Below are 144,179 nucleotides of genomic sequence, written 5' to 3'. Positions count from 1 at the left end.
TAGAATGTGGGGAAGTAAACAAGTACTATATGTTTTCAAGTGAATAATAATCAAACACCTTTTGCCCAGACCTGATGAGCACATTTAGAGCAAAGTTAATAGAAGTAAGTACTTAAAGATCCATTACTTATCCTCACCAAGTTGAGACTGAAGTTCAGCCCTAACAGCAGCTCCACAGGTTAAAAATCAAAACTCCTAAAGACAGCAAGAAATGAAAATGGGTTTTCATGAAATTTCATGAAATTTATGATGACAGCATTATCATATATTTTAGAAGAAACATGACAATCATGAAGTAAATTAAGAAAGTTTTTCACTTAATAAAAGTTACCTACTGTCACTAGAATCTCATGGTGTTCTCCTTATGGCTTTTCAGTCCTTGTGAGCACTGTGTGAAGGGTTTAGACGCGATACACAGCGCTTAGTGTAGGAGATAGGTGGGTTTCTTACAAAGCACAGGTAGGTAGCATCACGAGATGAGAATAGGTGATGACTAAAGAGAGAATGGCAGATCAGGTCACACTCAAGGAGTGAGAGTGCCAATGAAGAGTGTTCTGATGTGCGTCCTTTGTCAGGCTCTGCGCTGTTTCTGAAGTCACTGGCATAGCTTTGGTAAAGGGTGTTTTCTTCTCCAAATGATTGTCAGACCCATTTGCTTGCATGTCACTGAAGGGGGTATATATATATATATATATATATATATATATATATATATATATATATACATACATATATATAGGATTGAAAGCAATCATGAGGCTTGACACCATGAAAAGAGCTCATGAGAGGCCATTGGTGAAAGTTCAGTCCAGTTCAAGAGAAGACCACAGCACACTGGAAAAGTTACTACGGCTAGGTGACCAAAACTGCCACCAGAAGCAGTGGAGTGGAGCCAACACTAACCTAGAAGACAAATTGTGTTCTGCAGATGGGAGTGCCGGCCTGGAGAAGTGACTCAAGCCCCTTGTGGGAGCCCAGATGATGGTGGGTGAAGCCCAGACAGAGAATATTGAATTATTTACATGTTTGAAGTTTGGTTCTGCTTTGTTCAGATTGTGAACTCATGTATCATGGTTCTTCCATCTTGAAGTGAGAAAGTATTTAATTTTATTTTGAATTTATAGGAGCCTAAAGTTGAGACTGAAAAGAAAAAAAATGGGATTTTACAGAAAATTGGTGAAACCTTGCTTTACTTATTTTGCTCACCTTCTATTACAAACAGGGAAACTTTTAATCAGAAATTGAATCTCAGTAAGGATTTAATTCACCCAAAAATCAATTCTGTTTGCTGCAACATAACTGAACATAAATTTGGTAATCTGCCACTATAGGAACTAGCTAGGGAACAAAAATAAATGTTATTTTATATTTTTCAATTATAAAAATGTAATATTTTCGTGGAAGACTATTTCTGGAAGCTTTACCAGAGGGCATATAGCATTCGTAAGTTTCTCAAAATTTTCCTTAAGATTAAGTCAAACTGTTAAGTGCCCTGATAGATTACTTACATGCTCACTCTCACCACCCCACATTTTCCATCACACATTCTGTGAGTTCTATCTGATAGGTCATTTGGAACCAAAAGAAGATAAAATACAGTTACTAAATGCCTGTCATCAGAAGTCAATTTGAACATGCTGATAGTAAAAAGCATTTGGTTTTAAAAATTAGAACAGATGAGAAAGCTGCTACAAAATTCAGGAACTATTTGGTAAATGCATATTCTATACAATAGACAAGTTTCCTGAGACTTTTTATTTCCCAAGTAATGCATTCTCCTTTGGCTATCTCTATCAAATGATCTTAAACTCATAATCAGCTAGAGGATTTCATGTATCTATAGTTTCATATAATCTTTTCTTTGAGCACATTAAAGCCCATGTTCTTACTCTCAGAGAGGATCTTTATGAATTTAGTTGGCATAGCAATGGACAACAGAGATCGTTACAACTTTGTACTATATTAAAATGACACAAAGCAATACAGACTTCACAAGGGCTACTTTTTAAACTAGTGAATGATTTTGCATTTTGATTTACGACATCTACATTAAAATACTGAAAGGTAAATTACTAAGATATTTTCAAACAAATGTAAAACGTCTCAGAATAATTGGAGGCAGTGTCATAGGGTAGTTACCTAAAAATAGAATCTCAGCTTTACAACTAATTGACTAGACTAGTTATTCATATGAGCCTTTGTGTTTTCAGGTACATATCTAATTATTATATATCGGGTATATTAATTAATTGTTACATATCAGGTATATCGACCATCACCAAACTTACCCCATTTTCTCATTCTCATCATGGGGTGATAATCTCCATAAATGCAGGATGAATGTGGAGATAAAAAGTCCAAATGCTGAAGATGCATAAGTGATCTGCGAAGGGAGTATCCTTAGGAAGTAGCTAAACAGACCAGCCTTGAGGTAAGCTGCCTGCTATGTCCCTACTCAATGCAAAGACTGCCCTGACTTCCCTTCTTTGCTATTGCTTGCAAAATAAACATTATTGCAATTTTCAAAACTGTTTCATTCATTTATTAAAGTTCATATTTAACTCTGAACTTAGAAATTATTGTTTACACTAAAAACATCTGGTACTGTGCTTTTTTTTTTTTTTTTTTTTTTTTTTTTTTTTTTTTTTTTTTTTGGTTAGAAGACTTTCTATGACCCTTTCTATTTCTTTAGAGGTTATGGGACTGTTTAGATGATCTATTTAGTCCTGATTTAATTTTGGTATTTGGTATCTTTCAAGGAAATTGTCCATTTCATCCAGATTCTCCAGTTGTGTTTAGTATAGGCTTTTGTAGTAGGATCTGAGGATTTTTTTAATTTCTTAGTTTTTGTTGTTATATCTCCCTTTTCATTTCTATTTTTGTTAATTTGGATACTGTCTCTGTGCCCTTTGGTTAGTCTGGCTAAGGGTTTATCTATCTTGTTCATTTTTTCAAAGAACCAACTCCTGGTTTTGTTGATTTTTGTATGGTTCTCTTTGTTTCCACTTGATTGATTTCAGCCCTGAATTTGATGATTTCCTGTCTTCTACTCCTCCTGGGTGAATTAGCTTCTTTTTGTTCCAGGGTTTTCAGGTGTACCTTTAAGCTGCTAGTGTATGCTCTCTCCAGTTTCTTTTTGGAGGCACTCAGGGCTATGAGTTTTCCTCTTATCACTGCTTTCATTGTGTCCCATAGATTTGTATATGTTGTGCTTTCATTTTCATTAAATTCTAAAGTGTCTTTGATTTCTTTCTTTATTTCTTCTTTGGCCAAAATATCATTGAGTATTGTTCAGCCTCCATGTGTCTGTGGGCTTTCTGTTGTTTTTGTTGCTATTGAAGACCACTCTTACTCCATAGTGATCTGATAGGAGGCATGGGATTAGTTTGATCTTGTATTTGTTGAGGTCTCTCTTGTGACCAATTATATGGTTGATTTTGGAGAAGGTACCATGAGGTGCCGAGAAAAAGGTATATTCTTTTGCTTTAGGATGAAATGTTTTATATATATATATATATATATATATATATATATATATATATATATATAAATTCAATTGGTTCAAAGCTTCAATTAATTTTTCTGTGTCCCTGCTTAGTTTCTGTTTTCATGATCAATCCATTGAGGAGAGTGGAGTGTTGAAGTCACCCACAATTATTGTGTTAGGTGCAATGTGTGCTTTGAGCTTTAGTAAAGTTTCTTTTACGAATGAGGGTGCCCTTGCATTTGGAGCATAGATATTCAGGATTGAGAGTTCTTCTTGGTGGATTTTTCCTTTGAGCAGCAAGAAGTGTCTTTCCATGTCTCTTTTGATGACTCTAGGTTGAAAGTCAATTTTATCTGATATTAGAATGGCTACTCTGGCTTGTTTCCTGAGACCATTTGCTTGTAAAATTGTCTTCTAGCCTTTTACTCTAAGGTAGTGTTTGCTTTTGACACTGAGGTGTGTTTCCTGTATGCAGCAAAATGTAGGGTCCTGTTTACATATCCGATCTGTTAGTCTATGTCTTTTTATTGGGGAATTGAGTCCATTGATGTTAAGAGATATTAAGGAATACTGATTACTACTTCCTGTCATTTTTGATGTTATTTTTATATTTGAGTGGTTATCTTCTTTTGTGTTTGATGAAAGAAGGTTACTGTCTTGCTTTTTGCACGGTGTAGTTTACCTCCTTGTATTGCATTTTCTACCTATTATCTGTTGTAGGGCTGGATTTGTGGAAAGATATTGTGTAAATTTGGTTTTATCATGGAATATCTTGTTTTCTCCATCTATGGTGATTGAAAGTTTTGCTGGGTATACTAGTCTTGGCTGGCATTTATGTTCCTCCTACAGGGTCACCCTCCTCCTCAGCTTCTTCCAGCTTTTCCCTAATTCAACCACAGGGGTCAGCAGCTTCTGTCCACTTGTTGGGCACAAATATCTGCATCTGACTCTTTCATCTGCTCATTGGGTCTTTCAGAGGCAGTTGTGATAGATACCTTTCTGTGAGTGTTCCACAGCCTCAGTAACAGTGCCAGGCCTTGGGACCTCCCCTTGAGCTGGATCCTACGTTAGGCCTGTCCCTGGACCTTCTTTCCCTCAGGCTCTTCTCCATTTCTATCCCTGCAGTTTTTTTCAGAAAGGAACAATTATGGGTCAGACTTTTGACTGTGGGATGGCAACCCCCTCTCCCTCATTTGATGCCCTGTCTTCCTGCTGGAGGTGGGCTCTATAAGTAACTTCTCCCTACTATAGGGCATTTCATATAAGGGTCCTCCATTTGAGTCCCAGGAATAGCTCATCTCTCAGGTCTCTAATTCATTCTGGAGAGTCCCCACCAACCTCCTAGGTTGCCTGTTTCCATTTTTTTCTGCTGGTCCTCATGGCTTCAGTTCTTTCCCCTCACCTAATACCAGATCAAGTTCCACTCTCCCCTCAACCCCAGCCCACTTTCCCTCCCAGGTCCCTCCCTCTCTCCTCCCTTGTGATTGCTTTCTTCTCCCTCCCAAGTGGGACTGAGGCATCCTCACTTGGGCACTTCAGCCTGTTGACCTTTTTGAGTTTTCTCCATTTTCTGAGGTCTTCAATTTATTTTTTGAGAGACTTGAAGTTGTTGTCACACAGATCTTTTACTTGTTTGGTTAGAGTTACCCCAATACGTTTTATATTATTTGTAGCTATTGTGAAGGTCATTGTTTCCATCATCTCTTTTTCAGCCTGTTTATCATTTGTATAAAGGAAGGCTACTCATTTATTTGAGTTAATTTTATATCTGGCCACTTTGCTGATATTGTTTATCAGCTGGAAATAGGAGAAGTTCTCTGATAGAAATTTGGGGTCATTTATGTAACTATCATATCATCTGCAAATAGTGATACCCTTCTTTTGTCTTTGCCAATTTGTGCCCACTTGATCTCTTTTTGTTGTCTTATTGTTCTAGCTAGAACTTCAAGTACTATATTCATTAGAAATGAAGAGAGGGAGCATCCTTGTCTTGTCCCCTATTTTAGTGGGATTTCTTCAAATTTGTTTCCACTTAGTTTGGTATTGGCTGTTGATTTGCAGTAAATCGCTTTTATTCTGTTTAAGTATAGGCCTTGAATTCCTTATCTCTCCAATACTTTTAACATGATGGGGTGTTATATTTTGTCAAATGCCTTTTCTACATCTAAGGAGATGGTCATGTGATTTTTTTCTTTGAGTTTGTTTATATAGTGGATTACATTCATGGATTTTCATAAATTGAACCAACCATGTGCATCCCTGGGATGAAGCCTACTTGATCTTAGTGAATGATGGTTTTGATGTGTTCTTGGATTCAGTATGCAAGAATTTTATTGACAGTTTTTGCATCTATATTCATAAATGAGAATAGTCTGAAGTTCTCTTTTTTGTTTGGGGCCTTGTATGGTTTAGGTATCAGAGAAATTGCAGCTTCATAGAATGAATTAGGTAGTGTTCCTTCTGTTTCCATTATATGGAATAGTTTGAGGAATTTTAGTATCAGGTCTTCTTTGAAGGTCTGGTAGAATTCTGCACTAAATCCATCTGGTCCTGGGCTGTTTTTGATTAGGAGGTTTTTAATGACTTCCTTTATTTCCTTATAGAAAATGGTCCTGTTTAGATAGTTTATATGCTCTTGATTTAACTTTGCTATGTATCTGTAGAGAAAACCATCCATTTCATCTAAATTTTCCAGTTTTGTTGATTATAGGCTTTTGTAGTAGGATCTGATGACTTTTTAAAATTTCCTCCATTTCTGATATGTTTTCCTTTTCATTTCTGATTTTGTTAAGTTGGATACTGCCTCTAGGTCCTTCAGTTAGTTTGGCTAGGGGTTTATCTATCTTGTTGATTTTCTCAAAGAACCAGATTTTGGTTTTGTTGATTCTTTGTATTGTTGTCTGTGTTTCTATTGGTTGATTTCAACCCTGAGTTTGACTATTTCCTGCTGTCTACTCCTCTTGGGTGTGTTTGCTTTTTTTGTTATAGAGCTCTCAGGTGTGCTGTTAAGTCGCTAGCTCTCCAAATTTTTACTAGAGCACTTAGTGCTATGAATTTTCCTCTTAGCACTGCTCTCATTGTGCCCCATAAGTTTGGGTATGATGGGTCAATATTTTTTATTTAAATTCCAGGAAATCTTTAATTTATTTATTTCTTTCCTGATCAAGTTATCATTGAGTAGAGAGTTGTTCAGTTTCCACATGTATATCGACTTTCTGTTGTTTTTGCTGTTTTGAAGACCAGCCTTAGGCCATGGTGATATGATAGGATGCATAGGGTTATTTCAATTGTTTTGTATCAGCGGAGGGCTTTTTTGTGACCAATTATATGGTTGGTTTTGGAGAAGGTACCATGGGGCGCTGAGAAGAAAGAGTATTCTTTTGTTTTAGGGTGAAATGTTTTATATATATATCTGTTAAAACCATTTAGTTTATAACCTCTCTTAGTTTCACTGTGTCTTTGTTTAGTTTCTGTTTCAATGACCTGTCCATTGATCAGAGTGGGGTGTTGAAGTCTCTCATTATTATTGTGTGGGGTTTGATGTGTGTTTTGAGCTTTATTAAAGTTTCTTTTATGAATGTGGGTACTCTTGCATTTGGGGCATAGATGTTCAGAATTGAAACTTTCTCTTGGCAGATTTTTCCCTTTGATGAATATGAAGTGTTCTTCCTCATTACACTTGATAATTTTGGTTGAATGTCTATTTTACTGGATATTTGAATGGCAACTCCAGCTTGTTTCCTGGGACCATTTGCTTGGAAAACATTTTCCATCTTTTTTTTTTTTTTTTTTTTTTTTTTTACTCTGAGGTAGTGTCTGTCTTTATTATTGAGGTATGTTTCTTCTATGCAGAAAAATTCTGGATCTTGTTTTCGAGTCCAGTCTGTTAGCTTATGTCTTTTTGTAGGTGAGTTGAGTCCATTAATATTGAGAGATATTAAAGACAGATGACTGTTGGTTCCTGATATGTTTGTTTTTGCAGGTGGCTTTATGTGCTTGTGGTTTTCCTCTTTTGGCTTTCTCTTTTTTTTTTTTTTTTTTTTTTATTATTATTCGATATAATTTATTTACATTTCAAATGATTTCCCCTTTTCTAGCCCCCCCACTCCCCGAAAGTCCCGCAAGCCCCCTTCTCTTCCCCTGTCCTCCCACCCACCCCTTCCCACTTCCCCGTTCTGGTTTTGCTGAATACTGTTTCACTGAGTCTTTCCAGAACCAGGGGCCACTCCTCCTTTCTTCTTGTACCTCATTTGATGTGTGGATTATGTTTTGGGTATTCCAGTTTTCTAGGTTAATATCCACTTATTAGTGAGTGCATACCATGATTCACCTTTTGAGTCTGGGTTACCTCACTTAGTATGATATTCTCTAGCTCCATCCATTTGCCTAAGAATTTCATGAATTCATTGTTTCTAATGGCTGAATAGTACTCCATTGTGTAGATATACCACATTTTTTGCATCCACTCTTCTGTTGAGGGATACCTGGGTTCTTTCCAGCATCTGGCAATTACAAATAGGGCTGCTATGAACATAGTAGAACATGTATCCTTATTACATGGTGGGGAGTCTTCTGGGTATATGCCCAGGAGTGGTATAGCAGGATCTTCTGGAAGTAAGGTGCCCAGTTTTCGGAGGAACCGCCAGACTGATTTCCAGAGTGGTTGTACCAATTTGCAACCCCACCAGCAGTGGAGGAGTGTTCCTCTTTCTCCACACCCTCTCCAACACCTGCTGTCTCCTGAATTTTTAATCTTAGCCATTCTGACTGGTGTAAGATGAAATCTTAGGGTTGTTTTGATTTGCATTTCCCTAATGACTAATGAAGTTGAGCATTTTTTAAGATGCTTCTCCGCCATCCGAAGTTCTTCAGGTGAGAATTCTTTGTTTAACTCTGTACCCCATTTTTTAATAGGGTTGTTTGGTTTTCTGGAGTCTAACTTCTTGAGTTCTTTATATATATTGGATATTAGCCCTCTATCTGATGTAGGATTGGTGAAGATCTTTTCCCAATTTGTTGGTTGCCGATTTGTCCTCTTGATGGTGTCCTTTGCCTTACAGAAACTTTGTAATTTTATGAGGTCCCATTTGTCAATTCTTGCTCTTAGAGCATACGCTATTGGTGTTCTGTTCAGAAACTTTCTCCCTGTACCGATGTCCTCAAGGGTCTTCCCCAGTTTTTTTTCTATTAGCTTCAGAGTGTCTGGCTTTATGTGGAGGTCCTTGATCCATTTGGATTTGAGCTTAGTACAAGGAGACAAGGATGGATCAATTCGCATTCTTCTGCATGCTGACCTCCAGTTGAACCAGCACCATTTGTTGAAAAGGCTATCTTTTTTCCATTGGATGTTTTCAGCCTCTTTGTCGAGGATCAAGTGGCCATAGGTGTGTGGGTTCATTTCTGGATCTTCAATCCTGTTCCATTGATCCTCCTGTCTGTCACTGTACCAATACCATGCAGTTTTTAACACTATTGCTCTGTAGTATTGCTTGAGGTCAGGGATACTGATTCCCCCAGATTTCCTTTTGTTGCTGAGAATAGTTTTAGCTATCCTGGGTTTTTTGTTGTTCCAGATGAATTTGATAATTGCTCTTTCTAGCTCTGTGAAGAATTGAGTTGGGATTTTGATGGGTATTGCATTGAATCTGTATAGTGCTTTAGGCAAAATGGCCATTTTAACTATATTGATTCTGCCGATCCATGAGCATGGGAGGTTTTCCCATTTTTTGAGGTCTTCTTCCATTTCCTTCTTCAGAGTCTTGAAGTTCTTGTCATACAGATCTTTCACATGTTTGGTAAGAGTCACCCCAAGATACTTTATACTGTTTGTGGCTATTGTGAAGGGGGTCATTTCCCTAATTTCTTTCTCAGCCTGCTTATCCTTTGAGTATAGGAAGGCCACTGATTTGCTTGAGTTGACTTTATAACCTGCCACTTTGCTGAAGTTGTTTATCAGCTGGAGGAGCTCTCTAGTGGAGTTCTTTGGGTCACTTAGGTAGACGATCATGTCGTCTGCAAATAATGATAGTTTGACTTCTTCCTTTCCAATTTGTATCCCTTTGACCTCCTTATGTTGTCGAATTGCCCGAGCTAGTACCTCAAGTACAATATTGAAAAGATAAGGAGAAAGGGGGCAGCCTTGTCTGGTCCCTGATTTCAGTGGGATTGCTTCAAGTTTCTCTCCATTTAGTTTGATGCTGGCTACCGGTTTGCTGTATATTGCTTTTACTATGTTTAGGTATGGGCCTTGAATTCCTGTTCTCTCCAAGACTTTAAGCATGAAGGGATGCTGAATTTTGTCAAATGCTTTTTCAGCATCCAATGAAATGACCATGTGGTTTTGTTCTTTGAGTTTGTTTATGTAGTGGATTGTATTGATGGATTTCCGTATATTGAACCAACCCTGCATTCCTGGGATAAAGCCTACTTGATCATGGTGGATGATCGTTTTGATGTGTTCTTGGATTCGGTTGGCAAGAATTTTATTGAGTATTTTTGCATCGATGTTCATAAGGGAAATTGGTCTGAAGTTCTCTTTCTTTGTTGGATCTTTGTGTGGCTTTGGTATCAGCGTAATTGTGGCTTCGTAGAAGGAATTGGGTAGTGTTCCTTCTGTTTCTATTTTGTGGAATAGTTTGAAGAGTATTGGTGTTAACTCTTCTTTGAAGGTCTGGTAGAATTCTGCACTGAAGCCATCTGGTCCTGTGCTTTTTTTTGGTTGGAAGACTTTCTATGACTCCTTCTATTTCTTTAGGCATTATGGGACTGTTTAGATGGTCTAGTTGGTCCTGATTTAATTTTGGTATTTGGTATCTGTCAAGGAAATTGTCCATTTCCTCCAGATTCTCCAGTTGTGTTGAGTATAGGCTCTTGTAGTAGGATCTGATGATTTTTTGGATTTCCTCAGTTTCCGTTGTTATATCTCCCTTTTCATTTCTAAGTTTGTTAATTTGGATACTTTCTCTGTGCCCTTTGGTCATTCTGGCTAAGGGTTTATCTATCTTGTTGATTTTCTCAAAGAACCAGCTCCTGGTATTGTTGATTTTTTGTATGGTTCTCTTTGTTTCTACTTGATTGATTTCGGCCCTGAGTTTGATGATTTCCTGCCTTCTACTCCTCCTGGGCGAAATAGCTTCTTTTTGTTCCAGGGCTTTCAGGTGTGTCATTAAGCTGGTAATGTATGCTCTCTCCATTTTCTTTTTGGAGGCACTCAGGGCTATGAGTTTTCCTCTTAGCACTGCTTTCATTGTGTCCCATAGATTTGGGTATGTTGTGTTTTCATTTTCATTGTGTTCTAAAAAGTCTTTAATTTCTTTCTTTATTTCTTCCTTGACCAAGGTATCATTGAGTAGAGTATTGTTCAGTTTCCACGTGTATGTGGGCTTTCTGTTGTTTCTGTTGCTATTGAAGACCACTTTTACTCCATAGTGATCAGATAGGAGGCATGGGATTAGTTCGATCTTCTTATATTTGTTGAGGTCTGTCTTGTGACCAATTATATGGTCGATTTTGGAGAAGGTACCATGAGGTGCTGAGAAAAAGGTATATTCTTTTGTTTTAGGATAGAATGTTCTATATATATCTGTTAAATCTAATTGGTCCAAAGCTTCAATTAGTTTCATTGTGTCCCTGTTTAGTTTCTGTTTTCCTGATCGGTCCATTGAGGAAAGTGCAGTGTTGAAGTCACCCACAATTATTGTGTTAGGTGCAATGTGTGCTTTTAGTTTTAATAAAGTTTCTTTTACAAAAGAGGGTGCCCTTACATTTGGGGCATAGATGTTCAGGATTGTCAGTTCTTCTTTTTGTATTTTTCCTTTGACCAGCAAGAAGTGTCCCTCAGGGTCTCTTTTGATGACTTTGGGTTGAAAGTCAATTTTATCTGATATTAAAATGGCTACTCCAGCTTGTTTCCTGAGACCATTTGCTTGTAAAATTGTCTTCCAGCCTTTTACTCTAAGGTAGTGTTTGTCTTTGACCCTGAGGTGTGTTTCCTGTAAGCAGCAAAATGTAGGGTCCTGTTTACGTATCCATTCAGTTAGTCTGTGTCTTTTTATTGGGGCATTAAGTCCATTGATGTTAAGAGATATTAAGGAATAGTGATTGTTACTTCCTATCATTTTTGACGTTATTTTTTAAATTTGAATGCTTAACTTCTTTTGGGTTTGATGAAAGGTTACTATCTTGCTTTTTCCAGGGTGAAGTTTCCCTCCTTGTATTGGTGTTGTCCTCCTATTATCCTTTTTAGGGCCGGGTTTGTGGATAGATATTGGGTAAACTTGGTTTTGTCATGAAATATCTTAGTTTCTCCATCTATGGTGATTGAGAGTTTTGCTGGATATAGTAGTTTTGGTTGGCATTTGTGTTCTCTTAGAGTCTGCATGAGATCTGCCCAGGACCTTCTAGCCTTCATAGTCTCAGGTGAAAAGTCTGCTGTGATTCTGATAGGTCTTCCTTTATATGTTACTTGGCCTTTTTCTCTTACTGCCTTTAGTATTCTTTCTTTGTTTAGAACATTTGGTGTTTTGATTATTATGTGACGGGAAGTATTTCTGTTCTGGTCCAGTCTGTTTGGAGTTCTGTAGGCTTCTTGTATATTCATGGGCATCTCTCTCTTTAGGTTAGGGAAGTTTTCTTCCATAATTTTATTGAAGATATTTGCTGGCCCTTTAAGTTGTAAATCTTCACTCTCCTCTATGCCTATAATCCTTAGGTTTGGTCTTCTCATTGTGTCCTGGATTTCCTGGATATTTTGGGTTACAAGCTTTTTGCATTTTGCATTTTCTTTAACTGTTGAGTCCATGGTATCTATGGAATCTTCAGCATCTGAGATTCTTTCTTCTATCTCTTGTATTCTGTTGTTGATATTTGTATCTCTGTCCCCTGATTTCTTCCCAAGGCTTTCTATCTCCAAAGTTGTCTCCCTTTGAGTTTTCTTAGTTGTTTCTACTTCTGATTTTAGATCCTGGATGGTTTTGCTTAGCTCCTTCACTTGCATGTTTGTGTTTTCCTGTAATTCTTTAAGAGATTTTTGTGTTTTCTCTTTCATGAGCTCAGCCTGTTGACCAAAGTTCTCCTGTATTTCTTTAAGAGATTTTTGTGTTTCGTCTTTCATGACCTCAGCCTGTTGAGCAAAGTTCTCCTGTATTTCTTTAAGTGTTTTTTGCATTTCCTCCTTGTTGGCTTTTGTATTCTCCTGGATTTCTTTCAATGATTTTTGTGTTTCCCTTGCAAGGGCTTCTACCTTTTGATCCATTGTCTCCTGAATTTCTTTATGTATGACCTTCATGTGTTCCTGTACCAGCATCATGACCAGTGATTTTAAATCCAAATCTTGTTTTACTGGTGTGATGGGGTATCCAGGACATGTTGGTAGAGGAGAATTGGGTTCAGATGTTGCCATATTGCCTTGATTTCTGTTAGTGACGTTCCTGCGTTTGCCTTTTGCCATCTAGATCTCACTGGTGTTAGTTTATCTTGTCAGTGCTGGACTCACCAGTGCAAGCTGCCCCTTCCCAGTTGGCCTCTGGTGCACAGCTTACCTCCTGCACTGCTTGTAGACAGTGTGCTGCTGCCCAGGCTGTTCAGATCCCAAAGCAGGCACCCGAAGGCTCCCGCTGGGGCCCGCTGGATTCACTGGAGCACACTGACTTCTCCCAGCTGGCCGCCCGGAAGCCCAGCTAGCCACTTGCAGGACTTGGAGATGTAATGCTGCCGCCCAGACTGATCTGGATCCGGAAGCGGAGAGAGTAGAGCTAAGGGCTTCTGCCTGAGGCCTTGCCCCAGATTGTGTCTGTGGAGCAGATGGAGCCCGTGTGCACTCCCAGGGAGTGCCGACGGTGTATGCTACTGTGACCTCCCCTGAGTTCCGCTCACTCCGCTGGGCAGCCGATCTGCCAACCGGGCTATCGCACACAAGGTTAGCCTGGCCGCCCAGTCCCTGAGTCCAGGCAAAAGCCTGGGAGGCCAAGGTCCGAGCAAAGTTCCCCTACGGCTTTGACTGTTAATTGGGTTTGCCAGGTGACTAGGATGGCGGGCGTGTGCGCCCGCGCTCCCTGAAAGCGCCGGGAGAGTCTGCTTTGCTAACAATCACCTGGGCGGGTTGACTCACAGATGGCCCACCAAGCCGCCCAGTTCTTGGGGTCAGTCCTGTGCCTTTTGGGGCCTGGACCCCCGCTTTGTTAGCCTTAGGCTATGCCTGTTACAGGTCTGCCTGAGCTCTCTGTCGTCCTGCATGCAAAATGGCGGCGGCGCGCTCGCAGGCCTGGGCAAAAAACCTCCTGGTTGGGTTGGCACCCCGATGGCCCCCCGACCCGCCCAGGGCCTGGGTGCAGGCCAACGCCCGTCGGGCTCAGACCACCGCGGTGTTGGCCTCGGATTATGTTTGTGTACCTCAGTCTGTCCGATTCCTGGAGTACGGAACCAAGATGGATCCTCCTCTCCTGACTGGTGGGAGGCCGAGTTCTCGGCTTTCTCTTACTGTAAGATGCTTAATATCTTGTCTTTTCTTTGATTGTAGGTACCTTCCTTGTGTTGGAGTTTTCATTCTAAAATCCTCTGTAGGGCTTAATTGGTGGATAAATACTGTTTGAATTTGGTTTTACCCTGGAATTATTTTTTTCTCTATCTATGTTGATTGAGAGTTTTGCTGGGCTGGCATTTGTGTTCTCTTAATGTCTGCATGATCTCTGTCCAGGCTCTTCTGGCTTTCATAGTCTCTGTTGAGAAATCTGTTATAATTCTGATTGGTCTATCTTTGTATGTTACTTGGCCCCTTTCCTTTGCAGCTTTAAGTATTCTGTCTTTGTTCTGTGCATTTAGAGTTTTGATTATTATGTGATGAGAGAATTTTCTTTTCTGGTCCCATTTATTTGATGTAGGCTTCTTTGTACTTTTATGGCCATCTCTTTCTTTAGGTTGGGGAAGTTTTCTTCTATGATTTCAGTGAAGACATTTTCAAGTTTTTGAAGTTCTGATTATTCTTAGATTTGGTCTTTTCATTGTGTCCTGAATTTCCTGGATGCTTTGGGTAAGGAGTTATTTGTGTTTTGAATTTTCTTTGACAATTTTGTCAATCTTTTCTAAGGTATCTTCTATACCTGAACTCTCTTCTATCCCTTTTACTATATTGGTGATACTTATATCTGTACTTCCCAACCTCTTTCCTAGAATTTCCATTTCCAAGTTTGCCTCCATTTGTATTTTCTTTATTGTTATGACTTCCACTTTTAGGTCTTAGACTGCTTTATTCAATTCCTTCACCTGTTTGATTGTGTTTTCCTATATTTCTTTAAGAGATTTATTTGTTTTATCTTTATCTTCTATCTGTTTAGCTGTGTTTTCTTGTATTTCTTTCAGTGAGTTATTTATATCATCCTTTAAGGACTCCATTATCTTCATGAGATAAGATTTTAGGTCAGTTCTTGATTTTCAGGTGTGTTGGTGTATTCAGGGCTTGCTGTGGTGGGAGAACTGGGTTCTGATGATGCTCACATATATTGGCTTCTGTTCGTTATGGTCTTGTGCTTGCCTCTTGCCATCTGGTTATTCTTGATGTTTGCTGTCCTGGTTGAGTCTCTCTGGAGTCTGCCTCTTTTGTCCCTGATTTGCTTCAGGTCTCTTGGTAGGCCTGCAGTCCTAGCTGTAGCAGACCAGCTACAGCTCTTAGGCCTTCCAACTGAGGGTTCTTCAGAAGGACAGAAAAGCTGCTGAACTGTTGCCCTGGCTGCAGTAGATCTCCTGGGAGTCCTTTAGACTGTTGGGTCTTGAGAGGAGCAGTCAAGCATTGTCTTGTGTGTAGATGTTCTCCAGGAGTGACTATAAACTGTGGTTTCTGTTTCCCTGTGTGCAGCAGAACTCCAGGGAGGCTTTCAGTCTGTCGGGTCAATTGCCCTGCATGCCACAGAGCACCTGGAAGGTTTTCAGACTGTGGTGTCTGTTGCCCAGATGTGTACAGAGGAGCTCCTGAGATGCCTTCAAGTTGTGATGTCTTCTGAGGATCAGACAAACTGGTGATCAGTTGCTCAGCTGCCCAGTAGATGGCCTGGCATGCCTCAGGCTTTGGTGTAATTTGCCCAACTACTTTTAGAGCAGGGGATTTCCGAGATGGCTCTGGATATGGTGTCTTCAGGGAAGCAGATTAGCTAACAGAAAGGACCAGACAGAAGAAGAGTGGTATTCAGTGGGTGGGAGTTTTGGGAGGTGATGGGCCCCAATTCTACTGGGCTCCCAGTGGAGGCTGTGGAACTTCATGGGGGCATTCTTACTAACTGCTCTGAGTGCAGCAGATCTTCTGGAATGGCTCAGAATATGGTGTCTTTAAAGAACATAAGTGTCACTAGACATATATCATATTAATCACACTGTTGGAATCTATTATCTAAATATTAGTTTATCAGATATACTTCTTTTTTATCTTTTTTTATTCGATATATTTTTTATTTACATTCCAAATGATTTCCCCTTTTCTAGCCCCCCACTCCCCGAAAGTCCCGTTAGCCCCTTTCTCTCCCCCTGTCCTCCCACCCACCCCTTCCCACTTCCCCGTTCTGGTTTTGCCCTATACTGCTTCACTGAGTCTTTCCAGAACAAGGGGCCACTCCTCCTTTCTTCTTGTACCTCATTTGATGTGTGGATTATGTTTTGGGTATTCCAGGTTTCTAGGTTAATATCCACTTATTAGTGAATGCATACCATGATTCACCGTTTGAGTCTGGGTTACCTCACTTAGTATGATGTTCTCTAGCTCCATCCATTTGCCTAAGAATTTCATGAATTCATTGTTTCTAATGGCTGAATCCATTGTGTAGATATACCACATTTTTTGCATCCACTCTTCTGTTGAGGGATACGTGGGTTCTTTCCAGCATCAGATATACTTCTTATATACAACACTATCATATCTCATCTATTTATCTATTGGCGAATAATATGTCTGTTATTCTCAGTATTCAAGTCTCAGGTCCTTTCTCTTCCCCATTCTGAACAGCTTTCTTCATTGTTAATTAACACAAAGTATTTGCTGTCCTTTTTGATGCACCTTATTTCTTCGACAGTTGCCATACTATTCTGTTTTATATTAAATTATCTCTTTAGTAGTCTCTTAATATATGACCTGTTTAAAGGCAATGTTCATGTAGAAATTTTCCAGCTGTCACCAAGTTTCTAGTAATTTAATATCACTATTGTTTTTCCGTAGCTCTTATTAATATATATGACACTTTGCACAATCCCTCATTTAGCTTCGTCAAGGAAACCAGAGATATTCTGAGTATTTGATGAAGGATTATAGTAATAATTTCCTATGCCCTTCTTATTTCATGTTCTGGCAAGGCTTTGCTACAAAGAAAATGTTGAAGATATAACTGTTTTCTTTTATTCTAATGTATTTCATGGATCTAGTTCTTAAAAATACACTCAGGAAAGAACATAAAATGATGATTGGCAATCTTGCAAGAGTGATATTTTTAAAAATTCCTTCTTGGCACAGAGGAAATTGTGATCACAACCTGTCACCATCTTCAAAATCATCTTTATGGTTGTGAACAAAATATATTTGGTGCGGAATAATTTTAGAAGGAAAAATGCTCACCCTGGTTTCTTAGCTGAGAATGGAAGCTTTCTCTTCCTATCAGCAATGTATCAAGGGTATCCACAGAAACGTTTTACATTCAGTGCATATGCTAGCAACGTTTTTTATTTGTAAGGTTAGCACAGTGATAGTTGCATGCAATACAAAAAATAAAAATGAAACAAATTCAAACTCAGGGAAAGCCTAGAACACATTAAAAGAAAACAAACCTGTATATTTATAACTTCAGTGAACATTTAATTATATTTTAATAAGTCCTTGCCATTTTTTTTAAAAGGGGAGTCATGCATACAGAGTTTGAGAAAATGCTTTAGAAAGGCCAAAGGAGACATGGAATATCTTTCTTCTTTGTGTTTTTTATGGGGATATTTTTGAGAGCTAATGACAGACTCTTAGTGCTTTTGCTGTAAGAGGGACCTTCCTTGGGTCCCTCTTTTGAAGGTGAGATAACATCACAGCCTAGAAGGAGGACATTTCAACTTCAGTTGGGCAGCTGTCAAAGTTAGAAGCTATCTGTAGAAGGTCTTATGTTGATCCTCCTTAAAGCTATCTTGCTGCTCTCCATACAGCTGACTCCCTTACAAGTAGAAACTTTGAGGAAATTTTTTCTCTCTCAAAGAACACTATCTTCCTCTAGTCGCTATTGTTTCCTCTATATATGGAACACCAGAATCAGATGAATAGTGACAAAATGTATATCTTCAACAACTAAACTTTTAGAACCTTTAGAGAGTGAATGAGTAGCCAAAGGCTCCAGGGTAAGGAGAGCATGTGAAATCACTCTCCCACTGTACATGAAGCTTCTGAGATACTAACCACTGCATGAGGGTTAGTCCATCCAATAAAACCATCCTGAAATGTTATATAATTTGTTAAATCCCCTGTGATTGAGAAAATAATGCATATGCTCCAAAAGAAACAAAAACAAAAACAAAAGCTTCAGCCAGTATTGAAAACTATTTTTGTTCAGCCTGAGCCTTCCCCTCTTGTATAAGCAGCGGAAACAGTTTCCACAATGAGACAAGCCAGGCAAGTGAACCCACGCAGAGACAAGCCAGGACAGTGAGCTCACGCTGAGAAGACATCCTTGCCTTTGGAATGCCCTCCTGGGAGCCACTGGGGTGTTTTGGGAACTCCTGATGGCAAAATGCTCCTATAGCAATATGGCCATGTCCTAGATGAGGTAAACTTAGGCTTGAAGCTGAGTTGAGAAGTGACAAGTACTGTTTATATATGCCTATAAACTTTAGCCTCTCACGGTCCTACTATATGTACACCTGCTATATTTGCATACTTTTCCTAATACACAAGGTGAACAATAAAACTATGGATTGCAAATTGGGGGAATAAAGGCTGAAATCATTAAATAAATGTCTCTGTCTCTCTATCTCCATGTATGTGTGTGTATGTGTGTGTGTGTGTGTGTGTGTGTGCGCGCGCGCTACACTCCTAGCCATAAAAATCAAAGTCACAGTTATTCCTCTTTTCTGTTCAGTACTTGGATAGAACCTTTATCCTATGTGTGCTAGGAATGTCTCCTGTCTTTGACCTACATCCCAGTCCTCTCTTTACTTTTTATTTTTTAAATTTTGAAACAATCTCACTGTGCTACCCAGACTGGTCTTCAATTAACTGTAGCCAAGCCAGATTCTGTACGTGCAAATCCTTCTGTCTTACGCACACAAGTCATGGGAACTACAGTTCCATGACACAAAATTTGGTCTTTTACTTTCCATATTGTATTTTTTTCTTAATGGTCTATTCTTGATACTAAATTAGCCAAAATTAGTAATTTATATAAAAACTGACTTCTCAATTAAATGACATTCTAACAACGTATACTTAATCAAGTATAGAGAAAATATTTTTAGAGTATGCCAAAATGGAAATAAAGAACTCTATCTCCATCAAAAAAATACCATTTATAGGATTAAATTTATGTGCAAATAGTAAATGAGTCAGCATAGATTTTTGCATGAAAAATGCAGAAGATACATAATTAATTTTCTATGTGTAATCCACAGTTCCGAAATGTATGCCAATTTCATATATGGCACATTATACCTTGGTTGGCGATGCAAATTGGTACATGTATATGTCGAATTAACATAGATTCACAGACGGCAAGAGCATCAATATTTTCAACCACCAGATGGCAGAATTAAAGTGACGCACTTCAGACTACAGATGCAGCTCATGCTGAGGGAAAAAAATAACTGCATTTTCTATCCTGAAGTCTATTTATAGTTGAACAGGCACGAAAATGCATTGCGGCAAAGTAATATGTGCATTAAATGGGGAAGAAAGCTGTTTTGATCAACAATTTCCCGACTGAATGGGTTCCTTGCTTGCGTCCAGTCTGAAAGATCCCTCAAAGCTCCCGTGTTTGAACACGTGGTGGCGCTGTTTTAGAGAGTCAAGGACAAAGGGATGCAGCCTTGTAAGTGGTTGTGAGTTGTGGGGGATGGGACCTGAACGAACCGTTTCTGGTTCTGATTTGAGTTTTATGCTTCCTGAGCCCACACTATTAGGAATCCCAGCCACAGGTTCCCTCTGCTATAAACTCTACTGTATTCTCTCCACCAAGGTATGCTATGATTGAAACCATAGGAAAGATAATCCACCTGTCCCTTAAATTGCCCCTCAGATTACAAGGCTCTTTAAAAACTCATTATTAAAATCAACCTAGCAGGCAGGCAGGACCAGAAAAGAATTTCCCATCCAGTCAGCATCTCCTTTTGAACATTTAAATCAACATCACCTGTGCTGAGGACAGCATACAGGGACAGGGACTGCCTGCAGTAGGCCGGATGGAGACATCTCAGAAGCCCGTGGCAGTTCTTTGAACAACAGTTCCCATTTCTCCTAACCTTAGCCCTGGACAACAAGGGCTGTATAGATTTCATTTGTGCCTGACTGTTTTTCAGTTGGCCTTGGTGTGCATAATTATTCTATTATATCTGCCTTCCTTACTTCTTTCTCCTTCTGCTCTGGCTAATTCTGTGAAACTAGATGTTTCCTGATGTAACGATTCTTAAACAATTAAAAATTGAGGCATGGGGCACAAAACAGTCCCAATGGCTCAAGTGCATGTTGTATGTTCTCATCATGGAAACAGTGTAACAACTACACAATGGTAGTTCCATATTAATGTTTGACTTGCAAAGAAAGTTTGAAGAAATTATTAGAAAATGAATTAGCGCCATCATTGGGTCTCCGAGGAAGGAAAAAAAATCTATTACAGTTATGAAATAAGTTTTGCACAACATTTGAGAGTGGTTCCTGGATGAGCAAGTATAAAATATATGAAATCTTATACCAGTAAAACTAAGTCAAAACACCGGGACTCCTGGGAGAGTCATTGTGTGCAATGTGCAGAAGCGGAAAGCCAGCGGAGCAGCTGAGTTAAGGGTTAACTTGATTCTTCCTGGGCACTGCCTGGCAGCTTTGCCCATGTCATTTATCATTAGAGTTCACAGGAAAAAGCAAGTAGCTGGCCTCAGAGCTTTGAGCTCTAAAGTATAATAAGTTAAAGTTTAAATAATGATAAGTTTGCAATTATTATTATTTTGGCTATACATGTGGGAACAGGGAAGCTTGAAACTTTGGGAAAAATTTGAAATTGTACTTCTTTGATGCTTTGTAGGATGTGGTTATTCTTTTGAATTTGGTTTGGCAATGATTATACAATGCCTACTTTTTGCTTTTGGAGTATCAATAAAAGACTGGGGCAAGAGAAAGAGCATGTAGAGAGGGAGTAGTGAGCGTGTGAAGAGAAAGTGAGAGAGCGAATGCGGAGAGCACGAGAAGAGCTTGTGAAGAGTGAGTGGAGAAGAGAATGGGAGGTGTGTGTGAAGAGCGTGTATGTGAGGGAAAGGGGAACACACAGGTGTGTATGAGCATGAGAGTGCAAGAAAAGAAACGTGCACAGGAGAGGAGCAGAGTGCGCAGGAGAATGCAGAGTGTGTGCAGCCTCGAGCTGCGAGCGAAAGAGCGAGAGAGAGCAGAGAATGAGAGAGAAGAGAGAAAAACTTTAAGCCTTGAAAACTTGCCTGTCAGCTTGTACCCAAAAAGTACTCTATGCATATTTATTATGTGCCTTTCAGATATCCTTGCTTTCAGTTGAGAACCCCATCCTGTGTCTAGGCTGGACTCCGACACACCTGATTTCAACCAGTCACTCATGGGTTTACTTTGCGTTTTTATCCTTCTCATCTTCTGAAAGCTGGTTATTTGTATCTAAATCTCTCAAACAAAAGACAGAGGGTGGCCGACTTCTGCCCACTCCTGTAGGGAGAATGTGGTTCAAAGTTGAGTTCTTACACATTGGGTGATAATAAAGTTAAAACCATAAAAATAGCAATGGTAAAAATCAAAAGGAACTGAGCTTACAGTATAGGTACGGGCGTGCTGCATGCAGAGAGTTCACCAGTAATTCAGAGTACACTCACTGTAATGGTATGGAGATTTTGATATTTTAATTTTTCTTAACTTCTATAAGAGAGACCATGAGTGAGATTCCTAGTGGATGAAATTAAATGTTTTTTCTATGATTTTTTATTTGTTTATTGTTATATGAGATATAATTTAATTATCTTCAATACACTATTATTTTATTAATGGGAAGGAACTTAAAATGAAGACTCATCTAAATAATTTTAAAGATAATGTCAAGTAATTTTATTGCCAGAAAGTACTCCATGCTCTGTGAAAGAGGTTTAATTTTTAATTTGCAATGGTCTGTAAATAGAACAAATATCCTTATTTTAGCTATTAGGAAGCTAAGCTTCATTTAGATGACAAAACTCATTTAAACTCTCATGATGATTTGTAGCTGAGTCCTAGTTTATATTAAAGTTTTCACAGTCTCTGGCCACCACCCTTATCTACTCCTGCTGGTGCCTGTACCTAATTTTAAAAATTCTGTACTCTAAATTTATTTTGTAACTGTTCCCAACAAAAACTTAATATTTGTTTTATACTAAAGAGTAAATGATCATCCAAAATAATTTGGGGAATCCACACTTCTACTGCTCCTAAACCCCAATTCCCCTTCAGGTCTGTAGCAGAAAGCCTACTACATTCTCTCTTTCCTATCTGACCCCTTCCCTTAGGAATCTCAAGGATCCTCTGCCCCCAATTTCCTTCCACCAACTCAGTCCATTATACCAGCCTTCAACACCAGCAGGCCTTCATGGGAAAAATACCAGCTAGGCAGAGCAGAGAAACAATTAGGCTGAAGACCCTCACTACTCCCTCTTCCAGAGCAAATTCAATCCCCAAGTCTCACACTCAGCTTCGCAAAAGACCACCTTCTGCATCCTTCCTTTCCTCCTGCCTACAATTCCTGTGGACCCCACAGTATATTCCTTCTTAATATCCCTTCCTTGACTCAGCCACTCTATCTGAGACCCCCCCCCCCAACCAGCAGCTACCCCTTGTTAACATAAGGCCATAAGTGCTAGAAAATCAAGTAGACTGCTCTTAGACCTTTTCGTCTTTCTCTGGTCCAGCAGACCTAATCCAGTCTCATTATCAGCCCTGTAGCAATACAGCCTCAGAAGTCTTCCCAGACCCTGTCCCCCATTCTGTATCCAGTGGGTAACATAGCTCTTTCCCCTCTAGCCTTCCTAACTCTGCTTGTTGCTTTGTCCTAGACTCCAAGCCCAGAGGGCACTTCCTGCTAAGAAAACAGGCTGCTCTTCCCAGGGCAACGAGCAGGCAACCTCTCCTATTGTTCCTGAGATCAAATGTATTCAGTATCATTTCTGGCTCTGTAGCAGGAAGCCTGCTGCCATTGTACAAAAAAAGGTTTAATCAAACTAAGTGCTAAAATTAATAAAATAGAAATGAAGAGAATAATACCAAGAATCAATGACACAAAGAGTTATTGAGAAAATCAATAGACAAGACAAACTCTTGTCTACTTTGTCCACTTATAAGGTAGAAAGACAATGTACAAATTAACAAAACCAAAAATGAAAAAGGGGACATAACGTTAAGTCACTGAGAAAATCCAGAGAATGTAAGGACATACTTTAAAGCCATGTACTCTATCAAATTGAAAATTCTAAAAGAAATGAATAATTGTCTTTATAGGTAGCAATAACCAAAGTTGAAAGAAGATCAAATAAACAATTTAAATAGCCCTCTATCCCCTGTAAGCAGTCATTAAAAGACTTAAAATAAATAAAAGATGATTTTAGGGCAGAATTTTAGAAGACTTCTAATAACAAGTTAATGCCAATACTTCTCAAATTATTCCACAAACTAGGAACAGAAGTAACATTGTCCAATTCATTTTATAAGGCCACAGTTACCCTGACACACAAATCACAGAAAGACTTGACAACAAAAGACAATTACAGACAAATTTCCCTTATGAACATAGAAGCAATAATACTCAGTAAAATATTTGCAAACCAAATCCAAGAACACATCAAAAAGATCATCAACCATGAACAAGTAGGCTTCATTTTAGAGATGCACAGATGGTTCAATATATGAAAATCAGTAAATTTAAACAACCAGATTAATAAACTGAAAGAAACATTACATGATTATTTCATTAGATACAAAAAAATGTCTTTGACAAAATCCAAAATCCCTTCATGATTAAAGTCCTGGAGAAATTAAAGATACAATGGATATATCTAACCATAAGAAAGTCAAGTTATAACAATGCTATAGCCAACATCGAGTTAAATGGAAGAAACACAATGCAATTCCACTATAATTGCCACTTTCTCCACATGTATTCAAAATAGTACTTGAAGTCATAGTGAAATAAAAGAACTGAAGGAGATCAAGAGGATAAGTGCTAAGATCAAGTTAGAAAGGAAGAAGTCAAAGTATTGTCATTTGCAGATAATATGATAGTATATATGTATTACCCTAAAAGTTCCAGAAGTTAATACCTGCACTACCAGCAAAATATCTGGTACAAAATTAACTCACAAAAATTAGTAGCCCTCCTCTATACAAATGACAAAGAACCCGAGAAAGAAATCAGGTATATAACACTTTTCACAATAGCCGCAAATAATATAAAACTACTTGGGATAACCCTAACCAAGCTAGTGAAAGACCTGTATAATAAAAACATCCCGGGCAGTGGTGCCACATGCCTTTAATCCCAGCACTTGGGAGGCAGAGACAGGCGGATTTCTGAGTTCGAGGCCAGCCTGCTCTACAGAATGAGTTCCAGGACAGCCAGGGCTACACAGAGAAACCCTGTCTCAAAAAAATAAAAAAAAAAAAAAAAAAAAAAAAAAAAAAAAAAAAAACAATCTTTGAGAAAAGAAATTGAAGAAGGTATCAGAAAATAGGAAGAACGTCCATGCTCATGAGTCACTAGGGTTAGCATAGTATAAATGGCCATCCTATCAAAAGCAATCTACAGATTCAATGCAGCCCCCATGAAAATTTCAACACAAATATTCACAGAACTTGTAAGGACAATTCTCAACTTCATGTGGAAAAAGAAATATCTAGGATAGCTAAAACAAACATGTACAATAAAAGTACTGCTAGATAGCTTGTCATTTCTAGTTTCAAGTTGTACTACAGAGCTATAAGAATATTAACTGCATGAAAATGGCATATAAAACAAGTCGATGGATAATATCAAACTGAAGACCCAAACATAAATGCACACAACTACGCACACTTGATTTTTTTTATAGAGAAGCCATTAATACACACTGTAATAAAAAAATAAAGACTCTTCAACAAACAGTACTGGCCAACCTGGATGTCTTCATAAAGAAGAATGCAAATGGATTTATACCTGTTATCCTGCATAAAACTCAAATCCAAGTGGATCAAAGATCTCAACATAAGATCAAATTCATTGAACCTGATAAAAGTAGAGAATACCTTTTAACTCATTGGGCACAGGAGATGACTTTCCGAACAGAGCATTAAGATCAACAATTATTAAATGCGACCTCATGAAACTGCAAAACTTCTGTGAGGCAAAGGACATCATCATTTGGCCAAATAGGCAGCCTACAGAATGGGAAAAGATTTTTGCCAACTCCACATCTCTTAGAGAACTAGTAACCAAAATATATAAATATCTGAAAAACAGACTCCCCCAAAACAAAACCCAAATAATCCATTTTTTTAAAAAAGGGAAACATATCTAAACAGAATTCTCAACAGAGAAATGCCAAGTGACTGAGAAACATTCAATGTTGAACATCCCAAACCATGAGGGAAATGCAAATCTAAACTTCTTTGAGATTCCATATTACACCTGTCAAAATGGCTAAGATTAATATCACAAGTAACAGTTTATGTTGGTGAGTATATAAAGCAAGGTAACACTCCTCCATTGCCAGTGGGAGTAAAAACAAGTACAACTACTATGGGAATCAATATGGCAGTTACTCAAAATACTGGGAATCAAACTACCTCAAGACTCAGGTATATCATTCTTGGGTAGATATCCAAAAGATACTCCATCCTATCAGAAGGACAATTGGTCAGCCATGTCCACTGTGATCTTGTTAATAATGGCCAGTATCTGGAAAGAACCTAGATGTCTCTCAACAGAAGAATAGATAAAGAATCTGCAGTACATTTACACAATGGAATTAATATTATTTAGCTATTAAAAACATTTACATTATTAAATTTATAGGCAAATGGATGAAACTAGAAAATATGATACTGAGTGAAATAACCCAAAACCATAAAGATAAATATGGTATGTATTTGCTTATGAGTGGATATTTGCAATTAAATAAATGATAACCAAGATTCAATCCTTATACCCAGAAAGGTTAACTAAAAAGGAGGGGACTATGTGAGACCCATGGATCTCTGTGGGAAGTTGAAATACAGTAAGTTTTACAGGCAGATGGGGGTAGGCAGAAGAGTAAGAGGTACCATGCTAATGGGAGGAGAGTTGTAGAGGAGGAAGAGAATAGATTGATAGATAGATAGATAGATAGATAGATAGATAGATAGATAGATAGATAGATAGATAGATAGACTTGGTAGGCATTTGGCAAACAGTATGGAAACCTAGTGCCATGGAAACCTCAAATATATAAAGGTATTAATGGGATATACTGAGTTTCAACTTTCCATCTCTTGTTAATAGGTGAGACTTCTAGTGGTTGCTCTAGATTGAACTAAATTGAGTTGGTGGCCAAGGAAGTCCTGTGGAAGTTCATACACACACACACACACACACACACACACACACACACCATATGATTGTGAAGACAAAAGGTTGCTTGCTACAAACTGAGAGCTAAGCACAATTGGCTGAGAACAATACATATCATACACATTGAACATGGAAAAGTTGAGATCTTGCCTACATAAATCTCTCATCTTTACCTTCTAACCTCTTTGGTGCAGAAAGGTACTGTACAGATTACTGAAACAGAAACACATACAGCCACACAGCCACAATACCTTTGGCCTACAATCTGTTCTTTCTACAAAATATGTTAGGGAAATGGTGGCACAAAACTTATGACACTAGACAACCAATGTCTGATTTGACCACGGCCAACCCCTTGAGAAGGAACCCATACCTAATCCTGCCTGGGTAACCCAGAACAAGAGAGTAGAGATTCCAGAGACCTAGGGTAAAGGATAACACCAAATAGTACTGGCCTTAAAAAAATCAATAAAATGATTCCTAATGACATTCTGCTATACTGAGATCAATGCCTTATCCAATCACCATCAGAGAGGGTTCTTCTGGCAAGAGATGCAGAGCTTATGGTCAGATATTATGCACAGATAGAGTCTAAGTTGGAGGTTTCCATACATTCTCTCCTTTCAGAGCTCAGGGGATTCCCTGGAAAAGGAGGTGGAAAGAGAATACAGCCAGAGAGGATGAAGGACAAGACGAGAACAAGGCACTCTGAATTAACTGAACAAGGTACCTATGAGCTCCCAGAGACCAAAGCAGCAGGCACAGGGCCAACATGCGTATGCTCCAGATCCTCTGTGTATACACTATAGCCATTAATTTAGTATTTTCATGAAATGCCTGACTGTACAAATGAGTGGGTCTCTGACTCTTATGTTTGCTCTTGAGACTTTTCTCCTGTTGGGTTGTTCTTTCCAACTTTGATATACTTTCTGCTTCATTTTATGTTATCTTCCCTTGGTGTAGTTGGTTGTTATCTTTTAGAATGTTGTTCTTTTCTAATTGGAGACATAAAGGGAGTTGATCCAGGAAACAGGAGCAGGTGAGAGGAGTTGGGAAGGGACTATAATCAAAATATAGTGTATGAGAAAAGAATCTACTTTTAATAAAAGAAAAATATTCTGAGTCTTATATGCCTCAAAATGGTTTTGAACTTGTTGTAGAGATAAGGTTGACCTTGAATTACTCATCCTTCAGCTCAGTTTTCAAATCCTGAGATTACAGGCATGTGTCACTATGCATGCCCTGCTTGGAATCAAACCTCGACTTTTGTTAAGGTGAGAAAACAGTCTAAATAAATGGGTGACATCTTTCATTCAATCATCAAATATTTTTAAGCGAACGTTACTCTAGAGAGTGTTTCAACTTGTAGATAGCTCAGTTATGATATTCATAAAGACAATACAGCCATAAGGGTGCCTTGACAGATGTGCATCAGTTTAAAGTAACATTAGAACATGGATAAATCTCCCATAAGATGTTTTGACCAGGTGATCTGACAGGTGACACACAAGGAATTATTCCAAATCAAAAGGCAAAAGACAAGAGCAGATACTGAAGCACCAACATTGTATGTATCTGAGGAAATGCAAATAAGAATTAAACTTTAAAACAGCATACCACATATGTGTGTGGAGAGAATCTCTAAGTACCATATGTCAATAAAAAACAGATGGCCAATGAGCTAAGCAGAAAAGAGGAGGTAGGACATTGGCAGGAAGAAAGAGGATTCTGGGAAACATTAAAAAGGTAAAAGAGAGATGTGAAGAGAGCCATAGTAGACAAGATGAGAAACAAAACAGAAGATATACACAAGACAGCTGGTAGAGGGACTCCGAGAGATGCTGAGGGAGATACAGAGTTCAGAAGGAAGAAGTGGACCAGAACTGAAGGAGAGGTAACTAATCAAGTGGTAGACATATTATAGACTAAATGCCTAAGTAAGTTAAGAGCTAGTTAGGAAATAAGCCAAGAGTTATGGTCTAGGCATTTAATAATAATTAATTAGGCTTGGAGTCATTCTGGGAGCTGGGGCTGGAAAAACAAAACTAGGAATTTAATTATTTTTATAGATGGTACCCAAAATGGGGCACCACTTGTAGGCTTTGATTTTTTGAGACCTACTTTCATTATTGTTCTTTAACTCTTCAACCTCCCTTCTAGCCCACCACTCACCAGAAGTAGTTGGGGAAAAGAAAGGTTAATAGGAATAGGAGTTGTAGTCCTGTTTAGAAATAGTTCCTTTGGACTTCATTATCAAAAGTCCAGCCCACTAGGAAAACATCAAATATGAATTAATACTGTCAGTCTAGTCTACTCGGCAAAGTCCAAACATGATTCAGCACAAACTTGTGGAAGTAGCAAGAAGCAGCTAGAATACCACCAGAAGTTCTTTGGTGTGTTTTTCTCTACAAAGGCATGACAGGTGAAGATCAGCAGAGAAAGCAAGTGTAACCAATGCACTGTTGTCATCATCGAGGACCATACATCAGCAGAGAAAGCAAGACAAACAAATGCAATGGTATCATCAGTGAGGACCAGTGTTGGTGAACCCCACTGAAATTCAGCAAAGAGTTGCAAGAGCATTGTCCACTGTCTTTTGGGTTGTACTTATATTCTTTCCAAACACCATGCATCCTCTCAAACATCAGTTCTGGCAAAGCATCACATGCCTTTTCACAAGGAAGCTTCCAGAAAAATAATACATGTCTGCTCTTAGCAAAACATTCTCTCAAAGGATTGCTTCCAGAAAAACATGACATGACACAACTGAGTCTCCAACAAAATCAAAAATGTCCACTTCATTTGTGTATCAAAAAAACTTGAGTAAAAACTCACTGCATTTCACTATGTACAAATATCATTTGAGTTTTCATAACAGACTGTGAATGAATGGATAAAAGAAATGAGTCTAAATCCACAATTGGCTTTTTATTCTGTGCTACAGAGGAAGCATGTGGCCACTTACATATGATAGATTCTTCAAGATTTTAAGCAAAGAAGTCATGTAACCCAAACTATGCTCTGGAAAACATCCTGGAGGCATGTTTTAGAGTGCCATGAGACTTAATTGAGCCTACATGTTCTGTTACAATGCTAAAGTAAAGCAGTATGATGAATGGACTAAAGTACTGGCAAAAGGAAATGAAAGAGAAAAGAGAACAGAGAGGGGAGAGAGTTCAGACAAATAGACACATACAAGAGGGCAAAAATATTCAGGTTACTTGTCTGCTGAAGGTATATGTTCTATAAGAGAGAGAATTCTCATGTGTCAGAATGAAGGTTTCCCACAGAATTAGATGGGAGATACTGACCATGACATTATATTCTGCTACTGTGATTGATCAGCTTGACCTTCTATATATGATAAGATATTAAGCCTCATGTTATCCCTGGAGGAAATGGATTAGATAGGATTATATAAGGAAGATGCTTGAAGAAATTGTGAGGCTCCGCAGCAACAGCTACAGGAGATTTTGAAAAGTGGACTGAGAAGATTTATGTGATATGTTTATCGTTGTGACAGGAAGTGTGGAAATAAAATAATGGCAGGTATATAAAAATATAAAGAGCGAGATCAAGAGGGAATAACCTGGGGGGAAAGAAATATTGCAGAAGAAAAGTATCAAGGCCAAGAAATATGAATATAGCATTTTGCCTCAGCTGTGAACATAATCATTTGGGTGTATTTATTTCTGAAGATTAATTAATTATACATAAATTTTACAGGAGTTTAAAGGGATGTCCCCATTATCCTCAATCAAAATCCAATAGAAAAACCTAAGGGGGAAAATATGCATACTTTCTATGTGTATTATTTAACAAGTGAATCAATTACAAATTCTGTGAAAGACTAAAACTCAAAAAATACAGCATTATCACTAATGTACGGAGCATGGCCTGGTATGTGGAAGACAATTAGGTCTTGTGGAATTCGTTTTCTAAATCTTCTTAGAACTTAAATGAATATCCATGTGTCATTTAAATAAAGTAATTTTTCTAAAATAAATTGAGAAACAAAACAAAAAATGGAATGGTTTGGGAACCACCATAGGAATTAGGAACAACAACAATACCTTTACTTCGAGAGCCTGGAGTAGGGGAAAAGTGTGTTCTATACTTGCTGGCATCTGAGTGCTACATAAAATGAGAAGGGAATGTTCTGCCAGCATGAGCTAGAACACAGGGAAGTTTGTTTACCAGAACTTCACAACTCAAGAATACAAGAAGGAAGACATGCAGAAAGAGAAACAACCACAACAATAATAATAACAATAATTATGTATTCAGAATGAGCAAGATGATTCACCAAGTAAGAACATTCACTTCCAAACCTGGTGATTTGAGTTCAGTCCTCAAAACTTACATGGTAGAAGTGTCAACTAACACCTGCAAGATGTCCCCTAAGTTTCATGTATATATCCCACATGCATACACACTCATGCACAAAGAATAAATATAGAAACATTAAAATATATATTAATGTAACTTAATGATAAATGGAATTTTAGGCAGACAATTATTGGTAAAATAAATCCTAACACACTTATGAGGGTACATTTGATGCTGCCATATGAAACATCTCAAATATGGCCATGACATACAGCCTGTGCAAAACAAAATCTTCTCCTTTTTGGCAAGCGATAGTGATATGCATAATAATCCAGAGGCTGCTGAGTGAGTGACTCACAACCTTTCTGCAATGTTACCTGACCACAACCCAGGGTGGCAATTTAAAGTAACAGAATTTGTGTCCTCAAGCCAAAATACTATTTATTTCTAAATATAGGATACATTTTCCTGACTTCTTGTGCTCATAGCAGGTAGCCAACAGTGGTGGCTCCAGGGAAAATAGGAATTGCTTTCCCTTCAGCAAGAATGAGTTTGTTCTAGCATGCCAAGCAGCCCGTGACTGAAGGGCACACATCCCTCCTTGGTGGTGCTTTTGGGATTTATCTTTTAAAAGCAACTCTGACCTCATAATTGATTCAAGACAAGTAATGTCAGAGGCAATTCAATTTCGATCTACATGGTCTGAAATATATTGAAATATTTCTTAGTGACTAGGTCGTAAAGGTCACAAATTACCATATTTAAAGATAGCAAGCTCAGGATGTACTTGGTTTGGTATGTAGGAAGAGTGATGCCTGGCTCATACAAATCTCTGAGTTCAGCCTGCAGTACATTATAAAAGCTATACTAGTGGTTCAAGCCTGTGATCACAGCATTCGGGAGGACCAGAAGCTAAAAATCATTGGTGGCTATATTGTGTGTCAGGGCCAGCCTGTGCTGCAGAGACTGTTGTTTCATAAACAAAAGAAAAATAGAAATGGGGGGGGGGAGAGAAAGAGAGGGGAAAGAGACAGAGAAAGACAGAGAGAGAGAGACAGAGAGAGAGAGACAGAGAGAGAGAGAGAACTAATTAGTGATTTAAAAATTCCTCAGACCTTGAGTTTTCCACTATTTCATCCTGATGATGTCATCACAGTAATGAAACATTAATTTCTGGAGAATCCTTTTTTATATGATAAACTCATTCCATACTTAAATTTTTGTTGACTAATTCTACAGCTTTGAAACTACCGAAGTATTCTTTTCTCTTTTTTCCCTTTATTTTCTTTATTTTTTTCCTTTTCTCTTATTGGATATTTCCTTTATTTACATTTCAAATGTTATCCCCCATTCCAGTTTCTCCTCAAGAAACTCCTTATCCCACCCCCTCCTCCTGCTTCTATGAAGGCATTCACCCACGCACCCACCCACTCCCACCTCCCTGTCCTGGCATTCCCCTACACAGGGGCATCAAGCCTTCATAAGACCAAGTGCCTCACCTCCCACTCATTGTGAAGTATTCTTTATTAAATAAATTAACATAGTCTCTCCTGTCTGTTCTTTATTAAATAAATTAACATAGTCTCTCCTGTCTGTGCTCTGTGAGCTTTAAGGAATGTCTAGCTCCCCTGTGAGACACACTTCTGTGTGCCTCATGCACATCTTTTCTTCCTAAACACCCTTTTCTGACTTTTTCTGACTAACTTTGTTTTTACAATACCTTCAAGGGAAAAAATGAGAACAAATAAACTTAAAGTAGTGGCTACTCAAACAAAGGAGATCTGGTCACTCAATTTTCTCCCAAATTGTATCTTAGTTGTGGACGTTTACTCATTTATGCTTTTAATGCAAATGATTCCCACAACAGAGTATGTATACCCCAAAAGGTCAGTTAATAAACACATCACTTGGTTCTATCTTCAGTCTCCAATTCTGTGGGTCGGGCATGTGGCCCAAATTTTCACTGTTCTTAGAAGCTTTTGGATGATGAGGATTTTTCACATAGGGAACTTAGCTGAGAACATGAGATCTGCTAGTTTATATCTCTAACTATAATGACTTGTAGCCCACATGTCTAATGTATGCTCTAGGTACAGGCAATCTTATTGTAAGCATTTTAAAATAATGAAATATTCTATATATTAAAATATAGTTAATTACAAAAATATAATCCGTTCATCTCCTAGAATTAATACAATTGAATATTTAAAATCAGATTCTTTGAATTACATTTTTGTCATTCGAATACACAAAGGCGTTTTAACTTTATTTGTTAAGTGAACCGAAATGTTGATGTGTAGAAAAGCAGGCCCAAGATTTCTCCAGTAATACTAAGTGTCCTGTGATGATTATCTTAGATACTTTTTGTCGAATACCAAACTAAACATGCCCACTATACACATGAACATGCAAAAATTAAGGCTTATGCCCAGGATTACAGAGACAGAGAATGTTCAAGCTACGTATCAGTCACATTCAGACATCATCCCAGGGAGATTTATGCAGTTTGATGATAGCACATTGAATGTCAAGGCATGCCTGTGATTAAAAACAAAAAACAAAACCAAAAACCAAAAACCAAAAACCAAAACCAAAACAACCAATACAAATAAGGGAAGTATTCCGTTTTTTTTTTTTTTCCTTGCCAATTCTTTTCCCTTTTCTTTGCTTCAAGATAGAGATGCCTAACATTACCTCCCAGATCAATGGCAATCTATCCACTCAAAGTTAGTACCTAAGAAATAAGTAATTGATGATTGCAGTTTCATAGGCCAACAAAGAAGACAAAGGCGATTGTTTCATATGAGGACAATAGGTGAACACACACACACACACACACACACATAGGCCCACACATTTGTTTCTGTAACTTTTGTTACTTGTACTATGAATTAAACATTGTGAGCAGATAAATGGGGAAAGCCATAGTAAACTGCTTCTCCCAGCCTATTTTCTGTTGCTTGTTTGTTGCATAAAGTAAAAAGAGTAAGCTAAATCTCATTTTGGCATTAAGTCATACTGATTGTGAACTTTTGTTTTCAGTGCAGAGAGCTGAATCTGGGGCCTTCATGTATGCAAGTGCAGTGCTTCGCTGATAAGGTATAGCCAAGCCCACTGTTTACTCTTCCTGTGGGGAACCTGTTTCATCAAGTCTAGACTGGGCTTAAATTGCTATCTTCCCATGTCAGCCTCCTGAGTAACCAGAATCACAGCTCCTACTTTGATTATGAATATAATGCCCCTTGCTTGTTTTGGAATATATAAAAAACTAATAATGACATATAATAAAAATGTATATATATATATAAACATTAAAATCATTTTAAGCAGTGTTTTCATCACCTGGATCAGAACTTTAAGAAACCCACTGACAAGGTCTTATAATACAGAACTATGAATAGAACTATAAATTTCAAGAAACAATTACTCTCTAGTATGTGGGTCAAGTTCAAGATTGGAATTAATTCAGATTCACATCTTTTTCTTAAAGGTTTATTTACTTATTATATGTAAGTACACTGTAGTTGTCTTCAGACACTCCAGAAGAGGGAGTCAGATCTTGTTAGGGATGGTTGTGAACCACCATGTAGTTGCTAGGATTTGAACTCAGGACCTTCATGTAAGAGCAGTCAGTGCTCTTAACCTCTGAGCCATTTTTCCAGCCCTCACATTCACATCTTAGAGATGTTAGGAGTCAAATGTATGATCACAGTAAACAGAAAGAGTGTTGTGGCTACTTGATCTTTGGACTTCCTAACTCTAAGGGAAGAGAGATGATTGGCTGACTGCCAAGAGGACATGAGTCATATTCTTTTTATCTTCAGTGTGCACTTCTATATCATGCGTACAAAATGTTTTTATTTGAACACAAAGGTAAAAAGTGAAAGATGAACATAGGATTTGAACATGGTAACTGGGAAAGGGACAGTGATAAAATATAAGATTTAGTGTTGGAGAGAACTGATTTTGGAGGAAGGGGGAAAATGAGGTTTGATATTAGACATATTTAGGTGAATATGACCCATCTATCATATGATTTCCCATATTTTTTCATTTTCTGCAAAGCTTTGCAAAGACAGGGTCTCCTCAGGAGATCTTCTTGCATCATAGCTGCAGCAAACTTGGTCCCCAGAAGAGAAGCTGGGAATAGATGGGGTGGGGGTGGGGGGCTGTGAGAAAGAAATGACATCAGGAATTAGAGTACTGAAAAAATAATCCTTATTTATAATTATGACTGAAAATGAATAAAAGTATTAAAGATAAAAAAAAGAAAGAAATGACATCAGGACCACAGTTGCTGTTCGAGATGGAAAGTTTATATGGTGATTTGACAATATATGGGCTATGGGGTGAATCTTTTGAGACTGGCTCAGAGTGTGTTGGCTCCACCATCAGTGGGTGGTCTGCTTGATTCAGAAAACTGTAGGTCTGGCAGATTAAAGGATTTCAGAGCTCCACCCCAGCCTAGCTCCAGGTGCTGGCTAGCCGTGGCTCCCAGGTGAGAAGCTATATTGTTCTATAGAGAACAGAGAGCCAGGAACTTCAAATAGTAGCTGAAAAATAGTAACTAGCATGGAGGTTCAAAAACCCAGCTCAAAAGCTGAGGGAGGATACACAGGAGATAAGAAATATGTTGATTTTGTAGCCAGCCACTTTGCTGAAGTTGTTTATCAGCTGTAGGAGTTCACTAGTAGAGTTTTTAGAGTCACTTAAGTATAGGATCATATCATCTGCAAATAGTGATAGTTTGACTTCATGGATGGAGCTGGAGAACATCATACTAAGTGAGGTAACCCAGTCTTAAAAGATCAATCATGGTATGCCCTCACTGATAAGTGGATATTAGCCTAGAAACTTTGAATACCCAGGACATAATCCACAAATTAAATGATGTCCAAAAAGAATGGAGGAGTGGCCCCTGGTTCTGGAAAGACTCAGTGCAAGAGTATAGGGGAATTCCAGAGCAGGGAAGTGGGAAGGGGTAGATGGAGGAACAGGGGGAGGGAAGAGGGCTTATGGGACTTGCGGGGAGTGGGCACCCAGAAAAGGGAAAATCATTTGAAATGTAAATAAAAAATATATCAATTAAAAAAAAGAAAAAAAGAAAAAAAAAGAAATATGGACAGAGTTTGTAGAGATGTGCTATTTAAACAGTGATTTAGCGGCAAAAGATGAATTCATAGGGTGGTAGAAATACAAGGAGAAAGAAAGGGTATGTAGCCAGACAGTGGTGGTACATGCCTTTAATTCCAGCACTTGGGAAGCAGAGGCAGGCAGATTTCTGAGTTCAAGGCCAGCCTGGTCTACGGACTGAGTTCCAGGACAGCCAGGGCTACACAGAGAAACCCTGTCTCAAAAAAAAAAAAAAGAAAAGAAAAAAAAAGAAAAAAGGAGCCAAGCCAGGCACACGTGGAAACTGGGAGAGGTGATAACATTGATGAAAGGGAGCTGCATCCTTCCTTGCTGAATCATAATATTGACATGCTGGTTTAGGTGCCTTAGCAAGATGCAAGCTCAATTTAAGGGAAGGAAATTAATTAGTGCATATATTATAATCTATATGTTTGGCTTAACAGGTCTGCATTCCAAACATCTTTCTCCAAGGTTGTTCTGACATAAGCAACCAAATCTGTCTTTAAAGTACAGCATACATACAGAGAAAGCAGAACAATATGAGGACGGTCAATATGAGGACAGTCAATGTCAACCATAATCTCGCTCCAGCTTCATCATCAGGGAAAGAGCAGACAAGTCCTTACTGAAGGGAGCAAAATACATGGCTGATAAGCAGTGCTCAAACAACCAGGGGCCATAAATACAGGAACGCCTGAGCCACGGGAATTAAAGAGACAGGATGGACACCTTTCACATGAATCCTTAGCTGCAGTTCTCAGATTGAAAAATGAAAACAAACAAAACAAGAGAAAGAGAGAGAAAAAGAGAGAGAGAGAAAGAAAGAAAGAGGAAGAAAGAAAGAAAGAAAGAAAGAAAGAAAGAAAGAAAGAAAGAAAGAAAGAAAGAAAGAAAGAAAGAAAGAAAGAAAGAAAGAAAGGTTAAGAAAAGTTAATAACATGTAAATATACCATGGCTTTCTTGAATAATGTCACATGAGCTCTATTTAATTAATAAGAAGAAATGAAAACAGATTAATGTAACATATTCACCGAAGAAATGGTAAAGTGCAAGAGACTGTAGATAATATGTAGAAAATGTTCAACTGTCCTGTAGAGAGAAAACTCTTCTAATAAATAAGTCTATTTATATAAAAGTGGAAATTTCGATAGGCCCACACAGGTTGGGTGGAAAACAGCCAGAGAAAACAGGTCCTGCCCATCACTAGAGCAAGTATATTGTGGACATATGAGAGAAAAAGAGAAGTGGAGTGATCTGTATGCTCTGAAGAGAGGTCAGGCTGGAGATGAGAACAGCCTGATGTATGTGACCTGTCTTACAACCTGAGGCCATGGAGATCTCCTGGCTAGTGCTGCTGCCAACAGCCACACTCCTGCAACAGCAGGGGTCTGTGTCTGTGTCCATGACCAGCGTTACCACCAAAGGCTATGTGGTCTTCTGTGGTGTGGGCTGACACCTGAGGCCATGCTGATGTGCAAGGACTTCTCTTAGCTTGCTCTCTCTGTCTTCACTGGCAGTCTCATGCTCCACAGTTGTCCTTGCCCATCACCTGGGCATTAAGGGAGAGCTGGCAGGCCAACTAAGTAAGGCCCAGATTCAGGGCTTTGAATTGGCTCACCACAAAATCTACCCCATCTTTGAATTGCTGGAGCATATGAGGATCTGATCCTGCAGAACAAAAGCTTCAAGATCTCTATGACTCAGGATAATGACAAAATATCTAAGAGGAATCTTTGTTAGGTTCACTATTCATGATGTAGCAGAAGCCAGGAGCCTCAAACTAGGTCAATGACCATGAACAATGGCAAGTGAAACTGGACTAACAAAAAGGTATATTGTAGCATCCATGGCAAGATGTTTTTGTTTGTTTGTATTTTGTTTGATTGTTTGTTTGTTTTTATTGTCTTTTTCCATGGGAGGTTATAAAGGTGGAAGGCAGATATGGCAGGACTAGGAAATGAATGGCGTTGGGGTACATGATGTGAAAAAAATTATGAAAAACAAAAAGATTTTGAAAAGAGAAAAAGAAAGCACACAGGAAGATTTGGAGGGAGGAAAGGGAAATGGGAAATGATATAATCATATTATAATCTCAAATAAATAAATAATCAAAAATTTTAAAAATGGAAAATTTCAAAATGTTAAAACTGAACCATAACAAAAATTTAAAAGATTATAGAATCTTTGTGTATGTAATTCTGTGAAAGATCCTTTTAAAATAAGTATAGATAAAATATATTATGAATAGCAAATCAAGAGGTTTAGTAATTAATAATAATGGTGATGATGATGATTAATAATTTTCCCCAAGTGAACCTACAAAAGTAAAACTAACAAAGACTCCTAGTAATGGGGAGCATGGATCTTGAACTGGATATCTTTGGTAACTAGACAAGGCCTCAAGTGGAGGGGTTTGGACACGAACCTAGACACAAAAGTTTGGATCTACAGTTTGTACTGTCTGCAGAATTTTCCAGGACCAGAGCCCAGCATAATCATTACCAGAGAGACTTCATCTAACAACTGATGGAAGCAGATGCAGAGACCCACATCCAGACATTTGTTGGAGCTCGGGGAGTGGAATAGGGGTGAGAACAATTGGAAGAACCAGAGTGGTCAGGGACACCACAGAATCAAGTGACAGGGACTCAATGGAGCTCACAGAGATCAGGGAGATTATAGGGGTCTGAATTAGCTTTTCTGGATATATATATCCAGAATGATTCATATGAAGTAGGGGTCAAGTCTGAACTATAGAGTAACTGGATAAGCTAGAATTCAGAGTGAGAGATTGTCTCAACAGAAGCAGAAAATTTAAGATTTTAAAAAATGGGCCTAATTCATTACGACAAACAATTGGGAGGTATTAGAAAGTACTGGTCATTAAGCACGGCAATGTGATACTGATACAGGCATAATCGAATTAAAAAGCAAAAAACAGACTAGGTGGCCTATCTAGGGGCCTATCACAGGTAGGCAACAGATTCAGGGACAGCTCCTGCTTCAGTTGTTGGAGGACCTGGAGAAAGACCGAGCTGACTTCGGCTACATATTTGCAGGGGGCCTAGATCCAGCTCATGCTAACTCTTTGGTAGTGGTTCAGTCTTTGGAATCTCCCAAGGACTCAGGTTAGTTGACTTTGTTGTTTTTTTCTGTGGAATCCCTGTCCTCCTTGGGTCGCTTAGTCCTTCCCCCAACTCCTACACAAGACTGAGCTCCACCTAATGTTTGACTGTGGGTCTATTTCTCTGTTATGTGGAGTTTCTCAGAGGACAGTTATACTAGGCTCCTATATGTAAGCATAACAAAGTATCAGAGCTTGGTTTTTTGCCTGTGGGGTGGATCACAATTTTGGACAGTCATTGGTTGGTCATTTTTGCCTTCTCTACTCTGTCTTTCTTCAGTGGGAGGGGATACACCTGGTCATGCAGTGATTTGATGTGCAGGGATACATCAGAGGTGTGGGCAGGGGGAGTGGAGGGTGACCCAGGGGCTTCCTATTCTCAGAGGAAAAGGAAAGGGATAATAGATGGATAATCTGTGTGAAAGGGTACTGGGAGAAGAGGGGGCCTTATATTGGGATGTAAGTGAATAAATCATTCATTAATAAATAATTCATTAATAATAATTAAGAAAGCATAAACAACCCCTAACTCTTTCCTCCCAATAGCAACATACAAATTTGGAAACCTTATTTATGACAGAATTGGTCTCATTCTGAATGGCAAAAGGATAAAACTTTTAATAAAATACTAGGGTTATGTTTATTTTTATGCAATCACAAAATGAAAGTTTTTCTTACATTTCATACACAAACTACTTGTATAACTACAAGGTGAAAAAAAGCTATAACCCTTTGTAAAGATAACATAGAAATTCATCTTATGTTGTTAGATAGGAAAACGTTATCTCAACGGAAAGGGGAAAATGACACATAAAAATATGATTAATGGAAATTCAAGACACCAGATGATAACAAAAAGAAAATATAATGCATGATTCAAACCAGAAGGCAGATCCAGAAAATTTTAAGTAGTTTGTAGATATTTTAAAAATGTACACAGCCCAACCAAAAAAAAAGACAGCAAAATCCCACAATAAGGCAATTCATTAAGTATATCACTATGGGGATTTCAATGGCCTCCGTAAGCTCATACATGTGAATGATGGTTTCCTAGTTGGCAAACTATTAGGGAAGGAATAAAATGAATGGCCTTTAGGAGGAGAGGCATTCTTTGAAGTTACAAAAGCATATAACATGCCAGAGCTGTTCCCATTAGCCATTCCAAGTTCTTTACCTCATGGTTGAGTTTCAAATTGTGAACTTTCAGCTGTTATGCCAGCATTATAACTTTCTATCTACTGTCATGCTTTCTTCTACAATGATGATGCATTCTAACCCTCTAAAATTACATTTCCCAAATAAAGTCTTGCTTCTGTAAGTTGCCTTGGTTACAGTGTGTTATCAGAAATACAAGAGTAACTAAGGCAATCACACAACATGGAAGTCTGGCGGTATCAAGTGCAATTAGTATGTAGTGTAAAGTTCATCACAGCATCTCAGGGGTTCCTGACAAAGGCAGAGAAGAGGAATGGAGTCAGACATTGGGGCCAAAGCTGATTTATCTTTGGTGATTCTTCTGAGTGTAATTCTTTGTTCTTCTATACCTTAAAACCATTGGTTTCTGGTCATTAGCTCTCACTGTCAGCAGCAGGGGATTAAGACTTAATTACTATATTGGTTCTTTTTGCTTTGACTCAGGACTCTTGCTGGCCAGGAGAAAGGCTTGGAGTTTCTTTGTAAGCCAAAGAGAAAAGATAGAAAATAAAAGAGGAGGGAAGGGGGGGAGGAGAGAGAGAGAGAGAGAGAGAGAGAGAAGATATTGAATGAAGCTGAAGAAAACTGCACCGTTTTATTGTTGTTCTTAGTTTTCATACTTTCTTAGGATAATTGATCACACAGTTTGTGAAGCATGTTTACATTTCATAAGTGCATAGCAAGTTCAAGACAATAGTTCATGTCATCAAATGACCAAGAATTGTAGCAGAAATGTTTGCATGCCTTTCTATTAAGTCTAGTACCTGACTAAACATTCATTATCTAGCTCCATAAGTTCATTATAAGTTTAAAACAATATTTTTTATGTCATAAGTTAGCAAGTTTTGTCAAGAGGCAAATCACCTGCCTTGTGTCTCATTAGTATTGAAGTTTTGTAGTGCTAAACTAGCTAATATTTTATTTTCTGCCTTTGCAGCTGTAATGAATTGTCCATTCCTAGTTTATGACCTTTAGCTACCAGGTAATGGTCTCACAGATAATCTAGAAGGAATGTTTCCCTTGATCATAAATTTGTTCCAAGCCTGCTTTCTTATCCTAGTGTGATTTGCCCACTTCACATGAAGGTTTACAGAGCCCTATTTGCAGCTTTTAGTGGACTGAAAATTATTTGTGTACATTTAACATTTTTATAAAATCATTATTAGGAATTATGAAATCATCTATTTCTCTACACAACATTACTATATGAAAGTATATCTTTGTGTTAATCTGCAGAAAATCTGCCCAATAGTGTGGGATGATTCCCTGGAATCATTAGGCTATATATCAGCCAATTAGGAAAAGTTATATCAGCAGCAAGAAGGAACCCTAGTATGAAGTCTCTTTGGAACTTTCTTTAGAGCTCACCTATTGCAAGCCATGCAACATGGCGGGCCATCTACAATGAAGTCACTTTTATGTCTTTAGCATTTCCTAGATGATTTCTGACACTAAAGAAAATTCTGGCAAAATTATGAGAATATTGCTTACATTCAGGAATTTTAGAAAATTAATTGGCATTATGTAACAACACTGAGCCTTTAGTTTTTACAATTCAGGGTTTATTAACCTCAGAGAAGTCTAGCATGTGGTCATTTCAACATAATGTTCTCAATAAGAAGGACTACTTGTGAAGATGCCCTAATATCCAATAGCAGAATTATCAGCTGTGATACATTCATCTTGTATTGACACTACAAAATAAGGACAAATGAAGTGTTGCCTCCTCAGACTATAGAAAAGATGAATTTCAGACGCCTAAGGTATTATCTTTTTATATTACTGCAATAAACGCCATGGTCAAGGAAACTTATAGAAGGAATTGTTTGTTTGGGCTTACTCTTCCAGGGGCATTAGATTCTGTCATGGACAGAAAGCGTAGCAGTAAGTAGCAGACTGCAGTAAAATGCTGAGGGCTCACATCTTGAGCTACCAAAAGGATGTAGAGAAAGTACAGAGGAAATGGCATGAGGCGTTGGAAGCTCACAGCTCCCACACATAGCTAAATAGTGCCACCAATTGGAAAGCATGTATTTAAACATCAGAACCTACGGAGGACATTTTAACTAAGCCAACATACCATCTAATAAAAGTTAAAAGCAAATAGTAGGTGATTATTACATGTAATGAAATCCTATTTAAATCCAAGAAAAGTTAAATAGTATTTTTGTTAGGCACAGAATGATATATAGAGAAGAAGAAAAAAAGCAAGCAACAAGCAACAGAATGTGAAGAAAAAACTTTATGACTTCATTTCTTTTGTTTAGAGATCAAAGGAAATTCAATTCACTATGTTATACAAGATTTCATGAGGAATGATATAACTGCTAGGCAAGTGGCATCTGAATCATCATCAAGCTATTCCTCACACAGACTGTATGTTCTTAAAGTTATCTCCATACTTAGAAATATAACTTCAAATTGAAAGGATAGTAATATGTGATTAATAACTCTAAAACATGAAATACTGTTATCTGCATTGGATCTACAATATACACAAAATGGAATTTTTTTCTCATCCATGAAGAACAAAGCTGTGTCATTTAAGACATAACTGAAGATCACCGCATTAATCAGTCTCTGAAAAACAAATACCACAGTATTTCTCTCACTTGTGGTTCTTAGATTTAATATGGATGCAAAAAATGTGTGTACAAATGACACAAAAATATTTATGGCAGCAAAAAGTGACTTATGGGAAGAGGAGAGTAGAAATAAGAGGTTAAAATTATGATGGGCATGCTTAATTATGTTAAATACTTGTATGAAGATGTCTTTAACTCAGTACCGTATCCAGTGAATATTCACACATTCTTGTATAGCCCAGTATTACATATAATATAACAATAAAAAAGTAATCTTTTCATAGAGACGGGTCAATAGTAATGTGCCTTTGATGGTTAATGTTTTCCAAGTTGACAGGTTATAGAAACATCTAGGACACAAATATTTGAGTATGTGAGTGTTTATTTAGATTGGGTTCGTTGAAATGGGAAATACTCTATGAACATGAACTCTAGACTACATAAAAGAGACAGACAGACAGACAGACAGACAGACAGACAGACAGACAGACAGACAGAGACAGACAGACAGAGTGCTAAGAACCAGCATTCATCTCTCTGATTCTTGCCTGCAGATACCATGTGACTGACCAGTTGCCTCAGTGTCCAATTGCTATGACTTTCCGAACATGACAGGCTATACTGCAAACAATGAGTTAAAATAAATCAATCCTTAAGTTTATTTAGTTGGGCACCTTATCACAATCAGGAGATAAGGAACTATTACTTTTTACAAAGTAATGCGGGCCATAGGACGTAAAACCAGGCTGCCAATGCTCTCTCTCTCCTCTTCATTTGCAGTGATCACCATAAACCATAAATCAAGCTGCCCCAGCCTCCCTCTTTTGTGTTTGTAGAATAATTATTGCTCCTTAAAGCAAAGCTCCAAAGCATACCATGAAGAGATATGTTATTTTTTATCATTTCAGAACAGAAAATTATATCGAAGTCTGCATTTTAAAGGGCATTGTGCCATGGAAAATTAAAAACATTCCTTGATTTATTAAAGTTCAATGGTAATGTCTAGGGCCAGTAAACAATAGAAAAGCTCAGGCTTTTCAATGTGAGGGCTGAAATTTCAATTCAGTGGGAGAGTAAATAATTACTAATGTAAACAAATCATCCTTTAAGGACCTGCAGTGCAAGCTATCCAAAGCACTTAGAGCAAAATTCCTAGCCACATAAATGTTTCACAGTACTTATTAGCATCAGGGAGATCTAGGGACAAGCTGAGGGTTAGCACCAGGCAGAAATTAATAAAGACTGGCACAAACTTCAGCTCTTACATTAATGCATGGTTCTTCAGAGAACAGAAGAACAAAAGGTATTTTATATTCTTTGTTACAATTTATGCTTCACATAATGTTGGCTGCAGCTAAACATATTGATCCTACTAGAATTTACTATCATTTCTTCTTTGTGGCAGTATAAAAAGCAATTGCTCATGTCTTAGGAATGTTTTATCATGGAAAGAGTGAATATATTTTTAGAACACAACACTGCGTTTCAATGTCATTCCAAAATCCGGCTTATAAAACCACCAAGCTGAAAGCTGAAGAGAAGTATGCTGTGTGTCTTAGAGAACTGTGGAAAAATAAAGGACTAGTCTGGCATGCATTTCATTCTTGAGAGTGATCTGTTTGATTTGGGCCCAAGTCAGGAATTTAGTAAGCATGGCTTCAGTCTATAGCACCAAACTGCAAGCCTTGAACCTATTTACTCAGAATCTTCCAAATAGCAGCTAAAGGGACAGCAACTTAGGTGATGCCCAGTGTTAATTACCCCATGGAAATCATATGAACTCACATATTTTTTCATGCTTTTGCCAACTCGGTTTAGATAACCCACATCCTTTAAGCAATACAGGAAATCTACTTTTGTGTATGTAAATTACACAGGATTAAAAGCTTAAAGACTTGCATTCTTGTCTCTGAATTGATGTGTTACTTTGAGAAATCATGTTGCCACACTAGGTTGAAGAAGAGATGAATTTTTTTCTTTTTTTTTATTTACTTTTAAATTTTATTCAATATATTTTTTATTTACATTTCAAATGATTTCCCCTTTTCTGGTTCCCCACTCCCCAAAAGTCACATAAGCCCCCTTCCCTCCCCCTGTTTCCCCACCCATCCCTTTCCACTTCCCTGTTTTGGTTTTATCTTATACTGCTACACTGGGTCTTTCCAGAACCAGGGGTCACTCCTCCGATCTTCTCATTTGAAGTGTGGATTATGTTTTGCATATTCCAGTTTTCCAAGCTAATATCCACTTATTAGTGAGTGCATACCATGATTGACCTTTTGAGACTGGGTTACCTCACTTAGTATGATGTTCTCCAGCTCCATCCATTTGCCTAAGAATTTCATGAATTCATTGTTTCTAATGGCTGAATAGTACTCCATTGTGTAGATATACCACATTTTTTGCATCCACTCTTCTGTTGAGGGATACCTGTGTTCTTTCCAGCTTCTGGCTATTATAAATAGGGCTGCTATGAATATATGAAGAGATGAATTTCATATGTATATATATATGAATTTTTATATTTATCTTTTAATTTTTATATTTTGTATTTAAAATATAAATATATATAAGAATTTCTTCTCTGAAGAAATGTTTTCTTTTCTCTTAGTTTCCAAAACTGATGCCCAGCATCAGGGATTCTATAGACATTAGATAAGTCTTAAAATAATTTTTCTTTAAAAATAAATCTATCAAGTACATGCTGATTCATAAGTAAGATTCAAATCAATAATTCACATGATTTTAATGATCCATTTTAACTGTATGATTCGTTGAAACACCTTTTTATTTTTTTCTTTTCTTTTTTTTTCTTTTTCTTTTTCTTTTTTTTATCTTTTTGGGTGAAAGGTCTATCTTTTTTTTTTCTATATTCTTTGTTTACATTCCAAATGATTTCCCCTTTCCCGGATCCCCCTCCCCATGTGTCCCATAAACCTTCTTCTCTCCATCCATTCTCCAATCACCTCCCTCCTTTTTTGCTCTGTCCTTATATTGCCCTCCAATGCTAGATCAATCCTTTCCAGGATCAGGACCTTCTCCATACTTCTTCATGGGAGTCATTTGTTATGCGATTTGTGCCTTGGGTATTCAGAGCTTCTGGGCTAATTAATATCCACGTATCAGAGATTGCATTCCATGTGTATTCTTTTGTGACTGGGTTACTTCACTTAGGATGATATTTTCCAGATCAAACCATTTGCCTAAAACTTTTGTGAATTCATTGTCTCTAATTGCTGAGTAGTATTCCATTGTGTACATATACCACATTTTCTGTATCCATTCCTCCTTAGAGGAGCATCTGGGTTCTTTCCAGCTTCTGACTATTATAAATAAGGCTGCTATGAACATAATGGAGCATGTGTCTTTATTGCATGCCGGGGAATCCTTTGGGTATATGCCCAGGAGAGGTATAGCGGGGTCCTCCGGAAGTGTCATGTCCAGTTTTCTGTGGAACCACCAGACTGATTTCCAAAGTGGTTGTACCATCTTACAGCCCCACCAGCAGTGGAGGAGTGTTCCTCTTTCTCCACATCCTCGCCAACATCTGCTGTCTCCTGAGTTTTTGACCTTAGCCATTCTGACTGGTGTAAGGTGAAATATCAGGGTTGTTTTGATTTGCATTTCCCTAATGACTAATGATGTTGAGCACTTCTTAAGGTGCCTCTTGGCCATCCAAATCTCTTCAGGTGAAAATTCTTTGTTTAGATCTGTACCCCATTTTTAATAGGGTTATTTGTTTCCCTGCGGTCTAACTTCTTGAGTTCTTTGTATATATTCGATATTAGCCCTCTATCAGATGTAGGGTTGGTGAATGTCCTTTCCCAATTTGATGGCTGCCGTTTTGTCCTTTTAACAGTGTCCTTTGCCTTACAGAAACTTTGTAATTTTATGAGGTCCCATTTGTCAATTCTTGATCTTATAACATAAGCTTTTGGTGATCTGTTCAGGAACTTTTCCCCCATGCCCATGTCCTCTAGGGTCTTCCCCAGTTTCTTTTCTACTAGTTTCAGTGTGTCTGGTATTACATGGAGGTCCTTGATCCACTTGGAGTGAAGTTTAGTACATGGAGATAAGAATGGATCAATTCGAATTCTTCTGCATGCTGACCTCCAATGGAACCAGCACCATTTGTTGAAAAGGCTATCTTTTTTCCACTGGATATTTTTGGCTCCTTTGTCAAAGATCAAGTGACCGTAGGTGTGTGGGTTCATTTCTGGATCTTCAATTCTATTCCATTGGTCAACTTGTCTGTCACTGTGCCAATACCATGCAGTTTTTAATACTATTGCTCTGTAGTATTGATTGAAGTCAGGGATACTGATTCCCCCAGAATTTCTTTTGTTGTTGAGAATAGTTTTAGCTATCCTGGGTTTTTTGTTATTTCAGATGAATTTGAGAATTGCTTTTTCTAACTCTGTGAAGAACTGAGTTGGGATTTTGATGGGGATTGCATTGAATCTGTAGATTGCTTTTGGCAAGATGGCCATTTTAACTATATTAATCCTGCCGATCCACAAGCATGGCAGATTTTTCCATTTTCTGAGGTCTTCTTCGACTTCCTTCTTCAGAGACCTGAAGTTCTTGTCATATACATCTTTCACTTGTTTGGTTAGAGTCACCCCAAGGTACTTTATACTGTTTGTGGCTATTGTGAAGGGTGTCATTTCCCTAACTTCTTTCTCAGCCTGCTTATCCTTTGAGTATAGGAAGGCAACTGATTTGCTTGAGTTGATTTGTAACCAGCTGCTTTGCTGAAGTTGTTTATCAGCTGTAGGAGTTCTCTGGTGGAAGTTTTCGGGTCACTTAAGAAGACTATCATGTCATCGGCAAATAGTGATAATTTGACTTCTTCCTTTCCAATTTGTATCCCCTTGACCTCCGTATTTTGTCTAATTGCTCTAGCTAGAACTTCAAGTACTATATTGAAAAGATATAGAGAGAGGGGGGTAGCCTTGTCTAGTCCCTGATTTTAGTGGGATTGCTTCAAGTTTCTGTTTAGTTTGATGTTGGCTACCGGTTTGCTGTATATTGCTTTAACGATGTTTAGGTATGGGCCTTGAATTCCTGTTCTTTCCAAGACTTTTAGCATGAAAGGATGCTGAATTTTGTCACAGGCTTTTTCTGCATGAGATGATCGTATGGTTTTTTTTTCTTTGACTTTGTTTATGTAGTGGATAGCATTGATGGATTTTCTTATATTGAACCATCCCTGCATCCCTGGAATGAAGCCTGCTTGATCATGGTGGATGATCATTTTGATGAGTTCTTGGATTCAGTTGGCAAGAATTTTATTAAGTATTTTTGCATCAATATTCATAAGAGAAATTGGCCTGAAGTTCTCTTTCTTTGTTGGATCTTTGTGTGGTTTTGGTATCAGCGTAATTGTGGCTTCATAGTACGAGTTGAGTAGAGTTCATTCTGTTTCTATTTTGTGGAGTAGTGTGAAGAGTATTGGTGTTAGGTCTTCTATGAAGGTCTGATAGAATTCTGCACTGAAGCCATCTGGTCCCGTGCTTTTTTTGGTTGGGAGACTTTCTATGACCCTTTTTATTTCTTCAGGTGTTATGGGACTGTTTAGTTGATCTATTTGATCCTGATTTAGTTTTGGTGTTGGATATCTGTCTAGGAAACTGTCCATTTCCTCCAGATTCTCCAGATGTGTTGAGTATAGGCTTTTGTAGTAGGATCTAATGATTTTTTGAATTTCCTCAGTTTCTGTTGTTATATTTCCCTTTTCATTTCTAAGTTTGTTAATCTGGCTACTGTCTCTGTGCCCTTTGGTTAGTCTGGCTAAGGGTTTATCTATCTTGTTGATTTTCTCAAAGAACCAGCTCCTGGTTTTGTTGATTCTTTGTATGGTTCTCTTTGTTTCTACTTGATTGATTTTGGCCCTGAGTTTGATGATTTCCTGCCTTTTACTCCTCCTGGGTGAAATAACTTCTTTTTGTTCCAGGGCTTTTAGGTGTGTCATTAAGCTGTTAGTGTATGCTCTCTCCATTTTCTTTTTGGAGGCACTCAGGGCTATGAGTTTTCCTCTTAGCTCTGCTTTCATTGTGTCCCATAGATTTGGGTATGTTGTGTCTTCATTTTCATTGTGTTCTAAAAAGTCTTTAATTTCTTTCTTTATTTCTTCCTTGAACAAGGTATCATTGAGTAGAATATTGTTCAGTTTCCACGTGTATGTGGGTTTTCTGTTGTTTTTGTTGCTATTGAAGACCACTTTTACTCCCTAGTGATCTGATAGGAGGCATGGGATTACTTCGATCTTCTTATATTTGTTGAGGTCTGTCTTGTGACCAATTATATGGTCGATTTTGGAGAAGGTACCATGAGGTGATGAGAAAAAGGTATATTCTTTTGCTTTAGGATAGAATGTTATATATATATATGTTAAATCTAATTGGTCCAAAGCTTCAATTAGTTTTAATTGTGTCCCTGTTCAGGTTCTGTTTTCTTGATCGGTCCATTGTGGAAAGTGCAGTGTTGAAGTCACCCCCAATTATTGTGTTAGGTTCAATGTGTGCTTTAAGCTTTAGTAAAGTTTCTTTTATGGATGAGGGTGCCTTTGCATTTGGAGCATAGATGTTCAGGATTGAGAGTTCTTCTTGTTGTATTTTTCCTTTGACCTGCAAGAAGTGTCCCTCAGAGTCTCTTCTGATGTCTTTGGGTTGAAAGTCAATTTTATCTGATATTAGAATGGCTACTCCAGCTTGTTTCCTGAGACCATTTGCTTGTAACATTGTCTTCCAGCCTTTTACTCTAAGGTAGTTTTTGTCTTTGACCCTTTGACCTTTGTGTGTTTCCTGTATGCAGCAAAATGTAGGGTCCTGTTTATGTATCCAGTCGGTTAGTCTATGTCTTTTTATTGGGGCATTGAGTCCATTGATATTAAGAGATATTAAGGAATAGTGACTGTTACTTCCTGTCATTTTTGATGTTATTTTTTAAATTTGATTGGTTAACTTCTTTTGGGTTTGATGAGAGAAGGTTACTATCTTGCTTTTTCCAGGGTGAAGTTTCCCTCCTTCTATTGGTGTTTTCCTCCTATTAACCTTTGGAGGGCTGGGTTTGTGGATAGATTTTGGGTAAACTTGGTTTTGTCATGGAATATCTTAGTTTCTCCATCTATGGTGATTGAGAGTTTTGCTGGGTATAGTAGTTTTGGCTGGCATTTGTGTTCTCTTAGAGTCTGCATGAGATCTGCCCAGGATCTTCTAGCTTTCATAGTCTCAGGTCAAAAATCTGCTGTGATTCTGATAGGTCTTTCTTTATATGTTACTTGCCCTTTTTCTCTTACTGCCTTTAATATTCTTTCTTTGTTTAGTACATTTGGTGTTTTGATTATTATGTGACGAGAGGTATTTCTGTTCTGGTTCAGTCTGTTTGGAGTTCTGTAGGCTTCTTGTATATTCATGGGTATCTCTCTCTTTAGGTTAGGGAAGTTTTCTTCCATAATTTTATTGAAGATATTTGCTGGCCCTTTAAGTTGTAAATCTTCACTCTTCTCTATGCCTATAATCCTTAGGTTTGGTCTTCTCATTGTGTCCTGGATTTCCTGTATATTTTGGGTTACAAGCTTTTTGCATTTTGCATTTTCTTTAACTGTTGGGTCCATGGTTTCTATGGTATCTTCAGCATCTGAGATTCTTTCTTCTATCTCTTGTATTCTGTTGTTGATATTTGCATCCATGTCCACTGATTTCTTCCTAAGATTTTCTATCTCCAAAGTTGTCTCCCTTTGAGTTTTCTTAGTTGTTTCTACTTCTGATTTTAGATCCTGGATGGTTTTGCTTGGCTCCTTCACTTGCTTGTTTGTGCTTTCTTGTAATTCTTTAAGAGCTTTTTGTGTTTCCTCTTTCATGACCTCAGCCTGTTGAACAAAGTTCTCCTGTATTTCTTTAAGTGATTTTTGCATTTCCTCCTTATTGGCTTTTGTCTTCTCCTGAATTTCTTTCAATGATTTTTGTGTTTCCCTTATAAGGGCTTCTAACTTTTGATCCATTCTCTCCTGAATTTCTTTAAGTATGTCCTTCAGGTGTTCCTGTACCAGCATTATGACCAGTGATTTTAAATCAAAATCTTGTTTTACTGGTGTGATGGGGTATCCAGGACATGCTGTTAAAGGAGAATTGGGTTCAGATGCTGCCATATTGCCTTGATTTCTGTTAGTGACATTCCTGCGTTTGCCTTTTGCCATCTAGTTCTCACTGGTGTTAGTTGGTCTTGTCAATGCTGGACTCAGCAGTGCAAGCTGCCTCTTCCCAGGTGGCCTCTGGTTCACAGCTGACCTCCTGCACTGCCTGGAGACAGGATGCTGTGACCCAGGCTGTTCAGATCCTGAAGCAGACACCTGAATGCTCCTGCATGGGCCTGCTGGACTTGTCAGAGCACACTGACTCCTCCCAGCTGGCTTCCCGGATGCCACTCTTGCCTCTTGCAGGACCTGGAGATGTGGCGTTGCAGCCCAGGCTGTTCTGGATCCTGAAGCAGAGATCCGAAGGCTCCCACCAGAGGCCTCAGGACTAAAACCTAAGCTCTGTGCTGCAGGAGCAAGCTGTGTCCTCCCAGTCTGCTAGAAACACTTTTTTTATAAATGCTATAACTTTTAGAACAAAATCATTTTAGAATCATAAAATACTTTGATTGACATTGAATACTAAATAAGGCAATGTTTAAAAATGATAAGGGTGTTTATTTAATTCTATGAAATGGTTCAAATCTGTTATAAACTTGAACATTATGAACCAGAAAAGTTTCATGGTCAGTAACTACTTGCAGAACAAGCATATAGACCTGAGTTTGGATCCCAAGGATTCAAGTTTTAGCCAGGCATGACTCTAAACACCTCTACCAAAGCAGTGAGGAAGCAGAGGTTCACTAGCCTGAGAATCTAACCAAATTAGCAGAATCTGCATTAAGTGAAAGGCCTTGTGTTAAAACAAAGCAAAACAAAACAAACAAAAAAGTACAAAACAAATAGCAAAGACACATACTCAAATCCCTTGCCAATGCATACACACACACACACACACACACACACACACACACACACACAAATACACTCACACATGTAATCCTACATATTCCTCCTCATGGGCACAGTACACATACACAAAAATACAAAGGTTACTATGAAACATAGGCATAGGGATAAAAATCATACCAATCTACATTTAAATTGAAGAAATCAAAGCAGATTTCATATAATTCTATATGGATCAATGAACATGTATAAATTGCATATGATATATATTGATGGAGATTTTATAAAGATAAAATTTTGGCTTTCTCTACTTATTATGTTATAATTTCACTCCTACAATTTCCTTCCCTTAATCCACATGAATTAACTACTGTCTTAGTCAGGGTTTCTATTCCTGCACAAACATTATGACCAAGAAGCAAGTTGGGGAGGAAAGGGTTTATTCAGCTTACACTTCTGTCCCTTCCCCCCACAGCATTTAGCTGTGACCCTCCTGGCTGGCAACCTCCACTCTTCCCCTGGCATTATCTCTGGCCTATTCAAGCTGCAGCATTCCTGGCCTACAGCCTCCACCCTTCCCCTGGCGTTATCTCTGGCCCTTGTTCCATTGGGAACAATACAGCAGCTTTCACCTTAACTACCAAGGCCGCCTCAGTGCAGCTCCACCTGGAGACCAGCAGAAAACTGCATGACTGAAAGCAGACAACCCGCCGAGAAGAAGACCCAATGAACTCGCGGCCATTTGGGGGGCAGGGTGGTTTTTCCATAGATTATAAATATTGGCTAAATGATAGTAAAGTCAGTCTCTATGGGCAACTGTCCTCTTGACTCATTTCTCTTTCGCCCCCTTCCCGTTAACCTCAGAATTCTCTTCCAGGTATTCCCGTTCGTATGTGGCCGCTGGCAGAAACACACTTCCACGTTGCAGTTCATCACTAAAGGAAGTCAGGACTGGAACTCAAGCAGGTCAGGAAGCAGGAGCCGACGCAGAGTCCGTGGAGGGATGTTTCTTACTGGCTTGCTTCCCCTGGCTTGCTCAGCCTGCTCTCTTATAGAACCCAAGAGCACCAGCCCAAAGTTGGAACCACCCACAAGGGGCCCTCACCACTTGATCACTAATTGCGAAAATGCCCCAAAGCTGGATCTCATGGAGGCACTTCCCCAACTGAAGCTCCTTTCTTTGTGATAACTCCAGCCTGTGTCAAGTTGACACACAAAACTAGCCAGTACAACTACAAAACATATTTTTATATTTTAAATTATCTTTCTACCTGGAATTGTTTGGCAGAAACTTATAGAATGCTGGAAACTATTAAAGAGGGAAGACTGATGATAGCTAGTAAAAAGCCCTTCCCAATTAGGTCATTGAAAGAAATCAGCCCATTGAATAAATGTTTCACTGTGACTCATCCTGGCTGCTGTATCTAGGAATCTTTTATATTCATGAATACCTAAAGATATTCACTGAATTCTTCCAGAAGTATCATTCTCATGCATTTAGTAAGAAAACTAAAACGTAACTTCACATCATAAAGATCGTTACCCAGTCTCCAACAATAACTCCTGCATACTTCAGTCATTATTGGATACTCAGTTATAGATGTAGTTATCTCTACAACTGCACCTCCACATTGAAATCATCCAGAGACTAGCATTCTCCACAGAGATAAGTGAAAATGCAGTGGAATTATCAACACCACATTTGGGGGTTCTTTAGTAAAACACCTGTCTAAGATATTCTTTGGCTTCAAAATGAAGAAGGCTGGCCACAAGTTAAAAACCATAAGTGTGTGTGTGGGGGGGAATCCTTTATTTCTGCCTTTATAATGTACATCATCTCTAAACTCCCAATATATAGGCAGTGGGAAACCCTTCCCCAAACGCTGCAAGCTTCTCAGCAGAACCAGTTCAGTTGCTCCACAAGTGGCTAGTGTTTCTCAGGAAACTGCAGGTCCTTGAAGAACAATAGACTTCACCTTGGTCTGAGCACTCCACACTAGGTGGAGGGGATTATGGCTGACACAGGAGTTTCTGCTTAAAGGCTCTAAGAGGAACTTCACATTGGTCGATGTCAATTTCCTGCCAGGTGACATGGCACCTAATAAGGCTCTCTACACAGGCGCATGTATATGAGAATGAGAGAGAGAGAGTGAGAGAGAGAAAGAGAGACAGAGAGGGAGAGAGAGAGAGAGGGAGGGAGAGAGAGAAAGATGAAAATGCTTTTGTGTGCTTTACAGTAAGCACCTGAAATCTACCAAAATAAGAACCATTTGAAATGGCACTAAAATGGAATCTTCAATTTAAATTTAAGTCAAATTTAAATTTGTGGGTAAAGGTTACTATATTGGGCACTGTTCTATAGTATAATTAGTATAGCTTCATCAAATTGACTATCTTTTAGATATTGTGATACATACATATACGTATATATGTGTGTGCATACATATATATGAGCTTTGTATTGTATTTTATAATCCTTTTGCCGTTTACTTCAAGTTTCTCTTATCCAAAGCTTTCAGTAAATTAGAAGGAACAATTGCAGGAGAATTAGCAAACGGCGAGGAAAGAAATGTCAAACAAACGAACTCCAGTCCAGTGTTACTTAGCATCTGGACCAGCAATTTAAATCTCTGGACTGATGACCACAGAGATAATCCTGCCTTATTTCCAGAAAAGATAAACATCAGGAGCCTAGAAGTAGTTCCAGCAAACCTCATTTCTTCCCTGTTACAGGGACACACACCATTGTCTAACATGGCTCTTACCACACAAACAAGCAAACCAACAAAAAAAAAAGCATAAAAATGTGAATCAAAATTTTAAAATGTTCTTCCAAATTTCTAAATGGTAAAGTTAAAATCTTAGCTCTAGTTCAGGCCAGAGCCAGTGATATCTGCTCTCAATATGATGACTTGGGTATATATACAATAGATATCATATCTTTAAAAATGCATGTACAATATTTTATAATTTTTGCTGTAAAATATCAAAACTTTAAGCAAATCATTATAATACTTACAATCAAGCATAATCTTATTAGAAATTATAAAAAACTAACAATATGGTTCACGGTCCAATGGTTCTGTATAGGCAAATTTATTTTCACAAATCAGTGTACCTAAAACAAAATATTCAAATTAAATATTTCTATGTTAAATTACTCCTAGTATGTCATTTTCTCAAAATATTATTATGTTAGTTATAACAAACAAAATCAGTGGTCACGTAAGGTTTTAAGATACTCATTATTTTTGAAAAATAAAATCATGAGACTTACTTTTACCTTTCTGGTATTTTTCCATTATCATTCATAACAAACTCCTCTGACTCCAGTTGTTTAAGTTCCAAAAACTGTGCTTAAAATATGGGTAACTTTCTCATATGTTTAAAGTATTTTCTACTCCTAGTCAAGAAGTCTACAGAAACTGTCATGGCGGAGCAATGTCATGGTTTTAAGAGGTGGTAATCATGGTCACAACAGTACATTTACTGTTTTCTGATGTCTATAAATAAACTCTGGTTTCTTTAAAATGTCCATGAGATAAAACTCTTATTTTAAATCATCTAATTTATTAGTTTAAAGCTACATTTTAGAAATGGCATTTATTTCATTACTTAAAAATCTTTAAAAATCTCATGGTAAAGGAGAAAGATATATATATATATATATATTGTATTTGCCTTCTACAGCCTTTCTCTCCATTTTTTCTTTTCATGTGTATTCTCTTTCTAAACTATAGCTATGCGCTCCATTCTGCACGAAATATTTCATGTTTCTTCACAGTGTGGCTAGTAAATGAAGACATGCAGGAGTGTAAATAAGATGGAGCCTTGGGTTCTTTTTAACCGTGATATTTTTTAGAGTTGCCTCCCTTGGCTTTTCCTAAACTGTGGCTGCTGAGTCTGTTATTGTCTCAGCGAAGCATAGACCCTAATTTAGATAATCATAGGCTAAAGCACATAGTGACATGCTGCTTCAAACAAAATACTGATACCCCTTCATATAGACAGAGCCGCAGAGACACACTGCATTTAACATCAGCCAATTGCCTAGAATTGAACTCTATTATTTGCGATGTCACACTCAACACAAACAGTAAAAGGCAAATGAATCAAAAGACAACCACAAAATTTCTGCATTTTATGTTCTACCAAGCAAAGTGACTGCATCAGAAAAATAATTTTATTAAATGTATCAAGATAATAAGCAATGTGTAGCATGTTGCTTGTTTAAGAAAATTCTTTTTTAGATTTTACATTTTGGTTTGATTTAGTTCATGTTTATTGAATGGCTTCATTAGAGAAATGATTTGTGCAAATAACTCATGCTAAAGTATGCTGCAGAGGCCTAATTCTTGTTTCAATGATGAGAGAGAAAAACAGAAATAAAGAGAAGAAAAGAAAAAGAAAGGGAGCCGGGCGGTGGTGGTGCACACCTGTAATCCCAGCACTTGGGAGGCAGAGGCAGGCGGATTTCTGAGTTTGAAGCCAGCCTGGTCTACAGAGTGAGTACCAGGACAGCCAGGGCTACACAGAGAAAGCCTGTCTCGAAAAAACAAAAAAAAAACAAAAAACAAAAAAAGAAAGAAAGAAAGAAAGAAAGAAAGAAAGAAAGAAAGAAAGAAAGAAAGAAAGAAAGAAAGAAAGAAAGAAAAAGAAAGAGAAAGAGAAAATAGTGTGAGTCATAGAGAAATATCATGCATTCATCTATGCATCCATGCATACCTACATCAATATATGTGCGTGTGCGGGTACATGTGCATGTGCGTGTGTGTGTGTGTGTGTGCAAGTATATGTGTGTGTGTGTGTGTGTGTGTATTGAAACCCTACAAGATCACTCCATGCTGCTAAATTCCCTTTCAATTAGGAGATAAAGAGTCATACAAAGCCAGTTTACGAGGGCTTTCTTAATGGAATGGAACACTTTCATATCTTTAAATGAAGGATAGGAAAATCACAGCCTTGACTGAAATTCCAAATAATTTACTGAAAAAGTAAAAACTACCCTTCATCTTTATATAAAATAGCTATTCTGCCTCTGCCTCTGGGTTTACACAGTGATTAGCTATCACTGCATGGTTGTAATGGAGACTTGGAAATGCACAGACACAAATTCATGACCCTCATCTAAAAGCAGTGCTATGGGCTACAGTGTCTCTAAACCAATGCATATTGTCCATGGTATGGGTGTATTGTCCTGAAGCACCTGCTCATCTGCTGGAGCTTTGAGAGTTAACTGTACGATCCTTATAACTGCCTTTCATTGGAACAATGTCCACCAGCAATGACAGACTGCCCACCTGCATACAGCAGTGTTTGCCCTACCACCACTCTGAAATAATCAAGTTTAGCAACTAATTGCGGTGCATTTTGTCTCTGAACATGTCCCAGCCATCAGAAGGAACAAGCCTCCATGGAGATCATTTCCCTCCCTAATCAGGCTTTTTGCTTTGATCTTTCCTTCTTGCCTCCCTCCTGTTCACCTGAGAACACTTTACAAATTAATTTTCTCCATTAAAACCCATGTCTTCTGTTCTTTTTCCAAACAATTTTCACCTAAGATGCACATGTGCTATTAAAATTTTCACCGGAATCTGAAAGGAAAAGTGTAAGTTAAAGAGATGGCCCGGAAGGAGAAGAATGGAGGGAAACATGACCAAGGCTCTGGAATGAACTGCATAGACACCAAGGTCAACCAGCCTACAGCTGCAATGCCATGCCTCCCTTCTGATGTATTTGAGTCATCCTCCTTTATGGTTAGAACTGCAGTGATAATTCACATACCACTGATGACGGCAGCGTTCCATTTAGATGATGGAAGAGTTGGTGTTTTATTTTTCTACTGCTCTCTCTTTGATGCTAACTTTGCAAGAAAAAAACAAAGCTCTACAAGAGCCTACCAATTTGTCAGAATTTACTTTTCACCTTTCTGTCTTTTCTTTTTTACACTCCCAGTGTTGAAACCAAGCATTATTTTCTTTCAAGTTGAATGAATCTCAAATATATTACCAATATTTTGAACCAAAGTTTTATGAAGAAAACATACAATCAAGTCTTTACATTATTGTTTTTGTCTTTGTTAGAAAGGAAGCATTTCATAAGAATCACCTTTGCGCCTTAGTCTACCTTTTATTGATGAGCACAGACTGACTCGGAATATAACTTGTCTCTTTTGATTTCGCACAGGGCTCTCCTCTTAGCCTCAGAGCTATATGGAATTGTCAGGGTAAAACCTGTCACCTCACAGAAGCTAATGTTTTCTTGTCACCTTTTAGTGGCTAGGTAAACTCAAAGCTTATTTTCTTTAAATCTATTTTTCAATATTTAAAATCTGTGTAATTAAATTTACTCCAAAGGCTGTATGAAAACCTAATGAAATTATGTCTATAGTATGACAAGTTTTAGATAGCTATTCTCCATTAAGTAGCCACAGTCATATCATGGTCCAACATTATATGCATATATGTGTATATAATGTATAATGTATATATATATATATATTTATATATATATATGATTGAGTATCATAGGTCAGTTATCAGACTTCTAAGGATAAACATAAGAAGTTATTTTTTATATTTTCCCAGAAGTGCAAATCACAGTAAGTAGATGATTATTAAAATGGTAGCCAAGATCTGGCACTAATATTATTTTCTTGTTTATTGAAGAAGCATAAAAAGATATAATATTAAGAAAACAGCTAGTTGTAGCAAAGAATATGATTAAAAGACAGATAATAAACTTGATGTGTATGCAAATAAATGTCAGGTTAGCCTCTGTGTTCTTCATAGTTATTTAACTACCTTAGTAATGTTTTTTTTTTCCTCAGTAAAAATTTGCCTCATGCCCTTCACTCAAAAGAGAATATGTAACTGCTCTATAGAATTCACTTTAAGTGACAAATCTTTACATAAATCTAAGCAGAAATTACACAAAAATGTTGCAGTCATCTTTTAGAGAAATCATATATTCTTTAAATTGACACATAGAAATTGCTGAAAAATTAAGTTAGAGATTATTTTATTTTATTTAAAATAAAATCTGTAATAAGATATGATAATGAAAGATAATGGAAGGAAGTTTAATGAACAAAGCAAAACAGACCCAAAATCAAACAAAATGTGATACTAGAAGAGCTTTTCCAAACCAATAGGAAAAAACAATTGGTATTAAAGAATATATATCATACACCATATATATATATATATATATATATATATATATATATATATATATATATCACATATCATATATATAATAAATACATCATTTTAGCAATTCTTCATGAAAGTTTTTACTATTTGAAAATAAGCATATATATCAGAATATATAACAGAATAATTATATATATAAAAATTTTCAGTCATTCTGTCAAAAAGTTACTTTGATGTCATCTGTTTAACTACCACATGAAGTCTTCATTTAGAATGCATTAACTTCACGATTTATTAAAGTGGATATTTGAAAAAATGCTTTTCTATATCTTATTTCAAACTATTGTTAAGTATCTTTTATCCTTATGCAATATTTTTCATAAAGGAAAATTTTCCCATAAAATATATTATGTTCAGAAAGTATCTAATTCTCCTGACCATTAATATATTTCCTTTTGGCAGAGAATATGTTATATGACTCATCTCATATCTCAAGGGCAGGCAAATGTGTAAGATGTGAAACATGTGAATAGGCTGTTGCTTCTGTCCACAGAGGAATGTAATGTCTCTGAATTGTAGTTTCTTCAAAAGCCATCTGAATAAAGATCATTGGATTGTAGACTGTGAATATTTCTTTCCAGCTCTTAGTTCTGTCCCCAGAGCCTCCAACTCTAAAAGGGAAGGAAAATATGTAGTGAAAGAACCTCTCAAACTCCCCCAGTTCTAAACCCATAAAATGGTTGATAAACAGACAACTAGTACTTAACAAAAAAAACTGTGTATATAAGAATGACAAAGAAATCTGCAAGCATGCATGACCAATACAATTAGGAGAATGCAAACTGAAGGCACAACAATATATCACTTCATAAGTAGTAAATTTGGTACAAGCCACAAGTCACAATAACCAGTACTTATAAGGATGTTAGAAAGTCTGAATTCTCTCAAAATATTTATGAAAACATGAAATAGTATTAGAATAATAACTTGGAATTTTCTACTATATTAAACATATTTTACCACACTACCACAATTGTACTTCTATAAATGAAACTGTGCATAACGAATTAAAGTAGTCCATCTTCTGAATTATATAAGTGCAAACCTTTTATAGATAAGAGACAATATTTTCCAGTGACCAGAATTTGGATCATTCAAACCCAAGGTTTAAGGAATGCCACAGGGATGTCTCGGAGTGATAGAAACATTTTGTTTGTCCTGTTATATCAATTGTGGGAGTACTATCTGACTTTATATATGTAATAACTCATTTTATTGTAATTCTTAAATTCACTAAAATAAATTATACTTCAACAGCTAGAAATTCAACTTATTGACAATGTTTATTGCAATTAGCTATATATTAACATTCACTAATTTATTTTTAATTTATTCATCATAATGAAAAATAAGAAGCTGCAGTTACAATATTCACAACCTCCCACTCTCAAATTCTTGAAAGGTCCATGGAACTCCTCATGTGAACATTAATGATTTCGTAGTGTTTCCAGTAGTTGATTATACTATCAGAGAGGCCAGTTACAGAATTATTATGCTCTAACTCATTGAGAAATTTAAAAACTCTCATAAAGGATAATAGAGACTTGATTTGAATTTTCTGTTTTGATTTTTGAATGATTAATAACTTGCATAATTATTTACTTGCCTGCCTGTGTAAGGATTTACCCTTGACATATATCTTGCAAAGTCATTCTATTCTGAGTCAGGTGGCCCAAGTGGTATATTTTAAGACATTTGTAAATGTTATATCAAATTTTAAGATGCTTTTTTGAGTCAGAGTGACACAAGAAACCAGTATTACCAGCTGTCGGTGTAAAGTATCAGATCTCTGTCACGTGGTACAGTATTATTCTCTTTCTGTTTCTCTCACTTTGCTAAAAAAGGAAAATATAGCATATCTGTAAAGTTACAGAACTCACTTTCTTTATACAATAGGCCTTTCCTCTTAGGTAAGCACTCTATTGCTAAAGTAAATTGCCAACCACACGACAGACATGTGAGAGCGAAATCACATATATCTGCCTTTCTTGCATTCTCTTTACCAAATCAGGTAAAGATGTTTGAACTGGGAAACTGAGTCAGGTAAAGCTATCTGAACTGGGAAACCAGAGTGGAAGAAAAAATTTCAGAGTGTGTTGGTTTGAATGTGGAACATCCTCCACAGGCTCATATATTTGAACATGTGGTCTCCAGTGGGTGGTTGTATTTGTGAAGGTTATAGAACCTATAGAAGATATGTCATTGGAGGTAGACTTTGGCACTTTATCGCTTATTCTCAGTTCCATTTCAATCACTGTTTCTTATGAGCAGATGAAATATGATAGCAAGATTCTGACTCTTGTCACGTGTCTTAATAGACTGATCTTTCCTGTTATATCAGACTCCATCCCTGAAACTGTACGTCAAATTTTGCCCTTTTCTACCCTTAGTTTCTCTCATTTGTAGTATTTTATAATGACAACAGAAAAATAATGAGTACCAAGAAATTCCAAGAGAAAGCTTCAGGTGAAACAATCTCTGCAATTGAACAGAATAATCTGAAACTGATAGTTTTGCCCATGCCACAGTAGTATAGATTTAGGTTTTCCAAAGCTTACTAAACTTTACTCAGTTCCAAATCAAATAGCATTCTCCTTCCAGCAGAGAAAGGTGAGGGGAAACAAAAACATGCTGAGTCTATTTATTCATGGGAAATCTATTTCAAATTTAGAAGGAAAACAAAATATCTATATCACTTATAAATCACAGCATAGAATCCCGAAGAAAGGGAGCATTAAGTGGCATCCTTTTTACAACGGCATGAGCAGTTGGCTCTTGGATGGAAGTGGGTCTTCCTAGATAAGATGTTTTCTTGAATGATTCAAGGAGATTATGCAACATGGAGGTAGCAACTGGTACCATGGTTTATGGAAGGCATCCACTACAAGTGTTCTTCCAAGAAAGGAACTTCTTTGTAGCAGTGAGAAGGCACAGCTGTAACATTGTATGATATAAAGATATCACACATGAGAATAGTTGAGTAGATTGATGAACTTATCATTTACTAATAGTTTTTTAATCTAGAAACTCAGTCTAGAATTATTGACATACTAAAGAGGAGTTCTCAAGATCAGTGATATAGCACCCAAAATTAGACGCAACTTCTTTTTATTAAGGTTTGTTAGCATTGCAATAATTCATTTTCATAATCTAGACTATGTTTCAGTCTATTATACACAGACACAAATGAACTTGAAGCTTCTTTAAATCCTATACTGCTATTTAATGAAATGGAATCGCAATTATTTCAAATAAGTTTGCCCTATGTTGTCTTTGTTCAGAATATGTCTCTTGTATTGTGATGCATTTAGAATTTTCATGAGCTATAGTTGTTCTCTACATCTACTCTACAACACAGGGGGCTCCATTACAGTTTACTGTACCATAATAGCTCCTGAATGTGTTTCGCCTCTCTAACATGTTGCTCATCAAGTCAACCACTGTATCTGATCACTAAATGATGTTCTTGAATCCATTCAGAAATTGGAATGAATCACTGATGGGGGTTTACCCAATAGGAAGATTCAAGCTAGCGGATCGAATGCCCTTGAAAAATATGATAGTAAAGATAAAAGAAGGATGAGGAACAAGGAAAGATAAAAATGATGATGGAGACAGAAATTTAGCAGACTGTAACAACAATTGTCAAATATTTCCATTAGACCCATATTTTAGAAGAGTATTTGAGCAACTATGCAAATAATAGTTTGGATTAAGGCAAACTTAAGGTGTGGAAAGATTTTATAGCAGTAACTTAGAAAAAAACATGATATCTACAAAATTGTATTGACAATAGTAATAAGAAAACTAAAGGGTTTTAGAGGAATATTAGTCAGCAGTTCATGTCAGTAATTTAGCAGTCATTGTATCATTCTAACTCTGTATATAGACAAGAAATTTTGTATAATGAAAAAAACAATTCAGATTTGTATTTACTTTACCCAAATAAAGAAGAGTGGAAGGAAATGATAAAGGGAAAAACAGGAAAGGAAGGAAGTCCAGGAAAGGAAGAAGGTAGGATGGGGAGGAGGGAGTAAGGAAAGAAGGGAGGGTAGGAGGGAGGGGAAGAAAGATAAAGGAAGAAAGGAAGAAAGGTTGTTTACAGTTATTACAATACACCTTACTCCAAGTTGCTTTTGTCGCTACTGCCTTTGACTCCTGCACATATTCACAAAGTTGTAAGCTGATGGAGAATGCTCACAGATGTAAAAGAAAGATGTGTGGCAAGAATTGAAACGTAGAACTGGCCGTCACAGGGTTCTGTGAGCACAGATGGGAACATGGAGACACAAATTTGTTTTTCCCCATCTTCTTCAACATCATTTCACAACTTTTTCTTAAGATAATTTTTGCTTTTAAAAACATGTCTATTTTTCTTATTTTACATATCCCAATCACCTATTAATCTTCTTTATTAATTATAACACTACTATACATCACAAATAAAACATCACACGGCCATGTTAAGTGACACTTATGCAGTCCAAAATTCTATATATCCCAGTGAGCTTTATGCAGTTAGAGTGGTTGTCCTAAAGCCATGGAGCTTTGTTTAGGGTTTTATATTTTGTTATTAGTTATAATTTTATCTTTCTATACACCACAACAAAAAAAGAGGAAAAATCAGGAGGGAATTAAAAATAGAAAAAAATAAACTTCCTATCCTCTTCCACTCAGGTGTCCTTCTCTGTGCATTCTATCCTTCCATATTACCGAATATTGCCCTTTCTTGATTTCTTTCCACAACGTTATGCACGTGTGTATATGTTAAGAGATGTAGGTAAGCTTCTGGTGGCACTTTGAATGACTTCTGGGATTCGGCCTAGCTCCCTGTGGGCAGTGCCTAGGTTTTATGAGAACGGAGGCTCATCAAGCTGTGGAGAACAAGTCAGTAGTCACCATTCTTCCATGTTCTCTGTTTCAGCTCCACCCTCCAAGTTCCTGCCCTGACTTTCTGTTTTGACTTCCCTTTGTGAATGACTTTAATTGTGACTTTAATACTAACTGTGGCAATCTTTTCTAGTCTTCTGGCTCTTTCTGAGTCTCTGGCTCATTCTAGCATTACGTTTTTATCTAGCTTGTTCTTTCTGCAACCTGTCTCTAAAATTGTCCTGGTAAAACTACCTCCTCCTGCTCCCCTGCTCCTCCCTCTCCTCCTCCGCTTCCTTCTCCTCCTGCTCCCCCTGCCTCTCCTCCTCCTTCTTTTCCTCCTCCTCCTCCCTCTTTCCCCCTCCTGGCACCACTCTCTTAAGTTGCCTCTTTCGCGTCTGATTTCATGAGAGTTGAGTATATCTTTTCTCTGACTCATTCTGTCAAATCTTTCTCTGATTCATCAATTTGTCCCTCAATTAAAATCATTTTCAAACATGGTTGCTTCCTTCTACAAACTTACTTTGTCTTTTCTCTTTGCAATTAAAGGTGTGTACTGAGGGTGTGCCTACATTCCAGCCAGAGGGATTAAAGGTGTGTGATCCCAGCCAGATCACACAAACCTAGAATGTTTTCAGAGGTGATCCCATGCCAGAGTAGCCATCTTGCTGGATTAAAATTCCTCTATATCACAGGTGTAGCATGAAATATTAATAAGGGCACCACCCCACACTCCTGCCAGACACTCTCTGCTCCGGGTCGTCTTCCTGCCTCCATGACTAGGCCCAGGGGGCTGTCTTCCCAGCTCTGGTTCTTCTGCCTCACACCTGCTTGTGCCTTCCCAGCCATTCGCCCCAGGTGGCTAGCTGTCACAGGATAATCCCCTTAACCCAGCAAATCAAAACTCTAGAAGCTTACAATTATGAGTCCGTTTTAGATATCAAGAAATTCTCGATTCTTAAGATGTCCACACAATAATATCAGAGCCAACTGATAATGATACAAGCTGCCTACCTAGATTAGACAACTTGTCCCAATTATTCTATCCTTTCATGGTATTCACAGCTACCTGTGGCTGTTTAAAGCCATGTGGATAAGTTTCATCTTCTTCCCCATCTGTCTTTGTCTTCTCTTGTCCTCCTCCTCCTCCTCTCTTCTTGTCTCTGTCTCTGAAACTCTTAGCTCTGCCTTCTTTTTCCCTGTCCAATCACAGGCTTCTTGTTGTATTAATATTCAAATTAATTGGGGGGAAAATTCTGCTACACACATGTTTATTACAGCAACAGAAAACAAACTAGAATAGGTATCTCTTTCCATTATATGTCTTTTATTTGTCAGAATTAGGTGGCCATAGCTTCACTGGTTTATTTCTTTGACCTCTATTCTGTTCCGCTCTGTCTTTCTTTCTGATTTTATTGCAGTATCAGAATGTCTTTATCATTACAACTTTGTAGAATAATTTGAGGTCATGCATTGTAATTCCTCCAGCTGTGTCTTTTCTTTTTAAGATTGCTTTGACTATCCATGATCTTTTGTGATCCCATATGAATTCTTAAATTATTTCTCCCAGACCTGTGAAATATGATATTGGAACTTTGACATGTACTATATTACATCTGAGGGTTAGTTTTGGTAGTACAGCCATTTTGTGATATTAGTTCTGTCAATCCAGGAACATGACTGTCTTTCCATGGTCTAGTGTCTCCTTTGATTTACCCCTTAACTGCCTTGAGAGATTTATGAACATATAAATATTGAGATTGTATTAAATAGCTCAAGAATCTCCACATAAAAATAATAGAATTTACTGATAAATATGTGAGGAAAGGGAACTGTTGAAGCTTTTCATAGTGTCCTATGATATACATCTTAATAGTAACAACATAGGATTGTCACATGTGCGTATATGCATACACATCACACACTTTCCTAGAAATGTGGCATGTTTCAGAAGTCATCTACCCTTCTAAGTCTCTTCACTGCGACCCTATTCAGTGTCTGACTTCCTCAGATGCTCCCATGGCCCTGCATGAGAATCGGTTGTGGTCAGTGAGGTCTTGGGACATATCTCTGATCTAGTGTCTGATTCACTGATCAGAGAATAAACCATGACTCTATCTTTTCTCCAGGCTCTACCCTGAAAAGGAACATGTGATGGTATATTATTGTAGCAAATAACTGCAAGATTAATTATGTAGTACAGATTTCATCTCGACCTTAGAGGTTACAAATTCAGCAGGTGCTTTACAAGGCCAGAGTTAGGCATCTATGAAAGTATGTTCTAACGTGTTTCCCAATACTTCTAATCCATACATGAAAAATACAGAAATATCATATCCTGCAGCTGCTTTTCATTAAAACAGTAGCAATATGTCATGTTAATGAAGACAATGTAGTAGAATGACAAAATATCACTTAAAATTAGGTGAAAATTGTAAGTTACATACTTATGAGTATGGAATGCTTCAATTCTTAATAACACATAGATTTCATAAACCACTATATATATAAAATAAATATAAAATAGAGTATATATTTGATATATACCATATACACCAAAATAATAATTCACATTTTATTAAATCAGATTATAGAAGCTTTATAGTCTTCTAAACTTTATTATAAATGCACATCATGTATAATTTAAATACATATATGAGAATTTTAGGCCAAAGAGAAATATAATTTCAGGCCATGCCTCTCAAATTATGTGAATTTTGGATTGCTTTTCTTTCACCCAATGCCTCTTTTCTCACTTAAAATATGCAAATTGATGGCGGCTGTCCAGAGATCCAAAGCACCATAAAAATTCACAACATTATCAGAACTTTTAAAATGAAGATCTAACAGTTTTAATTAAGTGAATAATACATATGTATGAGTATATTGTATTTTTTTAATAGAAGACACAGCTGCTGGCTGAGGGGTTGAAATTCCACTTAAAATGTTTAATCCTATGCTAATGATCGAAAAAGAAAGAAAAGTGGCAGGCGATAACATTTTGTTTTAATATTAATATTCTCAGTGCCACAGGCCTCCTTACTATTTCAGTATTAATTAAAAGCATTTTCTCTCACAATGGCATACTTGGTGGTTGTGGTTGTAGTGTCCTCATGTCTTAAATTACTTTTAATGAGGAAATCTGCATTGTTGATTTGAAGAAAAATAATCTTGTCTTTTATGTTCTCAAGATTGTGTGATGGATTGAAATCGGTTAGTGGTATTTTTTACAAAGTGGAGACAAGGTGAGGCTGGACTTGTACTCACTCATACAACAAACATCAGCTGACCTACCCATCTTCCGTTGCTTGCATATTCTTTCTTCTCCATTTGGATACAGGACTTGCACAGAATTTCTTAGATCTGCTGCCATCAGCCCATGTCTTCCATGAAGATCCCAGCAGTGCCCTGAGGCAAGTCTGGCTTTCTGCAGAAAACATCGATATTTTCTGTGTTCACTTCTGCCTCTTGGAGGCCTTGAGTTTCCAGCCACATGGGAGGCTTCCTCTTGGAGGAAAACTTGAGAGTGATTGGATACTTTGTGCTCCAGCACTTTCCTCCAGCTTCTCTGCTCCCCTTTCATTTTAGCAGAAAGAGAAAAGAACTGCCTGTCTCTGCTTCACCATGCTATCAGAAACCAACCCCCAGTCACTGTGAAAGCTTGATGCTTTCTCCTTCCTGGGCCTAGGTAGAGAATGAGTGGATATGCATTCTTCCACTAATTCAAAGTATACCAGCAATGAGATATATTTGAAGCGTAAATTCGCATCACAACTACCTGGGTTCTTCCTGATTTGGGGCTCCTTTTATATAATGCCCAAAACAGTGCTTTGTAAACAGCAAGGAAAACACTATATAAATAAAAAAGTGTCATCACTATTAAAGCATACACAATTTCCATATACAGAAACAGAAATTTAAAAAAAAATCTTGTTCTAATGTACTGGCTAGTTTTGTGTGTCAACTTGACACAGGCTGGAGTTATCACAGAGAAAGGAGCTTCAGTTGGGGAAGTGCCTCCATGAGATCCAGCTGTGGGGCATTTTCTCAATTAGTGATCAAGTGGGGAGGGCCCCTTGTGGGTGGTACCACCTTTGGGCTGGTGCTCTTGGGTTCCTTAAGAGAGCAGGCTGAGCAAGACAGGGGAAGCAAGCCAGTAAAGGAACATCTCTCCATGGCCTCCGCATCAGCTCCTGCTTCCAACTCTGCTTGAGTTCCAGTCCTGACTTCCTTTTGTGATGAACAACAATGCAGAAGTGTAAGCTGAATAAACCCTTTCTTCCCCAGCTTGCTTCTTGGTCATGATGCTTGTGAAAGAATAGAAACCCTGACTAAGACATCTAGGCTTAGGCAGGAGAACCACAGTGAGTTCAGGGCTATTTTTGTTGTTGCTGTTGTTACAGATTAAGATTCAATCTTTAAAAAAAAATCTAAAACTTCTGCTGCAACACATACGCACACAAACACACACACACACACACACACACACACACACACACACACACCACACAGTAGAAAAGCTTAATTCTGGGGAAAAGACAGCTTAGTGAGAAGGAGCCACTCCCTAGCTTGCTGTAACCAGGCACAGCTGACCTCAGTGCGAGAAAACACATTAACAAGCTTCAGCAAGGATAGAAAGGAGAATTTGCTAAGACATTTTTGGTAACAGGCTTTTAGACCCAAAATTTGGGTTGGCACCGTACTGAAATCACTTATCTGTGGAATCAAAGCAGCATGTGAGGGAAGAGCTAAGGATTCCTTAGAGTTTGCCTTCTCCTTTGAAACCTCTAGGGGACTTGAGATATAAACAAAATGCTTGGAATGACTCAGAACAGAAACCATTAACAATTTATTTACTGGGGGTAGCGGTCGGGGAAAGCTGGTACCTTCAGCCCTCCAGCTGGGCTCCCAAGCAAGGATCTGGGGGAAGGAGGTTCATATGGAGAGCAACAGCTAGTTGAGACATCATTTCAGAGGAAGACTTAATGACTCGTTCTACTCTCCCCATCCTCTGACTCACTTCTGAATAGTGTGCTAGCAGGTGGTGGCACAGCTCCTGGAAATGGCTAGGCTCTTGGCTACATTCCAGTCGCAGTACTATAATTTTGTGCCTACAGCAAACCTTTTTCCAAATTACACCCACATTATAATCAGTTGCAGAGGGCTTTTGTGACTATTTATAAAGGGCACGCTTTAATTCACCCTTATAATTTAGCTGGTGGCATTTTCTGGAAAAGTTTTAACAGCTATGCCATGCAGAACTGCTCTTATTAAGTGCACGGGCTCCTTTGTAAGTGTAGAGTATGCCACAGAGCCACAAAATCCTAATTAATAAGCTGCCACCAAATTCCCATGTAACAGTCTAATGTCCCTCATTCCTTAGCAATTGCACACAACCTACAAGTGCCACTTAATTGTCTTGGCCTATGCCTGGCCTAAACCAAAAATTATAATGAGATCTGCAGATATTGCCACTGCAGCAAGGAGATGTGTGAGGTCTGGGTACATTGTACAGCATTAGAGTCCTCGGATAGTAGAGAGCTGGAAACCTTGTCAAACGCATGTTCAGAGTCAGGAAGTGTGTGATGTAGCTAGCAAATGTGTTTCTATCTAGGTGACAGCTCACGCCATGGCAGACCACTCTGGGTAGTAATATGACTATTGTTAGTATGATACTGTCTGGAGAGAATTGTGGCTCTATTGGGCACAGTGTGAACATCTACATCAGCAAACCTTTTTGGTGGTCATGAAATTGTAATTAAAGTTGAAACTGGGAAAGCTGGCCTTTACACCATCAGTTTTATCATCCACTGTTTATCATCAACATCATCATCAAAAATAGAGAACAAATATCCATGAATGGATTGAATAAAAATAAATTCATGAGTATCTATAGCTATACAAATGACAGCTCATCCCTGTATTAGGAACCAAAACTACTTCTCAATTAAATTTAAGCTTCTATTTCATTTTGTTTCTTTATATTTTCTGAGTACAAGTGTTTATCTTAGGTCATGCATCATGGTGCCTTTGTGTGAGCTTGAGGAGAGCTTGAGAGAGTCTGCTCTCTCCTCCATCATGTGGGCCTGGTGATGGTGGGAGGCAGATCATCAGGTCTGACAGACAGTATCCTTAACCTCTGAGCCATCTTGCAAGGCATTACTCAAATTTAAGATAATTTTAAGTCTGGGATTTAAGGATAATCATATGTTGATCCTTGAAAAAACAAGTCCTGGTTTCTCTCTCTCCCTTTATTTTTTATCAGATACATTCTTTATTTACATTTCAAATGTTGCACCTTTTACTGTTTCCCCCCACACCCCCGGAAAATCTCATAAGCTATCTCCCCTGTCCCTATTCCCCAATCAGCCCTCTCCTGCTTCCCTGTCCTGCTACTCCCCTACACTGCAGCATCTAGCCTTTCCAGGACCAAGGGCCTCTCCTCCCTTTGATGTCCAACAAGGCTATCCACTGTCGCCTATGCCTCTGGAGCCATGGGTAACTCCAAGTGTACTCTTTGGTTGATGGTTTTGTCCCTGGGAGCTCTGGGAGTACTGGGTGACTCATATTGTTGTTTCTCCTATGGTGCTGCAAACCCCTTCAGCTCCCTGGGTCCTTTCTCTAGCTCCTCCATTGTGGACCCTATGCTCAGTTCAATGACTAGCTGAGAGTGTCCCCCTCTGTATTTGTCATACGCTAGCAGAGCTTCTCAGGTGACAGCTATAGCCTGCTCTGGTCAGCAAGCACTTGTGGGCATCGATACAGAGTGTTTGGGGTTTGTAGCTTTATATGGGATGGATCAGTAGGTGGTCAGTCTCTGCTCTACTCTTTGTCTCTGTATCTTCTCCTGTGGGTATTTTGTTCCCCCTTCTAAAGAGGACCAGAGTATCCATACATTCTTCTTTCTTTTTCTTGGGCATCATTTGATATGTGAATTGTGTCTTGGGTATTCCAAGCTTCTGGGCTAATATCCACTTCTCAGTGAGTGCACACCATGTGAGTTCTTTCATGATTGGGTTACCTCATTCAGGATGATATTTTCCAGATCCACCCATTTGCCTAAGAATTTTATGAATTCATTGTTTTTAATAGCTGAGTAGTATTCCATTGTATAAATATACCACATTTTCTGTATCCATTCTGCCATTGAGGGACATCTGGGTTCTTTCTAGCTTTTGACTATTATAAATAGGGGTGCTATGAACATAGTGGAGCATGTGTCCTTATTACATGCTGGAGAATCCTCTGGTTATATGCCCAGGAGTGTTATAACAGGGTCCTCCAGTAGTATTATGGCCCGTTTTCTGAGGAACCACCAGACTGATTTCCAGAGTGATTGTACCAGCTAAAACAAGTCCTGTTATTCCCCAATCCCATGCCTCATCAACAATTAAAGAAAACTCAATCACATTATCTAATTTCTTTCTAGGGTTACACTGATAGCATACACAATTCTTTCATATTAGTGTGTGGTATTCGTCTTCAACCTGAATCATGTGTTAAGTATATAAAATATCATTTCTTTGTTCATCCAATCATATTGAAATAAGTGACAGAAATATTTCTCTTCTTTACTGCTGTATTTCCACCAGCATAATGACCACAGAAGGAAGCGAGCAATGCTTAAAGAGGAATAGTATTTGGACGTGAAAATGGCGCATTCGCCAATCAACCTGGAATTGTTTTGCACTATGATGGAGACACTCGGTTTTCAAACTGTGTTATCATGTATCAACAGAGTCATAGAGCTAAGGTGAACACAGTTTCCAGTACTGCTGTCTAGAAAGCCCCACTCTTTGAGGAGAAGCAACAAATCATCAGGTGTAGTTGCACAACAATTCGGTGAGCACAGCCTTCTCACACTATACCACTCTTCCTATTGTGCTGGCTGAAAATCTCTTTACTAGCAAATGGTCCCTCCAGGTTGGAGGTAGGATGATTTAGGAACAGAAAGCACACTTGTAATAGTTCTATGCTGCTAAATATTTAACTGTTGTCTGCCCTGGATACCTCTGAAAATTCTCTACTCACCTTTGTGTCTAGCTGCTTGTTTATGTCCATCACAGGAAAACACAAAAACATACAGACGTAAATGTATCATAATATATGTGATAATGAATAGCTTTTTGTGTCCTTTTACTACATATTGGGGATATTAAGTTTAACTGCTAAGGTTGACTATATAAACTTAATAAAGCTTTACTTATTTTAACTTTTTAATCTAGTAATAGTTGCACCTTGACACAAGATAATAATAATAATAATAATAATAATAATAATAACAGTGACTGTAACATGAGTTTTGTGCAACATTTTTTTTTCTTTTCTTTTTTTTTTTTTTTTATTATTCGATATAATTTATTTACATTTCAAATGATTTCCCCTTTTCTAGCCCCCCTACTCCCCGAAAGTCCCGCAAGCCCCCTTCTCTTCCCCTGTCCTCCCACCCACCCCTTCCCACTTCCCCGTTCTGGTTTTGCTGAATACTGTTTCACTGAGTCTTTCCAGAACCAGGGGCCACTCCTCCTTTCTTCTTGTACCTCATTTGATGTGTGGATTATGTTTTGGGTATTCCAGTTTTCTAGGTTAATATCCACTTATTAGTGAGTGCATACCATGATTCACCTTTTGAGTCTGGGTTACCTCACTTAGTATGATATTCTCTAGCTCCATCCATTTGCCTAAGAATTTCATGAATTCATTGTTTCTAATGGCTGAATAGTACTCCATTGTGTAGATATACCACATTTTTTGCATCCACTCTTCTGTTGAGGGATACCTGGGTTCTTTCCAGCATCTGGCAATTACAAATAGGGCTGCTATGAACATAGTAGAACATGTATCCTTATTACATGGTGGGGAGTCTTCTGGGTATATGCCCAGGAGTGGTATAGCAGGATCTTCTGGAAGTAAGGTGCCCAGTTTTCGGAGGAACCGCCAGACTGATTTCCAGAGTGGTTGTACCAATTTGCAACCCCACCAGCAGTGGAGGAGTGTTCCTCTTTCTCCACACCCTCTCCAACACCTGCTGTCTCCTGAATTTTTAATCTTAGCCATTCTGACTGGTGTAAGATGAAATCTTAGGGTTGTTTTGATTTGCATTTCCCTAATGACTAATGAAGTTGAGCATTTTTTAAGATGCTTCTCCGCCATCCGAAGTTCTTCAGGTGAGAATTCTTTGTTTAACTCTGTACCCCATTTTTTAATAGGGTTGTTTGGTTTTCTGGAGTCTAACTTCTTGAGTTCTTTATATATATTGGATATTAGCCCTCTATCTGATGTAGGATTGGTGAAGATCTTTTCCCAATTTGTTGGTTGCCAATTTGTCCTCTTGATGGTGTCCTTTGCCTTACAGAAACTTTGTAATTTTATGAGGTCCCATTTGTCAATTCTTGCTCTTAGAGCATACGCTATTGGTGTTCTGTTCAGAAACTTTCTCCCTGTACCGATGTCCTCAAGGGTCTTCCCCAGTTTTTTTTCTATTAGCTTCAGAGTGTCTGGCTTTATGTGGAGGTCCTTGATCCATTTGGATTTGAGCTTAGTACAAGGAGACAAGGATGGATCAATTCGCATTCTTCTGCATGCTGACCTCCAGTTGAACCAGCACCATTTGTTGAAAAGGCTATCTTTTTTCCATTGGATGTTTTCAGCCTCTTTGTCGAGGATCAAGTGGCCATAGGTGTGTGGGTTCATTTCTGGATCTTCAATCCTGTTCCATTGATCCTCCTGTCTGTCACTGTACCAATACCATGCAGTTTTTAACACTATTGCTCTGTAGTATTGCTTGAGGTCAGGGATACTGATTCCCCCAGATTTCCTTTTGTTGCTGAGAATAGTTTTAGCTATCCTGGGTTTTTTGTTGTTCCAGATGAATTTGATAATTGCTCTTTCTAGCTCTGTGAAGAATTGAGTTGGGATTTTGATGGGTATTGCATTGAATCTGTATAGTGCTTTAGGCAAAATGGCCATTTTAACTATATTGATTCTGCCGATCCATGAGCATGGGAGGTTTTCCCATTTTTTGAGGTCTTCTTCCATTTCCTTCTTCAGAGTCTTGAAGTTCTTGTCATACAGATCTTTCACATGTTTGGTAAGAGTCACCCCAAGATACTTTATACTGTTTGTGGCTATTGTGAAGGGGGTCATTTCCCTAATTTCTTTCTCAGCCTGCTTATCCTTTGAGTATAGGAAGGCCACTGATTTGCTTGAGTTGACTTTATAACCTGCCACTTTGCTGAAGTTGTTTATCAGCTGTAGGAGCTCTCTAGTGGAGTTCTTTGGGTCACTTAGGTAGACGATCATGTCGTCTGCAAATAATGATAGTTTGACTTCTTCCTTTCCAATTTGTATCCCTTTGACCTCCTTATGTTGTCGAATTGCCCGAGCTAGTACCTCAAGTACAATATTGAAAAGATAAGGAGAAAGGGGGCAGCCTTGTCTGGTCCCTGATTTCAGTGGGATTGCTTCAAGTTTCTCTCCATTTAGTTTGATGCTGGCTACCGGTTTGCTGTATATTGCTTTTACTATGTTTAGGTATGGGCCTTGAATTCCTGTTCTCTCCAAGACTTTAAGCATGAAGGGATGCTGAATTTTGTCAAATGCTTTTTCAGCATCCAATGAAATGACCATGTGGTTTTGTTCTTTGAGTTTGTTTATGTAGTGGATTGTATTGATGGATTTCCGTATATTGAACCAACCCTGCATTCCTGGGATAAAGCCTACTTGATCATGGTGGATGATCGTTTTGATGTGTTCTTGGATTCGGTTGGCAAGAATTTTATTGAGTATTTTTGCATCGATGTTCATAAGGGAAATTGGTCTGAAGTTCTCTTTCTTTGTTGGATCTTTGTGTGGCTTTGGTATCAGCGTAATTGTGGCTTCGTAGAAGGAATTGGGTAGTGTTCCTTCTGTTTCTATTTTGTGGAATAGTTTGAAGAGTATTGGTGTTAACTCTTCTTTGAAGGTCTGGTAGAATTCTGCACTGAAGCCATCTGGTCCTGTGCTTTTTTTGGTTGGAAGACTTTCTATGACTCCTTCTATTTCTTTAGGCATTATGGGACTGTTTAGATGGTCTAGTTGGTCCTGATTTAATTTTGGTATTTGGTATCTGTCAAGGAAATTGTCCATTTCCTCCAGATTCTCCAGTTGTGTTGAGTATAGGCTCTTGTAGTAGGATCTGATGATTTTTTGGATTTCCTCAGTTTCCGTTGTTATATCTCCCTTTTCATTTCTAAGTTTGTTAATTTGGATACTTTCTCTGTGCCCTTTGGTCATTCTGGCTAAGGGTTTATCTATCTTGTTGATTTTCTCAAAGAACCAGCTCCTGGTATTGTTGATTTTTTGTATGGTTCTCTTTGTTTCTACTTGATTGATTTCGGCCCTGAGTTTGATGATTTCCTGCCTTCTACTCCTCCTGGGCGAAATAGCTTCTTTTTGTTCCAGGGCTTTCAGGTGTGTCATTAAGCTGGTAATGTATGCTCTCTCCATTTTCTTTTTGGAGGCACTCAGGGCTATGAGTTTTCCTCTTAGCACTGCTTTCATTGTGTCCCATAGATTTGGGTATGTTGTGTTTTCATTTTCATTGTGTTCTAAAAAGTCTTTAATTTCTTTCTTTATTTCTTCCTTGACCAAGGTATCATTGAGTAGAGTATTGTTCAGTTTCCACGTGTATGTGGGCTTTCTGTTGTTTCTGTTGCTATTGAAGACCACTTTTACTCCATAGTGATCAGATAGGAGGCATGGGATTAGTTCGATCTTCTTATATTTGTTGAGGTCTGTCTTGTGACCAATTATATGGTCGATTTTGGAGAAGGTACCATGAGGTGCTGAGAAAAAGGTATATTCTTTTGTTTTAGGATAGAATGTTCTATATATATCTGTTAAATCTAATTGGTCCAAAGCTTCAATTAGTTTCATTGTGTCCCTGTTTAGTTTCTGTTTTCCTGATCGGTCCATTGAGGAAAGTGCAGTGTTGAAGTCACCCACAATTATTGTGTTAGGTGCAATGTGTGCTTTTAGTTTTAATAAAGTTTCTTTTACAAAAGAGGGTGCCCTTACATTTGGGGCATAGATGTTCAGGATTGTCAGTTCTTCTTTTTGTATTTTTCCTTTGACCAGCAAGAAGTGTCCCTCAGGGTCTCTTTTGATGACTTTGGGTTGAAAGTCAATTTTATCTGATATTAAAATGGCTACTCCAGCTTGTTTCCTGAGACCATTTGCTTGTAAAATTGTCTTCCAGCCTTTTACTCTAAGGTAGTGTTTGTCTTTGACCCTGAGGTGTGTTTCCTGTAAGCAGCAAAATGTAGGGTCCTGTTTACGTATCCATTCAGTTAGTCTGTGTCTTTTTATTGGGGCATTAAGTCCATTGATGTTAAGAGATATTAAGGAATAGTGATTGTTACTTCCTATCATTTTTGACGTTATTTTTTAAATTTGAATGCTTAACTTCTTTTGGGTTTGATGAAAGGTTACTATCTTGCTTTTTCCAGGGTGAAGTTTCCCTCCTTGTATTGGTGTTGTCCTCCTATTATCCTTTTTAGGGCCGGGTTTGTGGATAGATATTGGGTAAACTTGGTTTTGTCATGAAATATCTTAGTTTCTCCATCTATGGTGATTGAGAGTTTTGCTGGATATAGTAGTTTTGGTTGGCATTTGTGTTCTCTTAGAGTCTGCATGAGATCTGCCCAGGACCTTCTAGCCTTCATAGTCTCAGGTGAAAAGTCTGCTGTGATTCTGATAGGTCTTCCTTTATATGTTACTTGGCCTTTTTCTCTTACTGCCTTTAGTATTCTTTCTTTGTTTAGAACATTTGGTGTTTTGATTATTATGTGACGGGAAGTATTTCTGTTCTGGTCCAGTCTGTTTGGAGTTCTGTAGGCTTCTTGTATATTCATGGGCATCTCTCTCTTTAGGTTAGGGAAGTTTTCTTCCATAATTTTATTGAAGATATTTGCTGGCCCTTTAAGTTGTAAATCTTCACTCTCCTCTATGCCTATAATCCTTAGGTTTGGTCTTCTCATTGTGTCCTGGATTTCCTGGATATTTTGGGTTACAAGCTTTTTGCATTTTGCATTTTCTTTAACTGTTGAGTCCATGGTTTCTATGGAATCTTCAGCATCTGAGATTCTTTCTTCTATCTCTTGTATTCTGTTGTTGATATTTGTATCTCTGTCCCCTGATTTCTTCCCAAGGCTTTCTATCTCCAAAGTTGTCTCCCTTTGAGTTTTCTTAGTTGTTTCTACTTCTGATTTTAGATCCTGGATGGTTTTGCTTAGCTCCTTCACTTGCATGTTTGTGTTTTCCTGTAATTCTTTAAGAGATTTTTGTGTTTTCTCTTTCATGAGCTCAGCCTGTTGACCAAAGTTCTCCTGTATTTCTTTAAGAGATTTTTGTGTTTCGTCTTTCATGACCTCAGCCTGTTGAGCAAAGTTCTCCTGTATTTCTTTAAGTGTTTTTTGCATTTCCTCCTTGTTGGCTTTTGTATTCTCCTGGATTTCTTTCAATGATTTTTGTGTTTCCCTTGCAAGGGCTTCTACCTTTTGATCCATTGTCTCCTGAATTTCTTTATGTATGACCTTCATGTGTTCCTGTACCAGCATCATGACCAGTGATTTTAAATCCAAATCTTGTTTTACTGGTGTGATGGGGTATCCAGGACATGTTGGTAGAGGAGAATTGGGTTCAGATGTTGCCATATTGCCTTGATTTCTGTTAGTGACGTTCCTGCGTTTGCCTTTTGCCATCTAGATCTCACTGGTGTTAGTTTATCTTGTCAGTGCTGGACTCACCAGTGCAAGCTGCCCCTTCCCTGTTGGCCTCTGGTGCACAGCTTACCTCCTGCACTGCTTGTAGACAGTGTGCTGCTGCCCAGGCTGTTCAGATCCCAAAGTAGGCACCCGAAGGCTCCCGCTGGGGCCCGCTGGATTCACTGGAGCACACTGACTTCTCCCAGCTGGCCGCCCGGAAGCCCAGCTAGCCACTTGCAGGACTTGGAGATGTAATGCTGCCGCCCAGACTGATCTGGATCCGGAAGCGGAGAGAGTAGAGCTAAGGGCTTCTGCCTGAGGCCTTGCCCCAGATTGTGTCTGTGGACCAGATGGAGCCTGTGTGCACCCCCAGGGAGTGCGGAAGGTGTATGCTACTGTGACCTCCCCTGAGTTCCGCTCACTCCGCTGGGCAGCCGATCTGCCAACCGGGCTATCGCACACAAGGTTAGCCTGGCCGCCCAGTCCCTGAGTCCAGGCAAAAGCCTGGGAGGCCAAGGTCCGAGCAAAGTTCCCCTACGGCTTTGACTGTTAATTGGGTTTGCCAGGTGACTAGGATGGCGGGCGTGTGCGCCCGCGCTCCCTGAAAGCGCCGGGAGAGTCTGCTTTGCTAACAATCACCTGGGCGGGTTGACTCACAGATGGCCCACCAAACCGCCCAGTTCTTGGGGTCAGTCCTGTGCCTTTTGGGGCCTGGACCCCCGCTTTGTTAGCCTTAGGCTATGCCTGTTACAGGTCTGCCCGCCTGAGCTCTCTGTCGTCCTGCAGGCAAAATGGCGGCGGCGCGCTCGCAGGCCTGGGCAAAAAAACCTCCTGGTTGGGTTGGCACCCCGATGGCCCCCCGACCCGCCCAGGGCCTGGGTGCAGGCCAACGCCCGTCGGGCTCAGACCACCGCGGTGTTGGCCTCGGATTATGTTTGTGTACCTCAGTCTGTCCGATTCCTGGAGTACGGAACCAAGATGGATCCTCCTCTCCTGACTGGTGGGAGGCCGAGTTCTGAAGTGGCCTCCGTGCAGGAAAGGCGCCGCACAACTGCAGCTGCTTGCTGTCCGGCTGGTCAGCGAAGGTCAGTGGTCGTGGGCGCAGGGCCTAACTGGTCCCTGTGACGCCTTGGTTCCACTGCTGATGGCCCTTCAGCTGGAGCAGCCACTGCTGCCGCTGCTGCCGCCGCCGCCGCCGCCGCCGCCGATCTCTTGTGCAACATTTTTATCATCTAAATTACTGGTTTTCTTTTTCAGAAGAAAAAAAATGAGCAATTTAATACTTCCCTCATGGTTCTTTGGTCAATGAATAACTGATCTGATATCAAAGTCAATAGTTTTCTGTTTTTCACATTTTTCTCAAAATTTCTGCCCAAAATAGCCAAATGTCTTCATATAACGTAGAATAAAACATAAAAATCCCTCACAATAGATACTGAGATACAACATGTTTTACTATCTTTGAGAAAAACCTATGGGTAAAAGAAATAAAAGAAACAATCCCTTCTAATTTATTTAGTATTTGTTTACTTTTATGTTTTAAAAGGAATTATTTATTTTACAAGGATGACAGAAAGGGAGAACATGAAACAGTAAATTTTCTCTTAAAACTACCTGAGATTGTTAAAGTTCTTTGCATGATAATCTCTCATGTAGGTTGCATTCAGATGCAGGCAGCTGTGAATGGCGTGGTGCACAGGTCTGTGCACTCTGCACATCATCCGCTGTGCTCACCAAACCATCATGGCTTCAGAACAACTGTCTAATGTTATGCATGCCCGCAGAGCAGGAATGTCTCGCACAGGCAACTCCCACGTTCCATAGCAGAGGATACTTGACTCAGTGAGCATTATGCTTTATTATCCCGTGTCCACCCCATTTTCCATTGTATGTCAGCAGATTGGCTTTCGTTTACACTCATTCCCTTCTGTTCTCTCCAGAAACTCCCTTTGGGGCCTCCTTTTTCCTTTTTTAACATAACTATGCTTTGCAACATTTATTGACATCAGAAAGATAACAGTATATTCTTCCCTATTCAACCTTTTCTTACACTATTAGATTTTCACTGTGTATTATTATTTTCGTTATAGGGAGACAGTTTTAGTCTTTTTAATAGAAATGGGATTTTGAAAGATTTCTTTTATCTTTATTCATGAGTATGTATGGTGTTCTGCATATGTATGTCATGTATGTGAGTGCTTATGAATCCCTTGGAGCAAGAGTTACAAGTGGTTGTGAGACACTCGATGTGGGTGCTAAGACTGAAACAGATCCTCTGCAAGAGCAGTAATATGTTACCTGCTAGGAAATCTTTCCCAATTCCCATGACCTTTCTCCCATTAAAGAACGTGCTGTGGATGAAATGTACAGAGCAGTCCCATCAGCAAAATAACAATGCCTACATTGGTTATTTTCTTTACGTCTATCAGGCGACTCTTAATCTAGAGCTTTTTCTTACAGCATCTTATTGTTAATATTTATCTATTCCAAATCAACTGAAATAAAATCTACTCACTAACTTATATGACGCATCTTAAAAGATATATAATTTAAATAGATAGATGATAAATAGATACAAAAATGAAAAACAGATACAATTATTCTACTAGAGAATCATAGCAATAAAAGAACTCTCAACAATCTTATGATATACTCATAAATCAGTACCTCACACAGTCAACATCAGAGAGGCTTCCCCTGAAGTGCAGAGAGGGATGGACTTAGAACACTAAATGGATGTCTTCATAAAACAACTCCTATCAGGGTTCAGGGATTACAGAAGAAAAGATGGAAAACGTTAAGAGTCAGTGTAGAAGACACCAAGGAATCAAGGTGCTCTAAACCCAGCAGAACTGACCTGAAGTCATAGAAGCTGGGTAGCATGCACAGTCTCTGTACAGGTCCAAGTCAGTCAGGGTCTCAGCACTGAATCAGGGAAGTGGACACAAGCTCCCATCCCTACCCTAGAAGCTATCCCCAATTAACCACTTACAAAGGAAAAATGGAATCCCCAATGGAATCTCATTGGGCACATAAAACATACTTTATGGAGGCCCCATGCCAAGCATTAAATGGACAACATAACATGAACTCAACGTGTTCTTGTAGAATTTTTTTCTCATGTTACTTTGTTTGGGCATTTTCCATTCTGTTGGTTCCTATATTATGGCTTTTGATTTGTTTTTTTTTTCTTTTTTTTTTCTTTTCTATATTCTTTGTTTACATTCCAAATGCCTTCCCCTTTCCTGGTTCCCTCCTCCCCATAAGTCCCATAAGCCCTCTTCCCTCTGCCCATTCCCCAATCCCCCCCTTCCATTTCTCTGTCCTGGTACTTTCCTACAATGCTGGATCAAGCCTTTCCAGGACCAGGGCCCTCTCCTTCCTTCTTCTTGGGAATCATTTGATATGATAATTGTGTCTTGAGTATTCAGAGTTTCTGGGCTAATTAATATTCATTTATCAGTGACTGCATTCCATGTGTATTCTTTTGTGATTGGGTTACTTCTGTAAGGCAAAGGACACTGTCAAAAGAACAAAACGGCAACAAACAAATTGGGAAAAGATCTTCACCAACCCTACATTTGACAGAGGGCTAATATACAATATCTACAAAATACTCAAGAAGGTAGACTCCAGAGAGCCAAATAACCCTATTAAAAATGGGGTACAGAACTAAACAAAGAATTTTCACCTGAAGAATTTCGAATGACTGAGAAGCGCCTTAAGAAATGTTCAACATCATCAATAATTAGGGAAATGCAAATCAAAACAACCCTGAGATTTCACCTCACACCAGTCAGAATGGCTAAGATTAAAAACTCAGCAGACAGCAGGTGTTGGTGAGGATGTGGAGAAAGAGGAACACTCCTCCACTGCTGGTGGGAATGCAAGCTGGTACAACCACTCTGGAAATCAGTCTGACAGTTCCTCAGAAAACTGGACATGACACTTCAAGAGGACCCTGTTATACCACTCCTGGGCATATACCCAGAGGATTCCCCAGCATGCAATAAGGACACATGCTCCAGTATGATTTGGGGATTTTATAAGTTTTGTTTATATGTGTGTGTGTCTGTTTGTTTGTGTGATCCTTTTACATTTTGTTGTTATTCTGATTGTTATTTGCCTGTTTGCTTATTTGCCTGTTGAGATGGGTAAGGAGGTGGGAAGGAACAGGGAGGAGATTGAAAAGGGGAAACTGAACAGACTACACTGCATAAAAGAAAATATTTTCGACAGAAAAGAATACCAACAGCCCAAACATTAATCATTTTCTTTGTGGCAAGGGCATTTTAAGTATTAGCTTTTAGGACCCTTCATCTACATATTTTCCTTTACCATTTAAGAATCCTTTTTGTGGTTTAAATGGAGAAATTCTCTGGTGAAATTTATAAATCTCTCTGTCCCATTCTTTCACACACAAATACATACACTTATACATACAGACACACAAATGATAAACCTTTGCAGACAAAAAATGATAATCTAGAAGCTATTTACTCCGTGCAGGTTGTACCCTTCATTTCTTAAAGAATAGGTATCTTCCTGTGAAAATTATCTAGACTCACTGAAAGGACTACCCATACTAACACCCAGCATACAACTCAAGCAAGACACTGAACTTTGGAATAGCCACACCTTCATGGCATATGTTGAGCCAGGAGAATGAAACCAATTCTGCTCATTTTCTGACCTTACTTGTATTACTTCTTTCATTGCTGATGCTCATGTAAATGTTACTGGTGGACTGTGCTGTGGTGGAAACCATGTCTCCATCATCTCCCTGATTCACTCCTCACTCTCACAATATATTTGGAATCCTTTCTTTTTTTCTTAAAGCTCTTCAGAGCCTTGTCAACCATTCTGCTCTTACACGTAACATTTTTGCAGAGCAGCTTTTAGAGGGGCTGTGAAGCATTATGTTTTCTCACCATCGTCGTCTTTAAAGAGAACTGTAACTGACATCCTGAAAGCAAAATGAAACACATAGATTAGCTGTATTTTAGAATTTGACAAATCGTTTCTTTCTATGACTCATAATTAGTTCAGTTTGATATAAAATGCAGAGTCATTTATGCACCTGCAGTAACTGTTTGGTATAAGTGAAAACTCTTCACCCACTTCAACTGGCTTAAAAGGGTCAGCTTTGACCATGTTAACTTAGAATTTGACCTTCCCAGTGAACAGTTTAAGAGCAGAGAGTGGAATTCAGTTGCATCTGCCAGCATTCTTTGACTAAAGATGTTTTGAGATGGAATAATCTATTAAATTTTCTTCTCTAGAATTGCTAAACAGCAGTAAAATGAATCTGAGTTCCAGGGGAAGGTGTTTATCATTCCTGAAGACTTTTATTCTCTACCCCTCACTGATTTTGAGTCTCTAAGTCCTTCTAAATATAACATGAATATACTTACTGCTCATCTCTGCTAATAAAGCTTCAATCCAAGTTGCCAACACTTCTGAACTAATCAAATAGTCTCCCTGCATAACAACAAGCCTACTTCCAACCCATTCATACTATAAAGCTCAGCAGTACCTTCAGGCGCATTTCAGATAAAACTCTGGCAGACCCTTATTTGTCTCAGTACAAAATCCAATTGCTCAATATAACACCTCTCTAGCAAGTCTTATTTCTGGTTACTCACTGCCATTTATGCATTTTCTAATGAGAGTGTTTAGCTTGTGAGTTCTATATGCAAGAGTTAATCTCTATGGTTTTCTTAAGCTATTACCTTTATCACACACACACACAATAAGCACACAAATAACTATACACGTGCACCAGAACAGAGCTGGTTATCTCAAATACCAGACATATATTTTTAGTATATTCTCTCCATTGATTTTGATTATGTATTAGAATCACCAGGAAGTTTTAAAAATCTCATTATCTAGTCCATAGTGAGACCTATTATGCTAGGTAAGAATATAGGTATCAGTAGTTTTCAAGCTTTCTAGAGGGTGCTATTGAATAGTCAAGGTTGATGTTATGTTCACTATAGTAAGAGATTTATCTAATTCTGTTCCTTAAAAAAACTAAGCCATCCACTAATATATTAAACAGAATTTACATTTGTCTTACTAAGGCCATATTTTTCCACAATGCTCATAAGAACATTGTCACTATTTTTGAAATCCAATATCTCATTAATATGTGTATTTTAAGAGTTGCTAAATCTTAAGTTGCATCAGATTTTCCTTTATTCCACAAAGTACTATGTACATAAAATACCTTCATTCATTGAAAACTGTGTCGATATTCACTAAATATGGTGTTAGGTATTAGAACCACAAAATGAATCCTGCAATGAACTTTTCCAAGTAATTTCGTGTAAAAATACGCTTTGCTGCATGCATAAATGTATGCTAAGAAGTTTTCTATTCTCAACATGACACTGAAAACTGATAAAAAACCGACAGCAGCAGAGCAGGACTAACATAATCACTGTTTTAATTTTAAAATTGTTAATCTTATTTGTAGTTGAGAGAACATATATGTATTTTGTTCATGTCTTATATACAACACACATGCACACATGCACACACACATGCACGCACACACACACACACACACACACACACACACACTGTGGATTGACTCAATGGAGCTAGTTAATAAATGTATTAGCCTTTCTCCTTAAATGGCTAGGATCAGAATTTCAAAAATAGGCTTCTTTCTTACTGATTTTCCTTCTCAGATTATGATGGGTGTAGCACTGCATTTTGAAACATGCTCTCATGCATAGGGAAATAGGTAGAAATCATAAGTCAGGCAATCTGAACCCCAATGCCATATCTATTCAAGGTGAGAACACACTTGCCCAAGAAGAACACTTTGGGCAGTGAAGATTAACATGTGTGTTGGAATTTTTAATTGTCTTGTAGGAGTTCATCTTACAGGAGACAGATGCATGTGGAGGCAATGATTGAAAATGACTCAAAGAAAGGTCAACTGACAAAGGTGTGAACAATATAAAACCAACAAGCCTTCTTAAGAGTCTACAGACCTTAAATTCCTGATCTTTCCAAGATTTTTAATATGAAGGGATATTGAATTTTGTCAAATACTTTCTCAGAATCTAATGAAATGACCATGTGTTTTTTTTCTTTGAGTTTGTTTATGTACTGAATTACATTGATGGATTTCCATATATTAAACCATCCCTGCATCCTTTGGATGAAGCCTACTTGATCATGGTGAATGAATGTTTTGAGGTATTATTGGATTCAGTTTGCAAGAATTTTATGAATATTTTTGCATTGATTATCATAAGAGAAATTTGTCTGAAGTTCTCTTTCATTAATGGGTTTTTGGATGGTTTTGGTATCAGCATAACTGACTTACAGAACTAAATGGGTAGTGTTTTTTCTGTTTCTATTTTGAGGAATAAGAGTATTGTTATTAAGCCGTCTTTGAACGTCTGATAGAATTCTGCACTAAACCCATCTTGGCCTGGGCTTCTTTCTTTCTTTCTTTCTTTCTTTCTTTCTTTCTTTCTTTCTTTCTTTCTTTCTTTCTTTCTTTCTTTCTTTCTTTCTTTCTTCCTTGCTTTCTGGCTTTCTGGCTTTCTTGCTTTCTTTCTTGTGGGGAGACTTTTAATGACTTCTTCTATTTCTTTAGGGATTATGAGATTGTTTAGATGGTTTATCTGATCCTGATTTAACTTTGGCACCTGGTATCTGCCTAGAAAATTGTCCATTTCATCCAAATTTTCCACTTTTTTTGAGTATAGGCTTTTGTAGTAGTATCTGATGATTTTTTTTTGGATTTCCTCAGCTTCTGTCGTTATATCTCCTGTTTCATTTCTGATTTTGTTCATTAGTTTGATTTTGTTAATTAGTTAATTAGTTATAATTTTGTTTGTTAGTTTGGATACTGTCTCTGTGCCCCCTGGTTAGTTTGGCTAAGGGTTTATCTATCTTGTTGATTTTTTCAAAGAATCAGCTACTGGTTTTGTTGATTCTTTGTATTGTTCTTTTTGTTTCTATTTGGTTGATTTCAGCCCTGAGTTTGTTGATTTCCTGCCGTCTACTTCTCTTGGGTGTATTTGCTTCTTTTTGTTCTAGAGATTTCAGGTGTGCTGTTAAACTGCTAGTGTGTGCTCTCTCCAGTCATAGTAAAAGCAATACACAGTAAACCAGTAGGCAACATCAAACTAAGATGGAGAGAAACCTTGAAGCAACCATACTGAAATCAGGGACTAGACAAGGCATCCTACTCTGTCCTTATCTATTCAATATAGTACTTGAAGTCCTAGCCAGAGTAATTAGACATCAAATGGAAGTCAAAGGGATAAAATTTCGAAAGGAAGAAGTCAAAATATCACTATTTGGAGATGATACGATAAAATACTTAAGTGACCCCAAAAATACCACCAGAAAAATCCTACAGCTGATAAACAACTTTATAAAAGTGGTTGTATATAAAATTAACTTAAACAAATGAATAGTTTTCCCATACTCAAAAGATAAAGGGGCTGAGAAAGAAGTTAGGAAAAAGACACCTTTAACAATAGTCACAAATAATATAAAATATCTTGGTGTGACTCTAACCAAACAAGTCAAAAATCTGTACAATAAGAACTTTAAGTCTCTGAAGAAAAAAAAAATCAAAGAAGACCTCAGATGGGAAGATCCTGTGCTCATAGATTGGCAGGGTTAATATAATAAAAATGACCATCTTGCTGGAAGCAATCTACAGATTCGAGGCAATCCCCATCAAAATACTAACTCAACTCTTCAGGGAGTTAGAAAGATCAATTATCAATTCCTTGAGTTAGAAAGAGCAATTCTAAAATTCATTTGGAAAAACAAAAAACCCAGGATAGTGAAAACTATTCTCAACAATAAAAGAACTTCTGAGGGAATCACCATCCCTGACCTCAAGCTGTACTACAGAGCAATAGTGGTAAAAACTTCATGGTGTTGGTAAAGTGACAGGCAGGAAGATCAATGGAATAGAACTGAAGATCCAGAAATGAACACACACTCCTATGGTCACTTGATTTTTGACAAAGAAGCTAAAACCATATAGTGGGAAAAAGACAGTATTTTCAACAAATGGTGCTTGTTCAACTGGTGGTTAGCATGCAGAAAAATGCAAAATCGATCCATTCTCATCTCTCTGTACAAAGCTCAAGTCCAAATGGATCAAGGACTTCCACATAAAACCAGATACACAGAATCTAATAGAAGAGAAAGTAGGGGAAAGCCTTGAACACATGGGCATAGGGGAAACTTTCCTGAACAGACACCAATGCCTTATGCACTAAGATCAAGATTAGACAAATGGGACCTCATAAAATTGCAAAGCTTTATTTACATTTGAAATGTAAATAAATAAAAATATCCGATTATTTTTTAAAAAGCCCACAGACCAGTTAAAACATAAAGGATTTGCCACCACTAGTTGTCAATGTACCAGAGAAAGAGCAAGACATAGATTACAGACAAGTCTGTGGAAGGAAGATGCCCTGTAGCCATGAGGAATACAGTCATCATTGCCAAAACTATAATTTGACAGGAAAGACATGGAAAAATCAACACTTTCCTCTCGTCTTCCACCCTATGATCTTGTTCTGCCAACTTTCATAGGCCAATCCTTACTACAATTCACTAGAGTCTCAATGATGTGTTCTACAGTAGCCACCATCAGGGAAACAGAAAAAAAAAAAAACACAAAAGATCTGTGAAATGGTTGGAGAATGTCTAACACATCATGAACGGCAACCCACAATATGTTGTGGAAATTATTTTTAAATGTTAAATAAAAATATAATATTGAATTCACAGACACACATAACTATGATTTTTTGAACTCCACAAAATATACAATATGTCCCTAATGTAAACCCTGAATTCAGTACATTAAAATGTGTTTATATTGACTTATCTAGCTACAATTCTAAGAAAATTTAGCACACTAATGCAAAGGTGTTAAAACAAAGAAAGTTGATGATGAGGATCAGAAGTACTTTGTGTGTGTGCAAATGAAAACTCTGTTCTTGGTTTTTATTTTGTTTTACTTTAAAAAGTCATCTTTTGAGTCATTTTCATACATAGTTCCACCACGATGGAAAATCTGTGGTGCACTGACAGCAACGCAACACCCTGTAACACTTGGCTATAAGAATTAGATGAGATGCTGAGAAACATATTTTCTAGTTACACTTTGGGCAAATTCCTACCACTTTGAGTTAGTCAGGCTTCCTCTTCTAAAATGCACAATTTTCTTTTCTTTAATTCAGTCATGTAGAATAGCAATGACTTTCTTTGTCTCTCCGCATTCTCAAAACCCATTCAACAATCTCATGGCCCTTTGAATGCTTGGTTTTTCACTTAAAGCTTAAACAACCTCATTTTAATAATATTTTAACTGTGAAAGGCTTGCTCTTTGTACACACTGAAGGTATATACTTGGAGAAGTCCTTGTCATTATAACAATGACTCTTCTGCTGATGAATATTATTCAAACAAGCGGAAACTAAAATGTTCCCTCACAAATATCAAATATGGGAAAGGGAAATTGTTCAGTTAATAAAGTATTTAAGACTAGAAATTCAGACTTGAGTTTGGATCTCCATCACCGAGGGAACAACCTAAGGGCAGTGGAACATGCCTTTAATATGAGTTCTAGGGATACAGATAGGAATACAGATTTAGTGCTAAGGAGTCAAACAGATCACTGGAACTTTCTGGTTAGTCTAGTGGAATAAATGAGCTTCATGATCATTGAAAGACCCCGTTTCAAAGAATAAGGTCAAGAACAATAAAGATAGCAGCTATGGCTATACACATTTACATGCATGAACATGCAGATGCCATATATGTGTATGTATGTACACACACATATGTACATAGAATGTCCAATTTAAAATATTATCCTTTCATATCTACCTTATTTCATTATTGTTTTTTTAATATAGGTACTTTAAAATATATATATGTTGTACGAAAATAAAAATAATTTATGCTAGAATATCTAACATAAAAATTTGGACATTTATATTATTTTTGATGAGAATGACAAAACTGTGGGTCCCTTGCCCCTGATTGCTGTTGTTGCACACTGGTGGTCTCAGGGTGAGGAGAATCTGGGGACCAGGCTCTCCGGCAGTGGGGAGTATATCAAGTGTGAAGGATCAGGGGGACTGTGTCAGAAGACAGCTCATTGATTGAGATGGCTGGGCTAGTTTATATAGCTTTTGTCAGGGGAAGAGGACTAGGAGGACAATGGAGAAAATTCACATAATTTGCATATGTGGACCTGACTGAAGACAGGTAGACATCAATTATGAATAATGAATCGGTTCAAATACCCAGGCATGCAGCAGGAGGCAGGGACTTTCCATGAGTACAAGTTAGATTTAAAGACTGCTGGTCACATGCAGTTTCTGAGAGGCAAGTTCTCTGGTGTGGAAACAGAAGCCTAGTTAGCTTTTTTTTTTTTTTTCTATATTCTTTGTTTACATTCCAAATGATTTTCTCTTTCCTGGTTTCCCCCTCCCCATAAGTCCCATAAGCCCTCTTCCCTCTGCTTGTTCCCCAATCAGCCCCCTCCCCCTTCTCTGTCCTGGTACTCCCCTACAATGCTAGATCAAGCCTTTCCAGGATTTTCCTCTCCCTCCTTCTTGGGAATCATTTGATATGCGAATTCTGTCTTGGGTGTTCAGAGCTCCTGGGCTAATATCCACTTATCAGTGACTGCATTCCATGCGTGTTCTTTTGTGATTGGGTTGCCTCACTTAGGATGATATTTTTTCAGTTCCAACCATTTGCCTAAAAATTTCATGAATTCATTGTTTTTAATTGCTGAATAGTATTCCTTTGTGTAAATATACCACATTTTTTGTATCCATTCCTCCATTGAGGGACATCTGGGTTCTTTCCAGCTTCTGGCTATTATAGATATGGCTGCTATGAACATAGTGGAGCATGTGTCCTTATAGCATGCTGGGAAATCCTCTGGGTATATGCCCAGGAGTGGTATAGCAGGGAAGTGTCATGATTATCATGAGATGGCCTTTGTGTTTATGGGGCTGAGTAGGCCCAAGCCTTATTTGGATAAGGAGTGGCCCCATCCCTCCTGTGCACTCCAGGAGCTGTCCTGGCTATGCAAAGTGCTCTACCATGCCACATCCAGCTTGGAGACCTACAAAATCATAGGTGGTTATGAATCTTGTCACTTTACTGTTGATATAAGAGCTTGTGCTTTATGCAGAAATAAGAGACATAATTTTAAAACACCTTTTTATTATGAGTTTCACATTATGCACCCAAAGCCTAGAAAACATCTCACTGTGGAACCTGTACTTTGCCACAGGGTCTTCCACAGTATATCTCTCTGTGCACACATCTTCACTTGTGCATGTTCACTATAGCGAATCATTGGTCTGGTTTAAGGTCTCTTTTATGCGTGACACCATTAATTTTGGATCATTAACAGGACTCATCCTGGTTATCCTTTTGTTGCTCTGTGTCATGGAAATTCTGCAGCTTTGGAATAGCAGGATTGGCCCTTTTACACGTCCTAACAGTTTGCAGATAATATAGATTTTAGAATGGGCCAATAAATACAAAGCCGGAGATCTGGGCCTGAGTGGTATCTGATGTGATCAGCCCACCAGCTCTTCCATATCTGCACCACTAGAGTAAACTCCCTAGCACTAGTCTGGCTAGTCCACATGGCAGGGCTAGCTCCCCTGATCTCCTGCCCTCAGGCCAGCTCACCTACACACGTACTTTTAAAGCCAGCTTGACCGTGATGTCCTGTCAAAGTTTGAGGCCCAGTCTCCCATGTGCTGCAGCCTGTGAAGAGCTTGGCCAGTTCTGCTCTCACACCCTAGAGGCTGGTTTGCCTGTGCCTTCATCGTTAGGACCAGTTAAATGTTCTGTCATTGAGGTGTAGGGCTAATCTCCTGGGTGCTACAGCCTGTGATGAGGCAGGGATAGCTCTGCAGCTCTCATGGCCAATTGCCCCACCACATAGCTCGCCTGAGGAGTGCAGATAGCAGAGGGGAGGGAGAGGGTGTCACCCCCATGCTACCTCACAGAGGAAGAGAGATGGAACTGGAGACTCCAGGGTGGGGAGGAGTAGCCTGTTAGGAGAAGTCATCCCTGCCATCTAGGGCCATGGTGATGTTGCAGAGCCATGTCTGAGTCGCTGGCTATGCAGTAGCAGGTTTCAGAGTTCATGTCTGTGGTCCATATTACTCTCCCATGCTCTCACCTCTGGCTATCTCACCCATACCCCCTCCTCCAGGTCCAGTCAGTTCTGCACAGTCCCTGGACCTCCATGTGGTCCCAGGCCACTGCCCCTATCATGGGCATCCTATGTTCTGTAGCAGTAATAGGGACCAAAGACATGAACTCTGAAACCTGCTACTGTATAGCCAGCGACTCAGACATGGCCCTGTGACATCACCATGGCCCTAGATGGCAGGGCTGACTTCTCCTAACAGGCTACTCTTCCCCACCTTGGAGTCTCCAGTTCCATCTCTCTTCATAACTCGTTTTACTACTCTTTCTCTCCCTTCTGACCAGCACATGTTAGTACATTACCATGGCGCCTTTGGCAGGCTAGCCATGCTGCTTGGTGGAACTCTGGATGACATCCTTCATCTATCCTGGGTGGTGTGGTGTCAAGAGGTAGCCATGACCTGCCTGTGCCATGCACTGGAGAGAAGGTCTGTGGGTGACATGATGGTCCACAGGTCTCTGTCTGTCCTCCTCCTCCTTTGCTGTGCTGCCTGGATGGGATTAGATTTGATTTAACTTTTCTGAGTCCTAGGCTTTGGTTACCAAACCAGGCATCCATCTAGGATGAACAAAGGACTGACATCTTCTCTGCCCCCCTGACTGATATGCGCCACCACCATGAAGGTTCCTCTTTGTGCCCATTGCAGGGAAGGGATGTAGTTATTAAATTGCATTAGGGAATAATCAAAAAGCAAATGATGACAGACAAACAAATAAATGAACAGACACAAACAGCAGTAGACCTTACATCTCAAATCTGATGCAGATAGTAAGAATTTAGAGATGGTTCCTGACGCTGCCTATAGTAGGAAGGCTTGTAGTTGTGGTTCTTCCCTCGAGCACAGGGTATTTCTATCCTCTGTCCCCTTCCCCTTCTCTCTCTCTCTCTCTCTCAACAACAGCCCTGTGCATCAGCTTAAACAATTCTGCCTCTCTGAGAAGATGAGTGTAATGAAGGATATTATGCAGTAGGTTTTGCCTTCTTGAGTTGTTCACAGCAGATGGATCACAAAGTGCCCCAACCTCCTGCTGCTGCTGCTGTATAGCACTAACAGCTGGGCTTCAGAATTGCTCCGAAGAGATTCAGTAAGGGTAGTTTATACCATTTGTGGCATTGGTAGAAAGACTAAGATATCAGTCATAGCACTGTAGTTCAGATGTGTTCCTTGCCTACACTTTGCTCACTCATGAGTAAAAGTGCAAACCCCATTAGGACATAAATGATTCCGTCTGCTCTTATCAACACTGTGTGCACACTGATGCGGGGGAGGCAGAGGAACAAACTCTCCAGCAGGGATATGGATTGCTTTTGGATTTGCAGCTGCAGCTGTTGTTTGCCTTACGTGATGCCTTTCACGGGCCTTTTTGCTCTCACCCATATCTACCCAGCATCTTTTCCTGGCAAGCTCATCCCAGTTACTGACCTAGTTCATGTAGCTCTGAGACTTCCCAGAAATCTGTGGCAGGTTCAATCTTCTACAAGACTCTCACAAAAAAACAGTAACTTCAGTACAACCAAAAAGAAGAGAGAGAGAGAGAGAGAGAGAGAGAGAGAGAGAGTCCTTTTACTTCTTTATAAAACTATTACTTTTTAAAAAGGAGTATTTGAGAAACTTAATCCAAATGCAGTGTACCAGTCAAAGGGAGGCTCTGATTACAAGAGGTATTATTTAAGGAAGTCTTTTTTTTTTTTTTTTTTTGGCTCGGGTTATGTGTTTTGTCAAAGCAAGATGAACAACATCTTAGTAGGTAATGAGTTCAGAAACCACTTCACAATTTGTTCTTGGCTTGATTACCAGAGGCCCTAGGGCCCTGCAACACCCTGGGAAAGCTCTTCAGAGAAAGCGTAGAGGATGCAACATGAACACGACCACAGCTCCCTTCAGGGAGGAGAGGAGAGGACTGCTGTTTCTCCCACTGCCAGCATTTGTGTTTGTGTCCGTAGATCTTGGAAGGAACCTTCGAGGACTTTCAGCAGTTGTCTTGGAAATATGGCAATGACTTTATTTCCCCTGCAAAGGAAGAGAACAGAAAATTGTAAAAAATATAATTTAGACATAAAATAAAAGCACATAATTGTAAGGAAGAAGATCTGGGCATAGATGTCTGTCTACTGGTCTCATCTGTGGGAAGCCCCAGGTGTGATTCCCTATATAGCCCCAAACAGAAAAGAAGAAAATGCATGTACCTTTTGCAAGAAATTTCCTCCAGATAGTGTATAAATACACTATATGTATGGCCACCAGCCATAGTACACAATGTATGTAAGCACAGGCAGGTAAAGTGTGATTATAAATTCAAACATAAACATCTAAGTTACCTACTAATGTTACCAAGTTTTTAAAATATTGATAAATTTTAAAATGGTATACTGGAAAGCTTAATTGTTTTTTTTTTTCATAGGTAATGTAGTTTCATGGGTCCTGAGTGAAATATTTTTGATTTTAGCATTTTACTATTTTAAATTTAGCTTTTAGCATTTTTCTTCGGTCAAAAACAATATGCATGTATATATTCATAAATGTACATTTATCTATACACACAGAGGGCAATGACAATCATAGAAACCTGGGATGAGGTTCCAATTGGATTTTATATTTTCCACACACCGCCAACTAGTTTTTGCTCTCTCAGTCAGCAAATTGGGTTCCACTGTTTTTCTTTAACTAGTTTGGTGACCCAAATGTTACCAAATGTTACCAATGATGTTAGCAGCAACATGGAGAAGAGCAACAGTGCCTCTTAGTCCCCAGAGAGTCTGGATTAATCATCATACAGACAGACATTTACTCCCTAAGGTCAGTGATCTGAGGAGCTCAAAGTACACTTGGGGAACTCTCCGTCTCTTGGAGAACAGAAACAGCACATTAATCCAGCAAAGGTCAACATTCTGGGAATGGGAAAGAACATTTTCAGGGAATACAAAACTGATATCTTTGGGAAGGAACTCCTCACTCCAGCCTCCAATTGTCAGACCCACATATCTCATTTCAGATGCTGATGCTGCTTCTTGCTATCTGAGCAAGCACTATACATTGTAAGGTAGTCCTTCACACTTCCAAGTTTTCATGTCTAAGGCTTGACTTTGATCATTCTCACAACCAGCAATTCATTGTTGTTTCATAAGCTGTCCTTCATCTTTCTTTAGACAATGGCTTCTGGATGATGCTGTCCATAGAAAAACTAGTCAGTCTTGTGCATCTGAGTCACTGGTTTTGCTGTAAAATAAGCTTTTTTTTGGTCAGAAGCCACATAAGTTGGGGTAGTAAGATAGAAAATAAGGTATTCAGTAAATATGCAGGTGGCAATGCTGGCAGAAGCGTTGTGAGGGAGGAAAACAAAATCATATCCCAAGTATTCATTCCAAGATGGCAGTAATCCAGTATAATCATTCTGCCACTAAATGGTTCACTAGTCCCCTAAGAGAGGCTTGCTTGGTTGGAGGCTCAGAATTGGTCTAGATTGTTGGTTGAATAACCATTTAATGCAGTGGTTGTCATATGAGCATTAGGAGGAAGAAAAAGAAACTTCAGTTGTTTTGAATACATCCTTTTCTGCTCATGATACTCATAAGTCCAGTACAGGCTTTAAAATGACACTGAGAAAACCTAGGAAGGAAGTCAATTCTGCACAATGCAGAATGTTCTAAGTCTTCCAAAGTCTCCTCTGAAATGGTTTAATGAACATTTGCATATACTTTGCAAAGAAAGCTGGATCACCAAGTGGTCTACTTACTCTATTCAAGACTGCTCACCCAGATTTTCCATGTGTCATTGACCATTAACTACTACACACTTGTACAGTTAAAGATGTAATTGTTCTTAACATTCTAATTACTAAAAACCCATTTTCTCACTGTCTCTAACATCATTTTTGAGTGGAACTTCAGTAAAATTGTAACATAATTTCATGTGATGAGATCTACATCACAAGTTTTTCTAAACCAAATCTCAATGGCTTTCTGCCTTAGACACCTGAAATCAGAGGAACAGTCAAGCAGGAACCTTGGGATATTTGATTTTCTCTGATATGTTTGAACTAGGTTTTATGTACACTATTTAAAGCTGGTCATAAAATGATATTGTCCATGGCCAATTTTATGGAAGTAAGACACAGTTTATAAGAAACAAAAGGAGTATAGTTAAATTCTTGCCTATAGTAATTTATCCTCCCACTCCAAGGGCAAAAGCTGAAGATAGGAACTAATACTTGAAAGTAAAATGGTTAGCTCTACTTTGCATTCAGTGATACTCAGGGATAGCCAGATGAGGTGGTACATACCTGTATTTCAATACAGTATTAAGCAAGTGGGACAGAATGACTACAAATTCAGATTTTGCTTTATAAACAAACAGACAATAATAAATGCCATTTTGATATATTTTATTAGACACTTAAGAGGTTTCCAGAAGTGCTAGAGAATTCTAAGTATCTTCTGAATCAAATAGATTACAAATTCCAAGCAACAGAAAACATGCCTTACATTTCAAGCTAACTCTCACACTTTGTCCTTTTTTTTTTCCTTCATTATAAACACACAAAAAATGTAGCTTGTACTACTGGCAAAAAGTTGAAATATCTTAGACTTTTATGTTTGCTGCCTTCAGAATCAAAGTCCAACTAAGGGAAGCAGAGTTAGTTCAGGCAGAGTTAGTTCAGTTTTCCTTCTCTCTCTCTCTCTCTCTCTCTCTCTCTCTCTCTCTCTCTCTCTCTCTCTCTCTCTCTCTCTCTCTTTCTTTCTCCCTCTTTCTCTTTGTTGGACACACACACACACACACACACACACACACACACGCACACACAAACACTTGCAGGAGTACCTGAGTTTGACCCATAGTATCCACAGAAGAAGCCAGTGTGTCATATACCGTCTATCCTAATTATAGGAAACAGTGAATGAAGGATTATTTGGACTTCCTTCTTGGCCAGTCCTGTCAAATAACTTTGCTCTTTGTACAACTGAAAAACCCAATTTAAAAATATACCATTGAGTATGATGGAGAAAGATACCCAATATTAACCAAGACTCAGCATTACACTATTCATCTGTTGTAAATACACACAGGTATATAGGCATGGGCATACATATATGAACATGTAACATACAACTCACTCTCTCTCCCTATCTCTCCTTATAAAGTTTGCAACTCAAAATGGTACTATATGGAATGATAACTCTTTATTTTAACATGTCCAATGTATCACATGTGGTACCTAGAAAAATCTACCAAACCAAAATCTAAATTTTCAAAAGAATTTTCCTTACTCTGATGCATATGTATCCTAAGAACATATTCATAGTCACTGGTACTTCAAGCCTTCAAGGTCCAAGTGGCATGATGTCCGCAGTCTAATGAACCAAAAAGTATTCTGTGTGATAATTCCTAGAAAACCTATTCTGAGAGAAACATAAGATGATATCATTCTCAGATAATATGATGAAGATGTAGTGTCCTCCTTGAAAAATGAAAGAAAATTACTTTCTGTTGCTATTTGTTAATTATTCCAAAGGAGGGAAAATGGTCCAGGCAGAGAACTGCATGCTGCATGTTAGACACTAAATTGATTTATGGCAGTGAAGATAAGACATCTGGAACAACAGCTGAAATTAGAGTCATTGCCCGATTAATCACATGGCAATAAAGGCATATTCTACTGGATTCATATATTGTCTGCATGATGCAAAATAGTTGAAATGTTATTTTAACAATTCAACTTGAATTGTTAAATATTTGTTAGACTTCACAGTAGTTTTTAACTGTACAGAATTTGACATTTAATTGTTATTTATCCTATTTGTTTGTTTGTAATAGTGGAAGTTGAAATAACTATGTCCTGCATGTTAGTCAAATACTCTTGTCACTAAGCTATCTCTCAATGTTACTTAGCCTCTTTGTGTTTGTGTATGCACACATGAGAATGTCACAGCACATGTGTGTGTAGACACTACTTACATTGGTTTTAACCTTACACCATGTAGGTTTGGGTGCTAAAACTTTAGGCATCAGGCCTGGCAGCAGGTATATCTCAGTTCATTTCTTTTAATTTCCATTGAGATAAAGTTGCTCAGCTGAGCAAACTGGCCTTTACTTGGCTTTGTAGATCAGGCAGTTCTTGAAGTGCAGACAGTTCACTCAGTGTTCTGAGGTGGTATTACAAGGCTGAGCTGAAGATGAGCTCTTCCTCAATTTCTGCTTGTTCCTCCCTACTAGGATCTCTGCCTTCTGCACTGCATGAAACAAACATGGGGAATTTCTCAGCATATTTATGTATCTTCCAACATAATAGATATTCTTTGCCAAATTCCAAATTTTAAAACATTCAGTTTTGGCCAGTGTCTCCTGACATTATAACCCTGTGGTTATAACTAGATATATATAAACTGATTGTCAAAACAAAATAAAATAAAGACAAGCATTTATTTACCCAAGGTGAACCTAATCACAATGAGACCAAAAATTGCTAGGTCATTTTGAAGCATTGTGGATTAGTCTTAGTTCCAGGAAGAAGTTCAAAAGTCCTTGCTCAACTGGGCAGTGGTGGTGCACACCTTTAATATCTGAAGTTGGGTTCAGAGGCAGAGCTCTATAAGTTTGAGGCTAGCTTGGTCTATAGGGTGAGTTTCGGGAAGGCTGAGTTTACACAAAGAAAGTTTGCCTCAAAAAACAAAAAACAAATAAACAGCAAAACAGCACATCACTACCACTGCCAGTAGAAACAGCAAAACAGTAACAAGTAGCCACCTTGTTCTTATTCAGTTCATGATCATATGTCTGATCATTCAGTTCATGATCAGACAACAGTCTGAAATAACTGTACTCACCTTTGAGAATTTGTTGAGGTTTTCTATCCTTGTACAAAAGGTTCTAAACCTATAAACAGGATTAAAGTGAGGGAATTTGAGTGAGAGTCTATAATATTTCACCCCAATGACTCAAGTATCTATCATTAACAGAACATTTTTAATCATATATCAGATGAATATGTAAATAAATCAAGTACATATTTCCCAGGCTGCTTCTCCATCAAGATCTATCTTCTCTCAGTCAAACAACTCTGCCTCTACAGTTCTGCAATTCTCTCTGGAAGGCTGCTGTTGCTTCTTGGGCACTACATTCTAAGATCTTTGATTGCAGAAATGCACCCGAAAGCTCAGCACTCAGCAGTCTTGAGACAAAAGGCGTGTGAGTTTGAGGAGAACCTGTCTCCAAAAACAAAAATGGCAGCCTATAGAGGTATTTTGCATCTGTAACTCCAGCCCTTGAGAGGCTGAATCAGGAGGCTTTCCATGTAGGCCAGCCTAGACTACAGATTAATGACCCAATTAATAAGATGTGAAAATGAGGGTTCACTTCAGTGGTTGTCACATTTTCAAGCATAGGACAGATACCACTGTGCTTTCCATTGAAACAAACTCACTTTACAGTTATCACTGAAAGCTTTGGTGAAGTGGGGCTGCTCTAAAATGCAGGTACACAGGCAAGGGAAGTAAGTGATTCCATTCTGTGAAAAATCATTTTCAATATTACTCCACTGGGTTTGAGGTTTGCTAATGTGTGATATAATAAACATGTTATAGCATATTGAAGTCCCAGTTGCTGTGTTCAGATTTAAGTCAAAATACTGGGTAAAATATTGGAGCCACTCCAAGATGCTGCAGGTAGCACATCCTCCATAGAATCTCCCAGAAAGTACTCATGACAATCATCTAGCCTGGCACAAGCTACTTGCTTTCATCATGCCATAAAACAATTAGAATCATTCTTACTTATATTCTTCCCCTTATACATATTAATGTGACTTTGGAGAATATTGTCTTTGGAATGGTTTGTGTCACTTCCCCTGGTTATGCAACACAATCCCAGCTTCTCTGGTAATCCTCTAATTGCCTGACTAGAAGCAATGAAAGTAGTTGAGGGCAAGCCGAATAAAGTCAGAATGGCCTTGTGGTGTGCTTTCCATGTAAAATGCTCACCTCAGATTTACTTTTTTCCAACATTTGGTCACTAGGCTACTTTGGGTGTTGTAGAACATCCAGGCTTTAATTTTTAGTCAACAGAATTGGGCTATTGCAGGGACAATGAAAGCCCTATCCACTTCCTGTTCTGGCTAAGCTCTCTGCTTCTGGGTCTGGGCACCTCTTAAGAAGCAGCAGTCACTTGCTTGGCTGTCACATAGATGCTCTGCTAGGTGTTTCCTCTACTGTGATGGGTGGTTCTCTGAAACCATGAGCCAGAACTCCTGTAATTACTCATGCCAGACATTTTATCAGGGTGACAAAAACAGCAAAAAACATACCTTTGAAAGTCACACAATTTAGGTCAATTAGAAACTGTAGAACATGAGCTGCTTCTGGTGGGAAACTAAAGTTCAGTGGATGTAGGTTGGTAAAAATTTGCAGGTTCCCTTCCAAGTACTAGGGTTATCATGCTCCTTAATCAATATCTGAACTTTTGCTTGAAAGACATATCATAAGAACCGAACAGTTTTCCTTTTAAGTTTGTAACTTACACAATCAAACATTATTTTTGTTGTTGTTTTAAATTAGTAGTACCATATCTGCAAATCAACATGAATGTATTTTTAAGAACACTGAAAAGTGTTACTACTTTTGAATACAAGTGCCTGTACTATTAGCACTGTGTTTTTCTGTCAATTCAGTAGTGCATGTCTCCTATTGGTGCTCCATTTCTTTAAATTCACATTAGTGATTTTATGTTCTGGCAACCAGTATCTTATATTCTGCTGCTGAAGTCAACATGGGGCTCCGAAGCCAATCCTTGCATCCTGCCTGTGACAGTTTGAGGTCAATATGGGACTCCAAAGCCAATCCTGTTCCCTACTTGTGACCATCTGACAGCAATATGGAGTTCCAAAGCTAATATTTGTTCCCTGCCTGTGACAGCCTGAGTTCAATATGGTACTCCAAAGCCAGCCCTTATCCCCTGCCTCTCATAGTCTAAGGTCAATATGAGGCTGCAAAGCCAGTCTTCTTCCCCGACTGTGAGAGTCTGAGGTCAATATGGGACTCCGAAGCCAGCCCTTGTTCCCAGTTTATGAAAGTCTGATTCCCAGTTGTCATTTGTATTATCTACTGTATCATCCAGGATTTAGTGACCAATATATAAGACACAAGAAATTTAACAGAGAGAATGAGAATCTTGTAAAACCATCAAAAAAATCTGACTTAGAAGAGGCAGAAAAAATGTACTAGATTCAAGAAATAAAAAACCAAGGGATTTTAAGGGACCGATTGCTAATTTTCTAAACTATTGTCAATACCCAAATCCCCACCAGCTCATTTACAATGCTATTGTTCGCTCCTTTCTTTTGTTAACATTAGGACACAATTCTCCACAATTCTCTTACATTTCTGTACAGGTTACAAAGGCTGACATTTACTAATACCTTTCTAGATAATATAGCAGATAACCATGGAAGAGATGGTGTCTTCTTTCAGGACAAAGGTTTTATATAAAATGACTGTAAGACAAAAAAAATAGATGCAGATCTAGAGAGATGGCTCAGCAGTAAGAGCACTGGCTGCTCTTCAGAGGACCTGAGTTAAGTCCACAGCACCCACATGGCAGCTGGCAACGCTCTTTAACTCCAAGACATCCATGTGCTCTTCTGGCTTCCAGAGATGCCAGGCACACTGATAGTAAACAGAAATTCATGGAAACAACAACAACAACAACAACAACACACACATACTATATGTAAAACAATGCAAAATTTGGCTTCTTGGCTGATACTCTGAATAGGGCATCTTTTTAAATGTCTAGCCCAATATACTCATACACACACAAATAAAAAAGAGTCTTTCAAAGACATTTTAAAAAGTCTTAGTCACTATTCAGTCTTCAGTTTTAAATCAAGAGTGAAATATACTATATCCCCATTCGGTATAACTTTTTCTTCTGAATTAACTATTTGAAATATTTTAAGACTATGAGTTTAGCTATATTTTTCCCCTTGAGGCATTTTTATTTCCTCAAATTTCTGAGATAGCTGTTCTCTATAATAAGACTTATTCTCTGAAGCAGTTGATTCTTAGGAAGTGTTTTATAATTTCCCTGTGAATTCTTAAATTGGAAGAGTGTTTGTACAAAGTGCCTATTATGCTAAATGCAGAAGCATATGAAGCAAGTTCCCAGAAAGAACTATAAAATGCATGTTTGAATAAAGCAGAATTGGCTTAATGAAAAATCCATCAAAATACAGAACATTGAAAATGGAGGTGCCTCTAGGTCTTTTAGTTAGCCCAAGCCTGTCCAATTTCCTTTCTCTTCACATCCTTTGTAATTTTCCTGGTACATAATTTCTCAAACATGGTTAAAGAAAAAGGAACATAGTATCAGTTGATTAAAGAATTCTGCCTCTGATAATACAAACAAATAATTAAGTGTTTTGGAAAAGATATATACAAGCAAATTTTTATGGTAATGTTATTTTATTAGTGAAAACATTTGAACTTCTCATAGATACTCATTGATAATTACTTGGGTGAAAATAGTGATAAATATACATATTGTAATTCTATGTATCACTGTAAACAAAGTCTTGAATATGTACTAGAACATCATTGAAAATGTTTATAATATTGAGTTAATATGATAAAAAGCTTTGAACAAAAGTTTTACGATGAAGATTTGTGTGTGTATGTTTTAAATTTAACTATATATGAGAATTATGAAGATTTTTCTTATAGGTAAATCTTCTTTTATTAAACTATTTCTTTCTATAGTGTGTGTAATGTAAATATAAGCCTCCTTTCTTTCAGCATGTAGGATGTTTCCAGTGGTTACAGAAGCCGGCAAAAGGGAGGGTTTGAAGACAGAAAAAGTATAATTGTAAATCTCACTTTTATTTCCTCAGATAAAGGGATGAGAGTCATACCCAAGCTTTGTGAATATATGACTTGGGCTGACCTCACAGTGTTGTTTAAGCAATTGTTCTTAGACCTAGACCTGGAAGCTTCTAACTTCTGTACAATCTAATTTTCTGCAAGTCTGGACCTTGAAGGCTTCAGTTTCCAGCATCCACTCCTAGCCTAGGCCTAGAATGTTCCGTATCTGAGACTTATTGCCAAATAAACACACTTTTCTAGTTCTTTCTGTACTATGGCTAGCTGGTTCAGCTCAACTTTTCTTGCTGAAATTTCTCTCCAAGGTGACAAATTCAAATTGACTTTTCTTAGCTTATGACTGAACTGCTCTGCTTACAACGACAGCCTTTGAACTCCACAAACTGAACTGTTCTGAACACAACAGAACAGAACAGAACAGATCAGAACAGAATAGAATAACAGAATAGAACAGAACAGAACAACAGAACAGAACAGAATAGAATAACAGAACAGAACAAAATAGAACAGAACAAAAGGACAGAACAGAACTGAATTCTCTTTGCCCCACTGTTCTCTTAAGCAGCCTCTCATTCCTGTCCTCTTGAGAGCTGGATAGATTCCATCTCTGACTCATTCTTTCAAATCTTTCTCTGTCTATCACTTTGTCTTCCCCTCAATTAGATGTCACTGTTTGGGATTAAAGGTTTCTACTAAAGTCATACCTGTATTATAGCCAGAGGATTAGGTGTATTTCTGTTCCAGATGATTCATAACTTTGAATGTGATCCCTTGCCAGAGCTGCCATGTTGCAGGATTAAAACTCTTCTAAATCTTTAACCATTCTGCTTAAGCTAAAAAAACAATATACAGCTCAACTATTACAATAGAAACAAGTATTAATTTCACAATCTTAACAGTCTTAATGTCCTTATAAAGATCATTGATGCGATGATCCTTCATAACTGCTGTCCTGATCATCTGTCCTTCAGCAAATGTCCATTTCAGCACCAAGTTTTCCAGTTTGCCAGTCTGATAAATGATCTGTCTTTTGTCAGCCATTTTGTTGAGTTGTCCTGCCCCATTCTGGAGGCATGAGTATCATCTCTCTGCATCATCTGTATTGCTATCTTTCTGTATTCTTTCTTCTTGAGTCATGCTTTTCAGGTGGAAGATTCTCTTACTCAAGCAAGAGCCCAAATTATCACAAAACCTTTTCCCCAACAATAACACATCCCCTGACTTCCACTCTGATGTTAAAACATCTTTAATGTATACAACTTTATCTAATTCAGAAGCTTTTCTACAACTCAGTATTCAGGTAAACTCTCATTTCTGTTTATCAAAGTACAGTTAGATCTTTATAAATCCATAATAAACTAGGCACTTAAGCACTCACATTCCATTTCCAGCTCCATGCCAGAAAGCTGGGTCCTTGTCCATTTAAACATAAAAACAATCAAGCCATATTATATGTGATGTCAACATACATTATCAGTTGAGATAGGCTCTCTTCTGAAATTATTAATCCCATGTGGATCTCTATGGCTCTATCAGCCACATAAGAACAAAATAGAATTTTTGTTTAATTTTCCTATTTGACCTTCTGGTTCCACATATTTAATTTGCTTTCACTTTGTTTTACTAGGGATAATGTACCAATCCCAAAAACTATATAGACACTTTGTGAAGGGGCCAAATGTAAACTCCAAGATTCTTATGATACTATAATTACATCATCTCCTTTGTCCACCAAACCTTCATTTTCAATATCATTTAATTTTAATATTTGTAAAAGTAACTTATATTCATTAGATGTAATTTTAATCTTGGAGACTTATTGTTGAATAAACTTACCCTTTTGAGTTCTTTCTGAATTCTGGCTGGCTGGTTCAACTCAGCTTACCTCGATACTCCCCTCCAAGCTGACTCATTCAAACTAGCTTCTCTTCTGACTGAATTGCTGAGTGTAGAAAGAGTAGCTCTAATGTCCACAAATAGAGCTACTTTGAAATCATATGCTCTGCTCTGAACTGCATTGAACACAACTGTACTCATCTAAATTGTTGGGACCCAAGAGTCGCTCAGGAATATCAGAAACACTGATTTCAGTTAAACAGGGATGGCTTATGGAACATACACTCCAAGACAGATTGACCAGGGGAACAGCTCAAAGCTGTGTGTTAAATATTTCTCAAGACCAGCTTATAAATGGTAAACATGCAAACATACACAGGTACTAGAAATGTTGCCCAGTGGTCATTCCTGACTCAAGCCATTTTAGACATAACAGTTCATATTGATCTTTAATTTGATGGGTCGTATGTGAAACATATAATTGAGGAATTTCTTAAGATTAACAGGCATCAGAACATACAGAACACAATGTGGTAACCCTAGTTAAGACTCATTGCAATGGAACCAGAAAGGTCAATCTTCTGTTGCTAAGCAAGGTTTTCCATGGGTGGATGGGATAACAACCCAGCCACAAACCTTAGATCCATAATTTGTCCTGTCTACAAGACATTCAGGAGCAAAAATGGAAATTGAAGGAATGGCTAAACAATGACTGTCCCAGATTGAGACTCAGGCCATGAGAGAAAGCCCGGTCCTGACACTATTACTAATACTCTGCTATACTTGCTGACAGGCACCTAGCTTAACTGCCATCTGAGAAGCTTCACCTTGCAACTGATGGAAACAGATGTAAAGACCCACAACCAAACATTAGGTGGAGCTCAGGAAATCCTGTGGAAGAGGGGAAGGAGATTAAAGGCACCAGAGTGGTCAATGATACCTATAGAATCAACTAACCTTAATCCACAGTGCCCACAGAGACTGAATGGCCGAAGAGACTATGCATGGCATGGACCTAGACTCTCTGCTAACAGTTGTACAGCTCTGTCTTCATGTGGGACTCCTAATAGCAGGAGAAGAGATTGTATCTGACTCTGTTGCCTGTCTTTGAATCCATCTCCCAACTGGTCTGCCTTACTTAGCCACAATAGGTGATACTGTACATTAGTCATATAGCAACTTGATACGACAAAGCAGGTAGATATCCATGGGAGGCCTCCCCCTTTCTTTGGAGAAAAGGAGCAGGTAATGTGTAGTGAGGTAAGAGGGAGATACTATGAGGAGAGGAGGGAGACAAATATACAATTGGAATGTAAAATAAATTTTAAAAATTTTAATTTGGACAAAAAGGAAACAGTCCTAATGGTTTCTGCATGGCATTGCTGGGTTCCTCACACAGGATATGGACATAAATTTGCATGAATGTATTCCTTCTTGAAGAATAAATTACCTTAATTCATCAAAATCTACAAGGCACATAAAAATTTCCAATTGTAAATATTGGAATTATTTCTAATTATTTCTAATTAGATATTATTTCTAAATATCTAATTATTTGGACATTTTGTAGCCTTTCTACTTCCTCCTCCTCTTCTTCCTCCTCTTCCATCTCCTTCTCCTCTTCTTCTCCTCTTCTTCCACCTCCTCCTGCTTCCTAAGGAATCCTCACATGCTCACCTTGTGTGCTACTGGGCCAAACTTTAGTGGCAACAATATGTATATTAGGAAATTATACATTTCCACAAAACAATGTTTTTTACTCTCCTTTCTCAGTTAAGTCTTTCAAAACCTAAACACTGGTTGATGGAAAGCTTCCATTGAATTTTACTATGTGTCCTCCATCCGTCAATTGAATGTTTCCTTCTTTGTTTCCACTGCAGTTAAGTTACTAATTTAAATTCTCTCACCACCATTTTTTTCCTAGCTTGGTACTTCTCTTGACCAAAATTAAAATTGGATAAACCACAAAAATAATAAAACAATAGATAACAACAACTAAAAATCTTACCTTGAACCTCTTCACATTCCTTCCCTGAACAGATAAAATAGCTAATTTTAACTTAGAAATGAAAATGTTACATGGTACATTTTATTGCTGGTTTAAACAAATGAGTAACCAAGCATAGAAAGCAAATCACATGACACAAATGTCTAACAGAATTGTATATCCTGAGCTTCCTTCCTATGCTATAGCAACCAGAGACTGCTAGTTCTATATAACACGTGATGGTAGAACAACAACAACAACAACAACAAAATCATTTCTTTTCAATATTGCTCTAAGTCTTTCCATAAGCCTTACTGTGAAGGTAGACTCAAAGAAAAAACAAAGTCTAACAATTAAAGTGGTAAAAGTAGAATTTACACAGGAGCTATAGGGGGAAAGATATGTATGGTTGTTTGAAAGAAAATGGCTCTAAAGGCCCACAGGAAGTGTGTGCCTTAGGAGGTGTTACCATGCTGGGGGAACATAAAACCAGTGGACTTTGAAGCCTCAGAGGCTCAAGCCTGGCCCAGTGGCTTATTCTCCCTGCCTGCTGCTAACATTGGTAAAACTGTCTAGCACCATGTCTATTGACCATACTTCCTGACATGATAAAAATGGACTAAACCTCTGAACTCTAAGCCAGCCCCAATTAAATAGTTTTGTTTATCAGAGTTGCCATGGTTGTGGAGTCTCTTCAAACCAATAAAACCCTAACTAAAACAACACCTTAATACAGAATTGAATTAAATTCTATATACAAAGAAGAGAACTAGCGTCATTGAACAAAGTGGGCCTAGATGAATAGAAAAATTCTAAGAAAGGTATCAGAGTCTAGGTTTATTTTCTATAAATTGACCTTAAGAATACTACAGTAATTAAGCTCTTGGAAAAACTCCTCCATTACAGTGCCTGATGAATCTACTTAGGCCTTTATACTAAGTTTGATTATTAGAAACATTCTTTCTTGCTTTGAAAAAAAAATATGTCCACTTCTGATTCAATTGCGAGTTTCTCCTTAAATACCAACGGAACCATCTGCTGGAACTTGGTAAAACAGGATATTTGATTAGTGAAGTTAAAATTTACACATCATGAGCAGAATTTCTGAAAATGAAAAGAAAAACAAATATGAGAAGTTAGAACTGGGGTTCCTAAGCCCAGAGGGCTTAGGTTAAGAATATTCTAAATGTTTGGCAAGAGGATGACGGGGCAAACTGGTTGAGTTCCCAAGATGTGTTTTGAGTGTCTCTGTAGATAGAACTGAGTGTTCTCAGCTAACTGCCCATGTGGTCTCTACAGCCCCAGGCAGAGAGTTGGCCCACACATAACATAATCCATTGTGTGGATTCTTCCAAGTTTATATTAAATTATCAAACTTTAGTCTGAAGAACTTCAGAAACAGAGTCTTATGTCTCCATATCAGGCTAATGGGAACAATACCAACTTTAGTTTGGAGAATTATGATCATATATGATTATATATGACAGGTTACTAAGAGTACTTAAATCTGACAGCCTGGCACAGACTCCATTTGAATTTCTAGGGTGAATCATTTTTGTGAATTTCCAAACACTTTTTTTTTAAATTGGTCAGTTTTTTTTTTTTTAAATTGGTCAGGAAGTAAGACTTTCCTTTTGTTATCGCTGATAAGAATACCATAAGCCAGGGGCTGGGCTGTTTTTCCAAGACTGTTTTTTAAATATTGTTTTCATAGCATCAACTTCAGTTCCCAAAACCAGATTTTATGCACATTATTCTCTAGTATGACATTTCAAAGCCTTGGTAATACAACCAATGTTCCCAATTATGCCTTGTTACAACAAGAACAGATTCTTATTGAACTTATGCCAATAGCTAATTGCCATGAAAATATGAATATTCAATAAGACTTTCCAAATCCTAAAGGCATTGAGTAGGAAGGAGAAAATGTAAGTGTTTAATTTCTGTTTACAACAGAACAGTAATATAAGAGAGCAGAGTAAAGTAGCTGCATAGCTGGAAAGAAAAATGATCAAACTGGTGTGTTCCAAACTGCCACTCACAATGGTGGATCAATATGGTCAGAAAACAATTAAGCGCTGCATTGATGGTCTGCATTTCCTACTTAGGTCAGAAGTACACTCTCAAGGTTTTATGTGGCATGTCATGGGAAAGCACAGTAGTCCTGATATTAGTGGTAAATATGTACAGAAGAAAATCACAGAAGGGTAGATGCTTTAGAATGTCTATGCTTAAAATTTTCATGAGAATTCCTAAGGAAAAAATTATAAGACTTTTCACCTATGATTTTAATAATCATAACGCTAAAATCATACTAAAATGTGTTTAAAGGAGTATTCATCTTTCTTTATTAATAAAGATTTTCCTTCACACTAACTATGGAGAATTTATAAAAGTTGCCATTAAATATCCTAATTAGGAGCTGTACATAAATTCTTTCAAAGACAAGATTTGTATTAAAAAATTACCTTTAACAGACATAAATGCTAATGGGCATGGAATTTTCAAAAGTTTGTATGTGTTAAAGACACATGATATCCAAAGTTTCCCCAAAACATGATTTTATTTTCTGTGACATAAAAAATATTTTGACTTTTACCAAGTTCTTCATAGAACTCATCGGCTTCCCTCAATTTATCCATGTGTCTGTGAGACAAAAATCTCCCAAAACTGAGATTTCTAGGAAAATGTGTTTGATAGTGCCTTCCTGAGATACAGCTTAGAGAAATGAGAGTTGAGGCAAAGCTGAGGTTACTGTCTTTGCCCCAGATACGTCTACCAGGAGGTCGAGAACTGATAGGAGCTTTCACAGCTGTCTCAACGGTCAAAGGGTTGAGCTACATATTTGTTGCCATAGCAGTCACTGGAAAAGAGAATAACCTTGCAAGAGGCACAGTGACAAGTTTTGGAAGCCCCTGGACAGAATACTACAAAACAAGGCACACTAGGTACCAGGAAGTCTCCAGGTCATCCCAAAATCTGAGCAAGCATTTCTTTTGATTCTTGATCTTGGACCTATTTTTTCCAGAATAGCAGTTTCCTGAGTTTTATTCACCATTTTTGATAATTGAAATATGAATTATTATGTAATATTAAAACAAACTGTACACTGTCACATTTTTTTTCTTTTTTTTTAAGGTGAAAATTTGGAGTAATGTTGAGAGTTCATCCATTATTGTGTCAATAAAATTCAGAAAACAGACTGGCATAGAACAGTTCTCCATAAATGCTAAATGTGTAAAACAGTGAGCACTGAGTGCTTACCTCATTTTTTCCTGTTCTTTTCACAGTGTTTCTCTGCATGTCATTCTGCTGCAAAATATATTTGAATAGAAAATAAGTCCTTCAACACAGTTTAAGGATATCCACTTTTTAATTACAGCCTGTACTTGTCATAAATTTTAAGCATGCCTTAAAAATCATCACTTATATTTTAAAATTAAATCCTTGATTCAATAGAAAAAAATTCCCCATGTCTGTTCAGCTTGTGACTACGCAATTACCAACCCGATTTTGAGGACACACAGACCCAGGGAACACAGTCTTAAAAAATATTTTCAATTTCTTATCTCTTTCAGGATGTTCTAATTTTCTGACTTTCTTGGTACAATTACAAATTTCCCTCAGAGCACTGATAACTTATCTGAAATTGTGTAGCATTTATATCTTCTTAAGGGAGTGTTTACTTTTAATCTTCTCCAAAGATTTTACTTCCTGCTGCTGAATCACTGGAGATAAATAGTCACAGCAGTGGTGGTTATTCCTGGTTTTTAATCAACCTGCAGAGTTTTAATGTCTTTCTCCTGTTTTAAATATGTTTTATTTTCCTATTTATCTTCCCTCATATAATTACTTATTACCTGGGGACTTTTCTTTTGCAGACCACTGTGTATGCTGAGCTATTTGAGTTCTACAGGGATCAGAAAGAAACTGTTCAGTGATGGCAACACAAACTAATCATTTACAATTTTTTCTACTCTATCGAAGTGACATTCACACTTTGATAGATCATTCTAATATTTATACTAATATTCTGCCTTTCATACAAAATATTTTTACATTTTTTTAACTTACAAAAGAAAAATTTATCAGGCAATTGTCTATAATCAAGCCACAAAAACAAACAGGAGTCAAATCAAATGTAGCTTATTGATGTATGCTATTGCAATGCCACAAAAGCATGCCCTTCCTTCTTTAGCTGACACTCTCAAACCATAACTCTATTGACCCTGTAATTTTTTATAACTCTACTTTAATAAAGGATTAGACCAAATGAAGTAGTATTGTGAGAAAATGCAATTCTTTCCTGTAACCTTAACAAGTTAGAATTCTTTTCTACAACGTGACTATGATTGAATGTAGGAAGGCCATTTTAGATTTTAAGAGAAGTCTTCTAAAGTGAAAAGCATTTTTATAAATGCATCTACATTCGTTTCCCAGACTATAAGCAAATGGCAAGAAACTAAGAAAATAAAGAATAAATGTTTGACCAATATGAAACACCTTAGCAATCCACCAATCATGGATGATCTTGATTATCAACTTAATGAAATTAAGAATTCACTAGGAGACTGAACCCAAGACATATCTTTGAGAGAGTTTCAACAAAGCTTCAACTCAAATGAGGAGAGCTACCCTGAATATGGGCAGTCTGAATAAAAGAGAGAAAGCAGCCATCATTATGTGCTTCCTGATTGCAGATGTGCCCAGGTACCTCAGGCTCCTACTGCCATGATGTCCCCATCGTGATCAACTCTCTTCCCAAAACCTGAGAGAGTTTGAGGCCCCCAGAATACTTTTTTCTTCTTTTTTTTATTTTTAATGCTATATTTCTTTCATTTTTAATTCATTTTATTTATTTCTATGTACATGGGAATTTTGGCTGGCTTTTCGTCCATCAGTTCATCACTTGCATGTCTGGTGGCCAAGGAGATCCGAAGAGCACTAGAGTTATGGACAGCTTGAAGCTGCTGTTTGGGTGCTGGAAAGCAAACCCAAGTCCTGTAGAAGAGCAGTGTTTTTAATGGCTGAGCTATCTCTCCAGCCCCACAAGTTTTCTTTAAGTTACTTTTACAGAATATTTTGTCTCAACCATGAGAAAAATGTAACAAAACTACATATTTTATCCTGACACTGAAAAAAAATACATATTTAAAAATGATTTTCAGAGCCCATACCCATTTGTACCAGGGAGCCAGGACACTCCACAGCCTTCTGTGCATAGCTTGCCAGGAGAGCAAGATCTTCCATCAGTGCTTTCATTTCTGAGTGCAGAGGTGAGATCTCCACCTTCTCTCTGGAGGGAACCTGCTAGGAACACACAGGGTATAAGATCAGTGGAGCAGCTGGGACAGAAGTCTTCCTGCCACCATTTGCACGAGGGAGCCGGGAAACTTCACAGCTTTCTGTGCATAGCCTGCCAGGAGAGAGTGATCTCCCAGCAGTGCTTTCACTTTTGAGCTCAGAGGAGTAAGGACACAAGCTTACAGGCCCACAGGAGAAACAAACTCACCCAGAGACAAGAATACCAACTAGCAGCAGATGGCGAGAAAGGCAAGCACAAGAATCCTACCAAGAGAAACCAAGGTCACATGGCAACATCAGAACCCAGTTCTCCCACCACAGCAAGCCCTGGATACCCCCAACACATGGGAAAAGCAAGAGTTGGATTTAAAATTGTATCTCACAATGCTGATAGAGGGCTTCGAGAACAACTTAAATAACTCCCTTAAAGAAATACAGGAGAACATGGATCAAAAGACAGAAGCCCTTGAAGAAGAAACACAAAAATCCCTTAAAGAATTACAGGAAAACACAAATAATCAAGTGAAGGAACTGAACAAAACCATGCAGGATCTAAGAGTGGAAGTAGGAACAATAAAGAAATCACAAAGTGAGACATGTCTGGAAATAGAAAACCTTGGAAAGAAGTCAGGAGTCATAGATGCAAGCATCAACAACAGAATACAAGATAAAGAAGAAATAACCTCAGGTGCTGAAGATACCATAGAAAACATTGACTCAACAGTCAAAGAAAAAGCAAAATGCATAAAGCTGGTAACCTAAAACATCCAAGAACTCCAGGACACAATAAGAAGGCCAAACCTAAAAGTTATAAGTATAGATGAGAGCAAGGATTTACATCTTAAAGGCCCAGTAAATAATTTCAACAAAATTGTAGAAAACTTCCCTAACCTAGACAAAAAGATACCCATGAACATTCAAGAAGCCTTCAGAACTCCAAACAGACTGGATCAGAACAGAAAGTCCTCCCAGCACATAATAATCAAAATACCAAATTCACTAAACAAAGAAAGAATATTAAAAGCAGTAAAGGAAAAAGGGCAAGTAACTTATAAAGGCAGACCTATCAGAATCACAACATACTTCTCACCAGAGACGATGAAACCTAGAAGATCTTGGGCAGACCTCATACAGACCCTAAGAGAACACAAATGCCAGCCCAGGTTACTATACCCAGCAAAACTCTCAATCATCTTAGATGGAGAAACCAAGATATTCCATGATAAAACCAAATTTACACAATATCTGTCAACAAATCCAGCCCTACATAGGAAAATTGATGGAAAATGCCAACACAAGGAAGGCATTTCTACACCCTTGAAAAAGCAAGAAAGTAATCTTCCAACAAATCCAAAAGAAGATACCCACACAAACATAAAAATAACAGGAAGCAACAATCACTATTCCCTAATATCTATTAACAACAAAGGACCCAACTCCCCAATAAAAAGACATAGGCTAACAAAATATTTCTCATTTAAATCTTCAGTTTTATCAGAAAATGTTTGTAATTCCTCTTTTAATTAATTTAGTAATGCTTTTATGTCTACCATCCTATCTGCATTGTTTTTCATGATAAACTTCAATTTCAGTGTCTATATACTTCCTCTATTTTATCAGAAATGTTTTCAATGTAAATCTTTGATTTTATCATGTTTCTAATTCCACCTTCAATTAATTTAGAAGAGTTAATAAAGAATTTTTATATCTACCATTTTATATGTAAAGTTTTCCATGAAATAGTCAATTTTAAGGTGTTTGTCTACCTATTTCTTGAATTTTACCAGAAATATTTTCTATGTAAATCTTCAAGTTTATCTGAAAATGTTTATAATTCCACCTTCAATCATCTTAGAATATCTTTATACCTATCATTTTATCTATATAATTTCCATGAGAATCTTTAATTTTAACATATTTTTCTATATATTTCTTCAATTTTATCAGAAATATTTTCCATGTAAATCTTCAAGTTTATCAGAAAATGTTTATAATTCCACTTTCAATCAACTTAGGAATACTTTTAAACTTACCATTATTATATTGATATAAAATTTTCCATTATAATCTTCAATTCTAACATGTTTTTCTACATTTTTCTACAATTTTATCAGAAATATTTTCCACGTAAATCTTCAATTCTATCATAAAAATTTCTATCCCATATTTCAATAAATTTAGCAATGTTTTACAAGTCTAGCACTTTACTCTTTAATTTTTGATGAAAATTGTCAATTTTAACATGTTTATTTGAAATATTTTCCATGTAAATCTTTTATTTTATCATAAAGTGTTTTTACTTCCCTTTACTTCCCTTTTCAATAAATAAAAAAATGATTTTCCGAGTTTCATTGTATTCAAAAACAACTTCTCACTATCTTTAGCTAAACTTGTGCATAGAATTAGACTTACACATTCTGTCTATAAACCTTTGCTCAATAAGCAATATATTTTTAAATTATGACTTATTCAAAGCTTAAGAAAAAATACTAAATAAAAAGCAAAATAAAGCATTTGAATTTTGATTGGTGGGAGGACTTTTCAGGTTTATGTTGAAGAAATTAAATGAAAACAAAAAATCATCTTAGGTAGTAAGTTGTCATCTTATTGCATTTTATTTTGAACATTTATTGTATGTAGTGATAGTGGAAGATAGTGGAGCTAAGTCATGCACAGTTCCTACCTATAATCCTAGTTTTCAGGATACTGGAGCAGGAGAATTGCTTTAAATTCAAGGTAAACCTGAATTACAACAACTCTGACTATAACATGAATCCCTGTCTCAAAAACAAATACAAAAACAAAGCAAAATAAATAAACAAGAGAACATAGAACTAAATGCAAATAGAATAGGGTCAGTCTGAAATAAATATTAGGATTCTGCTGTACTTTTTTTGTTAGATATATTCTTTATTTACATTTTACATGTTGTTCCCTTTTCTTGTTTCCCCCTGATAATTCCCTAACCCATTCCTGCTCCCTGTGTTCACCAACCACCCCTCCCTGCTTCCCAGTTCTGGTATTCCCCTACACTGAGGCATCTAGCCTTTTCAGGACCAAGGTCCTCCCCTCCCTCTGATGTCCAACAAAGCCATCCTCTGCTGCTTATCCATCTGGAGTCAAGGGTCCCTCCATGTGTATTCTTTGGTTGATGGTGTAGTCTCTGGGAGCTCTGGGGGCGGTACTGGGTGACTCATATTGTAGTTCCTCCTATGGGGCTGCAATCCCCTTCAGCTCCTTGGGTCTTTTCTCTAGCTCTTCCATTGGGGACCCTGTGCTCAGTTCAATGGCTGACTGAGAGTGTCCCCCTCCGTATTGTATTGTCCCTTCCCACACAGCATTGAGCTGGACTTCTCAGCCCTTAAGTATATATATATATATATATATATATATATATATATATATATATATACACTCTTAGTATATATATATACTCTTAACTCCTGATGTATTTTTCAAGCATCATATAAACATGGGGAAGAGATATATTGTTTCCAACGTTTGAGTGAGAATATAATGAATTTGAAAGAAGACTGATTATCAGTTTATATTACTCAAAACTTGGAAATTGAGTGGAAAGTTTAATCATGTTAACTGAAACTATAAACTTCCTTTGGAATATAATGTATGTGAGAGTAATCCTATATGACATTTTAACCTGTAATAGAAAATAAAATAATATTTTCTCATTTCCAAATTTTCTCATCATGTGCAAATAATTCATATAAACTGATAAGCAAAATAGCTAACCTTATAAATACATGTTTTCAAATATTTTATGGTCAATTAATAGGAACATAAAAGAATCTAACTCATGTTAATCATGGAAATGCAAATAAAGGCATACCAGCATGGCACAACGTAGCTGACAGAACAGTACAGTACGTATTATCATTACTTTAGCCTCAGTAGCGTCACAAGGTAGCATATAAGACAGCAAATTATGAGCTTACTTATGCTCACCAGTCATCAGGAAACAGACAACTTCCTGTACTTATAAATGTTGGATCTGCCTGCATCTTCACCATTACATCTAAGGAAATACAGACAACTTCAAGACAGAGTCCCCCTGATACAGAGAGATATTGGAAGTATAGGTAAAGAACATCTATACTATGCATGGTATAGATACACATTCATATATGGGATGATTTCTTTAAGATATCTAGGACTACTAATATTCCATAAACATATACAATGCTTAAAATTTTATGATTTGATCAGAATGTAGAAATCCTGATTATCTTCATTTATTATTTATTAGAAAGGTATTATCATCAGTAAATCATGCATATTCTTTGCAGGTATAATACAAATGTGGCGCTTGCATGTGAATTTAGTTTTCTCTTCTTACTTTCTTTGTATATTTTATGTGTACCAATGAAATATAAAATAAAGACTATGTGCATATTTTAATTTTATTGTCTAGGTTGCATTTTTACTAATATTTTTGTTTCTTGGTTGCTCAATCGTGATTTAAAAGAATGAGTCACTTTAAAAGGAGATTTTTTTTTTTTAGATTATAAGCATAATGTACATGTGTCTAAGGGAAAAATAAAAAAAGAACCCAGGTATCCCTCAACAGAAGAGTGGATGCAAAAAATGTGGTATATCTACACAATGGAGTACTATTCAGCCATTAGAAACAATGAATTCATGAAATTCTTAGGCAAATGGATGGAGCTAGAGAACATCATACTAAGTGAGGTAACCCAGACTCAAAAGGTGAATCATGGTATGCACTCACTAATAAGTGGTTATTAACCTAGAAAACTGGAATACCCAAAACATAATCCACACATCAAATGAGATACAAGAAGAAAGCAGGAGTGGTCCCTGGTTCTGGAAAGACTCAGTGAAACAGTATTTGGCAAAACCAGAACGGGGAACTGGGAAGGGGTGGGAGGGAGGACAAGGGAAGAGAAGGAGGCTTACGGGACTTTCGGGGAGTGGGGGCGGGGCTAGAAAAGGGGAAATCATTTGAAATGTAAATAATTATATCGAATAAAAAAAAAAAGAAAAAAATAATGGAAAAAAAAAAGGAAATCGTTTTCAAAAAACCAGATGAGTAAGTCAGCATAGCCAAAGGGCAGTAGTAACAGGGTTTGCATGCTTTGTGCATTAATGTTTCCATAGCAGCTACCAAATCACATGAGAGTTCAAAGTAATTCCTAATTGCCAAGAAATATTAAAGGGAAACACACCCAACTGTGATAAAAATCTTAAAATCAAGGAAATGCACTGGAGTAGCAGTCTTTGAATCAGGCAGGAGCACCCTCCAGATCTCTTTCATGATCCATAAAACAAGAGAAAAATCATTTCCATGCCACTTTACTGGGACAACCAATGTCACCAGGCTTTGGAAAAGAGTGACATGTGTATCACTAACACATACCAACACAGATAAATTTACTAAAACGTGCAGATTCTTGTATTTCAGCCCTTTATCAGTGAAAGAAACAGTGCTACATTTGCTCCCAAAGTCACATTATGTTACTACTGTGGTGACTATGAAAGCCTGTCATATAGTCCATGCCTAGTATCTTTGCCTTTAGTCCCCTATGTTACCCTTTGATGTTACTGGTACTAAGTACTGAGGCAAACAACTTCAGAAAATAACTATTTTTGTATGTGCACAGTTCCAGAGACATTAGTCTATGCTCAGCAGTCCTGGAGCAAGAAAGAAACATTGGTAAAGACATAACAGAGGAAAGATACTCCCATCATAGAAGTCAGGAAGCAAAACACCAAAGGAGGAAACCAGGAACAAACAATTTCTCAAAGATCTGACAAGTAATATATCTCCTCTGCCAGGGCTTGCCTCCTAATGATCCATTCAGCTACAAAGCACACAAATGGATTAAATTTTTACACATACAACTTTGAGAGGATTTAATTTCCAAACCATAAGAGCATCCTCCATGTCCCCATAGTGATCCCCATCAGCGTGAAGTCAACCACCTGTGAAATCCTTGTACCCATGGTGGTTCTCTTCACTCCTGTCTTCAAAGGAGAAAAGTATTCAGACTTGGCATTTGCCCATTGTCATCTCCAACTTCAGGTTATTCTTTCTCACAGAAAGATACCTTTTTAGGAATCCCACAAGAACTATAGCATACTCTCAGGTCTCATCTTCTGTAGTGTTTCATGTTCACCTCTATTACAAGGCAAATTTATCATAAAAACTGAAAATAATAAAAGTGTATAGGGGCTATGGAAATTGAGGAGATGAAAAAGAAAATTGTCTTCTGGAGTAGTTTTTAATCTGATCATTCCTAATGTAAATGATATCAAAATATTCATTAATTTTTAATGTATATGGCTTATCCTGGTTTGGGGATACTTGGGTATACATCAAAGTTAATCCTCAGATAAACTTCTCTTGAGAGAGCATTTTTTTTTAGAAAAAAAATCGTGTTCAGAGTTATTAATCTTTCAGTGATGTTACTAATATTGAGGCCACATTTTAAATTTAGGCTTTGTTTCTCTAATTTTATTTTTCAGTTGGTTTCTTCTTCCATTACTTCATGACACACACTGTCAGGAAAAAAGTTGACTATGTTTTGTCCCTAGGCTCAGTGTCATATGCCTTTTGGCAAATGATACCTGGCTTCAAAATCAAAGTAGATTTTTGTTTTGTAGAATTTTGCTCCTATGGTAAATAAGCAATGGATTTGGTTGCCAGGAACAAGTTCCTGACTTGGATGGCTGTGAAGGGGCCCAAGGGAAGATTAGAAGTAGAGATAAAATTCAAAATGATAGGGAGGAATGAGGAGGTGGGGTGACAGTCAACCACATTCAGCTATAGCATCTCAAAGAACATGGTGTTTACTAGTCACTTTTATTCATCTATCATGTAAGGGCCAGAAAGAGACCATGAAATTATCTAACTTATGTTAGGGTTACATCACAGAATTTTCACAGTAAACTGAAATTATAAGTCAAAAATGCATCTATTATTACTAATATTGAAAATCATAACACAGACTTACTTAACTTTACTAAGAATACTTTTATTAACATGGTGGTTTAAAGTATTGTACTTCAAAGCTATATTATAATAAGGTGAATATCACATAAAACTTATAGAACATTATACTGAAAACGAAGAATTGCATGGCTTATAAAATTTTAAAATGAAAACTCTCCCATTGGGGATCTTCTATATTCTTATTAGTTTTCACTGGTGTATTATTACTACTTAGCATATTTAGTGTGTAGAGAATGCACAGGGATTCACTTTTTGAATGAAAAAAAGATCAATATTGGTTTTAAGAAAAATTCAGGATAGAAAATTAAAAGTGGTCATCTCTGAAAATAATTATCAGATGTCAGTATTAGAGTATTCTTTCCCTCCATTTCTATTAATATCCCTTTCTGTGTGTTTGGTTTATATGTTGAACTTTAGATAAGAAAGATGGAAGTTGAGGGAGGTACTCCTCCCTCTGTGCACTGCTCACCAGAAGAGAGTGATCTCCCAACAGCACTTTCACTTCTGGGCATGGAGATTAGATCTCCACTTTCTCTCCAATAACTGTCTTGAGGGGAACAGATAGGAGCACACAGGGCATACGATCAGTGGAGCAGCAGGGACAGGATCCTTCCATTCACCATCTGCACCCAGGAGTCTAGCAACTCCACAGCCATCTGCACACAGATTGCACCAGAAGAGAGTTGGTCTTCCAGGAGTGCTGACATGGCTTATAGGCCCTCAGGAGAGACAAGCTCCAGCCAGAGACAGAAAGACAAACTAATACCAGAGATAACCAGATAGCAAAAGGCAAGCACAAGAACCATATCAACAGAAACCAAGGCTACTTGGCAACATCAGAACCCTGTTCTCCTACCATGGCAAATCCTGGATAGCCCAACACACCAGAAAAGCAAGAGTTAGTTGGATTTTTAATTTCATTTCATAATGCTGTTTGAGGACATTAAGAAGAACATAAATAACTTCCTTAAAGAAATACAGGAGAATACAGGTAAACAGGTAGAAGCCCTTAAAGATTTACAAGAAAACACAACCAAACAAGTGAAGGAACTGAACAAAACAATCTCGGATCTAAACATGGAAGTTGAAACAATAAAAAACCACAAAGGAAGACAACATCGGAGATAGAAAACCTAGGAAAGAGATCAGGAGTCATAGATGCAAGCATCAACAACAGAATATAAGAGATAGAAGACAGAATCTCAGGTGCAGAAGATACCATAAAAACATTGACACATTAGTCAAAGAAAGTGCAAAACTCAAAAAGACTCTATCCCAAAACATCCAGGAAATCTAAGACACAATGATAAGACCAAACCTAAGGATAATAGGGATAGTACAGAGTGAAGACTCCTAACTTGAAGGGCCAGTAAATATCTTCAAAAAAATTGTATTCCATTAGCTGTCCAATAAGAAGAGTCTTCTGGCTGTCCTCTGCACTGTGGAGCCAGGTAGCTCCATGACCTTCTTTACATGGCAACCAGGAGAGAATGAGCACCCAGCAGCACTTTCACTTCTGAGCTCAGAGGTGAGGTCTCCACCTTCTCTCTGGAGGGGAACAGCTAGGAGTGCAAAGGGCAGATGATCAGTGGAGCAGCTGGGATAGAGGTCTTCAGACTGCCATTTGCACCAGAGATCCAGGTGGCTCCACAGCCTTCTGTGCACAGACCCTGCCAGAAGAAAGTTGCTCTCCCAGGAGTATAGACACAGGCTTATAGGCCCACATAAGGGACAAGCTCCAGCCAGAGACAGCAAGATCAACTAACACCAGAGATAACCACATGGTGAAAGGCAAGAACTCTACCAACAGAAACCCAAGGCTATTTGGCAACATCAGAACCCAGTTCTCCACCACAGCAAGTCCCAGATACCCCAAGACACTGGAAAAGAAAGAGTTGGATTTAAAATCGTATTGCATGATGCTGATAGAGGACTTCAAGAAGGACATAAATAACACCCTTAAAGAAATACAGGAAAACATGGGTCAACAGGTAAAAGCCCTTAAAGAGTAAACAAAAAATCCCTTCAAGAATTGCAGGAAAACACAAAAAATGAACTGAGCAAAACCATCCAGGATCTAAACAATGAGTAAATCAGAAAGGGAGGCAACTCTGGAGATAGAAAACCTTGGAAAGAATTCAGGAGTAATAGATGCAAGCAAGCATCAATAACAGAATACAAGAGATAGAAGAATCTCAGGTGCTGAAGATACCATAGAAAAGATTGACTCAACAGTCAAAGAAATACAAAATGCAAAAACTTATTACCCAAAACATCCAGGAAATCCAGGACACAATGAGAAAACCTATACCTAAGGATTATAGGTATAGAAGCAAAGATTTACAACTTAAAGGACCAGTAAATATCTTCAACAAAATTGTAGAAGAAAACTTGCCTAACCTAAAGAAAGAGATGCGCATAAACATACAAGAAGCCTACGGAACTCCAAAGATGGGACCAGAACAGAAAGTCCTCCAAGCACATAATAATCAAAACACCAAATGCACTAAACAAAGAAGGAATATTAAAAGCAGTAAAGGAAAAGGGGCAAGTAACTTATAAAGGCAGACCTGTTAGAATTACATCAGACTTCTCACTAGAGACAGATCCTGGGTAGATATCATACAGACCCTAAGAGAACACAAATGCCATCCCAGACTACTATTCCCAGCAAAACTCTCAATCACCATAGATGGAGAAACTAAAATATTCCATGATAAAACCAAATTTACACAATATATTCCCACAAATCCAGCCCTAGAAAGGATAATAGGTGGAAAACACCAATACAAGGAGGAAAACTATACCCTAGAAAAAGCAAGAAAGTAATCTTCTTCCAACAAACCCAAAAGAAAGTAAACACACAAACCTAAAAATGACATCAAAAATAACAGGAACCAGCAATCACTATTCCTTAATATCTCTTAAAACCGATGGACTCAATTTCCCAATAAAAAGATATAGACTAACAGAAATATTTTTCATGTAAATCTTCAATTTTATCAGAAAATGTTTGTAATTTCTCTTTCAATTAATTTAGTAATAATTTTTATGTCTACCATTTTATCTGCATTATTTTTTCATAATAATCTTTAATTTTAACATGTTTTCTATATATTTCTTCTATTTTATCAGAAATATTTTCCATGTAAATCTCCAATTTTATCACAAAATGTTTTAATTCCACCTTCAATTAATTTAGAAAGGTTTTTTATGTCTACCATTTTATCTGTATAATTTTCAATGAAACAGTCAATTTTAATGTATTTGTCTATACATTTCTTCAATTTTATCAGAAATATTTTCCATGAAAATCTTCAACTTTATCAGAAAATGTTTACAATTCCACTTTCAATCAACTCAGAAATACTTTTATGCCTACTATTATTATACCTGTATATAATTTTCCATGAAAAATCTTCAATTTTACCATGCTTTTCTACATTTTCTACAATTTTATCAGAAATATTTTCCATGTAAATCTTCTATTCAATTATAAAATGTTTCCATTTCCTTTTCCAAGTCATTTAGCAATGTTTTTTATGTCTACCTTCTTACTCTTTAATTTTCCATGAAAATTGTCAATTTTAACATGTTTTTCTTTTCTTTTCTTTTCTTTTCTTTTCTTTTCTTTTCTTTTCTTTTCTTTTCTTTTCTTTTCTTTTCTTTCTTTCTTTCTTTCTTTCTTTCTGTCTTTCTTTCTTTCTTTTTTCTTTTTTTGTTTTTTCGAGACAGGGTCTCTCTGTGTAGCCCTGGCTGACCTGGAACTCACTCTGTAGACCAGGCTTGCCTCGAACTCAGAAATCTTCCTGCCTCTGCCTCCCAGGTGGTGGGATTAAAGGCATGCGCTACCACTGCCCAGCTTAATGTGTTTTTCTAAATATCTCTTCTATTTTACCAGAAATATTTTCCATGTCAATCTTCAATTTTATCATAAAATATTTTTAGTTCCATTTTCAATAAAAGAACATGCTTGTCAAAAAAAAACCAATAAGAAGACAGCCACAAAAATATAATGCCAACTTTAACAACAATAATACTAGGAAGCAACAATCACTTTTCCTTAATATCTCTTAACATTAGTGGACTCAATTCCAGAATAAAAAGACATAGACTGACAGACTGGATATAAAAACAGGACCCAATATTTTGCTGCATACAAGAAACCCTCCTCAGTGATAAAGGCAGACACTTCCTCAAAGTAAAAGTCTAGAAAACAATTTTCCAAGCAAATGGTCCCAAGAAACAAGCTGCAGTAGCCATTTTAATATCGAATAAAATCGACTTTCAACCTAAAATTACCAAAAAGGATAAGGAAGGATACTTCACACTCATCAAAGGAAAAATATACCAAGAAGAACTCTCAATCCTGAATTTTTATGCTCAAACTGCAAGGGAAACCATATTTATAAAAGAAACTTTACTAAAGCTCAAAGCAAACATTGCACCTCATACAATAATAGTGGGAGACTCCGATACCCCACTATCATCAATGGACAGATCATGGAAACAAACTAAATAGAGAAACAATGAAACTATCAGAAGCTATGAACCAAATGGATTTAACAGATATCTATTTTACCCTAAAATAAAAGAATATACCATCTTCTCAGCACCTCATGGTACCTTCTCCAAAATTGATCATATAATCAATCACCTAACAGGCCTCAACAGATACAAGAAGATTGAAATCATCTCATGCATCCTATCAGATCATCATGGATTAGTGTGGATCTTCAATAACACCAGAACCAATAGAATGCCCACAAACATTTGGAAGCTAAGCAATATTCCACTCACACATAACTTGGTCAAGGAAGAAATAAAGAAAGATATTAAAGACTTTTTAGAACTTAATGAAAATTAAGCCATGACAAACCCAAACTTTGGGGACACAATGAAAGCAGTGCTAAGACAAAAACTCATAAACTTCAGGGAAATGCAGATCAAAATGACCCTGAGCTCCCACTGCACACCACTCAGAATGGCTAAGATCAAAAATTCAGGTGACAGCAGATGTTGGGGATGATGTGAAGAAAGAGTAATTCTTGTTCATTGCTTGTGGGATTGCATGATGGTACAACTACTCTGGAAATCAGTTTAGTTGTTCCTCAGAAAAAATAGACATAGTACTACCTGAGGACTCAGCTATAGCACTCCTGCTCATATACCCAGAAGATGCTCCAACATGTAATAAGGACACATGCTCCACTATGTTTATAGCAGACTTATTTATATTAGCCAGAAACTGTAAAGAACCTAGATGTACCTCAACATAGGAATGGATACAGAAAATGTGGTACATTTACACAATGGAATACTACTCAGATATTAAAAACAATGAATTAATGAAATTCTTAGGCAAATGGGTAGAAATAGGAAATATCATCCTGAGTGAGGTAACCCAATCACAAAAGAACATACATGGTATGTACTCCCTGATAAGTGGGTATTAGCCCAGAAGCTTGGAATGCCCAAGATACATGAAGCTTAAGAGGAAGACAAAAGTGTGGATCCTTTGATCCTTCTTAGATAGGGTACAACATACCTATGGGAAGAAATACAGACACAAAGTGTAGAGCAGAGACTGAAAGAAAAGACTATCCAGAAACTGCCCCATGTGGGGATCTATCCCATATACAGTTACCAAACCCAGAATCTATTTTGGATGTCAACAAGTGCTTGCTGACAGAAGCCTGGTGTAGCTGTCTCCTGAGAGGCTCAGCCAGTGCTTGACAAATACAGAGGGGGATGCTCTCAGCCAATCACTGAACTGAGCACAGGGTCCCCAATGGAGGAGCTAAAGAAAGGACCCAAGGATCTGAAGGGCTTTATAGTCCCATAGGAAGAACCACAATATGAACCAAGTACCCCCAGAGCTCCTAGTGACATAAACACCAACCAAAGAGTATTCATGGAGGGACCCATGGCTCCAGCCACATGGGTAGCAGAGGATGGCCTGGTTGGACATTTAGTGAGAAGAGTGGCCCTTGAATGTATGAAGGCTCACTGACCCAGGTTAGGGGAATGCAATGTCAGGGAAGTGGGAGTGACTGGGTTAGTAAGCAGGGGAAGGGGAGATGGGATAGTGGGTTTTGCGAGGAGAAATGAGGAAAAGGGATACATTTGAAATGTAAATAAAGAAAATATCTAATAAAAAGGAAAAGATAAAAGTAAGAAAACAAGAAAGATGAAAGTTAGGGTGGTTGTGTACAAATAAATTTATAAAATAAACCTCTTAATCTATTAGCTTATCACTGCATAAAATTATTATCAGTATTCTATATTGATCCTGTAATTCACAAAACTTAGTGTGTAAATATACCTATATCATGTCAATGAACTTTCTCATCTGGGATTATTATGCTCCCTGCAAGAGCAAAAGACCACTTTATAAGTTTCCAAATATTAGAATGAGCAACAGCCCTCTTTTGAACTGTTATCCAGTGATGTCAAAGAGATTCCTAAAATATACAGCCTATTGCTGTTGCCCTTGGTTACCTGTCAGAGGTGGAAGGTAAATCCATTTTGCTGAAGAGATCATGCATTTCAGAAAGAGATCCCAGAGGCCTTTGAGCTTGACTGACTTTCTGAGGACTACCTTTCACAGCACCAGAAGGTGACATTCAGGGTATGTAAGATGGGAAGCAATCAATAGTCTTACCCAACTGTACCACCCATAAACTACCACAGTAACCAGCACAGCACAATAACCCTAAGGGTGCAGTAGTAACTTGCATGCCCTGGTAGTAACCAACATATCTCTAATTGGGTTTACAATCTGTTCAACAAGATGAAACTGTGCTTGGTTTTGGAGACCTAGCTAACTATTCAATGCCACTGAAGTCATTGTTACTGGGGAAGAGCTTACATCTCCTTCCATAGGTACAATGCCCAGGGAGCTAACTGGAAATGGAATGAGCTATTAAAATCTCAAAGCGTACCCAAAGTGACACATTCCTACAACAAGGCCTCACCGCCTCCCCACACCTGCTAAATCTTCCCAAATTGTTCCACCAACTGGGAACCAGTGTCTAAATATATGAACCTATAGTGACCATTTTCATTCAAATCACCACATTTGGGATCATAAATATAGTGGAACATTTCTAGATTACTAGCTCCAGATTACTAGTTTAAGTATCTAATGCTTATCTAGATTTGGGTAGACAAATGGATATACAGATAGATGATAGAGAGATGATAGATTAGATAGATAATAGATATAGGTAGATGGTGATGATTATGATGATGATGATGATGAAGAAGGAAGAAGATGAGGAGAAGGAGGAGGGGAAGAGGAGAAGATAGATAGATAGATAGATAGATAGATAGATGATAGATAGATAGATAGATAGATAGATAGATAGATAGATAGATGATAGATAGACAGACAGAAAGAAAGACAGACAGACAGATAGATAGGCAAAAAGACAGATAAATAGATAGATAGGCAGAGATAGATGATAGACACTTGATGGATGGATGATGATAGAAGACAGAGTCTTCCAGCAAAAAATTCTTTTCCCTGTATGATAGTATAAAAGGCAGCACCAAATAATCATCACTCTGGGCTAATGTTCACATGCTAGTATTATGCACCTGGAAGAAATCAATAAAAAGTCCCCCAGTTATTTAAATTCCTCATTTAAATATAGTGCCATTCAAATTTCTACACATTTATCTTTTTCATCAGTTTCTCATACTAGTGTTTGCTTTATAAGAACTTCAACTATAGAAAGGAAGTACTCTTGAAATTATTAATCTATCAGTTTCAAAACTGGCAGTTCTGAGACCCAGATGACATTAGATTACCCAACCTGTTTGATAGTAAAGTCTCTCAAGATCAGTTCTCAATCCATATTTTTTAGTTAACAAACTAAGATTGACTTGTTTTCCCTTGTTAGTTTTTATCTTTCTCTATAATAAGCATTGAGAACACCAAACCTAGGTTGAGAGAAATAGCTCAGCAATTAAGAACATTCACTACTCTTGCAGAAGACTCAAATTTGTTTTCCAGGATCCATGTTGATAGCTCATGACTGCTTATAACATCCACTCCATCAGATTTGACACCTTTGGTTTCTACAGGCACACACACACACACACACACACACACACACACACACACACATAATTAAAAGGTATTTTCTATAAAGCTCATAAAAATTGCACTATACCTAAATAAATCTTATCCTATATTACTGGAGTGTAATCACTGAGCAAAAAAAAAAAAAAAAAATCACAATTTTGTCCATCTCTAAAAACAGAAATGGCATTTCAAAAGAATGCAACATGTCTTAGAAAACCATTCAAACAATATTGAGGGACCCAAGGATGCCTGAGTCTAGAGTACTGGATTTATGTTTACAACAAATACATTTTTATATCTATATCTATATCTATATCTATATCTATATCTATATCTATATCTATATCTATATCTATATCTATATCTATATCTATATCTATATCTATATCTATATCTATATCTATATTTATATTATTTATATTTATATTTATGTATTTGTATTTGTATGTGTATGTGTATGTGTATTTATATTTATATTTATATTTATATTTATATTTATATTTATATTTATATTTATATTTATATTTATATTTATATTTATACTAATATGGAATCAATTACCTAATATTCATATTTTTGGAATTTAATGCTTCCACTTCTTGCTTTTTTCTGGACTCCTTTAATAAAGTAATCAGACAAACTATAATTTTTAAGCAATAACTCATTCTCTTTGGTCTAATTCTGAGTCTCATGAGCTTTCAGTAAATGCTAATGAGATACAGTAAATATAAGCATGGGAAGATGTAGGTCATGGAGTCTAGCTGCCTGTCATAATCTCCTTCCGTGTAGTTTTGCAACTAGGCAAACTATTTATTCGTTGATATTTGGTTTCATTGTGTTAAAGTCAAGCTAATGTCATCACCAAGGGTTATTGTGGAATTAAATTTAATACTATAACTACAGTGTTTTGGAAATGTTTGGCAGGAAAGGACCACTCAAGAAATGCTTGAAGTTATATACAGTTCGCTCACTGATGATGCCTTCTCAATAGATAGGAAGTAAGTGACAAATTCTTAGTACTGTTTTATGAACACAACACACATCGGAGTCTCAGTTACATCCCAATAAATGGCTGGTCAAGTACATTAGCATTTCTCTAACATACACTATTTTCTAAATGTATTTTCTAAATACTAAATACTAATGTATTTTCTAAATTAATATTTGCTAGTTGATATAATATTATGGAGTTTAGCTGAGTCAATATATTTACATTTCTAAGATAGTAATTCTCATATTGCTAGCACACTGTACATATTTATTTATTATAAATCTTACATATTAAAACTGTATGTGGTCATATTGAATCCAGGAATTACTTGAATATGAAATTTAAAAGATGTATTAGCTATTTTTACTATTTGATTTAAAATACTTTTCCTCTTTCTATACCAATAAATATCTTTTTGTCCGACAGAAAACAGATTGAGATACTAATAACTATAAGTAAAACATTGTCCCCAAAAGTGGACTGTTGAATTACCACATTGGCTTTTAGGAGACTGTTTTAAATTACCTGAATAACACAGAAACCTCTCCACCTTCTAATTCTAACCAAAATTTTCTGTGGATTTGTGGGTTAATACATAAAGGAGATTTAATTAAATTGCATGAGAGTACAAATCTCAAAATTATTATTGCACAAGCAGCTATTCCACCAGGTGGAAATTTTCAGGCACACTGATTGACAAATCCTTATAACAAAGGGTCTGTAACCCTCGGCTGCTGAGAGCTACAGACAACAGTCATGGTGGAGGTTGGAATAAGAATGAGATGCTGGAAGTGGAACCACTCAGCAATATGGTTCAGTGAACTTCATTTTACTGTTTGTTTCCAGAGTGGCCTTACTGTGGTTATTTTTAGATTCTCATACAAAAGGTCTGTTTGTGTATGTGAGGTGTGTACAAAGAACAAATAGTTAGACAAAATATTTTAAATGAAACATAAAAAACCTACACCTCATCCAAATGGCCTCTCCTCATTTTCCCATTTGCTTATGTGTATTTTGTTATGACACTGAGATTTTATGTGCATTAAAGTAGTTTTACCCTTACAAGTGTTCACATGGTAGAATTTGATGAACACTAGGCAGGCTCTCCCTTGTTTACAGCATGGTTCCGTGTAGTTATTACAACTGATGTAATCATTCCTATTTCTTATGCAGAAGAAGTTTATTCTTTTAAGCACATTGAATTCCTGACACATTGCAGATTACTTAGCTTTCTCCTATAAGAGTGACAGGAAAATAGAGCTACTTATTCATATATTGCTACAGTCGTTCACTGAGCAAGGAACGATTGAGAAATAAATAAGGTTGCTCCACTGGCCAGGAGATTAACCAAGATTGCCTCTGCCCTTGCCGTCTAGGCTGGGTTCAGCCCAATGTGCTTTCCTGAAAGTTGAAAGAAACAGGGATCCATTTTCACTTCCAAAGTGGAAACAAAATGCTGTCATTGTTTGAGGACACTAATAAAAAATGCTGTGCAATCTATCCTTACCTTGCTCCATCTCTGGACAGCTCCTCATTCCATCATAACCTAATGTAGGCATACCTCACTTTATAATGTTTTCTCTTTATCCAAGCAGTGTGCCAAAGAATCATTGTGAAACCAAGTATTTCTATATTGTTTTCACAATCTATGATAAAAGAATGTGCTCCAAAGCTTAGTTGGTTCTGTTTGGAAACACTCTGCTTCCTGTGGATAACAGTGAAGTAGTACTGGGGGAATGAGGTAACAGCTCTAACTTCCACAAGGATTCTCTTTGTTGCAGAGTTGCTATGGCTGTATGTAACCTTGCTTTCTCAAACAAAATCAATGTAACAGGCTCTGCTGTATCTCCCAAGTAAGGAGAGTTAGTCCACCTAAATTACAGTGATGAGGATGGGTATGACCCAGCATGGTCATTAGATCCTCAGTGACATACACACACTTGGAAAGATCCAGGAAAAGCTTCCCAGAGTTAAGGGCATCCTGCTGCTACTAGAAAGGAATTTTCCAAGTCAACTTACAAGGAAGCTGGAGTCTATCTACCACCATGGACCCGTAGCTTTGCAGCTTCTCCTTCTTTAAAGAAGAGCAGCTGCCTCAGTAGCACAGGCAGTTCAGCAAACACCTTGTGTCAGCTTGTTCAGAGTCAAAGGTTGTCATACTTTGATTTTCCTTAAAGGTTGCTTTTGTTTGGTTGGTTGGCTTTTTTAGATTTGTTTTGTCATCTTGGCATTAACTTCATTGCATTCTGTAGTAAAAAGATGAGTGTCTCTATGTCTGAAATCAGTCCTAAGAGCACTTTCCTGAGGAAGCAAAAAGGACAGCTGCTGTACTAGGGGAAGGAAATGCTAAAATAGATTGACCATAACCAAGCAATGGCTTCCTCATGCCTCTGCTCTTTCTCTGATGCCACCTGGATAGATGACTCACCTCTAAGAAGCAGTGTCTCACATGAACACAGACACACTCTCTTCCTCAGAGTTCTGCATCTTTGAAGTCCAATGTGGCTATGACATGATGTAACATTGCCCTAAATTACACTTAAAAATAGTTAATGTATGTACCAAAATAGTTCATGTATGTACCTAGATTACTCTGTAGACTTCTACTTTGGAGAAACAATGGTACCAACTCAACATTGTATGTCCTTTCTTTCTTTCTTTCTTTCTTTTTTTTTTGAATAAGCAAAGCTATGAATTAAATTAAGGGTAACCTCAAGAAGTTATAAACTGTAGAAACCATAATTATCTTTGGAAATTTCATGTCAGATGATTCAGATACTGTTGTATATTTCTGTGTAGATATGTGTGCCCATACACATAAATAGAATCAAACATGCTCATATTCTACTTAGCTCATTGGCATGAATTCTGATGGAGTCCTTTCTGGAATTTGAAGAAATAAAAATTGTTAGATTTCTAATTTTTTAACTTCCCCACAGCTTTAGATGAAAATGGATAAGACTTTATATTAAAACAAAAGGCCAACCAAGCTAGGAGTGTGTTAATATACTCAACTTCCCCAATTATACCATTTTGAATAGTCACATTTCTCTAAAATGCAGTAAATGCTTACAAGAGATAAAGAGAAAACAGAAAGGACAGAGAGAGAGAGGGAGGAGGGAGGGAGGAAGATAGGCAATAAAATTGGCAAATACCAGAGTTGTGACCTGATGTTAGATTATTGGTGCCTGGATTCACAATCCATATCTCTGGGGGTTTAATTTGTTGTGTTGCCTTACATTTATATGCCTTTGAGGGTATTAATGCAGAAGCTTTACTTGGAAACCTTGAAAGTGGCCATGGAGCAACTTATTAATCTGTTTGCCTGGAAAGTTTGCCCCAAGAGGTGAAAATCTCAAGAGCTTGGTTTGTAAACTATGGATCAAATTTTCTAGGTCAAACTTACAGTAGATATCAGATGCCTTGAATAGGTACAAATAGACCATCATGGTGTAGAGAAGAAAGCAATGTAGCCCTGTGGGTAGTCATAGACTTTTCACTGAACATGACACTACTGATCTATTCTCAGATGATAAAGAAAGTTGTATTGCTGTGCTGTAAGAGGTTGCTGGTTTGGTCAAGACCCACATCCAGAATGCAAAAGTCTCTGAGTATTGTGTAGCTAGGCATCATTCAACCACCGGACATAGAAGGTTTTTAGCACAGAAATACCATGAAAATATTTGTTTCTTACCTGAGCTAGTCCAGTATCCTTTAGAAAATTTCCCTCATCAATATAACTCTAATCACATATCTCTCTGAGTAACAAAAAGCAAGTGGCATTTCTGAATATGTGCTGCTCATTTCCAAAACCTCTGCAATCTCTGGCAATTTAAATGGCATCTTCTTTATGAAAGGAAAACTACTAAAAATACTGGTGACTTGTATTCATGTGGAAACTCTCAGAAATCCAACCTGATAAAGGAATCAGATTCAAAGCACTTGAGTATTCAAAATCTAGTCAGATGAAGTAACTTGGTCTGAAAACATCTACATGAGAGGATTCAGTTCCAAATCCCTCTGAGCTGTTCCAGAGGAGACATGTACTTTCAGACCCTTCTCTTAGACCATTACAGGATGACTAGCTTCTCTAGCATTGTACCATCCTGCTTGTCCTGATCCTCTGGCTCCAATGCAGCATGCTCAACTGGTTGGGAACTCCATGGCCATTCTGAAGAATCTACTATACTCCACTACCAGGCTGAGCTAGTTAAACAGAGTATTGTATCATGTACCTCTAAAGAGCCTTGATGAAGATTTCAACTGTTGTTCTGAGCAGTTTTCCAAGATTTCTTCTAAGTTGCTGCAAGTACTGAGGTACTTGAGAGCAGAAAAGGTCAACTCTGTGCCAACTTCCATAACTCTACAGAGTTCCAATATTTTATTCTGTGAGTCCAGGAGCTACTTCGAACCTAACTTCGATGGAACAGTTATTTTTCTGCAATCTAATTCTGGCAGAAAGATCTAAAGTCAAGCTAGGAAAGTATATAAAGGTAGATATCTTTACCATACATCCCTAAGAGAAGGTCAGAAATAAAGAGCATCTCCAGTGGAAAAAGAAATAAAAATATTGACCTTCCAGTTTGGGCTGGTTTACCTTGGGTGTGAAATCTGTAGCCAGTTTGTAACACCCAGAGGAAGGAATACTTCCAGGTGCTCTACCACCCCCAGAATCACAGATCAGAGGTGAGGAGAAGAAAGTATCTGTCCCAACACCATCGGGCATAACTGGCATCAGCGGGATCCAGGGATATAGGAACCCTGACCAATCTGTGGTATGGGTACCTTCCTGTCTGGGATTTTGTAACTTGGGCACAAACTCTGCAGCCAGTCCCATAAAACCCAGAAGAAAACCCACTCCAAGACACTCTGCCACACCCACGATATCAGGATCCCAGAATCTGAGAACCACAGAGACAGCTGAACTCTTAGGAGTTCTGACACAACTAGAATCACAGGAATAACAGGCTCCAGTCAGATATAGTGAAGGCAGGTAGCACTACAGATAATCGGATGGCTGGAGGCAAGTGTAAAAACCTAAGCAACAGAAACCAAGGTAACTTGGCATCATCAGAACCCAATTCTCCCAACATGGCAAGTCCTGAATACACCACCCCACTGAAAATTTTGGATCTAAAATAACTTAGAAAATTTAGATTTGGATCTAAAATAGCTTGTCATGATGATGATAGAGGACTTTAAGGACATAAATGACTCCCTTAAAAAAATACAAGAGAACACAGGTAAACAGGTAAAGGCCCTTAAAGAGGAAACACAAAAATCTCTTAAGAATTACGGAAAACACAATCAAACAGGTGAAGGAAATGACTAAAACCATCCAAGATCTAAAAATGGAACTAGAAACAATAAAGAAATCACAAAGGGAAAAAACCCTGAAGTTAGAAAACTTAGGAAAGAGATGAGGAGTCATAGATGCAAGCAACACCAACAGAATACAACAGATAGAAAAGAGAATCTCAGGTGCTGAAGATACCATAGAAAACATTGACACAACTGTCAAAGAAAATGCAAAAGACAAAAACCTCATAATCCAAAACATCCAGGAAATACAGGACACAATGAAAAGACCAAACCTTAGGATAATAGGTATGGAAGAGAGCGAAGATTCGCAACTTAGAGGACCAGTAACATTCTTCAACAAAATTATAGAAGGAAACTTCCCTAACCTAAAGAAAGAGATGCCTATCAACATACAATTCCAAATAGAATGGACCAGAACAAAAATTCCTCCTGTCACATAATAGTCAAAACACAATTGCACTAAGCAAAGTAAAAATATTAAAAGCTGTAGAGGGGAAAGGTCAAGTAACATATAAAGGCAGACCTATCAGAATTACATCAGACTTCTCACCAGAAACTATAAAAGCTAGACGATCCTGGGCATACATCATACAGACCCTAAGAGAACATAAATGCCAGGCCAGGCTACTATGACCAGCAAAATTCTCTATTACAATAGGAGAAAACAAGATATTCCATGACAAAACAAACTTACACAATATGTTTCCACAAATACAGCTCTACAAAGATTATTAGATAGAAAACGCCAACACAAGGCGGGGAACTACACCCTTAAAAAAACAAGAAGGTAATCTTTCAACAAACCCAATAGAACATAGCTACACAAACATAATCCCACCACTACAACAAAAATAACAGGAAGCAACAACCACTTTTCCTTAATATCTCTTACCATCAATAGACTCAATTCCCCAATAAAAGGACATAGACTAAAGGCCCAGCATTTGGCTAAATAAAGAAAACAAACCTCAGTGACAAAGACAGACACTGCCTCATAGTAAAATGCTGGAAAGCAATTTTCCAAGCAAATGGTTCCAAAAAACAAGCTGGTGAGGCCATTCTAATATTGAATAAAATTGACTTTCAACCAAGATTTATCAAAAAAAAAAGTAAAGAAGGACACTCCACACTAATCAAAGGAAAAAAATCTATCAAGATGAACTCTCAATGCTGAACATCTGTGCTCAAAATGCAAAGGAAACCACTTTCATAAAAGAAACTTTACTAAAACTAAAGCATACACAATAGTGAGAGACTTCAACACCCCACTCTCAGCAATGGACAGATCATGGAAGTATAAACTAAACATAGACACAGCAAAACTAACAAAAGTTATGAACCAAATTAACAGATATTTATAGAACATTTCATCCTAAAGCAAAAGAATATGCCTTCTGCCCTGCACCTCAGGGTACCTTTACCCAACTTGACCATATATTTGGTCAAATATCTGGCCTCAACAGAAATAATCCCATGCACCTTATCAGATCACCATGGACTAAGACTGGTCTTCAATTCCAACAAAAACAACAAAAAATTCACATACACATCGATGCTGAATAATCCTCTACTTAATGATAACTTGGTCAAGGAAGAAATAATGAAAATGATGACACACCATACCAAAACTTTATGTGACACAATGAATGCAGTTGTAAGAGGAAAATTCATAGCTCTAAGTGCCACCAAAAAGAAACTGGAAAGAACTTACACTAGCAGCTTGACAGCACACCTGAAAGCTCTAGAACAGAAAGAACCTAATATATTCAAGAGGTGTAGATAGTAGGAAGCAATCAAACTCAGGGTTGAAACCAGCCAAATAGAAACAAAAAAGAATTATATGAAAAATCAATAAAAGGAACAACTGGTTCTTTGAGAAAATCAACAAGATAGATAAACCCTTAAGCAGAAAAAGGAGAGGGCACCAGTATCCAAAATAATAAAATCAGAAATGAAAAGGAAGACACAACAAAGAAAACTGTGGAAATTAAAAAAATCATTAGATCCTACTACAAAAGCTTATACTCAACAAAATTGGAAAATCTGTATGAAATAGAGAATATTCTAGACACATACCAGGTGCCAAAGTTAAAACAAGATCAGATAAACTATCTAAACTATCCCATAATCCCTAAAGAAATAGAAGCACTCATTAATAGCCTCCCAACCAAAAAAAGCCCAGTACCAGATGGGTTAGTAGAGAATTCTATCAGACCTTCAAAGAAGACCTAATACCAATACCCTTCAATCTATTCCACAAAACAGAAATACAAGAAATACTACCCAATTCATTCTATAAAAAACAATTACACGTACACCTAAGCCACACAAAAACAAAAACAAAACAACAACAACAACAACAAAAAAAACAAAAAACCCCTGAAATTCAGACCAGTTACCCTTATGAACATTGATGCAAAAATACTCAACAAAATTCTTGCCAATCAATTTCAAGAATACATCAAAACAATCATTCACCGTGATCAAGTAGGCTTCATTCCAAGGATGCAGGCATGGTTCAATATATGGAAATCCATCAACATAATCCACTCTATAAACACAATCAAACAAAAAAAAAACCCACATGATCATTTCATTAGATGCTGGAAAAGCATTTGAAAAAATTCAGCATCCCTTCATGCTGAAAGTCTTGGAAAGATTAGGAATTCAAGGCCCATACCTAAACATAATAAAAGCAATACACAGCAAACCAGTATTCAGCATCAAACTAAATGGAGAGAAACTCAAAGCAATACCTCTAAAATTATCAACAAGACAAGGTTAGATACTCTCTCCATACCTATTCAATATAATACTTGAAATCCTAGATAGACCAATTGGATAACAAAAGGAGGTCAAATTGATACAAATGGGAAAGGAAGAAGTCAAACTATCACTATTTTCAGATGATATAATCTTATACTTATGTGACCCTAAAAATTCCACGAGAGAACTCCTAAAGCTGATAGAACAACTTCAGCAAAGTGACTGGATGTATAATTAACTCAAACAAATCAGTAGCCTCCTCAACTCAAAGGATAAACAGGCTGAAAAAGAAATTATGGAAGCAACACCCTTCACAAAAGTCACAAATAATATTACATACCTTGGTATGTCTTTAAACAAGCAAGAGAAAGATCTGTAAAACAAGAACTTCAAGTCTCTAAAGAAAGAAATAGAAGATCTCAGAATATGGAAAGAATTCCCATGCTCATGGATTGGCACTATTAAAATAATAAAAATGGCCATCTTGCCAAAGCAATCTACAGATTCAATGCAATACCCATCAAAATGCCAACTCATCGAGGTAAAAAGAGTAATTTGCAAATTCATTTGGAACAACAAAAATCCCAAGATAGTGAAAAATATTCTCAATAAGAAAAGAACTTCTGGCGGAATCACTATCTCTGATATCAAGTTGTATTTCAGAGAAATAGTGATTAAAAAAAAAAAACTTGTGTGGTATTAGTACAGAAAGAGGCAGGAAAATCAATGCAATAGAAATTAAGACCCAGAAATGAACCCACACACACTGGTCACTTGACCTTTGACAAAGGATCTAAAACCATCCCGTGGAAAAGAGACAGCATTTTTAACAAATGGTTCTGTTTCAACTGGAGATCAGCATATAGAAAAATGCAAACTGACCCATTCTTATCTCCCTGTACAAGCTCAAGTCCAAGTGGATCATGGACCTTCACATAAAATCAGATACATTGAAACTTAGAGGAAAAGGTAGGGAAGAACCTTGAAGACATGGGCTCAGAACACCCAAGATACAATTAACAGACCACATGAAACTCAAGAAGAAGGAAGACCAAAGTGTGGGTGCTTCGGTTCTTCTAAGAAAGGGAACAAACCTCACAGGAGTAAATATGGAGATAAAGTGTAGACCAGAGACTGAAGGAAATGTCATCGAGAGACTATTCCACCTGAGGAATCATCCCATATACAGTCACCAAACCCAACACTATTATGGCTGCCAAGAAATTCTTGCTGAAAGGAGCCTGGTATGACTGTCTCCTGAGTGGCCCTGCCAAAGCCTTGCAAATATAGAGGCAGATTCTCACAGCCAACCATTGAACTCGATGTGGAATACTCAGTGGAGGAGTTAGAGAAAAGACTGAAGGAGCAGAAGGCATTTGCAACCCATTGGGAGAACAACAATATCAACCAACTAGACCACCCAGAGCTCTCAGGAACTAAACCACCAACCAAAGAATACACATGGAGGGTCCCATGGCTCTAGCTACATATGTAGCAGATGATGGCCTTGTAGGACATCAATGGGAGAAGAGACCCTTGGTCCTGGGAAGGCTCCATGCCCCAGTGTAGGGCAGGGTAGCTGGCGTGGGTGGATGGGTGGGTGAGGCAGGACCCTCATAGTAACAGAGGGAGCGGGGATGATATAGGGGGTACCGGGAGGGGAAACCAGGAAAGGAGATAACATGTGAAATGTAAATAAATAAAATATCCAATTAAAAAAAGAAAAAGAAAAAGCTTTGCGATGGAAAATGCTAAAATTAAAAGAACCACTTTTATCACAGTTTTTAAATGTTTAAGGTTGAAATTTTTAATTTATGAGACTACCTCATCCAAGGAACCCTCAAAGGTGTCCACTGTGCATTATAGTTTTCATTCAGCATCTAGTAAAATAATTCTGTTTTTTTCTTTCAGTTTGTATATGTGGAGGATTAGGTTGATGGATTTTCATATATTGTACCACCCCTGTATTCCTGGTATGAAGCATACTTGGTTATGGTTGATAATGTCTTTGATGTATTCTTAGATTCAGTTTGTGAGTATTCTATTGAGTATTTTTGCCTCAATGCTTGAAAGGGAAATTGGTCTGAAATTCTTTTTCTTTGTCGAGTTTTTGTGTAGGCTAGATATCAGAGTGACTGTGGCTTCATAGAATACGTTTTGCAGAGTTCCATCTGTTTCTATTATGTAGAATAGTTTGAGAAGTATTGGAATTGATTCTCTACTAAAACAATCTGGCCCAGAGCTTTGTTTAGTTGGGATATTTTTAATGACTACTTCTATCTTCTTAGTTGCTATAGGGCTATTCAAATGGTTTATTTGACATTTAGCTTTGGTAATTGTTATTTGTCTTAAAAATATTCATTTCATTTAGATTTTCCAATTTTGTGTAGTATAAGCTTTTGAAGTAAGACATAATGATTCTTTGAATTTCCTCAGTGTCCATTGTTATGTCTACTTTTTCATTTATGATTTTGTTAATTTGGGTACCGTCTCTTTGCCTTTTAGTTAGTCTGGCTAAGGGTTTGTCTACCTTGTTGATTTTTTTCAAAGAACTGGCTCTTGCATTTTGTTGATTCTTTGTATTGGTCTCTTGTTTCTAATTGATTGATTTCAGCCTCTAGTTTGAATATTTCCTGCTGTCTATTCCTCCTGGGTGTGTTTGCTTCTTTTTTTTTTCTAGAACTTTAGTATGTTCTTTTAATTCATTAGTATGAGAACTGTCAATTTGTTTATGAAGGTCTTAGTGCCATGAACTTTCACAGTGCCCCATAAGTTTGAGTATGTAGTGTCCTCGCTTTCATCGAATTCTACAACCTCTTTAATTTATTTCTTCTCCATTCTGTTGATAGCCACTTTATTAGTAATAGAAGCTGAAAGTAACCCAGAAGTCCCTAAAGAAAAAGATGGATATAGAAACTGAAGTACATTTACACAATGGAATACCTGTCAGCTATTAAAACCAAGGACATCACTAATTTTGCATGAAAATGGATGTAACTAGAAAATATCATCTTGAGTGAGGTAACCCAGACTCAAAAGAACATGCAAGATATATATTCACTAATAAGTGGATATTAGCCAAAATGTTCAGAATACCTATGATACACCCCACAGACCCCTCTTTCTTGTTTAACTTCATTGGGTCCAGCATGTATAACACATGCTCCACTATGTTCATAGCAGCCTTATTTATAAAAGCCAGAAGCTGGAAACAGCCCAGATGTCCCTCAACGGAAGAATGGATACAGAAAATGTGGTATATTTACCCAATGGAATACTACTCAGCTATTAAAAATAATGAATTCATAAAATTCTTAGGTAAAATGGGTGAAACTGGAAAATATCATCCTAAGTGAGGTAACCCAATCACAATAGAATACACATGGTATGTACTCACTGATAAAGTGTATATTAGCCCAGAAGTTTGGAATACCCAAGACACAATTCACATATTAAATGATGCCCAAGAAGAAGGAAGAACAAAGTATGGATACTCTGGCCCTTCTTAGAAGGGGAACAAAATACCCACAGAAGGAGATACAGAGACAAAGTGTGGAGCAGAGACTGAGGGAAAAAACATCCAGCGTCTACCCTACCTATGATCCATCCCATATACAGTTACAAAACTCAGACACTATTAGAGATGCCCACAAGTACTTGCAGACTAAAGTCAGATATAGCTGTCACCTGGGAGGCTCTGCTAGTGCATGACAAATACAGAGACAAATACTGTCTCAGCCAGTCATTGGACTGAGCACAGAGTCCCCAATGGGAGAACTAAAGAAAGAACCCAAGGAGCTGAAGGAGTTTGCAGCAACCCACCTGCAAAACTTTTGACCCAAAATTGGTCCTTTATAAAAGAAATCCAGGGACAAAAATGGAGCAGAAATTGAAGGAATGGGTGAACAGTGACCACCCCATTTAGAGATCTATCCCATGGGCAGGCACAAATCCCTCACACTATTACTAATGCTACAATGTGTTTGCAGACAGAATCCTAGCATAGCAGCCCTATCTATGTGAGGCACTACCAAGGAGCTGACTGAGACAGATGTAGACACCCACAGCCAAACATTGGACAGAAGTTGCAGACCCCTGTGGAAGAGTTAGGGGAAGGATTGAAGGCCCCCAAGGAAATGGCAACCCCACAGAAAACCAACAGTGTCTACTCCCCTGGGCCCATAGGAGCTTCCAGAGACTAAGCTCCCAACCAAAGAGGATTGATGCCCCTGATGCATATGTTTCAGAGGGCTGCAATGCCTGGCCTCAGTAGGAGAGGATTCACCTGATCCTGCAGAGACTTGATGTACCAGGGTTGGGGGGATCCTGAAGGGGTTGAAAGAAGGTAGATGTTTTATTAGGCTTCAATTCCTTATACTCAATGGTTTATTTTGTTTCGTAGTCAAATATTCATTCAAATTCCAACACTTTTTATAATTTGTAGAACCGTTGGGCCTGCCTGATGGTACATGTCTTTTAACTGCTGAACTCCAGAAATAAAAGCAAGCCAATGACATTCAGATAAGCCAGAAACACATAGGAAGACCATGTCTCAAATAAAATACATTAAGCCAGGCAGTGGTAGCACATGTCTTTAATCACAGCACTTGCGAGGCAGAGGCAAGCAGATTTCTGAGTTCAAGGCCAGCCTGGTCTACAGAGCAAGTTCCAGGACAGCCAGGACAGCCAGGGCTACACAGAGAAACCCTGTCTCAAAAAAAACCAAAAAAAAAAAAAAAAGAAAGAAAAGAAAAGAAAAGAAAGCCAAAAAACCTCATTAATATCTCTAGAATGACATGACTTTTGAACATGATCATGTTTATATTACCTATTACCACCACTATGATTATAGAAGTTGTGTATCTAGAAAAGTTTCTGTATTATAATGAGCATAGCTTTCCTTTATTTTTCCTATGTCTTTGATTCAAAGATAAACCCTTAGCATGTCTAAAAAAAACTTTACTTATCAATTTCCATTTCAGGTGATACACTCTAGGAACCATGACTTTTTAAAATTTGCTAATACATAATGACCCAAATTCTTTGTCCAGAGTATCCCAAGATGTTTGTATACTACTTAGTTTAATTAGTCTGTCACCATCGTACTGCTATGTTATATAAATTATAGTCATGGTTATACTTATAAGATGCCCACCCAGATATAAACAACAGCAAAACTTGATTCCAGTTTATGTATATGAATGGTTGCATAATGCGTTAGTAATACCATGCCCCAAATTCCAAGTACATATCAAGATTAAAGATCTTGGGCCAACACTCATTTTCTACAGCCAAATTTAATTTGAAGGTGAATATGTAGAAAATGTGCCCACCCCTCTCACAAGATGTGACTAAGATCTACTCATTCCTATGTGCAGAATATTGATTTATGGTCATGATAGTCAGAGAATGAGCAGTAAGGAAATGACTTGCAAGTCTCAAATGGTGATTCTTTATAAAAATAAGGTTCTACACAAGAAAGTAAATGGTTACGGCATTGTGTTTAAGTGCCTCAGTGCTTCTTATCTGTGGGACTCTCCAGGCAAGTTAGCAATAATCTCATTAGAGTCAGCATCCACCGGTGTTACCAGGCTGCATCAGTTGACCATTTCAGGAGTGTGCTGCCTTTCATGTTTCTCTAGCTGACAATGATTATGTCTGTCTTCCAAGACAGAAAATAGTAATATTGGGTAAAGACAATGGAGGAGAATAGTAGAAACAGATTAGAGGACACACAAATCCCTGACATTTTTAGACATTTCTATCAACAAATCTGTAATGTTCATAAGAGATCATATTATTTAGTTGCCGATTCTGATAGGATCATTATTGAGACTGACTGGATGACTCCTTCATGCATTTGTAAAAAGGCCTGTGAAGTTCTTTGTAAAAAGAAAGAGGCTGATAGTTGAAGATTTGGCGAAAAAATGAGAACTCTGGCTCAATCCTTAACAGAATTTTTCAGAATTTATGTTAATCTATTGGTAACTTAAAAAAAAAATGTAGACACTTGTAAGCTATACGGGACATTTAGAGAAAATAATTATTGATAGAATCCTACTGTTCATTAAACTAGATCACAGGAGCTGTAGATTCAGCTGTTGGTCTTGGTGATGCTGGGAAAGGAAAATATAGAAATAGGAGAAGAGAGGGGAGGGCAAGGGGTAGAGGGTGGGGAGGCATAAAGAGACTTCAAGTCTAGGACTTCCCTCACGTTATCAAAAGCTATAGTTTTTAGGAGATCCCTTATAGTTCAGAATCAAATTTTGCTTTCTGAGTCTTACTCAATGCTCCTAAGGCTTTTTCCCCCTAGAACTATTCAAAGCAGTTTCATCTTTAAAAGTTAAATCTTTACCAGACAAAGATTTATACCATGGCCTTTTGGGTTCTCTGCTCAGTAAAAGTACACATAATATATCCAAAGGACCTTGCTTTTACCAGAAAGATCTTAGAAATATGGCTACTAGTATAACTGTCTCAGCAGAGCCATAATTATCCATTCTGAGTAGAGACAAAATAATATCATTGATAAAGCAAAGTGTTCAAAAACGACCCATATGTGGCAAAATCTATGGGTATATGTACTGTGTGTATCCTCATATGCATACATAGACACACCCATACACATCTATGCACATATACCTCTCTTTATGCATGTACAGAGATATATAAAATATTTTAAGATGAAATATGATCTCCTGATGGAATGTCTTTATATTGACTCATCAGTGTTTAACATAGTTAATAAATATATGTAATGTGTTATTCTTATTATCAGTAACAGAAAACTTATATTACTCTGACAACCTAATTCTAATCAGGAATCAAGTTAATAAGGAAACTGTTCTTCAAAAAACAAATATATAATCTTTGCACTCATTCAGACCCAAAAGTTTTGCTTAAGTTTTTGGTCATTCTTATTGATTTGTATTGACAGTTTGATTGTTACATAAATTTTGTATTCTTTTGCCTTATTTCTCCATGTTGTCCTTGATACTGATTTTAAGGTTAAGCTTTTAAAAGTATGTACAATCTGATAATTTTTTCTTATCCATGCCACTGTATTTCTTCAGCAAATGGTAGATACTTAAAATCCATGGTTTGATATGTAAATGAGAATGGCCTCAGTGCATTTGTTTTTGTTGATCTTTAAGAGACAGACAGAAGGGAACATATCCTGTTGTTTGTTGCTTTTGGCTGCACCAAGCCCCACCCACCCCCCCCAAAAGAAAAAAGAAAAAAAGGACAAAAAAGAAAAAGAAAAGAAAATATATTCAAGGTCCATGAAGCAAAATCTAAAGCATGAGCTTCCTTTGTTCTAAAAAAAAAAATATGCTGCAATACGCACTCCTCACAATAAAATATTTTAGAGCAGTAATTTTTTTCAGTAACATAATTATACCTGCAAGTTTCATTTTCTGCTTTGGAAATGGTTAAGGGTGTATTCCGAGTGAGGATGCACTACGCCCTTGTATCTGGCTGCTGCTGGGTCAATTGGCTGACATAGAAAAGAACAGAGCGACATGAGTCTTCAAAGAACTTGAAATTGAATTTCAACTTACAGAGAATAGTCTAACTTCGGGAGAAGGCCACACAAAATCTGGGGGATATTATCTCTTTTTTATTCTTTGTCTTGCCTGTAGAAGACAAATGACAGAGCACTGGAAAGCTTATGAAGCTCAATTAACCAAAGGAATATCCTTATTCTTATACTTAACCATGAAAAGGATGCAGCATATGCAAAATATGTGTACGCACATGAAAAGAGAAAGGCAACAATGAGAACAGTCTCAAAATTCTCTGCTGTCATGTGATTACTGCTGCACGTGATCGCTCTGCACAAACTGCTTAATATATGAAAAGGCAGAGTATTCAAGCAACCTGTTCAGTTTCCTTTCTGTGAGTTGGCATGTCAATAACTAATTTAATTCTTTCAGTGATGAAAAATTGCATTAAGCTGGTTCTAAGTTAGCTATCAACTTTCTTATTTTTCAACGTTAGTGTAATCATATACAAATCTCTACATTTTTGCTTGCCTTTCAATAAATGATTATTTGTGGGTATAATATGGAGTTCAGTGATCCATAATTGTGACATATAGTGTAACATTTCAATGTTTCAGTGATCAAATCCAAGTGTTTTGGCTATCCATCCCCTTGAGCATTTATCATCACTTTGTGATGAAATCAAAATTATCTTTTCTACTTATTTTGAGATATATAATACTGTTAATTATATTCCTGCTATTAGACACAAGATCATTACCTGATTAATTATTTACTCTTACTGACTAGTCTATCCTCATGCCGTGCCCCCTATTCTTTAGCCCCTGGGCAACATAATCCTATTGTATGCAGCTATATGATTACCTCCATTAAATAGAACAAGTAGGTGAGACCACATAATGTCTTTCTGTGTATCTATAGGACTTGCAAGTTCTCTTGAGGCTGCTACAACAGGATTTTGTCCGTTTTATCTGCTGAATAATATTCCATTGTGTATATGTAGCACATTTTCTTTATTTTCATTTACTTATACATACATAGGCTGGTTGAATATTTAGTCATGGATCCTCTCTTGGCTCTAATTTTCATTACTTAAAAAAAAGCTTCACCATCCTTTCTGTAACAGCTGTTCTGATTTACATTTCTGTCCCTCCACATTGACTTCACACCCTTATTAGTGTTTCTCTTTTGTCCTTTGGATGACAGTTGCTCTAACAGTAAAAATGTCTCACTTGGCTTTGGCAGGTATTTCCTGGTATGTAGTGATGGTGAGCATTTTACAAATATATTTTTGGTAAGTAAGTCTTCTTTTGGGAAATATCTAAATATTATATCTAAATTTGAGAAATATCTAGTCTTTTGTCTATTCCATAGCTTTTTAAAAATCTACTTTTGTTTCTGTTGTCTGAGATTTTTTAGCTAATTCAATAAAACTCTGCCTACATTAACATTCATTTTTTAACAATAAATGTGTCAGTTTTACATTTACATTTAAATCTTTAACTCATTTGGAATTTATTTTTGTCACTAGTGTGAGACAGGCCCTACTTTCGTTCTCCTTTTCTAGACACACCAGTTTTACCAACATGCACAGTTTTTTCCCAACGTGTGTTCTTGACAACTTTGTTAAAAACTCAGTTGCTTGAAAGAATATGCCTTTGTTTTTTAAATACAAAATTACTGGATGATGTAGGTGAGAATCCAGTTGTTTTAACACATTGGTGAAAACAATAGCCAAAGCAGCAAAATCTTTTGAAGAAAAGGTGAACATCTCCCAGGGTCCTTCTAACTCTATCCATCCTGTCTCTCCTACTTTTTCTTAGTTC

The sequence above is a fragment of the Apodemus sylvaticus genome, chromosome 2, assembly GCF_947179515.1.
Source record: "Apodemus sylvaticus chromosome 2, mApoSyl1.1, whole genome shotgun sequence".
Taxonomy (NCBI): domain Eukaryota; kingdom Metazoa; phylum Chordata; class Mammalia; order Rodentia; family Muridae; genus Apodemus; species Apodemus sylvaticus.
The sequence above is the reverse complement of the archived record's forward strand: the minus strand, read 5'-3'. Positions refer to the sequence as shown.